Source organism: Asterias rubens, chromosome 10, assembly GCF_902459465.1.
Source record: "Asterias rubens chromosome 10, eAstRub1.3, whole genome shotgun sequence".
Taxonomy (NCBI): domain Eukaryota; kingdom Metazoa; phylum Echinodermata; class Asteroidea; order Forcipulatida; family Asteriidae; genus Asterias; species Asterias rubens.
The window spans coordinates 10,016,617-10,118,292 of record NC_047071.1 but is presented as its reverse complement, the minus strand read 5'-3'; the positions used below and the strand labels follow the sequence as shown (position 1 = coordinate 10,118,292).

The following is a 101,676-nucleotide window of genomic DNA, read 5'->3' as shown; positions in this document are numbered from 1 at the left end:
GAAATGCCTACATAGACAAAACTGTATGGACTACCTGGAAACTACTGCCATGGTAATCGCTATGGAAGTATGGGGATTCCAGTGGCATGGTTGTCAAGTCACCATTCATTGCGATAATCACTCAGTGGTGAAGAGATTCAACGGGGAGTGCAAGAAGAAGAACACAACAATAGAGCAGCTGTTCACTCGGATGACGTCTCAGGCTAAAAGACACAACATCTTCTTGAAGGTGGTCCTTGCGGACACCGAGAGTGACGTACATCGAGGGACAGATGGACTGTCCAAGGGGAGTATGGATAAATTCTTGAAGTACATCCCTGATGCGGAGACCTTCGCGTGTAAGATCCCCGGACACTTAGATTTAGTTGGACTTGCCTTTGTTTCACAACAATGCTTTATAAAATAAAAGCATTTGCCGATTTCAAGCATAGACTGTATGCCAGCAGTGGGCATTATCTGTAAAGGCATTATTTAGGATTAGTAACGATAAAACAAAATATTTGGTTGTATAAGAAGAAACTACTAGTAAATAGTAAACGAGCCAACACTCGCCCTAAGAGATATACACATGGTTGTACCCGCAAGTTTACTATTTATTTGTATATAACTGACATACAGATCATTGTCATTTGATTGGTTGAACTTACTTCACATGACATTCACTATTACTCCCATCCGCACCGGCGATCAAAAAGACCTATTCGCCCATGGGGAATAGCATTTCCCATTCAACAGTTAGGATCATCCTTGTTGCCAATGTTTTTGAGCAGTACAGCGCCGCCGCGCCGCCGCTAAAACAAAGGAGCACCTGTGCAAAGGTTGTGATCCGATTTCCGATTACGCGGCGCTGCTATATGATTTTTGGTTGTCAGTAATTTGTGTGATTTTTCATAATGGTTAAAATACATCGAATGACAAGGATCTAAATGTCAGTTATATAAAAGAAATATTGAGTGGCTTTAATTCGTGGAATGGAAGGAATATCATGTCCCACTAAATATTTGTATAATAGTTTCTTCTTATGTCTCCACACCATGCAAAGCTTTAAACAATACTTGTTTGGTGTTAGTTTGAAAGCTTGCTGAATTAGCAAAATTTATACTTTCCTAGAACCTGTTTTTATGTGAAACATTTCCCCCTGAATTGAAGTTATGTTTGAGAAAAACTGTATCTGAAAGTCTAAAAATTATAACTGCAACAGTTGCTGATTTATGTTGTTCCAACCAAAAGCATGCCGAGCATTGTGCATGGTTTTCCCACTATTTTCTCCCGACTTCCACGGATTAAGCTTAAATTTTCACTGGTTTTGTCAGTTACCAATTCTGTATTATACCTTTAATTTTGTTATACTCTTTTAAAAACTGTTATGTTGACTGCGACACGCATTACATAAAGTTATAATGTACAATGTTATTTTGGAAAAGTAAATCCATACAATATCGGTGAATGGTTTGAACTTTATAATCTTTAACACATAGTCGATTTGTGTTTGATAATAACCAAACCTTCAGTTTTGTATGTCGAGAGGAAAGGATGTAAAGAAAAACTTTTTGAACATTTAGTCTGCCTCACTTCACCAAAATGTGTGTAACAATGGGCATTAACCCGGAACACATTAAGTCACACTTCAATTCTCGTTAAAATATATAACTGGGTAAAAATCAACTCCAATACCCAGTATAGCCGCACTGTGACATCCATGTAACATCAATAGCGACCTCTGTTGTCATCATGCCTCTTCATTGTTGCAGCATTGACCTTAATATCAACATTATGTTTGCGTCGTGCACGACAACTTTATACCCATTTTTAGTGTGCAATGACTGAAGCAGGACTTGAACCGGAAACATACACAATAGAGACCGACTAGATTACTGCGGCTGTGGTAGGTGGGCAGGACACCGTTTTGTAGAGCTGCCACCATTGAGGGCAATATTTAAAATAAGATTCAACCTGATACGAAAAAAAAAAAATGTTTTTTTTTATCAAGGAGATTTTCAAACGCGTTCGTCAGAATATAGAAATATTGGGGTGTTTTCAGGGAACGTTCTGCAGAATCAGAGAGAGTTGCTAATAATATGTGTATCTTTGGGGTTTTATTTTGTACAATAATCGGGTAGATGTTAGAACCTCAATCAATTTAATAGGGGAAAGGGTTCATAATCAGGGAGATTTTCAAGATATCTGGTTTATAATCAGGGAACTTTCTTTGCAGAATATAGGCAGCTCTGCATTACGTTAACACGGAGTTGTTTGTTCAAGTATCGGCCTTTAATATTATTGTATACAACTTGTACACTTTTTAGTAATTTGTGGAGTGCTATAGATACTCGGGTACCTCTTTTGTATAGATGAAATAATGACAACTACATGTTTAAGAGGAATGTCAATTCCTACCTTCAGCTCCACTGAGTTTCTGCATGTCTATGTTTTCTTCCTTGTAGCCCTTAACCTAGAGTGGCTTTTAGCCTTGTTTTGGGCGACTGGCATAAAAAAAACAAAAAAAAAACAGTGATAACAGTGATAAGGATGAGAAACCAGACAAATCAAATGTGAGGAAATGGAAGAAATCTAAAGATTGATATAATTAATTAAAAAATCTTTTTAATAAGTTGGTTTTATTCATGTTTTAACACAAATCAAACAAATTAAATATGAACACGTTATTTGACTCATTGGTCCTCAAAAGATGTAACACGATTTTATTTTAAAAAAAATGTGAAGGAAAACTGTTCGAGGTGTTTACAGCCTGCATTAAAATAATTGCCATTGTTACATAATTGTTAATAACATGACTTTAGTTTCGTTAATTATGTGAAAACAGGTTCAAATCATTTTACAAAACCTTAGTTATAAGATGCAGCGCCAGTGTTTCGCCAGAGAATTACGAACATTAAATTTTGTTGAGTTACCGAAAGTAACCTATATTTTACATTACAATTTTGACTAGCAATAAAAATGTTAAACTAATTGCACACCTGTGTACTCGTGTCCTTTCGTTATGTTTGAATTAAACCTCAGGCTGCATCAGCCGCCATTGTAAATAAACGTATTGATGCCAGATTGAGTTTTGTTTTCTTGAAGGGAATGCGTACCTTCGTTTTGGAACCGTTCGGTTGTTTTAATTCTGTGTAATTTCGAGTCATACTCGTCGTGTGGATCGTTATAATCTACCCTAAAAAATATATTTCTAACCATAATGATCTTCATAACAAACGGGTTCGAACGCTTTTCAAGGCAACTTTGCCGATTCAAGGCAACGTGTTCTTTGTTATTTCATTTGAAAAGGTGGTATGGCGTTGTTTTAGACTTCGCCGAAAATCCGGAGCGGTTTGGTCCACACGAAAAGAATAACCCGTACATGGAATACACAGTCTGAGAAACGTATCTGACAGTTACGTTTAACATAATTTCAAATTTTAAAGGAAAGCAACATCTTTTTACATAAACTTTGAACTGAAATTATTCTCATAATGCTTCACACGGTCGAAAGCTCTTGTACTAATAACAAAGTATAAGTTGTTTACTTCATCCATGATGATTTTTTCCATAACCACATTACGTGCAGTGAAATGATTCCCATAATAATAATAATAATAATAATAATAATAATAATAATAATAATAATAATAATAATAATAATAATAATAATAATAATAATAATAATAATAATAATAATAATAATAATAATAATAATAATAATAATAATAATAATAATAATAATAATAATAATAATAATAATAATAATAATAATAATAATAATAATAATATAATAATAATAATAATAATAATAATAATAATAATAATAATAATAATAATAATAATAATAATAATAATAATAATAATAATAATAATAATAATAATAATAATAATAATAATAATAATAATAATAACTAATTCTTATAAAAATAGCGCATTTCATAACTGAAAGAAATACCAATGCGCTTAACAAAAAACAAAAGGCAAACAATAAAGCAACCAATTAAAAAAAAAATACACTAACAAAATGCAAACAAAAGGATTAAACTGAACAGTTAGGCAATGGAAAACAAATAGGATTTGAGCAGAGTTTTGAATTGCTCCATGCTCTGTGGAGAGCGGATGTAGCCGGGAAGAGAGTTCCAAAGTTGGGGGGGCGGCACTAGAGAAAGTCCTTGAACCGAAGGATTTAGTTCGTACGGATGTTGTGAATTATAATGCTTCATACAGTCAAAAGCTGTTGCACTGCTGACCAAGTATAAGTATTTACCTTTATTTATACAAACTGCTATTCCTTTTCTATAACCAAATTACTTTGAAGTGGAATGATTCTCGCATAGCTTTTTTACTGTCGAACGCTGCTGTACTTCTAACCAAGTTTAATTGGTTAACTTATATCCAAGTATGAAGATGTTATTGCCATTAATTTTGGGAGTTGTTGACAACGAACGAGTATTACCTTTTAGAATCAGCGCCAGCGGTATTTTAAACGAATCTATAAATTACCGTGCTTGCATTATGCGATTTGCCCCGCGGTGGTCGTTAGCTGATGTAGTGTTTTCATCTCTGGATAATTGCACCAAAAATAGCTGAGCAGTTGTCGATGGGAATTGGCTTAAAGGCAGTGGTAACACTATTGGTAATTGTCAAAATCCAGTCTTCTCACTTGGTGTATCTCAACATGTACATAAATTAGAAAACCTGTGAAAATTTGAGCTTGATTGGTCGTCGAAGGTGCGAGATAATTACCAATAGTGTCCACTGCCTTTAATTGACTCTCTGTTAGAGTTGGTAATGTGTTTTGGGAACAATGGGCAACTTCCACCAAAACAATCAGCGTAACTAGCTGCGTCCAATTTACCTGTCTCTGCTGGAAGCGCAATTGCTTTCCTAACACGCATCCCTCCCATCCACAACTAAAATAACATTGGGTCTGATGTACTTTCATTAATGATAATTGCCTGTGGTTTTAAAATGCAAGACGTGTCGGCTTTCTGTCTTCAGAATGCAGCAATTTGCTTACGAAATACTTCCAAACACATCGTTTCTGGAAATTATAAAAATAGTTGTTTCTTATAACGCTCATTTCCGTTGCCCAGTTATGGTCATTGCACTAACTTCATTACGCAGCATTTTTCTGCAAGGTATTGTGGAGCAATGTTTCAAGAATGAAAAAAGTTTCTTGACACACCACAATGTAATGGTTTACACCTGAGGTGGCACAACTATATGCAGTCAATCAAACCTGACAAAGCCCTTCTTTTTAAGAGTTATATTACGTGTATTACACAACGCACAGGACCGGCGGCTTTACGTCCCAGCCGACGGACACAGTAATAACTAAACAGAAACACCAGAGCATGAGTGCAGTTTTCCAATCCGCTCGGTAGCTCCGTCTCATTCTCTTAAATAATTGGCATACTATGATGTCGTCATCTTGCACTCACTTACATCATCCTGCAACAAAATTATCTCAATATCTCAACATGTCGGATGGCACTTCCAAAGCACTTCCACTTCCTGTAGTTGCCGGTGTGGCTGGAGATTCGGTCCCCCACTTGGCGAACTATGGGTGCGTTCTTTTAGCTTCCCTGGGTCATCCCCGGTGTGTGGCGGTTTTTTTTTCCAGGACGAACGTGGGTAATTATCTGCACACGTTCGTCCTGGAAAAAAACAACGTCACACACCGGGGTCGACCCAGGGAAGCTAAACAAACGCACCCTATGTAAACACTACTTCTGATAGCGCCCTCTTTTGAGTTCTCCTCCCGCAGCCCATGTTAATTTCCCATTATTGGGGACAGAATCTCCAGCGGACGGAATTCACTAGGACACGCCCCCCTTCCCACCCTTTCTAGATTTTGCCTTGGTCTTTGTACTGCTCAAAGAATCCAATAAATAGCATGATGAACCAGCCAGTCAATAGCCCCACATTGTGCCGCATAAATACCATCCATGGACTACCACTCGCCTCTTCTGCTTGCTGGTTCATCTCGGGTATCTGTTCACAAACGAAACAAAGACTCATATTGGGAATGGTATAGTATACTTTTATCTATAGAGTCATCGGAACTTTATAGGTTAATGGCACTAGTCTTGAATTACAACGTTGGATTCTTTTCCACTTTTGTATTGATGGGTCAGGCTCTGGGCCCAATTTCATGGCTCTGCTATTACTACCGAATTCCCCGCTTACGTGCAAGCGCCGAATTTGTGCTAGCCTTGTAAGCGTAGAATGCCTATTATTAGTAACGTAGAGTACGCACGCGCCTGAGCAAAAATTCGCTGCTAACCCTGGAGATACGCTTGCCGTAAGCACAACATTCCCTGCTTCCGTAAGCGCTGATGCTGTGCTTACGGTAAGCAGAGCCATGAAGGTGGGCCCCCACTCATAGGCTTTTCGTAAAGTTGTGCCCTCAAATCTATCGTAGCTCACCTCTCTCTGGATCACCACAAAAACGCCTAGTATGGATGCTATCAAAGGACAGTCATAAAGGTGATAAGTAAACTTACCAAACTGACCAGAGCGATGTAAAGGAACATGCCGGCCGTAGCGGCGTAGATCCACCTCTGCATCGCGTTCTCGCTACCAAGAAACAGTCCCGCATACAGACCAACGAAGCCGATTAGATTGCTGATGAGGCTGAGGAACATCGCCTTCTTGAAAGAGACACCACTACGCAGCATCACAGCGAAGTCACCTGTGGTTAAGATTAATTTGTAGGTTACCTTCCTCAGTTGGCAACTTAGTTAACACTAAACAAATTTACTGACCCAATGGAATACTTTGGAACGCTAGGTGGCATACAGACTTCCCTGGTAAGTTGTTATTGTGGGTGCGTTCGTTTAGCTTCCCTGGGTTGACCCCGGTGTGTGGCGTTTTTTTTTCCCAGGACGAACGTGTGCAGATAATTACCCACGTTTGTCCTAGAAAAGAAAAAAACGCCACACACCGGGGTCGACCCAGGGGAGCTAAACGAACGCACCCAATTTACGTAGTTCTGAGCATGCACACAATACCGAGAACATGGCTTACCTTGGATGTTTGCTGCCAGCTATCATTATTATCTTCCCAAAGTCTCAATTCATCTTACTCTATCACTCTTACGCATCGTGTTTGATGTCAGACTTCCGCTTGAAGACCAGTAGAATGAGCGGCTGCAGCTATGGCTATATTGCTATTATGGGCATCATAATAATGATCATATTATGCGCTTTACGATTAAGCCATAGCCGCATCAACGCGGTTATTAATCGTGTGAGGTCAGTTCCAGTCTATATTTTTTTGTCGTAAATTGATTGTGTCACTCTATGCGCGGCTTCTGGGGGGTCAACATAATAATGATATTAATGTTCTTATATTGAGCACACATTGTAGTAGCTATAGATCAGGCGCTATCATGTACAACATTATTATCCCCGTTCAACGAGCACCAGAGACCATTCCTGCTCCCTAGGGCCTTGGGAGCACACAACAACCCAAAGCTACTTATTTGGCATTAAGGTGTTAATTCAGCACAATATTATCTCATCCCTCTCACTTCCCATGATTGTATACACCTGGGTCAAGAGAAGCAAACTATGGTTAAGTGCCTTGCTCAGGGACACAGCTGTCGTGACTGGGATTCGAACCAACACATAATTCAACCACCAGAACTTGCGTCCGATGCGTGTCCCGCTCGACCACGACACACCTCAAAGTGTTGCTGAATGTAATTAATATTGTTTGATTGTTTCAAGCCCAGCCAAATTCCCATTACACCTGGGTGAAGAGGGGCAATTAAGGAGACACAGCTGTCATGACCGGGATTCGAACCACACTCCGATAATTCAACCATCAGAAGTTGAGTCCGTTGTCTGTTTGAGAAAGGCTGTATATAGTTCCAGTGTCGCACATTCTAAACCATATTAATTTTATCGACCTTCGTACAAAAAACTTGTTATCGGAGTAAGTAGATCCTGTTGACAATCCCAAGGGAATGATAATCCTTGATTTATTATTTAAGATAATCTGGTGTCCAAACTTTAGTATTGCGGACTATTAATTTATTAGCCATTTTTCCTCTAGGCAAGACTGGAAAGATGGGTTCAACGACTGACTGTGTTGCGGAGATGAGTCTAGAACAGCTGAATTATGAGTAGGCGACTAAAAGGTCGTTAAAGAAGACAACAAAGACAAATTTTCATTTTCTTTCATTTATTTTTGTTGTATAGGACTCTCAGAAAGGCGAAGTTAATCACTGACTTACCAAGAGCTCAGTATGGAGAGAAGACAATCAATTTTAAGCAGTTTACAGTTTTAGGTGCGAGATAAAAACCTCAGAGAAATATTCAAAGGAAAACACTCTGGAGAAATGTTCCACTGAGGAAAACCCACGCAGTCGGGTTTCAGTTTGTTTGTTTGTTGGTGTGTGTTTTATCACTGTTCGTACATTCAAAACTTTCCCTTGTATATAATTGAACCAGAGTTTGGGGTCTCAGCAGTGTTTAGCAGCTCTATTCAATTGGGCCCTGACCACGACCAACTTACCGATTTCATGAGGCACTTCGTGAAAGAAGACAGCGATAGCGGTGGAGACACCGGCAAAAGGGCCGTTGACAAATGACACGCCGATTGTGACACCATCGGTAATGTTGTGTACGATATCACCAACCAATACCATTACCACCAGGGTGTTCAAACCTGCATCGATAGGGTGGAGAATGAAGGCAATAGTTCAATAAGTTATTGAATGGCTGCAATTAGTCAAAAGAAAAATTATATTTTGACTGACGATTGTAAGAGCCCAAAAGTGTTTTTCTTAAAATTGAAACTTTTGGTAAATTAAAGAGTGATTTACATGAGACAATCACGATTAAACTTTTATGGAATAAACAAATGCATAAAATAACAAACCTGTGAAAATTTGACCTTAATTGGTCGTCGAAGTTGCAAGATAATAATGAAAGAAATAAACACCCTTGTCACACGAGGTTGTGCACTTTCAGGTGCTTGATTTCGAGACCTCAAATTCTAAACCTGAGTTTTCGAAATCAAATTCGTGGAAAATTACTTCTTTCTCAAAAACTACGTTACTTCAGAGGGAGCCGTTTCTCACAATGTTGTTTACTATCAACCTTGCCGTATTACTTGTTACCAAGTAAATTTTTGCTAATAATTTTTTTTTTTTATGTAATAACCAATAATAAATAGTGTCCACTGCCGTTAATACATAATATCATTTCTTATGCATATGTTGAGATACACAAGTGCCTCTAAGATGATGCACACATCAATGTGTGCTAAATATTGTCTTCCACCTAATAAAGTCGTCTCTACCGGATATGGTATTCTTCCGATTATGATCTTGTTTACTGAGTATGATATTCTTACCGAATGGTTTTCTAAGTGAATAGAATGGTCTTACCGTTATGGTATTTTTTACCGTTGGTATTTTCCGATATCATATAGTTTTCTACCGAATATCTTGTTCCTACCGGTTATGTTGATCAACCTATGGTTTTCTTACCGAATATGGTGTTTTTGGGGGCCTGCTCAGAGTCGTCTGCTTTTTGAATCTGGTCGCCGTTAAGTTCCTGCAACAAAGAATTGTCGGGTTTCACTGTTTCGTTAGAAATATGGGAATTAAATTGCAAATGGGGGAAAACAACTTATAAACTGCCGTTTTTATTAAAAGTTGGGTCGAACAAAGGGCAAATGACGTGAATTGAACCAGCAAACCTCTGGGTTAACATCCATGCACTCTATAGTACCACTGATGATGTATCTTGCCCTGACATGCCGGTGTCGCATGCAATTATGTCCTCTATGCAAAACTACCCGGAGAAGGGTTTTGCATATGCAATCGTGTCCGCCCGGACGCTGCTGCATAATGCAATTGTGTCCGCCCGGACACATTTGCATATGCAGTTGTGTCCGCCCCGTGCAAAACCGTTCTTGCAGTATTTGAACGCCCAAGCTAAGTGCATGTCATGAATGACATGGGAATGTTCAGCCGTTGGGTATTCGCTGAATTCATAAAATACGTGAATATTCATGCAGCATACGTAGGTTCAGTGCATGCACGATCGCTACGCGCGCACATACCTGTATACATGTCCGCCGGACGTTTTTTTTTGCAAAGCCCCGGACACGATTGCATATGCAAAAGTGTCCGGGGCGGACAGTATTGCATGGCGGACACAATTGCATCTGACATTGGCGCCTAACCAACAAAGCTAGTGTTGACGGTCTGCCTATTTGTTTCTTTTTATATGAAAACTCCCTCCTCATGCTCTTTTTAGAACATAGAGGATGATGTTTAGGTAAGCCTACACTTAGCCAAATGAATACTTGTTAAAACGAACGCAAACAGTCGTTGGCACTTACACCTATCTTATGTTTAACCTCGTTTCTATCCTCTTCGCTTTTATCTTTCAACTTGACTTCGTCATTAGCGGCTACCTGATGCACAGCCGAGCGTACTCCAAACTCGTCCTCACCTACAAAAGTCTGTGGAAGAATTAGTTAAAATGTTGTTATGTTATATAAATATTCCAAACTGGGTGTCGGGTTGGTTAAGTGTTGTCTTTCCTTGACTTTCACCTTCATTATGACCTAGTTCGAATCGAGTCTGGGGCACAACTTCGATTGGGTTTTCAGTCCCCGTGACCCGACTGCGTGGTTTTTCCCTGGAATAACTTCTTCCATATCTATGAGTAAAACTTCCTTCTTCATCTTCTCTTTGTTTGGGTTCTTTGCTATAGCACACTGATTAACTTCGCTTTTCTAGCGCTTTTCGCTGCAAATGTTTCGCATGAGTTGAAAACAATATTGCAAATTATTCGTTGCGAATTTGTGACATCAAAATTCGTATCGCATAAGCATACTCACGAAGTATGAACTAGGTTTTAGGCTGAGAATAGTTCATGATTGTCTCACCTCCCGCCTTGGTCGTGAATGTACGTGCCCATGCCCTAACGGTTTCCCGCGTAGACACAAAGACATTACTCGCTCGAAGACAAAGAAGATGTAGATAGCTATGACTACTGTTAGAATCACAAGGATCTGGTTGGGTTCTCCTTCTTCTTTCGGGAGTCCGTGGATACCTAGAGCCTGCGAGAGTTTGGAAAACCACCAAGAGTTAAAAATGCTTTAAAGGAATACGTTGCCTTGGATCGGTCGAGTTGGTGAGCGAAAAGCATTTGTTACCGTTTGTTATTAAATTCAAATAGTAAGATAGATAATTTAAAAGTAGCATATAATGATCCACACAAACATGCCTCGGAACTGCACGGTTTCCCTTTTACGTCGCGATGAAACACGGTCGGCCATTTATGGCATTCATAATAATAATAGTGATAATAATAAACAGCATTTATAAGGCGCATAATGAATAAACATTCCTCTATGCGCCTAACAATAAAAACTGAAAGGCTAAACAGAAACAAGACCAATTAAAATCATAGAGGCAAAATACTATTAAACCGAATAATAACCAACAAAACGTTAGAAACAACAGACCTAGATATACTATATAGGGCCTAAACCCATAAAAGAGAAATATTAAAAATACAAAAAAATAATCCATCAATATACATCGAACCATGAGCAATTTATGGAAGTCAAACAATTCACTCCCATACATGGCCGATGGTGTTAGTCGACGATGTTAAAGGAAAACCACGCAATTTCGAGGCATATTTGTGTAGATCATTGTATTCTACGTTTACAACATCTTTCCAATCATATGCATTTTATAACAAACTGTTGCAAACGCCTTTTATCGACCAACTCGTCCGATCCAAGGCAACGTGTTCCTTTAAGTTTGTGGGAGATTGACGGTTCTGATTAATAGGGAACCAATGTACAGTAACTTGAATGAGATCGTAGCATACTTCTTTAGGATACAATAAACGAAGCTAATGAAACAAAATATTTTACCACTTTTGTGAGAACCCCGTGTACTGTGCCCCTTTGAATGAACAACTATCTCACTTGGTGATGTAAAATTTGTATCGGGGATAAAATTAATAGTTTTTTGGTTTTATCCTAACACCGATTTGTGTTAGCACTACTTACTCAGTACTTTCCCAAGTTTACAACAAACTAACCACGTTTGTGTGTACAGACAGCGGACCTGTCTATTATAAAAAAAAAATCTAGCGGATAATCGACCTTGCTCTGGCTAATCAAGCGTTTCTTTTAGAAGTCGGGGGAAAATGAGATCTAAACTATTTAATACGTATATCAGTGATGAAACAATGATGTTGGCAAGTTGCTAACTGGCAGTTTTTTAACTTTAAGCAGAAATTTTTACCTCTGGAAGGAGATGCAACAGGGCATCCCCGGACAGTGAGCTGACGGCCAAAGAAACGAAGAGCTGCATTACCGTGGCGTAGAACCGAGAACCCGAGGTTGGTACAGCAACCATAGCTAGCATGGATAGTGCTGTGATGGTAACCACTGCAAGGGTTGCCCATCCGTACACTGTAGAGGACCAAGAGAAACTTTGTAAGAGAGCAATAAACTTTCCTTAAAGAAGCAGCCGATTTCACGAAACTTAACGCAACTGTGTAAGTCCACTTGCGCAACGTTTATGGCGCAAGTTGCTCCATAAACGTCTCCATAAACGTTGCGCAAGTGATGAACTTACGCAGTTGCGTCAAGTTTCGTGAAATCGGCTGCCGGGTGTTGTGACCGAGCGATATAAGAGCACCGAACTCGAGCTCTTGTGTTTATGATCTTCAAGTGTGGGTTCGAGTCCCGGTCGCGGAACTTGTGCCCTTGTGTTAGAAACTTTCCCATATTTTGCTCTTACGACGCATGACATGTTGAGTGTGACACCAGTGGCCCTCACTGCAAAGTTATTCATAATCTAAATACTCCCTTTCACCCTTATTTGACTGACTTACTTTCAGGGTCGAGTTGGTCGTGGGTGGTTTCTGCTGGCTTGCAACTGTGGGTGATTTGCTCGACAAGAGATGGGCAGATTTTACCAAATCTGTCTCGTGGAATACCCGCAGTAAGGTTGAATAGTCTCAGAAGACTACTGCCCGAATAACACTGTTTAGAAATGCATGGACACGGGAAAATCACTGCAATTCTCTGACATTTTGAAAGATTAGGGATTATGAAATTTGATCTGTATCAGCAGCCAAATGGGTTACCTCATCAGTATTGAAGAGAATGGACACGTTTGGTAAAAACTCAAAATATGAATTTTCATAACAAATACTTGGTAACAAGCAACGAATATCTGTTGGCAGTATAAAACAATGAGAAAAATGGCTTCCTAAGTAACGTATAGTCTGTGACAAAGAGATCAATTTCTTAGTTATCTATTCCACACATATTTTGTGCAACAAGGGTATTTTTCTTTCGTTTCTTTCTTGCAAAGACCAATAATTGATCCGCCGCCCAGTACTTAAGCAGCATGCAGCATCAGAGTCCAGCATTCTCCAGAAGACGATCAGAGCATACTGACCGAAACGTCGAGTTAATCCAACGGTTCTTTTCAGAACCACCCCAGCTCATTTAGAGATTGTTATTACATGGTGTTACCGCAAACTTTTCTATATCTTATTTACACCATGCAAAGTTTCAAATCCTACTTAATAATTGAGCCCAAATTGTAACATATTTGTTATGTCATGCATAGGCTACAGCTAGTGAGAATACTGGTCTGTGTTACTATACATGTTAAGGCTTGGATCTTACAACGAGTTAGAGTAAGTCTTATCTCGAGTTAGGATGAGTAAATAATTTAGGACTTGCCTGGAATTTTTAATAAATTCTTGGACTAGTGGTAAAGTTTTGACCATCTTTGTGAATTCTACACCAGTGCCTTTGAAAAAAAAAAACGTACACAATGATTTTGTTTTCCTTAATACTCTTAAATATTAAGCTTACCTTGCCAACTGTTTCATCACCTGGGTTAGGTACATGTCTCTCTGTGGATTCACCTCTTACTTCTTCTTGTTTTTCACCTTCAATATGTTTCCTTAATTGATTTAAGAGTCCCATATCTTCTTTGACATCGGATGTTTTTGCCGATGCTTCTTTTCCAATATCGAGATCTTTTAGCAGATGCTCAAATCCTGCTCAGGAGTAGAAAATTCAGTTTAACGAAGGGGAACCTCGCAGAGCCTGTACCTTTGTCATGCCCGATATGCGTCAGCATGTGCCCCCCCCCCCCACACCGCCCCCCCCCCCCCCCCCCTACGTGGCTAATTTGTTCAGTCAGTCGACTTGCCAGTTTTATTAAAAAAAATTACTGAGTATAGCTGAGAAGAAAACAACATAATGTAACAGTCGAGTCAGTACAGCGTTGAACAGTACCTTTTGGTAAGCATGTTGGTAATTGCTTTGTGCTTGCCTGACTTATGTGCGTCGGCAGTTTCGTCAAATTGGCCTCACTTGACTGGCACCGGTGATCTTTGTATCACATGTCTATTTTACAATCGTTGAAATAAACATCGCCAGTTTCGGCAAAGATCATTAGGTCATACGCTGCCAAATACGTCAATTTCTTCACATTAACAATTTTGAACACAGCAATTTTTCCCCTCAGTACTTAGTACTTTACGCTTCAACCGAATCAGTTTGATTGTTGACTTCTAACAGTGCACTCTTGATCCTGACTAATATAACCTAAAGGCCGACCCAACCATTGCCAGAGTTTATAGCGTTTTGTGAGATTTGAAGTTAAAGACCCGGGACATTATCGGTAATTAAAAAAAAAAACAGTCTTCTCACTTGGTGTATCTCAACATAAGCATAAAAATAACAAACCTGTGAAAATTTGAGCTTAATTGGCCGTCGAAGTTGCGAGATAATAATGCAAGATAAAACACCTTGTCAGACGAAGGTGTGTACTTGCAGATGCTTGATTTCGAAACCTCAACTTCTAAATTATGTTGAGGTATCGAAATCAAATTCGGAAAATAACTTCTTTCTCGGAACTGCGTCACCTCAGAGGGAGCCGTTTCTCACAATGTTTTATACTATATATCAACCTCTCCCCATTACTCCAAACCCAGTAAGGTTTTTAATGCTAATAGTGAATTGCCTTTAAAGGGTTTCTGTACTTTTTGTACGACACAAAACACAATGTCCACCAGATCACATTTATTGTAAAACGGTTTAAAGATGATAATGGTAGAAAGCTTTTCTTGAAATACTACTTTCAGGGGTCCTGTATAGTTTTCAGCAGTTTTGGGGAAATGAATACTGTCACGAAAATAATTTTCGTCTCAGGTATATCGTATTTACCAGTATTAGTACTTAAATACGGTAAATACGTTGTGTAGTAGGCCTACACGCTAACATAATTTTCGTTTTCTGTAACAACAATTACTTTCGTGACATTGTTTTACTAATTTTTCAAAAATTACTGCACCTCGCTCGGCAAGTAATATCTTACGGGAAGTTGAACGTAAATCCTTGGACATTGTGTTTTGTGTCGCAAAATGTATCTAAACCCTTTAACATTGACGATCGCCAGTTGGGACGGAGGAGGAGTCCCATAACATTATTTAAGAACAGTAAAAGTGCGAACAAAAAGTTTTCCAGGTTATAATGCACACTTTTGTTCGTGAGCAGACACGGTCCACGTGTGCGCGCAATCATTCATCAGTCTATAATCAAATTAATGCGCACGGTTTCAAAATAATGCACACGGACTGTCACGCAGACTGGACAGTTGTGCACTCGACACTTACCCCTTGTCGTACACTTAACACCTACTTGACCTGTACAAGTTGCCCCTTCAGAAATTCTTCAGGTTCGGTTAGTTAATCAATTTATCAAGGTTTGCTTGTGTACAATACTTTTATTGAAAGAGTAATTAAGTTCAGAACCTTGTAGTTTCCACCGAGTGATCTTTGTTTTCGTGTACTTTTAAAAGTGTATCGGTGGGCAGGTCACTTAAAGTCACTTGTGAATAGGGAGCAAGTTTGAAAAGTTTAAATGTTTGTGGTACATTTTGTATTAGTTTCCCAGCTCATATGCCACTGAATTTTAGGCAATTAGTTCATCATGTTCAATTCAGTTTCAAATGGTTCTGACATTTCGCCGTTAAGGCAGAGGGTTGGTAAGTCTCCAAGTTACTAGGTGATTCCAGCATATTAAACATAAATTAACAATCCTGTTAAACTTGGGCCTTTGGTGTGCAAGGAAATAAACATGAAAGAAAAACCCCAACCTTTTTGGCAAAGAATTGTGGTTTTATAGATGCCTGAGAAATTTAAGTATGAGCTCTTTCTCTAAAACTACATTACTTCAAAGGGGGTTGTTTCTAACAATGTTGTATAATATCAACAACTCTTCAATGCTCTTCATCACCTCAGTTGTTAAGGTAATTAACTTGTGGAGTAATTACCCAAAGTAAACCGAAGTTTACTTTTATATTTATTGTGTGTAATGGCAGTCCTGTTCTCGTACAGTTTTGATTTTTGTTTTACAGATGGCCCTATCCGAACAAATTGCGCAGGTGATGCATGGGCCATTGCTTGTCTAGTGACGGTCATGAAATGACAGTCACTGAACATTCACCTAGATGTGCACAGTGAATGCCTTATCTTGTCTTATCTTGTTGTTACTACGTGTGATGGCGGCTTTTGAAATGGATTTCATATTTACCACTGGTATTCATGAAACCATCGACTCCGTATAACTCGTAAACCTCCTCAATGAACATCGAGGGATGTTCATCATCCTCATCATGTAAGCCCATTCGCGAATAGGCATCCTCTGTTGCGCATGCTCCCCGGACGAGTCTTGATTGGACGAGAGATGCGATCCGAGTTAGCTCCTTTGCAGTCGTGGATGACGTCACGCTGTCATTTTTCCCATCATCGGCGAACTGGTATCGTTGGCGTGTGAGTCTGACGTATTTGCTTTCTGGAAAACACTGTTGCACGGGGATATGATCTTATTAGAAAGTCCCAAAATGCGTTCAAACGATTACTTATTGGGGCTGTATATAATCTCTAATTGGTGCACATGTATAACATCATAATGTTTTTCCGTGGTAGCACTATAGTCTCATCTCATGGCCTGTATGGTAAAGGGCTTTGTGTGTGATTTCACTTTTCCCTTTTACACACATAAAACAAAGTTCTGGTTTTGAACAAAGAAACATCGACTGGAGAGGAACTTGAACCAAATTGGGGGACTTTGGAAATTGTAAGAGTTGGCGAAGATTGGGACAAGCCCGCACCAGGGTCAACACCTTGAGCCGGGACTCTGGCCTGAGACGGGAGGAGCTGCGTATACAGCAATGTGTTTTTGGGGCCATCATCCGATGCTCGGCATCGACTGACTGGATGCATGAATGAATGTGCTAAAAAGCAAAAAAACATATTTAAAAAATGACGTAGCTTGTACGTACAAATACTTTTCATTCATGAGGTGGCAATACGCAGTACTCTCGTACGCCTATTTTACATCAACTTTCAAATATGGTAAGACATTGTACAATGCACTTACTGTGATGCTTTCATGTCACCTTTTTAATCGAAATGATGTTACTTGTCGTCGAGTTCATGATGTTTGATTCCCCGGATGGCTAACATTCAAATTCCCTAACTGTAACATTAGTATCTCCCATGCGTCATAACCAATGACGCTATGCTTCAATCTGATATGGAGTCCTTAGTGTGTTGTAATAATTGCTGTTGTCAAGTGTAAAATCGATGGGCAATAAAAGAAAAGTTGTGTAACAACTCTCTCAGTGTCTCAATTCAATTCAATTCAATTCAATTCAATTCACTTCAATTTTAACTCACTATGCATACAAGCAATAGAAGACAACAAATTATAACTAACAATCATAAATAAACTACTGGAAATAAACTAGATTAATTAATGTTTGGAAATGCATTGTTACTCATTAAATCTCACAGACTTTTTTGAAATGTAGATAAATATATGGCACGGTGCAGCAACAGTTGTTGCATGTCTTTTAATTGGTAAAATTACAGTATCAACCCCAAAACGCCCCAAACACACACACACACATACAAACAAACACAATGAAATATATACTAAATAATTAAATGTAATGCCACAGCCTGCTGAGATTTTGAAGGTACCAGCAATTTGTAAAACTTACCCTGTTACAGAGAGTGTTGTCCAATAATTTTCTACACTTCGCGTAATCACTTTCTGCATCGGAGCCGTGCAACATACACATTGCCACGGAATACACCAAGAAAAAGAAGAGCAGTCTATTCGCCATGATGGATGGCAGTTGTGTATAGCGTGTTATGGGCGAGAGAGTTTGATTAAAATGTGACCCACCTACTCGATGTACATGATGGTTGTTGTGTTTCCTCTGTACTGTGTTTAGAGGTCATGCCCTTGGTTTTCTGAGTTACTATACCAGACTTTGTCCAGACTCTTGTACCAATTCCTTGTTCCTCTCTGTATCTATTCGACAGTTGGCCTGTTTGTTTTACAGCTGACTGAAGTTCAATTTCATTGTTACTTGACAAAAAGGGGCAATTAGAGTTTAATACTCTAATTGTACCTTTGTGTCAATTAAGCAGAGCGATACCACGCAATCCACTTCATAAAGATAGCGATTAAAAAATCACAAAGTCCGATCTCCTGCCATCGCCATGCGAACTTCAAAATAGTATTTAAATAGGTGTTTTATATCATTACAGAAGACCATTTGTAACTGACCAGGACCGGGCAACTTTGGTGATTGTCAAAGACCAGAGTTTTTACTAAATTTATCCAAACATGTTATGCACAAAATAACAAATATGTGAAAATTTTAACTCAATTGGTCATTGTATTGAAGTTGCAAGAGAGTAAGAACAGAAATAACACCATTGTTGTACATGTGTGCTTTGCGATCAAACATTAAAGGTTTCAGACCTTAAGTCTTTTAATATTTATGTCAACAGCTACACATATATGTGACTTGGAGGTCCGGGACCCTAAGGACGTTTAAAATATTTATAATGATTGATTTCACATTCTGGGCATTTCTGTTCTTAGGTTTGAAGCAGGAGTATTTGAACTGATTGTGTTTGGTTTCGTGGGCCCTCTGGCGCGCCGGGATTCTTGCCAGGGTGCCACGAAAACACTCCAGGAGGACAGGAAAATACAGAGACGGAGACATTTGGAGGAGCACCCTCATGGGGGCTGGCGCGCCTCCGCAGCGGCTGCTTATTTATCCCTTTCTTGGACGAATAAATGGGCAAAAAACATGTCCACAATGCTTGTAAGTTTGGGAAATCTTGGGTTTCTTAATAATGTAAAAGAGTCACAGTTTTTTTTTTATTTTTTTCGTTTTTTTTTCATGATTTATTTTTTTATTTTTCAAAATATATTTTGGATGGTATGATATGCTTCTCGGCATTGATGTATATATATTTTTTTTTCAAAGTAAGCAAAGATTCGAAAGTAAATTTCTTAAAATATGACACAGTGGACGCTCTCAATTGCTGTTAATAATACTTTATTTTAAATAGAGGAATATCGGCAACACTCAAACTATTACAGGTATTATACAGGATTGGTAAGGTGAAAAAGTCTATCAATATTTCAGTCTGAAATGTGACTGGTTTTGAAATTCATATTCTATAAAAAAAATTATTATCCCTGAGCAATAGTGACCTCTGATTGTTTTCATGTTTAATAAAAATTTAATATGAAAACAAAAAGAATAATTATAATCAAAACGCATAGATTTCGGCTGTCTAACACCAAAGTGCAATGCGTTACGCGCTGAAAATGTTGCATGGTTTTTCTTTGTCCCCTGGCTTACACGGCAAAATTTCACATGTTTTTAAATTCATGTAAATTTGATCACACAAAACCTAAACAACACATAGTTTACAACAATTGTCAGCACTATAACAATCCCGTATACTACCTTTAAACAAAGCAGCGTAACACAATTTTGTATCGAACAACTTGGAGTAATAGCTATAAACAGTTTTACTTTACGAAGCGTTCATAAACAGGTAGTTACTGTTGCTGAAACGATTTAAATTAAAACAAATATATATAATATTAATATTGATATTAACAATCATAATACGAGGTATTTTGCAGCATGTTTATACAAGTGAGATATTCCGTTAAAGTTACAAATTATGACGAATAAGGACAGCTATATCTATTACAATTTAAGTGGTGGTATTACTTTCTTCTTTTTTTATGCAGATTTCTAATTAAATTTTGTAAACTTTTTGATCAAGCACCTTCCACTAAAACGCGGTGGTTTGAAGCCGGTGACCTGTATTCGTTTACTTTTTCTGATCATGGGCACATTAGCGCACCAAACTGAGCTCCTCATATTAACCAATGCTATTAATACAAATATACGTACAATACTTATAAAACACGTTAACAAGTCTTATAGCTTCTTGAAAACAAACTATAGGTGTATCATTGTACATGACAACAATAATGTATCTCAAAATGTAAGCAGGTTAACCGAGTAGTTTTTGAGCTAGGCTCATCCGATCACCTCGGAATCACCAGGATTACATCGGGATTACAAGGATCACCTCGGGATCACCAGGATTACATCGGGATTACAAGGATCACCTCGGGATCACCAGGATTACATCGGGATTACAAGGATCACCTCGGGATCAACAGGATCTCCTTGAGAGCGCACACGATCGAGAAGCTAAACGAACGCACCCTATATGTTCTCTTTAAACAGCTAGATTTTACTTATATTTTAATACAACAGCCAAAAAAAACAAGTAGAATAGCTTTTTATGTTTATTGATACTTATTAAAATTGTCTTCGTTTATTTATTTAAAAATCAAGTACTAACTTTCGGTTTAATTTCGGTAAGGTTAGGGGTAGGGTTATGTTTTGTTGAGAGCTGTGATGCCGCGTATTTTGTGCACGTGAGTCCATTAATATACCATACATGATGAGAGCAGTATTTATCAGGGTGTCTTTACTTTAGGGCGGATGTGATCAAATCTATACTGATTTTGCGTAAAGTAAGTCGACACTGTTCGATTTAAACGAACATGCGCTAATGTAACACCTTAGGTCACTCATTCGCTCGTCCCCAGCGCCAATTGCCTTAAAGTCACCTGGAAGTGGTATTTTTTCCAAATAAAGCTTTTGTCACTAATATATGTGTTTTGATGAGTGGAATGTGAATAAACAGTTAACTAAGGTTTTAAAAAAATCAGTTCTTATGTTATTTACAAATTTAAGAGTAGACCCCGACCCGAGAGGGCGCTGTTCGTGACGTCAATCGAGGCAGACTTTGCCTGTAATGCGTAGAGTAAACATAATTGCAAAGTACATGTACGGACCAAGTCGTGAGTTTGTAAGTTTACAAAAAAAGAAGATTTTTCCGGCAATGCCGACCAGGTGTATTGCTACTGAATGCAGAAAAACACTTTTTGAAATGTACCAACTCACGACTTGGACGTACATGTCCTTTGCACGTGTGTTTACTATACGCATTGCAGGCAAAGTCTGCCTCGATTGACGTCACAAAAGGGGTAGGCGGAGTCAGCCCCAAACAACCTATATATTTTTTAAACATATAAATCGTGACAAACAATAATTACTAAAAAAATGTTTTATTGTTCGTAAGCATATACTCTTATGTTTGAAAGAAAACAAATTCTATTTCCAGGTGACTTTAACCAAAGGCGCTGGGATGGGCAAACGTATTAAGCATGCTCATTGGTTTAAGGCAAGGCGCTGCTCAGGCTCATCATGCATCACACTTACACTGCTAGCATGACGTACTTCGTGAGCTACAATCTGTGCAAGTTGATTGGCCCATCCCAGCGTTCCTGGACAGACTGGCCGCTGGGGCCGAGCGAAGTTCACTCATGTCCATAGTTTGGATAACCTGTTGTTTGGACACCGACATCAATGCCATCTAAACTCTGTACTGATGTGCTGACGGTAGATTGTGCGACAGATAACTTCATTGTAGATCCAGAACTTAATCTACATTTTGCCATAGTGTTGCTTCTACTAAGACCCCTCTGTTTAAGACACCAGATATGCTTGGTAAAACCAGTCCCAGCAAATGGATACATGAACGGGTTGGCAGCACTATTCACGTACAGAATTACCTTAGTGATAGCCGTTGACGTCTTAAAAAGGTTCGAGTTGCCCAGGAAATGGGAATCCCAAACGAGCCAGACGATTATGAAATGCTCCAACAGCCACGACACTGCAAACACAATCACCACGATCATAATCAAGCGGAGAGTCTTGCGCATGCGTCGTGATCGTTGACCTTTATCATTTCCTATATTTCCTGGATTGGGCTTTCTGAGTCTGCGATAGATCAGCAGGTAGCACGTGATAATGAAAGAGAGTGGCAGGACGTACATCATCAAGGCACTTGCGGTGTGAAAGAGCTTTTGGCCGCCACTCCAGGGAAATATGATGGTGCAGTATACCCCATAGAAGTTAACGGTGTATATGACGATGGGTGAAAATAAAGCCAACGAAACTAAAGAAGAGATTAAATAAAAAAGGCTGAATGTTTACAAAATATAGACATAATAATCCATCCGTTGCTATTTCGAAAAAGAAAAAAAAACATGTTACGGTGATTTCTAAACACCACAAAAGTGAACAAAACACTGTCAACACAATGTGGACATGAAACATTTTGTGGACTACACTCGTCCACACACAGAGCTATGTACGTGTGGCAGTCACTGTGTGGGCATTCCTTTGTTCTGACACTTAAAGAAGAAAAACAAAACGTATTCTTCAACACTGAAACGCAGTGTGGACATGTATAAGTCCATTAAGTGTTGCCATGTCCCTTAGTATGTGACACCTTCACAGTATTTTAACAAGTTCGAGAAAGCAAAGGAAACGAAAGTCCGCAAAGTGTATGCTATTGATCAACATAGAGATGTTGAAGGTGTATCGTTTGGATTCATACTTCAGTTTGGTCTAGTCTACGCACAACCGATTGCTTTTCATGTATTGTCGGAGTGCTGTCGTCAGAGTGCTATATTGCCTCTCACAGCAATGCTAAAGGCACTGGTAGATCTTTGGTAATTGTCAAAGACCAGTCTCCACACTTTGTGTATCTCACGTATGCATACAAATAACAAACCTGTGAAACTTTTAGAACATTGGTCGTCGAAATTAAAAGAAGTGGAAGAATAATAAACTTGTCGTAAAGGTTGTGTGTCAAGCAGCTGAAGTTATTTTCAGTGAGAAACTTCTTCTTTCTCAAAAACTACGTACTTCAGAGGGAGCACTTTCTCACAATGTGTTATACTATCAACAGCTCTCCACTGCTCAATACCAAGTAAGTTTTGACGCTGAAAACTATTTTGGGTAAATACCAATAGTGCCCAGTGCCTTTAACAAGATCAAGAGTTATATACTGCAGTTTATTGCAACAATACCAATCAAGAAATGTTCAATGCCATGCCTTCTGGTGCAACGAGAGACCTAGCTCCAAGAAAACGGTAAGGTACGGAGACAGAGGAGTACCCTTATAATCGGGGCTGGTGTGGCAGGAGATTGTGTCCCCCATGGCGAACTATGGGTGCTTCGATTAGCTTCCCTGGGTCTACCCCGCGGTGCTCACTCTGGTGAGCCCTTTTCAACAAGAGCTAAACGAACGATCACTCACCGCTCTCGTAGTGACGTCATGCACCTTGGGCCAACCCCCAAGTGACCCACTCCACAAGCAGGGCATCAGGGGCTGACCCGGGTGAGCTATTTGAACGCACCGGCGGGGGCACGACCGGGGTCAACCCAGGGAAGCTAAACGAACGCACTCTATGTAATATACAACTACTTTCGATAGCGCCCACTTTCGAATCATCCTCCTCTAGCCCATGCTACTTTTTCATAAGGGGGACAGAATCTCAAGCGGACGGAATTCCCTGGAACACTTCCGCCCGCTCATTTCTCTCTTTCTGGAGCAAGTAGGGAAACAAATAGAGACCCGCAACCGTGCATCTTGAGACATACCAAGTCACGATATTTGTCGTTTATTCTTATCAACAAATTAAGTTGAAATATAATAGGTAACCTAATGGCCAAAATAGTTTCAGTTTATATACAAAGTTAAAAGATAAAGAATTGCATTCAAATATTACAAAGTTAAAAAACAACCAAAGTACAACAAAGAGAAGAGCCAAGTGGCTTTAGCGACTTGATACGAGAAACACGCGAATGAGGAGCAAGCAAGTTGCTCTTTCTTTGGATAATTTGTTAGCTGAGATTAAGTTATTTCTCAAAAGTGTATGCAACCTGGGAAGTCATTTCCTTTGGGTGCGTTCGTTTAGCTTCCCTGGGTCGACCCCGGTGTGTGGCAGTTTTGAAAATGAATGCAGAGACTTGTACTTCCTTTCACTTTCAACACGGGAGGACTCTGTCTATTCAACAAATTTTGCGTCATTGTACTTATTCTTTGGTTTGTTATACTGTAAGACTTAATTTTATAGAATTAAAGCAAAAAATAAAACATGTCATAAATGTCTTCGTTTACTAAAGGCAGTGGACACTATTGGTAATGACTCAAAATAATTATTGGCATAAAACCTTTCTTGGTGACGAGTAATGGGGAGAGGTTGACGGTATAAAACACTGTGAGAAACGGCTCCCTCTGAAGTGCCATAGTTTTCGAGAAAGAAGTAATTTTCCACGAATTTGATTTCGAGACCTCAAGTATAGAACTTGAGGTCTCGAAATCAACCATCTAAACGCACACAACTTCGTGTGACAATGGTTATTTTTCTTTCATTATTATCTCGCATGTTCGATGACCGATTGAGCTCAAATTTTCACAGGTTTGCATTTTATGCATATTATGTTGGGACACACAAACTGTGAAGGCTAGTCTTTGACAATTACTAATAGTGTCCACTGCCTTTAGATTACATTACCATTTACAATAATATAAATAAATAAATAATAACTTTCGATTTATATAGCGCCTAATAACTAACACTTAATTCTCTAAGCGCTTTACATTAGTGCCCTGGTCATAGGGCCAATAACATCTCTTTTTAATGTTTCTCATCTCCCTTGGGAGTATACAACCTGGGCAACAGTTTATATTGCTCCAAAGGCTTTTTCATTCACAATATCAACCTCTACCCTCGCAGGTACCCATTTATTCCCCTGGGTGAAGAGAAGCAATTATAGTAAAGTATCTTGCTCAAGGACACAAGTGTCACGACCGGGATTCGAACCCACACTCCGGTGAAAACGCACCAGAACTGGAATTCGATGCTCTTAACCACTCGGCCGTGACACTCTACAATATAATGCTGTTACGGTAAAAACATTTCCGTAGGAGGAAACTTTGTTTTCATAAAACGACATTAACAACACAAATTATTATGCTATGAGGCCTATACTCATAGTGCTTCTCAGCTGAAATTAACAGCCACCTCGGGTGTGTTTTGAAGAGGGTTTGTGATGGTGCGTATATTGACCCCGATGAGGGCAGTATTTATATCGTTTAGTTTACTTCTGGGCAGTTGTGATCAAACCTATCCTGATTTGTGTAAATGAGTTAAAAGTGTTTATAGGTGCGTTCGCACGTGTAAGTACAACTAACGGATGGGACGTAAATCCGTCGGTCCCGTGTGTGAGGTAATGCACGTAAAATAACCCAAACGCGCGTTTTTGAAAGGAAAATGTACTCACCCCGGTGTTCATGGTATGATCGGCAGCATATTGCGCCACAGCACCTTGTAAACCATTACATGGTGCTATGTGAAATGAGTAGGTCTCATAGTTCAAACGTATAGTCCCTTACAACCTGCAGGAAAATACTTAATGTTGAAGCGCCTTCAGCGTCACTGAGTGAGTGACGGACACACGAAGAGCGTTTAACTAGCCATCACGTGATACTCGTGTGTGCCCCCCCCCCCCGGTGTCAGCCGCCCAGCGAGCGGGTCTCTGGTTGATGCCCGGATACAATGACGTGGTTTCCGGCAGCAAACAAATAGGGGGAAACAAGTTGAGTTCGACTTGAATACAGAAACTTTCACAAATTTGAAGCAATTTTGAAGTCTGTGAAGCAACTATGGCAAATGAAGAGGAATTGTAATTCATGAAAAACAGACAGGTTGGTGACTGTTCGCTGCACACAAAAAATGAAATCGTGACGACACGGACATGTGCACTAGAATACTGATACCCTTTGCAGTGACCGCCATTTTCGATAAACGTGCACACGTGAATGGCTACTATAACATGAGGGACTTTCGCAGAGCGTCACGTGTGCACTTTTCCAAAATCAAAGATGGTGGTCAATGACGTCGTGTGCAATTCATCTCAATCGGAGCAGACGAAGTAGCTGTATGTGTACACGGCACATCGCATCAATTTAGCATTTACTTTTGCCAGAATGCCAATCGAAAATACGCAGCATTTGATTAGAGCCTCGTTTCGTGGCGAGTGTAAAACCCCGGTACCCGGTAAAGCTACTCGAACGCACCCGTTACATTAATGCAACGAACTTCTGCCATTGGCACTCTATTGTTCACACCTGCCCATGGTTTTGATACCCTGTTGCGGGGACACTGACATTAATGCTATCTAAACTCTGTACCGATGTGCTGACGGTAGATTGTACCACAGATAACTTCATTGTAGATCCACAACTGAATGTACTAGTTGCCATAGTGTTGTTTCTACTAAGGCCCCTCCGTTTACAACACCCGAGATGCTTGGTAAAACCAGTCCCAGCAAAGGGATACATGAACGGGTTGGCGGCACTATTCACATACAGAATGACTTTAGTGGTAGCCGTTGTGGTAGTAAAAAGTTTCGATTGGGGGAGGAAATTTGGGTCCCATACGACCCAGACGATGAAGGTATGTTCTAACAGCCACGACAGTGCAAACACAACCACCACGACCAGAATCAAGCGGAGAGTCTTGCGCATGCGCCGTGACCTTTGACCTATTCCTACTTCCCCGGGATTGGGCTTTCTGAGTTTGAGGAAAATCATCAGGTAGCACATGACGATGAATGAGAGTGGAATGACGTACATGACGAAGGCAGCTGAGGTGTGAAAGACTTTCTGGCCGTAAGCCCAAGGGAATATGATGGTGCAGAACAACCCATAGTACTTAGTGGTGTAGATGAGGACGGGTGAAAATAAAGCCAACGAAACTGTAAACACAACAATGGAAAGAAAAAACACTGAATGCTAACAAAAAGGTGTACATCCGTAAACGGATCGGGGTAAAACGTGTAAAGGCCCGGTCACACAGGACCCGATAACGAAAACGATATTAAACGAGAACGATAAAAATGCACGCCCTCGATTGGTTGAAATGCTCCACGCAGAATACGCCCACGCCTCATTCAACCAATCGAGGGCGTGCATTTTTATTGTTCTCGTTTTCGTTATCGTTATCGGGGCCTGTGTGACCGGGCCTTAATGGTTGTGTTTACATATATACGGGGTGTGAATTTGAACTGGGAGGAGTGGGGACATAGGGGAATTCTAGAGTGCGTTTTGGCGACCCAAACCAGAAACATTGGTCATCGCCGGTTGAGCGTGTTCGTTCGAGCGCCCCAAAACGCACCCCTAAAGACTGCTGCGACACAAAAAGTCTATGGAAAACTGTGCGGTGACAAATGACATGATAAAAAAATGCTTCACAGTGGTGCATTTTTTTGAAAGTTTGTGGCGATTTGGAACACTTTGGGTAAAACACGTCTACCCTCCCCTTTCGGTTAAACACCCTCCATTGGTCTGTGCACTTCGGGAAGAACGACTTGTCTAAAACTGTAGGTGCTCTCTGGTGAGTGAATATTTGTACACAATGGTGCAATTTCAGGCTCTTGCAATAACACAAATAACACAAATGAAAGGTTGATAGTGTATTGGATGTTATACTTACTAATCCATATGAACAGGATACAAACGAGGATACCATTCTTACGTCGTTTGGTATGTCTTATGCTGTCCAATGGATGAGCAACCATTCTATATCTGTCATATGACATCAGAGCCAATGTCAAACAAGTGACCTCAGCTACAACCTATTAGTAAATTAAAAGCACAACAACCATACTCATATTCTGGGAACACTCATAAAACTCCCGAGTCAGAATCAGAGACTTTGAACCTGTAGGTGGCAGCAGGCTAATACCAGGGCAATTTTTATAGATCTTTTCGCAAATTGCGCAAGCGCAAACTTTCGAATGAGGTGCATGCTGGTCTATCTAGTGATCAAATTTAAAGGCTAGCTAGACAAGCATGCACCTAATTCCACGTCTATTGTGCGCGTACCGAGTATCTGCGATTTATAAGGTCTATACACCTTTCTTAATATTTATGCATAAGGTACGTCACAATGCCAACTCAAAACGAGGCGATGGGCGCAGCCACTGCAAGGGACGGGGGAAGTGCGCCCATAGCCTCATTTTGGGTGAGAATTATGACGTCATGCATAAGTATTAATAAGAGAGGCCTATAGACCTGTACGCAAATACCAACTGCGCAGGTGCTTACTGTTACATGTACGTGAGGTGCACTGCACCTCCCTCATTGCACGCGTAATGCGATACGGTCTATTGTTCACGTCGTTCTGGAAGGTTTAGTTGCACGTTCCGTGTGAACGTGAACGTGAACGTCAGCAAATTTGTGTCGTTCACATGTCACGTTTTAGCATAAGTAAAGTTCCCATTTTGCACGTAGGTAAGAACGTGTGCGCAAACATTATACGTGAGCATGCAATAAGTCCAACGTGGCGACGTCATCCAGAAACAGTACAATAATGTTGACGTTCACTTCACGTATTTTTTTCGCGTAACGTCCAGCTAAACCTCGCTTTTGTTTTTAAGAGCAATGGATTTACCTGTGGTAAGTCTGGTGCCACCAGAGTCCCGAAAAGTCTTCAAATTACCTGGATTCCAGGGACCTGGCCACTTTCCGGGTCAGGCTGACCCGATTAATGGTAATGCATCCATGGTTCCCTAAACACCCTATTGCACAATGTGAGCTTTTAGATGCCTGAAAAAAGGGTCTTCAGGCCTGAAGTCTTTTCAGATTGTTAGAAAGAAATGCCTCTCTCTCAATTACTACAATACTCCACAGGGAAGTGTTTCTCGCAATGTTTTGTTCTATAAACACCTCTGTGCGGCACCTATATGTAGCCCGGAGACTACAATTAGGGCTCGGGCTACATTTAGGTGCCGCACACACCTCTCATTTGCTCGTAACCAAGTTTGTACACGCATATAATTATCTTTGAATGGTTACCAAAAGTGGCAAGAGTTTTTAAAGAGGTATTATTATACTTACATATCGCAAGTAGAAGGTGGGCCAACAGTTGATTGTCAATGATAGATTAAAGCCAATGTTATCAATAGACGTAGTCAGGGCGTGAACAAGCAGAAACAGAAAGTCTGTCACTGCCAGGTTAGCGAAGGAGAAGTTTGTCGTGGTGTGCATGTCCTTGTGACGTACCACGATGTATATGACGGCACCGTTTCCGATCAGGCCGACGAAAATGACAACAAACATGGTGACGGCGATGATCTGTATGGGGCCGAATTCGCGTCCGTCGTCCGAACCGTCAACATAAGAATCGACATCTTCGTCAGTTCCGTTCCCCGTGCCGTTCCAAGCTGATGAGTCGTTCATGAACGGTAGAAGCATGGTTGTCATCAACGCTGCACTACTTGTTTGTTCTACATAAATAATCACAAATCAATTGATACCTTCTGTATTACAGCACCGATACTCCCCGTTCCCTAGAGAGAAAAATTTAACAGGATGGCCATTCAGTGAGTATCTAATCCCAGATCATTTTTGACCTGTTACTACGTACACTTGACCAAACAAAACAACATCATCAGTCAGCCGACGACCACTTAAAGACAGTGGACACTACTGGTAATTGTCAAAGACTAGCCTTCATAGTTGGTGTATCTCAACATATGCATAACATAACTAACCTCTGGAAATTTGAGCTCAATCAGTCATCGAACTTGCGAGATAATAATGAAAGAAAAAAACACCCTTGTCACACGAAGTTGTGTGCGTTTAGATGGTTGATTTCGAGACCTCAAGTTCTAAATCTGAGGTATCGAAATCAAATGCGTTGACAATTACTTCTTTCTCGAAAACTATGGCACTTCAGAGGGAGCCGTTTCTCACAATGTGCGTGTGCGAAAAGTGATCGTAAGCGTATAATTCGGTGGTAAAAAGAGCCATGAAATTGGGCCCTGACCTGTACTTTAAAGTACATAAATATGTTGGCAAAATATAAAGGCAATATCGTGCCTTCTTGTAATTATACAGTAATGTCACGTTTACAAAAGCCCACGGGAATGTCAAGTAGGCCTATCCAATATTGATGTAAAAGGTAAACATTCACTGTACAAACATAATGTGAATGTCCAGTGTACAATGTACAAGGTAGACATTATACAATTGTTGCACGCTGTGACGGCTTCCATGGCGTTTTGTACACTCGAGGGTGGAAATGGCACCCGAGGCGAAGCCGAGGTAACATTTCCCCTCGAGAGTGTACAAAAAACCCATGTACCCCATCACTCACAGCGTGGAACAATTGTTTTGTTATACCTTTGTATAATAATGTTACTCCTCTTCTCGAAATTATGTTGTCATCTTCAAACAATTCCATCGAACCCGCGGTTGTTTCGTACACGGCGCTGGAAATCGACCAACGCCGGGAAAGATCAAGGTGATGTACACCGGTGTACATCACTTTCCATGTTACCCGGCCCGTCGAGTCATGTAACATGCGTTTTTGTTGCGCGTCACATGATTGGTTCTCGACCAATCAAACTTCACAGTTTGTTACCGAGGTATAACAGTCACTGTTGTACAAACCTACGGGAAAACAAGTTCAATTATCGATGTACAAGGTAGACATTGAAATCTATGGGATATGAATATCCAATATCCAATATCATTCACTGTACAAACCTACGGGGATGTCCAATATCCAATATCGATACACAAGGTTGACATTCACTGTACAAACCTATGGGAACATTCAATTTCCAATATCGATGTACAAAGTAGACATTAACTACACAAACCCACATGATATGAATATCCACAATCCAACATCAAACAAACTTTACACTCATAACGCGTTTATGCGTATGCCTTTAGTGTAAATTCTACGGCGTTTGCAAATCAAAAGTCTTGTAGTTACGGTACGATGATATATTTTAAAATATTATTGCTTGAGAACCAATCACGTGATGTGACAAACAAAATATGCACGTACATGGCTCTTGGAACATGAATGATGTACACCACCTCTGGTCGTTCACAGCGCCTTGTAGTTTTTGTACAATTACAGAAAGCCCCGGGTCTGAGAGGTTGTTTGTAACTACTCTGTTTACAAGGTAATTGGAAGATGTATGTTCATTGTGCGATATGCCGCAATATATTCGTCTTTTTAGTTATATTTTTTTGCAAATTTCGTCGTAATGTCTATGTGTGAAGATGATAGTAGGTCTCCATCAAAGGAAATAACTATATATATACCATAGTGCAAGAAAATATTTGTTGCACACTCAGAGACTGAGGTCCATGTTTTTTTTTACAACCAAAGGACACCCTAGACTTCAAGGGTGTTTTTTGTCTTTGACATTTACCAAAGTTGGCTCGTGTCTTTAATAACATGTAGAAGCTATCAACACAAATTTACTTTCTGCTTTATGGAACTAAAAGCTGTTAACCTTCATGTTTCATGCCTCGGTGACTACAAATACCTTCAAAATGAAAAATTACCTCCCGAACTCAGTTTATAGGATTTTGTGAGAAAAAATGGAATAATCTTCAGTACACGTTTCGTGTTTCTATAGCTACAGAGGCCGACTTGTAGTTTGACTATATTTATTATTAATTTGAAAAGGTCGATGCTTACAAACAGAGAGATAACCAAGGTTTTTTCTTAACCAATTTACTTCCATAATAAAGTGTATTCATAAAAACAAAGTGGCTTTAGTGACCATGGCCAGAAGCGAAAGAAACGGTATATTTCATGCAGGTGACGTCATCAGCCGCTCTCATTAATGACAGACATTGTGTAAAGAAGCCCTACCCTCACCACTTGGTTTTATTTGTATATATGAGTTACAATAATTAAAAACATCATGCATGTACCTGGTGGTTGTGAAATCGACGGCTGCCTCTTTGCTTCTACTAAGACCAATGAAGGTCACCGTATTGGTTAATAAGGCGTTTACGAAACTGACAGAGAAAGGGTTTACTATTCGATCTCCTTAAGTTGAGATGAATTTGTTTGAGATTGAAAAATAAAAAGAGGATTTATGAAGATTGAGTACAGTGGTCTATTTTAAATTGCATTGTTACAGAACTCTGTATTTTGTAAAATTTAGACCGGGCCCTTGATTACAAAAAAAATATACCGGTCAAGGTTGAAAGGCACTGACGTTCGTTTTTGCAAAAAAAAAAACAAGAACAAAAATATAGAATACTTGCCTTTGACAGTAAATGGGCTGCCGAGCAAGACTAAGTAATATAAATATAAATTACCCCGTTTCTTATTTATTGACAAATGTATTCCGTTGTGTGTGGACGTCCCGTTTTAAAAGCAGTTGCCACTAGAGGTAATTACTTAAAATAACTATTAGCATAAAACCTTACTTTGTGACGAGTAGTGGGGAGATGTTGATAATATAAAACATTGTGAGAAACGGTTCCCTCTGAAGTAAATGTAGTTTTCGAGTAAGAAGTAATTTTCCACGAATTGATTTCGTGACCTAATAATTATATTTTGAGGTCTCGAAATCAAGCATCTAAAAGCACACAACTTCGTGTGACGAGTGTGTATTTTCTTGCATTATTATTTCGCAACTTTGACAGCCAATTGAGCTCAAATTTACACATGTTTGTTATTTTATAAGTTGAGATACACCAAGTGAGAAGACTGGTCTTTGACAAAATTACCAATAGTGTAACAGTGTCTTTAAAAGAACCATACACAATTGTTAAGAGAAAAAAGAATCATGAAGATTACATCGTAAATATAGTGGAACACATCTCATGAAATTTTGTTGTCTGAATTGTCATAATTATTTTAAGAGAAAGAAATACAATTAGTTCGCCATTGGGAGTTTATCGCTCAGTGAGCGTTTTTATTAGTATTTTGTTTAAATCGAAAATTTGTAATCGGTTCTCGATATTTTCTCGTGATCCAGTTGGCTGATCGATATCAAGCTTCTATAGATTTGTCAATGGTGGATTGCATAAGGTCATAAAGTGCTTCAGTGCCAGCAACTGTTTTGTTAGCAAAACAACTAGTGCTGTATAATGTTCCTTTAAATTTACATGGCGTTTTAAATAAACATCAGTTTATGTCAGCCTGATTCGTATGGCTAATCAAACAAAAGGTCACAGAGATGAACACGAAGAAGATTGGCTCAGCAAAAAGCATGGTAGACAGAGCAAGTATATGAACACGAAATCATGCTGAAGGTCCCATGATTAAATACAAAAACTTAAGAGAAACAAAATAGTCTGATTTAATGCGATGAGTCGAGGGTAAACATGGCAGGCTCTATAGGAAGCAATGATGAAGAAACAACAGGAGAAATAGAAGATTGGAGAGACAGCTATAGCAACTTGGAGTGACAGGGTTGAGGGTTACAAGGTTAGGTCATTGATTGATAATATAAAACATTGTGAGAAACGGTTCCCTTTGAAGTAAATGTAGTTTTCGAGTAAGAAGTAATTTTCCACGAATTGATTTCGTGACCTAATAATTATATTTTGAGGTCTCGAAATCAAGCATCTAAAAGCACACAACTTCGTGTGACAAGTGTGTATTTTCTTCCATTATTATTTCGCAACTTTGACAGCCAATTGAGCTCAAATTTACACATGTTTGTTATTTTATAAGTTGAGATACACCAAGTGAGAAGACTGGTCTTTGACAAAATTACCAATAGTGTAACAGTGTCTTTAAAAGAACCATACACAATTGTTAAGAGAAAAAAGAATCATGAAGATTACATCGTAAATATAGTGGAACACATCTTATGAAATTTTGTTGTCTGAATTGTCATAATTATTTTAAGAGAAAGAAATACAATTAGTTCGCCATTAGGAGTTTATCGCTCAGTGAGCGTTTTTATTAATATTTTGTTTAAATCGAAAATTTGTAATCGGTTCTCGATATTTTCTCGTGATCCAGTTGGCTGATCGATATCAAGCTTCTATAGATTTGTCAATGGTGGATTGCATAAGGTCATAAAGTGCTTCAGTGCCAGCAACTGTTTTGTTAGCAAAAAACTAATGCTGTATAATGTTCCTTTAAATTTACATGGCGTTTTAAATAAACATCAGTTTATGTCAGCCTGATTCGTATGGCTAATCAAACAAAAAGTCACAGAGATGAACACGAAGAAGATTGGCTCAGCAAAAAGCATGGTAGACAGAGCAAGTATATGAACAAGAAATCATGCTGAAGGTCCCATGATTAAATACAAAAACTTAAGAGAAACAAAATAGTCTGATTTAATGCGATGAGTCGAGGGTAAACATGGCAGGCTCTATAGGAAGCAATGGTGAAGAAAAAACAGGAGAAATAGAAGATTGGAGAGACAGCTATAGCAACTTGGAGTGAGAGGGTTGAGGGTTACAAGGTTAGGTCATTGATTGGATCGGTGACAGGTCATCGATAGTTGATTGTAAGGTGAACATTCATTTCTTTTAAAAAATTAAAATCTCTCCATCTAGTCACGGCCAATGCATGTTTAATGTCATGGCCATAATAGCAGGGGAAGACAAAATATAAATTAAAATTTAGACAAACAGCTACGAATCTCTTAACCAAGCAGAGCTTCAAAGCCAACTTGAGTTGCATACAAACATACCCAGTCTCAATTAATATTTTGTACGTTTAAATCACATGGCATCGGCTAGTCAGGCGGGATGGGTGAAACAAAATAATTAAGTTTCACCGCGTACTGATGTTATTAAATTTCTGCCATTGTACGCCACATGGCGGGACAAATAGTAGCGACACCTACGTCATAAATGAATGCTACCTTGTCCCATAGGGTGCGTTCGTTTAGCTTCCCTGGGTCATCCCCGGTCTGCCCGGTACGTTCGAATAGCTTTGACGGCATTCCAGGGGCTCACCCAGGTCAGCCCCCACTGCTTGTGGAGTGGGTTACTTGGGGGCTGGCTCCAGGTAAACGCGTCACTTCGAGAGCGGTGAAAGGTCGTTCGATCAGCTCTTGTCAGGGGCTCACCCGAGTGAGCACCGCGGCGGGGTAGACCCAGGGAGGCTAAACGAACGCACCCAGTGATGGATTACACATGACGTCATTGACCACCATCTTTGATGGCAACAATGGAAAAGTGCACAGGTGTACGCACTGCACACAACGCATCCACGTTTCAGTAATGATGACGGTCAACCAATGCACGGGGTTTATTGGATATAGATTCAAGTTATGCTTAATGGGTGTTGTTCTTACCCAGGACAATGTTACAAAACCGGTATTTCCATTAACAACCAGTATAAAATGCAAAATGACTCAACTGGAGCCATTCGGCCATTCGGCCATTTGGCCATTCCCGCCCACTCCCCAACCACCACCACCACCACCACCACACAATGAGAAACTCGCCGAGTTCAAGACTGGTTGGGCAGTATTCAAAATGACGGGTAGAGCTACGGCTATGTTGTTCAGGACATTCTCACACATGATGACGCAGACAATAAGCCGTAGCCGTAACCGAAGCTGCTAATTCGAACACGGCCTTCGTGTGTCTCGTCCAGGGCCATCAGTATTTCTCTAAAAACATCGTTTCCTGTTGCATGTCCGCTCAATCAAGGCTATGGCTCATGCTCTTTATACCAATGCTTTAACGTTGTCGCCTGATCCATCAGCCACATCCATGTCATTGCCGACCCTCTTGTCAATTAGTGTTGCCCTTGTTAGGTTTAGCCTCCATTTAAAGAGCATCTCCTAGAAAAACTAAAACTTCACTACTTGTCTCGTATAAATGCAGTAGTGTCGGCATTAGTCACGCTCTGGAGCGCAATGGTGAGAGAACCGCCATTAGCTCCCTAAAAGCAAACCATCATCAACGCCCAATGATTATTTTAGATGGTTTTTAGATATAGCCTTCATCGTTAAAAGCACGGTTGAAGGACATGTCTCCAACATTCTAGGGGAAAAAACACTTCAGGTTAGGTTATGCGGTATCAACAACAACTGGTATCGGGTCAACCGTGGCAGTAACGCGTACTCATATAATACCACCTGACGGTCCGTATTAGTTATTTTAGAGAATCCTGTAGTATTTCGTCTAAGTAGGATTTGAAACTTTGAATAGTGGAAGTATAACCAAGAGAGGTTTGCGGTAACACCATATGAGTAATATATCCTTTTGAGTAGTATTGGTTCTGAAAAGGACCGGTGGAGTATTTAAAACTTTTAAAATTACACTCTCTAACCCCCCCCCCCTTCTCTCTCTCCCCCCCCCCCCCTCTCTCTCTCTCTCTCTCTCTCTCTCTCTCTCTCTCTCTCTCTCTCTCTCTCTCTCTCTCTCTCTCTCTCTCTCTCTCTCTCTCTCTCTCTCTCTCTCTCTCTCTCTCTCTCTCTCTCTCTCTCTCTCTCTCTCTCTCTCTCTCTCTCTCTCTCTCTCTCTCTCTCTCTCTCTCTCTCTCTCTCTCTCTCTCTCTCTCTCTCTCTCTCTCTCTCTCCCTCCCTCCCTCCCTCTCTCTCTCTCTCTCTCTCTCTCTCTCTCTCTATTTGACCCGAAGCCAACGTTAGAGTATGGTTAGCTAGGGGTTTGCAAAACCCCACATATATAGATGAATATACAGATGAATATACAGAGATGTCGACAACAGATCAACAAGATTTCGACTTTACAAGATACACATTGTAGGGTGTCGACATGGGAAAATGTTTTGTTCTATCATGCTTGTTTCAATGTGTGGTAATTCCGAGCTACTGAACAAGTTGAATGCCACTTTTAGACCCACGTTATTATTTGACCTGGAAAACCGGGTGTACAATAACTAAATAATTAAAAGACTGCATACACGTTAAAATATTAACATCTTTACAAGTGAAAGCCAGTTCTCGTTGAAAGTGCCACTGAATAATGCAGCCGTTTCCATTAAGGGGATTAGCAATGCCTGACCATTTGGTTATTATTTTTATTTTATTTTTGTTCCCCGACCCCCAATAGCAAAAAGAAGAAAAGAAAACAAATTGAAAATTTATGAATTTTGGAAGTCAAATTCTAGAGAAAATACACTTGGGTATGTTTTCAGGAAAAGACTTAGGAACAGTGTTCTGTTTGTCTAAGTTTATAAGAGACGGAAAGTTTCTTTATGTATTTATGTTGCTGTAAACAGTGAAGTGAAGTTGTTTTGGGATTAAACAGAAACAATTTGCTAGCTTTGCGACTTCCAGATTAACGTGCCGGCACTATATCAACTAAGCCATATCTATAATTAACTCTTCTTAGGGAATTGGGAATGATATTTTCTCAGCATACTCTGACCATCTCGGATCCAAGCTTTTCTGATGCCGACAATGTAGTTTCATTTCCTCTAAGTTACGGGGTCACCCTTGGTCAATAATATGAAAAGTTAAAAGAGAATACTAAACATTGCTTCATGGTCGCGAAAAATATTCTTACACACAAAAACTGATTTCATGGGGCAAACTTGGGTTTTAATCAAACAAAACAAAACAACTGACGCATCTCGTCGCACTGGTCACGTGAGTGGAGCGCGCCACGATCAAACCAATGCAGTCAATCATGACCACGTAGCGATGGACACATGACGTGATCGATCACCATCTTTGGGCAATGTCGGGTGGCGACTAGATATAACTAATGGTCAAGTCCAGTCGCTCACCTGACATACCTGACATTGCCATTGATGTAAAACAATGGAAAAGTGCATGCGTGTACGCGCTCAGCACGACTTATTGCCAATGATAGCATTTCACGCGTGCACAATTCATCCACGATGACGGCCAATGCAAGGAGTTAGTAGCGTTGTTGCAAGAAATCAAGTTATTCATGCCGTTGGTTTGGTTACGCTTCTGAGTGTTATATTCGTATAATTCAAGCGTAATTAAGAAAAAACAATCATCAAAGGGCGACCAAAATCACAAAATACTTCAACGAAAAGTTCAACCAGATCTAAGATCTCAAACATACATCAGGGCAATGAATCGTGAGGGTAACCAAACCAGGGAGCGAGAATCAAAGATATTTGAATGGAAAGGTATAGGATCATATATACGTTTAAAATAAACGGCATTAATAACAGGTTACAAGTTGGATAGGCGCAGCCTACAGTAGCTTTTGATAGAATAAAGCAATTTGGGATTCATTTCACTCCGAAGTAGTGTGGAAAAGGTACAAAACATCAGTTTGTTTCGCCAACATTTTAATCTGAGAAACATTTCTGTCAGAAATGTTTCTCAGATTGTGTATTTCAATTACAAAATCTCTGCATGAAAAAAACCACTCAAGGATTTCGGCAATATTGTTTTCCTTCACATGTTCACATTCTAGTTGTATGGTATAATCTAAATGTAAATAGTATATTTAAAAAAAGGTTTCAAAAACTAAGGTATACGTTCCCTTTAAAGAGGCATGACCGTGTCAAACAGTACGGATTTTGTGTTTTATAGTCATCTTGACGAACAAAAGGTAGCCGTTCTCCTTTTTGTAAAACAATTTCGAGGTTGGTGGACTCAAAACATTGGGTGCGTTCGTTTAGCTCCCCTGGGTCTACCCCGGTGTGTGGCGGTTTTTTTTTCTAGGACGAACGTGGATAATTATCTGCACACGTTCGTCCTGAAAAAGAAAAACTCCACACACCGGGGTCGACCCAAGGAAGCTAAACGAACGCACCCTATATGACACTATCAGGTTTGGGTTCATTTGTCTGTATACGCCCAAAACCAAGCAGTCCAATTCTTAAGTGTCCTGTCAGTGGCTGCTAAATCCGTCGTAAATGGTGCTACATTATTGGGTCTCAGTGGAATAACTTCAATAACCTATTTTTCCTATAAACAAAAATGAATATCATACTAAGCGCCTTGGGAACCTTGTTTTTAGATACGTTCGCTATGTAAGACTGAAATATTATAGTTATCGTTGTATCAAAAAGCAGTGGATCTTTGTAGCAGGACAGGCTACGGCTGGTCACTATCTTTTACAATCCAATAACAAGATATTTAAGGCAGTGGACACTATTGGTAACTACTCAAAATAATTAACAGCATAAAACCTCACTTGGTAACGAGTAATGGGGAGAGGTTGATGGTATAAAACATTGTGAGAAATGGTTCCCTCTGAAGTGACGTAGTTTTTGAGAAAGAAGTAATTTTCCACGAATCTGATTTCGAGACCTCAAGTTTAGAATTTGAGGTCTCGAAATCAAGCATCTGAAAGCACACAACTTCGTGTGACATGGGTGTTTTTTTCTTTTTTCTTTCATAGTTATCTCGCAACTCCGACGACCAATCGAGCTCAAGTTTTCACAGGTTTCTTATTTAATGTATATGTTGAGATACACCAAGTGGGAAGACTGTTCTTTGACAATTACTAATAGTGTCCTCGACTTTAAATAGTTTATACTTCATAACACACAAGTTCATCTTAGCAGCTTTGTTTCCGGTTCATAATCGGTCTATCACTGAAACAATCCCATGCTTTAATGAATCTGATGAAACCAAACAAGATTAATTGTAGCGTGCGTTTATTGGCAGCCACTTGAGTGAAACTGTTTTTCATGCGTGACAAAGGAGCATTAAAATTGAGATTTAATCAAACAGATGACGTGTAGCAATAAACGCACGGCCTCTCGCTGCACCGGCTCTCTTCTTATAACACAATCATGTTTTTTATCAACTTTTGACAGGCATGACAAATGCTGACAGACACTGCAGAGGGCCAGAACAATGTAAAAACAGAACTGTCTATTCAACCTTGACACTTGATCTTTAAAGGCAGTGGACACTATTGGTAATTACTCAAAACAATTATTCGCATACAACCTTTCTTGATGATGAGTAATGGGGAGAGGTTGATGGTAAAGAACATTGTGAGAAACGGCTCCTTCTGAAGTGCCATAGCTTTCGAGAAAGAAGTAATTTTCCAGGAATTTGATTTCGAGACCTCAGATTTAGAACTTGAGGTCTCGAAATCAACCATCTAAACGCACACAACTTCGTGTGACATGGGTGTTTTTCTCTTTCATTATTATCTCGCAAGTTTGATGACCAATTGAGCTCAAATTTTCACAGGTTTGTTATTTTATGCATATGTTGAGATACACAAACTGTGAAGTGTCCACTGCCTTTAAGGATCAAACCGAGAATAAGAACAGCACAGTCTACGGTTACTCCAACTTTCATGACCAAGTCACCCATTTGCAAGTGCCTTTCACTCTGCGACTTGGTATACACTAAGCCTCCCAAGCACAGCGTCAAACAGCCTGAGCATCACACTAGCATCCATGGTTGTCTATGGTGCCATATTCTTTCCTGTGGAGATATGTGTGTCCCCCAAACGGCAAGCTGGGTACAAACTTCTTCTGATAGCGCCCTCTTTTGAATCACCCTCCTCTGGCAAATGGGGGGGAACAGATTTCCACAGGACACCGCGGGACAAGACCCTCCAGTTCACCATAAAGTTATACATTGTGAAATAAACTTTAACGATGTACTTAAAGGCACTGCCGTCGATTTCACAAAACTCTTCTTAACTTAAGACTAATCTTAGGACATAGGACGAGTCCCAACCCTGCACTGTAGCATGCAGACCTTAAGATTAATCATAAGTTAGGACGAGTTACTCGTCCTAACTCGAGATAAGACGAGTTCTCACTCTTTGTGAAGTCGACCTCTGGACATTATTGGTATTTACTCAAAGTAATTGTTATTATACAAAACTTACTTGCGGTAATGAGCAACGGAGAGCAGCTGTTGATGGTATAAAACATTGTGAGAAACGGATCCTTTCCAAGTGATGTGGTTTTTGCGAAATAAGTAATTTCTCACTAAAATAATGAGTTGAATTCGAGACATCAGCTGAGGTCTCGAATTCAAGCATCTAAAAACACGGACTTGTGTGACATGTGAACTTGAACTTTAACAGATTAGACCCGGTTGTCGAAGACACAATTTAAACTTGATGACTGAAAAATATTTGTTCTAAAAGTTTTAGATTGAAATTCACTCTTAGAATTGATTGCAAAAACTGACCACTGCAGATGATTTTGTCCTTAGTTTCAATCAAATGCACCAATGTGGCTGTCAATGCTTTTCAAAAGTTGCACTTCTATTCACATTCGATCTTCAAGGAACTGGACACGTTTGGTGATTGTCGAAGACAAGTTTTCTCATTAAGTGTATCCAAACACTAAACATTGAAATAACAAATCTGTGAACGTGACACAATGGTCAGTGAAGTTGCAAGAGGGTACACAAAAAACAGCCCCAAAACGTCCTTGTTGCACAAATGATTTGTGTGCTTTCAGATGCAAAAAAGGTTTCATTTCAGGTGGAGCCGTTTTTCACAAACATGTACACTATCAACTGCTCTCCATTGCTCGTTATAAACTTGTAAGTTTTTGAGCTAACAATTATTTTGAGCAATTAACAATAGTGTCCAGTGCCTTTAGGAAACTACACTGATGGTCTGAAAACTCACCTTTTTTTTTCATTCGATAACAAACTAGAGGACAATATTATGCACTTATTAGTCGAAGATCAACAATATCTAGGGGTTTCGTGGGAAAGTGTTGGTAGCGTAAGATACTTTGAATTTACAATCCTACCTCTTGGCCTTTCATCGTCTCCATTTTATTCACCAAGATGTTTAAGACCACCCTTCTCTCACTTGGGAGTGTCTTATTTGCCTTGTGTTATGATGATGTGTTTCTTTTGTTATTCCTGGTACATCAACTTCAATCCAATTTTGAAGACGAAGTAGCCAGGGATATTCAAAACATTGACAAATACAAATGGAATCCAAACACACCGCATCGAATGGTTTGGCGTGATCTAGAACGACATTTACGTTTTGGAAGAAAGATGTGCAACACCAGATGTCTAAAATGTATTTCCATTTAAAGCTTTCTAAATGTCTTTTTTTATTTTTATTTTGTATTCACACAATTGAAGAGACGATCAACATCATCATTATAAAAAAAAATCCCCCAAATTCCTCAACAAATATAAAAACCTCGTAAGCGAAGTGATACCAGAATTTTGAGAGTTTCGGGCACAGCCTGGGAAGCACAGCACAGCTTGTGTTAGGGAGCGCCCTTACGAAAACCATCACAATATACTTAAAGCCAAGCCATTATACACTTTCGGTACAGACAAACAAATAAAAGTTCACAGATTTACAAATAATTTACAGGGTTTACAGAAGGTAATGGTGAAAGACTTATCTTGAAATATTATTCCAAGAAATGCTTTACTTTTTGAGAAAACATTAAAACAATATCAATTCTCGATAGCGAGAATTACGGATTTATTTTAAACACACGTCATGACACGGCGAAAAGTGGGGAAACAATAGTGTGTTTCCCGTTATTTTCTCCCGACTCCGATGAGCCGATTGAGCCTAAATTTTCACAGGTTTGTTATTTTATAAATAAGTTGTGATCCACGAAGTGTGGGCCTTTGGACAATACTGTTAACCGAAAGTGTCCAATGGCTTTAAAGACACTAGACAAGGGCATGGTTATTGTCAAAGACTAGTCTTCACAATTGGTGTATCTCAACGTATACGTGTACATAAAAAAAAATGTGAAAATTTTGAGCTCAATCGGTCGTCGAAGTTGCGAGATATTAATGAAAGAGAAAACACCCTTGTCGCACCATGGTCACACGAAGTTGTGTGCTTTCAGATGCTTGATTTCGAGACCTCAAATTCTAAATCTGAGGTATCGAAATCAAGTTCGTGTGAAATTACTTTTTTCTTGAAAACTAGGTCACTTCAGAGGGAGCTGTTTCTCACAATGTTTTATACTATCAACCTGTCCACATTACTCGTAATCAAGAAAGGTTTTATGATAATAATATTTTGAGTAATTACCAATAGTGTCCACTGCGCGTGCCTATTACAAACAGAACAGACAAAGCGTAAACGATGATTGGAGAAACAAAGAGTTGTTCCTTCAGGCAGTCGCTACAATAAAATGTTATATAACAAAATGCAGAGAATGTTTCAACTAGTTCGACAGGAATTGTTCGAGGTTAATCTCCCGATACATAACGGATTTAGCCCAGAAAGCGAATTAAAACAGTGAGACCAGCACTAATTCGGCTGCAATAAAATTGTCGCATTCTCTCATAATGCTAAACCAAATCAGGTTGCAGGTTTGCCGATAGTTATTCTATTTAACTATTTGAGCGGAAAAAATACCTCCATATAAGCACCCATCACAAAAAAAACAGCCAATCAATATCGTTAGAACAAAATCAACACATCATTACGAACACAATAAGAAATCCCATTACGAAATGTTAATAAATGTTGCAGTCCTATCCAGGCTAGTCAATGACATCAAGCTGTCAATGACATCAATTTTTTAAACTTCATGTTTAATCTGTATGCCTTCAAGCCGCGAACGTATTTTACATTGTGTACGACACGTTTGTTTCGCGGGTTTGGTGTAAACGTGTGAGTTTAGTTGAACATTGATGATCCCCCACAGCTCGCACATATCAGTATAATAATAATAATAATAATTTATTGCCCACAATGAATCTAAGACTGTTTACTGATATTGTGTTCTTACTCAAAGCACAGCATACCTTTTTTTTGTTTTTAACCGTCCGAATGTTTCAATCCTACACAAATGTAGATTTTCATTCATTGAAACTAACCATTGGAAATTGCATTTTAAAAGGGTGGAAGCGTTTTTGAAATATAACAAAAAATGTGTCCAGAGGAAGGTATTCCGTAATCGGAATACCCAATCTGGAGACAGTTTTCAGCATGAACATTTCTCATAATAACGTTTTTTAAAATCTTTTCTCTCTGATTCCACATTCCTTAGGAGGGAATCGTTTATCAAACTTGTACCCACTATCAACAGATACTGTAAAGTGATTCTTATATTATAAAGATTTTATGGTCGCTACAACTTGAAGAAACTAACAAAGGCTGTACACCCTCCCTTACTAAGATTTATTTGATCGACTATGATTAACGTTGACATGTACACACACTTGCCAAACAACTCTACAAAAATAGGCCTGCATCGTGTTACGTCATTCGTATTTTTTTGGCGTGTCGTGTTTGGGCAGTCTGTTCACCAGACCCAAACTGTGTTGTTATAATCAGCAACATGGTATAGGGTTCGCTACCCGGTCATGACACTTGCGCCCCTTGAGGAAGGCACTTAACCCCAATTGCTCCTTAACAAATTGAGAAACTGTTCCATCCGCTAGGCTCTTGTGATACGGACTGTAAAAGGGGAACCCTGTTTCACCGCGGGTACCGCAGGAGTACTTTGCAACAAGCCCCTGGTGATAGGGTCGATGGCCAAAATCAGTCAATTTGTAGCCCTTACAATGCATTGGCTGTCCGTGGTTTTTTGATGGAGGCGATCTCTCGTAACAAAAATTTAGACTAGTAACGCGGCAAATTTGATTGAACACACAAGAGGCGCATGCATATTATTATTCTCGAATTGGTTCCTGTATTATTTGAGTTGTTTGTTTGCATTTCAGACATGCCATGGGTCAATATATTATACCCGTGTATTTCCCCTTGGGACTCAGTTATCAAGACTATCGCACCCACTACACTGGAAACAATAAAGTGTTTTGAAATTGACACAATGGGTGTTGACACAGACAGCAACAAATCAAACGTTGTACCATGGCTAAATGGGTGTTCAAATAACACTAATTTCTGAAGGAAAAAAAAATTACTCTTTTTGGCAGCATAAACCACCAAATCTTCCTAATCGCCTTAATACTTTGAAAAAGACGCTCACGTGTACAACGCATTGCGTCGAAAACATCTACTAAATACGTTCTAGATGTTGCGTCCTTCATCTTGGAACGGATTAGGGAAAGTGGAAACATGCATTGATAATTAGACGGATGCATTTGGAAATGTCTGCCCACGGGTAATGTTTTCACGAGAGACACAGTTTTTTGCCATAATGAAGAAGATTATACATAAATAGATCATGTCGGTCTGTCAATCATGATAGGTAGGCTTAAAGACACTTGACATATTTGGTCATTGTGAAAGACCAGCATTCGCACTTTGTTATATTACAACATTAGGGCCTATGCTCAAATTAACAAGTCTGTAAGTTTTGACTCAATTGGTCATCGAAGTTGCAAGAGGAAAACAAATAATAAAAAAAATAAAAAACACCGTTGTTGCACACATTGCTGTGTAATGCATTTTTCCCATAAAAGTGTTAATAATTCGAGTGAGAACTTGCCTCTTTCTCAACACTTGTTTACTTCAGAGGGAGCTGTTTCTCTCAATCTTTTTCAACAGCTCCCCATTGCTCGCACCAAGTAAGTGTATATTATGCTGACAATAATTTGAGTCATAACCAATATTGTATAGTGTCTATTTAAAAAAGGAACATACTTTGCCAGATAACCTAGTGGCACTTGCAGTGGACACTTACGAAAAATACTGGTTACGTGATTTGGGTTATACGAATCAATGGTTGTATCGATGTTTTTCACGTTACGGTTTGGTTAAAGTGCGAGCAGTGGCCGATGAGTAAATCTCTGTGTATTCAGGCAGTGGACGATTCGAAGGGTTGTCAACATTGGTCAGTGGAGGGAGACACGGTAATAAGATTGGGCGTGTGCGTGGTTGCAATACATTAGGGACTTTTCGTTTTCGACGACGGATGGTTCTGCGACGGTTGTTCAGCTAAACGTTGTCGTTTTCAGCACAACGAAGATTCATCCCAAGTACTGTCGTAGAAATTGAGGGACGACCGTCCTCAAAGCCGACGCATACGTAGATGGCGCCAAATGTCATCTTTACCGTCGCAGAACCATCCGTCGTCAAAAACGAAAAGTCCCTATAATAGCTCATGTGAGCGGCAAAGCTTTCGGTCATGGGAAAGTACTTTTAACGGCGTTTGCGTGTAGCCTATTAATGTACAGGACTTTTGTAAGACACCCTGAAGACAGTAAAGGATGCTGGTGATTTAGAAGGAGACCCATTAGAGGAAGGACTAGTACAGTTCTGGGCCCAATTTCATAGAACTGATAATGGTCAAAAAGTAGCTAAGCAGAATATGTTTATCCTTACAAGCATTATGGTTCACAGCCAAAATAGCATGTCACCATGTACAATCTCTGACTGATTGGTATCCTTCTTTCTTTTGGAAGTTTTAAGCAATGTTTTTTCTGCGTAACCTACTCTACGAAATCGGGTCATGTTGTAAACGGTTGGTCTACCTCCATAGTCCAAGTGAGTTTAAGCAACTACATTTTTTCCTTCTTCAAAGAACCCCCCAAATTATGCTAACCTGTATCGTTTGCTAATAAAATGACAATAGAAACCAATCCAACCAGCTGTTTGTTTGAACGGTTCAACATGGTCTAGACACGAATAATTCACAGAATGGTTTAAAAAGCGAAACAAGGCATGTATTATATGTATGTTGTTGCAATCATGACATCCATTCTTGAAGGGGCCCCTTTGTGTTTTACTGATCGTAAGTGTAGTTAATTTGTAATTTTAATTGTAAAATAAATTCCGATTTTTCCCACCAAACCACAATTTTGACTTAAAAAAATTCATTGATTTTTACTATGAATGGTCCTTGGTCTGATGAAGAAAAAAACGGCCATGATCATTCCTACCTAAAGCTGGTGGATTACTTGTTAGTATAATAGTGCGGTTTGGTTTTTGTTTAACGTTTAATTGATTTATTATTTTGTTTAACTCCTGCTTCATCGTTTTAAATAATGTTCTTTGGTACCAACTTTTTTGGCTTAAGATGATTTTAAGTCCATTCTTTTGGGGTTTTAGGAATCATTTTGAAACTTGTCTTTTAATTTGTCTGGAATTGTTTTTAATGTTTAATGTTGAGTGATTTTATTAGCGTTTACGAAAACCCAATCCACTTGCAAGGATCCGGTCTGAGGTTGGATTCGGACCGGGGTCCACAGAGAAAGAAACCACCGAATCAACCAAAATATGGGTTTGTAGCAATACCCGATAGACCGACTGTTTTTTAGAAACAGAAATTATGTAATTTTCCTGTTTTGTTTTCTTTTCGTTTCATGTGGCGTGTTTGTGAAAGGAACATGCTACCTCACATACGGTAGTTCCGAAAACAAGAACATTCCCAAAGGGAAACACTTCGTCTTCTTCACCATGCCAGCGTCCTACTTCAAACCACTTGATCGGGTTCACGTAGACGTCTTTCGCAGCAAGTGTACCTTAGGGTATGGTCTTACATGCGAGGAGGGGTTATTTGATCTTATAATTTTCTCAATGATTGAGCATAAGTGGCACCCTCCAACCAATGTAGAGGACGGTATTGTTGCTGCTGTACCACGGACTTAATTGGCAATGATCTGGAGCAAAACCAGTGGTTGATGCCTATAACAGTTTAACATTCACCTGATAAGTGCTGAAAATGGCATAACGAGACACCTTAGTAGACGTATTAAAAGCAGTGGACACTATTGGTAATTACTCACAATAATTATAGTATAAAACCTTAACTAACAAGTAATGGGGAGCTGTTGATGTTATAAAACATTTTGAGAAACGGCTCCCTCTGAAGACACGTAGTTTTCAAGAAAGAAGTAATTTTCCACAAATTTGATTTTAAGACCTCAGATTTGGAATTTGAGACCTCGAAATCAAGTACAGGAAAGCATACAACATCGTTTGACAAGGGTTCTTTTTCATTCATTTTTATCTCCCAACTTCGACGACCGGTTGAGCTCAAATTGTCACAGGTTTGTATTTTGTGCATAATGTTGAGATACTCCAAGTGAGAAGACTAGTCTTAGACATTACCATTAGTGTCCAATGTATTTAAAACTTCGCCTCATATCATCGTTGTAAACACCGTTTACACGTAATACAGCTAGAACGGGTATACGGCTAGAACAGTATACCACCGCGCCATAGCCTCGAGTCCGTAAGCTCTTGATGCTTGATCATCAGCTCCCTGCGGGAGCTCATGTGGAGCTTTTGCACGTTTAAAAATGGACCCCACAAGGGGATTCAGTGTTCAGCCTGGACCCAACAAGAGAATGGTAATGCAGAGGGAAACATGGATAACACAAGCAAAGTTGTGAGTTTGTTGTGTGCGGCACCTAAAAACGCTGTGTTTTATCGGTCAAATGGCTGAATAAACACTGTTTTTGAAAACTGCGGAAGATTTACATTTCCTTTTTTACTATGCAAGATTTTTTTAAAGATAAATACCAACATATTTGAGTAAAATATGGTGAATTGTACGTGAATACGTTTAAGATCGTTCTGCAATTCAAACTAAGATAATTAATGCAGGTTAGTGTGTCAGATCGTCGTATCCTTTTCGTCACAATGCACGAGCTAATGGACAAACCAATCCATTGACAGACATTATTACATTAACTAATGATCTTTGTGCAAAATTTTACCCGAAATTGCCAGTGTTGTGTAACGTCATTCGAAATACAAACCAATCCATTGACAAACTAATATTACATTAACTAATGATCTTTGTGCAAAATTTTACCCGAAACTGCCAATGTTGTGTAACGTCATTCGAAATACAAACCAATCCATTGACAAACTAATATTACATTAACTAATGATCTTTGTGCAAAATTTTACCCGAAATCGCCAATGTTGTTTAACGTCATTCGAAAACTTGCACATTGTTACACTCGAGTTGTTTTCGAGTGTAATGTATTTCAAGACGCGAGCATACGGGGTGCCGCGCGTCTTGAAATAGGGCTCTAGGCACGGGGTTATTAACAGTCATGGGCAAGACTTTTAACGGCGACGAGATAACCTCCGAGTTCAAATATCACTGAATTTTGGTTTCAACATCCAATTACATTGCATCGCAATGTTATCATCGCAGCATCTTCTAATCATTTTATTTATGTTTTAAAATAGTTTTGTGTTAACAAGAAAATTGGACACTATTAGTAATTTACTCAAAATAACTGTTAGCACACAAACTTCGAGCAATTGAGAGCTCTTGATAGTATAACGCATTGTGAAAACGAGTCACTTTGAAGTGGCGTAGTTTTGAGAACGAGGTAATTTCTCGCTAAAATAATATATATAAAAGACTAATTAAAAGCCGAAGCCTTTGTTATGTATCTGAACCCACACAAAGTTGGGCACCAAGGGTGTTTTGTCTTATATTATTCTTTTGCAAATTCGACTACCAATTGAGCCCACATGTTTGCAGATATTTTTTTATTTTAAGCATATGTTGTGGTACACCAAGTGACAAATACAGGTCTTTGACATTCAGTCACAAGCTAAACAAAATATATTTCGGCAATAAAATGTCATTGCAATTAAATGTTTCCTTTTTGATGATAACCAATTCAATTTGTAAACAAGTTTTCTAAAAACACGTTGATGTCGAGCCGCATAACTACCTTCAGATTGAAAAACGCAAAGTTAGAACGAACCATTTAAAGCAACTTAACAATTTAAAGTTGACAATTGAACATACACCAATGATAACAAAAAGGGAGATGTGAAAGTTTATCCTTACCTGTTATCAACTGCGTAGCCGAGACGACTCCAGTGTTTGCCATGGTTGATGTTGAGCTATACACACTATTTCACCTGTAGTTCACACAAACTGAAGCTTAACAATAATTACAGCCTCTATATCAGTGCGTATAACTACCGTGCAAAGACAGCAAGGAGATTGCGCAGGTAGACATGACGACATCAATGTGCGCAGGATCTGCCTGGATGCGCATGCGGGTCTTTCGAACTGTGAATAGCCTAATGTAGTAGTCTGCCTTGTTTTGTCATTGCTGTCTCTATTCGTTCACGAAGTCGCCATAACTGCTCTAAATAATTGAACTGGAGTGTTATTCAACTGCAAATGAACTGGTACTATTGTATTATGCATACATGACGTATAGGTTACCATGGCTCTACACGCTTATTAACACCAATACCCTCAAGCCAGAGCCGCCAATTGGGCTGATATTCAAAATGAAGTCGTGAAAACTCCTGTCCTAGACAAGTTCCGGAGTGTGCAAGTGCGACGTAACCAAGCCCAACTATTGATCAAGTTTAGACTAAAACCGTGCCTATACCAACGCAAGCTCGACTGACAACCTTGATACAAATTTACAAAATGTGATGACACTCACTCGTAGTTAACAATCCCACAGTACTACTCTTGTTTGATGTGTAGACCATTACTTTACTCTGCGTCAGTGAAGCTAATAAAGCGATGTCCCCTCGGTCCACTAAAGCGAAATAGGTAGTTCCGGCCGCGATGTCCAATTTCCCTCCCACGGCAGAACTAAAGTAGTCTCCCGAATTCTGAAATGTACTTTGCGGAAAGGAATTTAGAAAGACAATTTTCCAAAGGCACTGGACACGCTTGACCCAACATAAAAGTGCATAAAACTTTGGCTCAGTTGGTCATTGAATTTGCAAGACAATAATGAACAGAGAAAAAGTTCCTTGTTGCATGTTTCAGATGCATAATAAAACGCTTTAGTTGAAGTCTTTTAACATTAATTGTGAGAACATGAGTAAGAACACATACCTTTCTCACAAAAATACCCCATTGCTCGTTACAAAGTAAGTTCTTATGCTTACAATTATGTGGAGAAGTTACCAATTGTGCACAGTGCCTTTAAAAAAACGATAATTGCCAAACAAATAATAGCTTGATACCTAACCATGCAATGCTTTAAAAGCCAAATGATCATGTTCGCACTAGATACTAACGATCGTGTAAAATACTAACGTTAAAGAATAGCTGATTTTATTCATTGGTTGAAATAATCGCCTCGGATAGCTTATCCAAAATTGATTTTTTTTTGGGGGGGGGGATTTCGATGAAAAAGGATGACACTTCTGCATAAGTCCACTTTCTTCATTATATTGCCAACACAAGAGGATGAAATACAACGCTGACTTTTAACTATTATTTTTGATCGTAGAGATTTTTAATCGATAGTTTTCTGTTATGAAAAACAATCTTACCTCACGGATATTATGATCGATTGCTTTGTAGTTAATAACTCGAGTACCAAAATAGTTATCATCATAAAACCTTTCTGAATTACAAGTAATGGGGAGAGGTTGATAATATAAAACATTGTGAGAAACAGCTCCCTCTGAAGTGACGTAGTTTTCGAGAAAGAAATAATTTCCCATGAATTTGATTCCGAGACCTCAAGTTTAGAATTTGAGGTCTCGAAATCAACCATCTAAACGCACAAAACTTCGTGTGACAAGAGTGTTTTTGCTTACAGTATTATCTCGCAACTTCGATGATCGATCGAGCTCAAATTCTCACAGGTGTGTAATGTTATGCATATGTTGAGATACACCAACTGTGAAGACTAATCTTTGACAGTAACCAATAGTGTCCACTGTCTTAACTGCAGCGTATTGGACAATCAAGGTAGTATAAAAACACCTCCGAGCAGCCCGGGAAATATTGACAAAATGGACCCACTGGGGGGGGGGGGGATTCTTGCTCTAGGGAACAGAATAATAGATGTCTGGATCCGACACTGAGATTGATAAATCATTCAAATTGGTTTATGGATCATAACTTAACGGATTTAACTTAAAAGTTGTTGTGCCCATATCAGGACTTGTTGTGCACATTATGATGGGTCCATGTAGACTAATCTGCCATCCAACGACTGTTTGTCAACATGGGTCCATGTAGACTAATCTGCCATCCAATGACTGTTTGTCAACATGGGTCCATGTAGACTAATATGCCATCCAACGACTGTTTGTCAACATGGGTCCATGTAGACTAATCTGCCATCCAACGACTGTTTGTCAACCTCTTTATCATCACCCAAGTACCAATTAACAGTATAACAATAGAGTGATGTTTAAGGGTATAATTATCAAAACACAAATCAGCGAAATTGATTTACGATTTTGTTGTTAAACAAAAATGAAGCTGGTCAGCCACCAACACCCCTAAGCTGCTTAGGAGGGTTAAACACATGTCAAGAACGCACTATCGCTGGATTATTACATGGACGTCGCATGTTTATGCGTTTTAGGTTTGCGTCATCTTCAACGATTAAGCAGCGAGACCCGTCAATCACTGGCCTTTACGGTGAAAGGAGCACATCAATAATGATGCCCTTCGTGATAAGCCTGTCTTGACTCCTCTTACATCAAGCTAAGATGAACTTCATTAAAGGGGGTGGACACATTTTGTAATGTCAAAGGCCAGTCTTCTCACATAGCATAAAATAACATACCTGTGAAAGTTTGAACTCAATATTATTGGTTGTCGAAGTTGGCTAAAACGTAAATTCGGGTGTTGCCGTACGTCATATAAGGAAGCATTCTGGCGGAATCGTTTCTTGTGTAAGTTATTTCTTGCATTGTAAATGAACTGAGCTGATGTGAATCAATCGATTCCATTGTCCCATTACTTGTGTCTCTTTAAAGGCATTGGACACCATGGTAATATCACTCAAAATAATTGTAAGCATAAACGTTAACAATGAAACGAGCAACGGAAAGCTGTTGATGGCAACACATTTTTAAACTGCTCCCTGAAGTAACTTGTAGTTTTTGAGAAAAGGGTAAAAGGAGTTCAGGCGTAAGCTCTTTAATATTAGGCTTCTGAAAGCACACTTACTAATTAAATTGTGCTACAAGGGTGTTCCTTCACCTTTGATGACCAGTTGAGTCAAAATGTTCACAGATTTGTTAATGTATGCATCTGTTGGGACACACCAAGTGAGAATACTGGTGTTTGACAATTACCAAAGGTGTCCAGTGACTTTCGTCTAATAACCACTTACATTAGGTTCGGCTCATGACAAGGTCAACGCATGCGACAGCCCCAGTGTCATTCCAAACGACTGCAACAGTTGATCATTCGACTGACAGCGCCCCCAGCGCCCCGCCCTATTCATGTACTTATAATTCAATATAGTTCGGCGCGACTCCTTGCCTATCTGAGCAAAGTGTTACACAATGTATTATGCATGGGCGCCTAACGTTAACACGTTAAAACTATTCCCGCATTTTTTTATTTTTTTTTATGGGAACTCCCAAACACAAGCAGTGCTGAGCTGTGCCCCCAACTTCCTGAAATTGTGTGTATTACTTTGCTAAAATTGTATTTATATTGATTGAGGAATTGGATATAAAAAAAAATTGTACTGAACTGATCTGACCTTATCCATTCAGCTACTTTTTATGTCAAATATAGCTGCACTGAAAGACCGTTTCAAATACCAAGTGCTGGGGTGCGTTTGGCGGTCGTAACCAACAACTGTGTTAATTGAACTTGCTATCGGTTAACCACTGGCCAGTGACCGAAACATTTATTGGTTACGACCGCCATGCTAATAATTATTTTGAGTAATTACCAGTAGTGTCCACTGCCCCAGCCTGTTTGAGTAGACCTCATGCATATTCGTGTGACGTAGTTTAGCTTTGTGAGATGACCTGTAGACAATAAGCTCATTAAAGTGGTGAAAGAAAAACCGCCGGGATCCGGGGGTTAACGGCGGCAAATGGGGGTTAGTTAAAGACGGCCTCCCTAACATGAGCTGGAGGAGGTAGAGGGCGCTATCAGTATAAATATGTACAACATTTGCCGTAAGTGGGGTGGGCGGGGGGCACGGAATATCTGGGGAGGACGTAGTCTCCTGCCACACCGGTACCGAGCATGAAATAAACAAAACAACAAACTATTGTTCTATTCTTTGTTGTTAGAGCAATGTATATGTTGAAGTATTTAACTTATATAAGGTTCGTGGAGTTCGTGCAGTTTTTTCCTCGTGAACTTTGCTGTGTTTTGCACCCCACTGTCAATCTGCAAAATGGTGAGATAGAGGGCGTCGTTCTCAAACTGTTGGGTGTGCTCACATAACACATTCCTGTCAAGGATTGTATGCAGTGACATGAGGCCTGCCTATCATGTTCGTTGGTTGATGGAGTTAGCGGAGATAAAAATTAACACACGATATATTGCATACAACCATGTTTATCAATATTAGGCAGATAATAGAAATGGTTACATCATACAGATCAAGGATCAACAGAGATGAATACTACCAAGTTAGTACGGGTTCTGTAGTAGAGTGGTAGCCTACAGTGTTATGCGATGGTGTACGATGTATGTATAGTTGGGACTGGGCTGTGGGGCTCTGCAGCAGCTCGACATGCCACCAAATCTGGCCGTAAAGTTTGTCTCATTGGACCAAGGGAACCAACAGAAAAGGTAGAGATCAAGTAGTAAACATCGCAAAGTAATAGGCCACATAAATAAACATACAGTAGAAGATCATTAAATAAGTTCATCTGGATTATGTTGAAGATCATGAAATAAAAGGTTCGTTTTTACAAAGACGACGGCGGGCAAACAAGCTCCAGAACATGTCCGACCAATTGGTCCAAACCATGCCTACAACGTCTTCTATGTCCACCAAGAAAGGGTATAAAAAGGCAGTTCGTTATTGGACATAGTCACCAGTCTGACAAAGCCCCCTAGCTTATAGAAGTGAAATGTAAATACTAGTACAAAATTATATGCAAGTAACATCATACATACTTTGGATTTGTAAAAACGAATCTTTTACTTCATTCTGCAGTAGAATAGTTACTTAGTCCCACAATAATTGGCACATACTTTTACAACCCATTTTAATGAATCGGTGAGAGTCCACAATTTTTGAATAAACTTTTTTTTTTTTTTTATAGTTATGAAGGAATTGTTTTTCACATTTTTGTCAACAGTAAAGGTTGGAACTTTTCAAGACATTTTAGTTTGTAATTTTGGCTCGTAATTAAACACCAGCGGTGAAAATAATGTCAGCCATTTTTCGATGACTTGGAAAGTCCTTTAGTTTGTTACTACAACACAATCCAACAGCTCAACTGGAACCAGGCCGATGTATGATGGGTCACTGACTAAACCACGAGTATTAATTTATCAAATCTACCCAGAATCCTCCTGGGACCCGAAATCCAAGGATAGCTCTGACCCCAGGGTGTGGTGTTGTGTGACCTTAAACATAAGTTCCATTCAGACTCTCTGTTATCTTTTTTGTTTCCTTTTAGGAGCGTCCATCTCGTGATATTTTCAGTTCTCACTATGACGCCGGACGCAATGTACGCAAATACCAAGGCACCGATCACATTCGCTCTCTATTAACAATGCGTACTCTTGAAAGCCTCAAGAACCTTGAACAGATCACAGGTAAGTAAATAATTTATATGTTAACTTTGGACCACCTTTAGATTATGTATGCTTGGAGGATTATCGGCATTAGCAAAATACTCATGTCAACTCATGCTTCTGTTGTATTTTGACCTTTGTATTGACCCTTGTGTCAAATTATGATTAGCCAGTGCATCACATAATGTGGTTGTATGACCGTTAGTTTTTATATGAGATTGTGTTTTGGGGCCCTTTGCGGATTTCTTGAAAATATATTTTCAATAAGGTTTATATGATTGGTAAGGATACATTGTAGTTACTTAGTCTGAAAGCTTTCTGATTTTATGATTTATACTAAAACCATTTTTCGATGAAACATGTCCTTCTGATATCCTAAATAAAACGCAAAAGGATGTCGAATGTCGCAACCAAAATTAAGGACATAAACGTTTACATGCTTAAAAAAAATAAGGTGCATATTTATTTCAGTATTTTAACTATTGACTCACAAAATGGATTAAGCCCGATTGTTCATAGGTTTGCTAATTCATCGTTGACCGCAAAAACATGGACACCCGGAACTATTATTAACAATTCTAACAATAATTATTGTCCATAACCTTTAACAATGAACCAAGTTATGGGTGAAGACATTGCTCTTAATATACCGCGTTTGTATTTTTAGGAATGAAACTATTCAGTGACGTTGGTCATCTGTTTTACGGCAAGTACGTCAATGGCCAACTGACAGCAATTGCCAAGGAAGGAGGGCGTTTCCTCTCTGCATCTGAAGTGCAAGACCTATATCCATTTCTAGACACAAGCAAATATGGCGACCAAGCTTTCTTGTTCCCACAAGACGCCGGTTACGTCAACCCCCGCCTTGTTGTGGCTGCCCAACAGAAAGTTGCAAAAGAACAAGGTTGCGATATCATCGATGACGTAGTAGAGTCAGTTGAAGAGGAGAGCTACCAGACTGACAAGGAGGCAGTGATGAAGATCATCACGAAGTCAGGGAACATTTTTTGGTCGAAAAGGGTGCTGTTATGTTGCGGTGCGTTTACGCAACTGAAAGATCTCCTGCCACGTGATTTAGAGCTGGATCTTAAAGTAGACGGGACATTTGTTGTGAAACTTGAATTGGGAGAGGAAGATGTAGCGAGGCTTAGCACAATGCCTACCGGAACATCGATCACTGATCCAGAATTAAATTGTTACTTTCTGCCTCCAATTAAATATCCAGATGGTAAGATCGGGGTCACATGAGAGAGAAAGGTCTGGGTCCGAGAAAACTCTCGGGAAAATCGCTACGAAGTTCACAGTTAACACTCTTGTGAACAAAATGTTGCCTTGGCAGTTTGGTTTATCGAACGATGATTAAAATACATTTGTAAGAAACAAAATACACTTTATTTTAAACGTTTTCTCTAAATATTATTTAAAGGTAAATTTATTTAAATAATATAAACTCAATAGAGGGCTAGGGGGGTTTGAAACTGCAACCCTTCAGCTTAACGTTTATGTGCTCTATCAAGTGAGCTTATTGCTCTCATGTCCACGGTCTCCCTATTTTTTTAAGTTATTTTGAAGTAACGTAGTCTTCGAGAAAGAACTTTCCACGAATTTGATTTCGAGACCCCAGAATTAGATTTTGAGGTCTCGAAATCAAGCATCTGAAAGCACAAAACTTCGTGTGCAAGGGCGGTTTTTTTTCCTTCATTATTATCTCGCAACTTCAACGACCAATATTGAGCTAAAATTTTGAAAGGTTTGTTGTTTTATGCATACATGTTGAGATACACCAAGAGAGAAGATTGGTATTTGGCAATTCCCAATAGAAAAACCTATAATTTTGTTCTCATCAGGGAAGACCTACATGAAGATAGGACCAGGTTACTTTTACCAAACTAGACTCACGACTCTCGAGGATGTGAAACGATGGTATCTATCGGCGCCTAACCAGGAGTACGTGGACAAACTCAAGGACATCTTTTTAAGTATTGTAGAAGGTAAGTTGAGTTGAGAACCGATACAATCTAGTAATGTCGTTATAGTAATATCCTGATAAGTAAAAGAAACTTAAAAGAAGATTACCGGGGAAATAAAAGTGCAAGATCACAGATATGCATCAAATCTACAAGGTCTAATTATGATGATTGTATAAAACACCCCTTTAGATATTTCTGTATAAATTGTCATATTTGATGGGAAATAATAAAACATGTTTCCCGTTTGAAGTTTATCGCTCAGTGAGCGCTTTTATTCATTTTGTTTAAATCGATGTCATGCAAAAATGTGAAATCGGTTGTTTTTCGTGACCCAGATGACTGATCGATCTCAAACTTCTTCGGGTTTGACAGTTAGAGTGTATGGTTGAATAAATAAACTGCTTACACTGCCATCAACTGTTTTGTTTGGCAAAACCAATTCTGTAATATTCCTTTAATCAGTGTAACAGTTGTGAAATAACTAATTGCATTTTTTTCCGAAACTGGATTGAGGTACCATAATTAACTTATGCTATATCCTGCAGCGAGGGACCTGTTTTGTTGCAAAAATGTGATGTTATGCATCAATACTGACCAATTAAAATTTCCCCATAGGTTTTGAGGGTTTGTTTCGTATTTTGCCAAAGAGTTGTTTATCCAAGTTTGTTGTTTACTATCATGTCCAGATTTTGCCTGGATTGGTCAATAAGCTTATTGTGCCCCGACTATTTAATTAGGTCTTATAGTTTGCGTCATCTATGTCAATTGTTTTTTTTTTTTTTACAAAGAATAATCCTGGCAGGGTTTTATCCTGCTTCCTTCTAGTCAAATCATTGTTGATTGACAATCCCTTTGGGACGTGTGGCTATGTCCAGCTTGGGATAATACGGCGAGTTGGCTGACCTGTGTTTACGCAACAGTTTTTGTTGTTGTAACAGCTCGGGTCAAGTTCGCTCAAGGATCAATGCTTAAAGGCACTGGATACCTTTCATAAGTTTCTCAACATCTGCATATTAAGCCTGTGAAAATGTTGACTCAATTAGTCGTCGAAGTTGATAGAGAGAAGAACAAACACTCTTGTCGTACAAGTTTTGTGCGTCCATGGATGCCTTGAGTTTGAGCCCTCAGCGTGGGTTTCCTTTTCAATTCAAATATTTTAGTGAGAAATTACTTGAACCGGTTCTCACAATGTTTTATACTATCGTCAGCTTTCCGTTGCTTTCCGTTACACGTTACCAAGTAAATTGTTATGCTAAAAATTATTTTGATTAATTAGCCTACTTATGTTACCAGTGCCGTTAACGAGTGGTTGTTCAGTGAGCTACCTATAATAAGGGCATGCGCCAAGAAGTTGAAGTGCAATTGACTCTTCTAATGTGTACTCAAGGCGACCGGTGTCGCATGCAATTATGTCCTCTATGCAATACTATCCGGAGGACATTATTGCATATGCACTAATGTCTGCTGGACGGTTTTGCATATGCAATCGTGTCCGCCCGGACGCTGCTGCATATAGCAATTGTGTCCGCCCGGACAAATTTGCATATGCAGTTGTGTCCTCCCTCGTGCAAAACCGTCCTTGCAGTAAATTAAACGTCATTGGTCGACGCAACACGTTCGCCATTTTTTACAAGCTAGTGCATGTCATGAATGACATGGGAAATGTTCGGTCGTTGGGTATTCGCTGCAATTTCATAAAATACGTGAATATTCATGCTGCGTATAATACGTAGGTTCAGTGCATGCTCGCTCACTTACGCGCGCACATACATTTACAGTCATGTACATGGCCGCCGGACAGTTTTTGCATAGCCCCGGACACGATTGCGTATGCAAAAACGTCCGGAGCGGACAGTGTTGCATGGCGGACACAGTAGCATCTGACACCGGCATTTTAACGCACGCTATCATTTTGTTATAACTGGTCCACTCTGCACTGTGCTGTGGAATTAGCCAATGGTGTAAACAGCTCTGCAGCGATGCAACTTTGCCCGTAGGTTGGTCCCTAATAGTAGACTAGCCTACGAGACAGAGGTCAGGCATAGTTTAATCAAACAATGTTCAACTTAAAGCCGGCCTCAGGTCCAACAAGATTTCCTTGCGCCCGCAACAAACCGTCGGCAACGCGCAGACAAAAAATTATGGTCAGGTCACAACAACTGAGAAATCGTGCGCTTGCGATTGGTTCTCGACCGTCGGGTCACGTCGTACAAGTTGAAATTGTCCTACTCTGCGACTTTGCATTTTTTTTTTTTCGAGCGGCGACTGTTTCAGATTGTGTTAAAATCGTCGCAGTTACGCTCAGGTCGTAAATAATCGCCGACTGAAAGTTCCCGATGGTCTTAGCTGATGCGCAGTGTGATCCTAAAAACGCAAGGTCGACCTGAGGCCAACTTTAGTCTTTGCGCAAACTGTGCATTGGTTGTTACACAAACTAGGAACAAGCGGTAATTTACAACTCATTTCCACTTCAGCCTAAATAGTAATGGCTGATAGAAAATCTTATTTGTGTGTGTGTTTGTGCTATAGGAATCACCCCACTCTCGGTGCAGTCTGAAACGTGCGCATGTTCCCGAACATCCACATCTCTCCCCTATTGCGATATGGTATCGCCCAGATTGGGCCTTGCGGTTGGTGGATACGGGTTTGGAGCGATGATGTCCGATGAGATAGGGAGGATAGCAGCTAACATGATCGGAGGGGACGATAAATGGAATATGGATATCCCAAGGGAAAAATTGAAAGCTCGCTACGTCACGCAGCCTGCAAAGTTGTAAGAATGTCTTGGAAATGGACCACGCCTTATTTTCCCTTATGATAATTATTAACTTTATGTACAAACAAACTTGATGTTAAATAGTTTTGCACAATTACTATTTAGTCATGTTATTAAATATACTGTTTGTGGTTGCAGTCATAGGTTACAAACCCAGTTTGTATGAGTTCTTACAATGATATTAGTTAAAATAAATTTTATTTAAGAACATTAAAGGATTTGGTTACTTTTTGTAACAGAAAACACAATGTGCACAGATTTAAATTAAATTTACACCGTTTGAAGATAATGATAAATGATTATAGATAAACAAATTTATATAGATACAAACACTACTTCACTTTTTTTTCCGTGTGCACCTTTGCACTAACACACTCGTAGTAAGAGAATACTGGGAGACTTTGGAAAACTAGGTGGCAGCAGACTTACTAGATAAAATACTACTGTTAACTTTTGTGTGAGCACACTACCAAAATTTAATTGGTATAATTAATTAATTTTGGGAAAAAAAGTGATAATTGGGGGTGAATTACTAAAAACAAATTTGAATTTAGTCCGTTTTAAGGTTTTAACGAGCTGTTTACAAAGTTTGATATTACAACAGTTATCTTCCAGTGAACTTGAATCTACATTGCTGATTGGTCACAACCAACATTATTTTTAAATAATGGAAAATTTTCACGATTTGGTAAAGTCTACAAACGGTAGTTCACTCTCTAACTTCCTGCAAAATTACAAATTCATCTGACAACAATCTCGTCTCGTCGGGGAAAAAATGTAGAATCAAACACGTTTTCATATTAGTTTATACAAAATAAATATGTTAGGTCATACCGTAGTGCCTTGTGGTACACATTCAGTAAGTTTAGGGAAGGTATACGTTTAGTTATCACTCCTAAAATTGCTAGCAACAAAAAGTTACTTGCTCACCTTGAATTGGTTGTGACGCTTTTTGAGAATCATTTCACTTTGAACTTGAGAAGATTGTGTATTCCAATGACGAGTTGACCGCTGCAGATTTTCGACAATATCTCAAAATGCTACCACCTTTTCTCATGAAAACTTCACAGGGTAGTTTTGTTGTATATATTTTATTTACAATTATAATATAAGATTCCAAAAACTAAAGGTGTACGTTCCCTTTAACCTCCAATGTTCATCCCAACATCGTGCCCTTCGCTATACCATCAGTAAGTTAACTTGCAAGGTGGAGAAAAAAAATATCATACAAAACATGTTCTCTCTTAGACCAACTTGAGTCCTTTTTTTTTTACAAAGTTGAGAAAATTGATTTAAAAAAAGATAATACATTTTATTTGCAGCTTCAATCAATGAGAACTGCATCAAAACATCTTCAGCTCTGATTGGTCACTAGGGTCAAGTTTGAGCCAGTCAATGTTTATGATTATTGTGGATGTTTATACCACGACAGATGTGCTGTCAATCGGTGCAGAAGCTTTGATAACAGTGGAAGGACTTGTATTGCGACTCTCTGATGTGAAATCTTCAAAGGCAGTGTTATCATTTCCAAGCTGTCTGTCCTCAATTTTCTTTTGGTTCTGTGAAGATATATAAATCAACCGATCTTAAAAATAAGTGTTAAGCATACACAGCATTCAGTACAAGCTCCCCTTTTTAACAACAAGTTTTATGTTTGGAAGTTAGACAGAAACTTCAGTCGTAATGAAACAGTAGAAGGACAAAGGGGTAAAGTCTGTTCGAAGCCATGATTATATGCTTATAACTTCGTTGTCGTTAAACGACTGAGTATGTTTCTATTCCCACTGGACCCAGGAAACCATGTTGTTGTTTTTTGGGGTTTTTTTAATATAAGTTTGCCCAAAACAAGGCTAAAAGCCACTCTAGGTAAAGGGCTACAAGAAAGAAAAAACATATAAATGCAGAAACTCAGTGGAGCTGAAGGTATCAATTGATATTCCTCTTAAACTATAGCAGATCAATGTAGGTTTGCTACTCGGCTGTTGCCGGTATCCATTTATACTCCTTGGTGGAGAGAAGCAATAATCATGATGTGCCCTGCTGATAGACACAAGTGCCACAACTGAAGACACGAATTCGAACTCGCATTCTGTATTATAGAGCTTGAGTCCATCACCCAAGATACCTCGGCCAAGTCACCAAACATTCGCAACTCTTATAAAATGAATATTTTCTGTGACCCAAATAACTTGTGTCTCATTCAGAAAAGCAATAACGCAACATTTTATTTAAAATCAATCAGCGTAAAAATAATGATTAATGTGAGTGTTGCTGTAGTTGTTGTTGTAGATGTTGGTTGCTGTTGATGTTGTTACTGCTGTTGTTGTAGCGGTTTTTGTTGATGTTGTTAATATTGTTGTTGTTGCTGCTGTAATTGTTGTTTGGTGTTTGTTGTTGTTGCTGTTGATGTGATTGTTGTTGTTGTGTTTGTTGGATTTGTTATTGTTTGTTTGAATGCATATTTTAATAATTAAACAAATAATAAATACCATGGAGCTATTTGGTTACCTTTGGTGAATCGTTAACACTAGACAACGTCAAGTCGTCAGGAAGCGGAACGCTATTTCTTGACTTGTCACTTTCCTGCTGATTATACCAGATACTACCGGCCAGTTCCAGTTCTGTCTGGTCTCCACCGGTCTGTGGTGAGAGGTACGAGTGGTTTGTTCCGTTCGTCTCTCCTCGTGTACCGCTCTCGACGGATTTAGCAACGCCAGTCACGGCGGCAACGCTCAGGTTTCGGTTGTAAGATCGCCGGCGACTGGAGGCGCTCCTCAGCCGGACTTCTGATGACGGATGGTCGAACGGCGAGTCCAGCCCGAGGCTGTGTAGCTCTTTGGTGATTTCAATTTGGTCTTCCACGCTCAGTTGGTTGATCCCATGCTCGGATATGTCGGCACCCAGAATTTCACATTTTAGGGAGCATCTGATTGAGGCAAAAGGAGCAAACTCATAATATGAACAAGTCTTTATCTTAAAAATCATCCTTAATCTATGTATTGAAGCCGGAAGTTCTCACCTCCTGCTGATGCTAATCTCTGACTTAATATTGACACCTAACCATTATTGTGTCATCCTTCGGGGGGGGGGGGACGTACAGTGTTTTGTGTAAATGCAATTAAAGGCAGTGGACACTATTGGTGATTACTCAAAATAATTATTAGCATGAAACCTTACTTGGTAGCGAGTAATGGGGAGAGATTGGTAGTATAAAACATTGTGAGAAACGCTCCCTCTGAAGTGGAGTAGTTTTTGAGAAAGAAGTAATTTTCCACAAATTTGATTTCAAGACCTCAAGTTTATAATTTGAGGTCTCGAAATCAAGCATCTGAAAGCACACAACTTCATGTGACAAGGGTGTTTTTTTCTTCTTAGTTATCTCGAAACTCCAACGACCAATCGTGCTCAAGTTTTCACAGGTTTGTTATTGTATGCATATGTTGAGATACAGCAAGTGAGGAGACTGGTCTTTGACAATTACCAATAGTGTCCACTGGCTTTCAACCGAGCTAAATGATATAATTGTGACTCACCTTAGTCCCACCGTTTTGCTGATTATGACGAGTAAAAAAGAGGCAGTCACCAGGGTCCACGAAAACATAGTGACTGCCATCAAGCACTGTACTCCAAGCAGTCTAAAACCACCACCATAAAACAGACCTGCGCCATAATATTGAACAAAAGGGAATTTATTTTATTATTATTATTATTATTATTATTATTATTATTATTATTATTATTATTATTATTATTATTATTATTATTATTATTATTATTATTATTAGTATTAGTATTATTATTATTATTATTATTATTATTAGTATTAGTATTAGTATTAGTATTATTATTATTATTATTATTATTATTATTATTATTATTATTATTATTATTATTATTATTATTATTATTATTATTATTATTATTATTATTATTATTATTATTATTATTATTATTATTATTATTATTATTATTATTATTATTATTATTATTATTATTATTATTATTATTATTATTATTATTATTATTATTATTATTATTATTATTATTATTATTATTATTATTATTATTATTATATATTTTTTTTTAAAGATTGCTTCTGACGTTGGTGCAAGGGGATCTGCTGTAGCCTGAACGTCTGAAGTCACACTTCGAGTCCCGTGAATTACGCCAGAGATCTGCCATCGTCCATCCCCATCCATAATCACCTTTCACTTACTTTTGTGTTAATGTAGAATGAGTCAATTCATAGCAACAAAAGTACGCTGCTAGCGCAGACGACTGAAAGTGCAGCTGCCAAATTATCACCTCGGACCAATCAACACACTGGTATGGAAAGCATACGTCACTGCACGTTTATCCATTGAAATCATTGGGTGCGTTCGTTTAGCTTCCCTGGGTCGACCCGGTATGCCCCGGTACGTTCGAATAGCTTTGACGGGGCTCACCCGGGTGGGGCCCCAGTGCCCTGATTGTGGAGTGGGTCACTTGGGGTGACCTGACTCAGGTGCATGCCGTCACCACGAAAGGGCGAGTGTGATCGTTCGATTAGCTCCTGTCAGGGGCTCACCCGAGTGAGCACCGCGGGGTAGACCCAGGGAAGCTAAACGAACGCACCCATAGTATACAATAAATTCGTGGTTCTGGTAAACCAATACCTGTCTTAATCCTTAGTTGATGAGGACAGGGGACCAGTCTACGTTTCTATGGACATTTAGATATTGAGTGAGACTTGTATGAATAGGGAGACTTTTGAACGCTAGGTGGCAGCAGACTTTATAGGTAAATTTCCATTGTTAGCGTTCCGAGCTTGCCCACATGTGACGTTACCGACAACAATAGATTTACTAGGTAAGCCTGCTGCCACCTAGCGTCCAAAGAAAGTCCCACATTACTGTCCCCTCGAGGCAGGAAATGGTGATACGGCTGTTCGGCTTTTTGATCTGTTTAATATTCTTAACGCTCTAATTAGAACCACACGAGAAGAGAAGATTATAAAGAAATTTCAGTTTTAGACCCACAGAGTCAAGTAGGGACTGAAAACCCAATTCACAAAGTGCCTCCGGTGGGATTCGAACCGGGTCCAAGAGGTGGAAGTTAATGGAAGATACCACTACACCAACCTGACCGACCAACCTAACCAAATTAATTACCTGTTTCTTGTGTGAGATTTTCAATTTCGTCCGGTCTCGCGAAGAGTCCAACTGCTGCGAGACTCCAAAATGCTGCCAAAAGATGGACGCCAACAATCCCAACTGGGTCATCAATCTTGAGTTTCTCCAACAGACAAGGAGTGGATACAGCTATACAACCCCCAACGGCACCAATCACAAAACCTTCCCAGGGCCTGGACAAGGCGCATATTGCTGCGGAAAAAGAAGTGGGTAATTTTGAAGGCAGTGGACACTATTGGTAATTACTCAAAATAATTACTGGCATAAAACCTTTCTTGGTGACGAGTAATGGGGATAGGTTGATGGTATAAAACATTGTGAGAAACGGCTCCCTCTGAAGTGCCATAGTTTTCGAGAAAGAAGTATTTTTCCACGATTATGATTTCGAGACCTCAAGTTCAGAACTTGAGGTCTCGAAATCAACCATCTAAACGCACAAAACTTCGTGTGACAAGGGTATTTTTTCTTTCATTATTATCTCGCAAGTTCGATGACCGATCGACCTCAAATTTTCACAGGTTTGTTGTTTTATGCATATGTTGAGATACACCAACTGTGAAGGCTAGTCTTTGACAATTACCAATAGTGTCCACTGTCTTTAACTCATGGAACGTGATATTCTTTTTACGTACAATTATCTGTATGTGACTGACCATCACCTTTAGAAAAGAACGGGATCCAATCATTTCACGCAGAAATTAAAAGAGGAAAGCTCAATATTGCCCGGGTTTTAGCCCAGCAAATGATGGTTTTATGAGACCATTTGCCTTTTAGGCCCTAGTCTGTTTTTATTGTATAGGATACATAGTACGTTGATTTGCTTGTTCACCTTGTTCATTCGCATGCACATTCATAATGGATGTTATTTCAGTATAACCATTTTAAAGGCAATGACACTGGTGGTAATTACTCAAAACAATTATTAGCATAAAACCTTTCTTTGTGACGAGCAATGGGGAGAGGTTGATGGTATAAAACATTGTGAGAAACAGCTCCCTCTGAAGTGCCATAGTTTTCGAGAAAGAAGTAATTTTCGATGAATTTGATTTCGGGACCTCAGATTTAAAACTTGATGTCTCGAAATCAACCATCTATTAAAACGCACACAACTTTGTGTGACAAGGGTGTTTGTTCTTTTATTATTATCTCGCAAGTTCGATGACCGATTGAGCTCAAATTTTCACAGGTTTGTTATTTTTATGCATATGTTGAGATATACCAACTGTGAAGGCTAGTCCTTGACAATAAAACATTACCAATAGTGTCCACTGCCTTTAAGAGTTTGATGGGTGCCAATATGCTCAGTTGCAAAAGTGCGTATTTCCCAATTAAAAATGCAATATAATATTTGCATGCTTGTACACTATAAATGCTGTCATTGTACATGTACATCTTTTATACTTAAGATAAGACTGTGTACGGTGGCATTCTTAATTTATCAACTTAACTAGAAAATAATACAGAATTGGTTTTGTTTTTTGACAAAATTCATTACTCCTAAACAAAGTAGCTACATTTTAACAAAACTAATGTTCGATAAAACGAATTCCTGTTTGTATTTGGACGCAACTGAAAATGCCGAAACAGTCAATGAGGGATTGCATACAATCCCATTATCGATTGCAAACTCTCAATCGCACGTTTTTACAGAGTAGTTTGGTTCGGGCGCCCTCTGTTGGCAGCTGATTGTAGGAAAGGTGCATGTGAGAAGAACACAGATAATAGTTATTTATCCCCGATGCAAATTTAAATCTAAATATTGTCATTATTCAATGATGTATTAATTGTCAAACTGTAACAGCTGTGTACTATTTCAAAAGTGGTTTTCCCTTTTGTTACTTGTCGTTAAAGACAGTGGACACTATTGGTAATTGTCAAAGACTAGTCTCCACAGTATGTGTAGCTCAACATATGCATAAAATTACAAACCTGTGAAAATTTGAGCTCAATCGGTCGTCAAATTTGCGAGATAATAACGAAAGAAGAAAAAACCTTGTCACACGAATTTGTGTGCTTTCTGATGCTTGATTTCGAGACCTCAAATTCTAAACTCGAGGTCTCGAAATCAAATTCGTGGAAAATTACCTCTTTCTCGAAAACTACGTCACTTCAGAGGGAGCCGTTTCTCACAATGTTTTATACCATCCATCTCTCCCAATTACTTGTAATCAAGAAAGGTTTTATGATGATAAATAGTTTGAGTAATTACCAATAGTGTCTACTGCCTTTAGAGATAGAAGGAACACCAAGTAGCAGACAGTGTGCAGTTAAAACTAACTAATTAAGTGCACTATGGCTACTTTATAGTTACAGCAAGTCAAACTCTCAACATTTCCTGTTCAATCATGTGTATTGGGAGGAACTGTTTGGCTTCACGCAGTTAATGCCCCTCTTGTTTAGCTTCTTAAAAATATAAATAAATTTGAAAATTATGAAAGGCACAACTTCCGGCTTCTCGCGACTTTGTAACATCAAGATGTAATCAAATTAAGAAACGCAATGAAAGCAAACCAACACAATAAGACAACACAGGACTAACCGAAACACAGACAGACATGAAGGAAAAACGAGCTTTTAGGCAAAACGGTGGGAACTTCTTAAATGTAATAAGCATTGCAACTCATCATGCAAATTGGCAAATCATGCTATTATGCCACAAAAGTTGAATAACTGCATGCGGTAGATAAGAAATGAGAAATAATGTAAAGAGTGAAGACTGGCACACTTGAACAAATCTTAAAACACGCAAGATGCCGATAATTGTAAAACGTGTACAAAAGATGATTTGTCGAAGAAAAGGAATTTGGACAAAGGATAGTTTGTTAAAAAAAAAATACACAAACTCTGGAAAGGGATGTAATAAAATGAATGTTTGACTATTAAGTATGTTTTCTAATACCCGAGCGAAGTTAGATTGTGGTTCGAAAATCCGCATCTAATTACACATTACCATATCTGGGCATGGTTTGTATGCCTCATCAATTTTATGTACGAAGTATTGAGTGAAATAATATTGTTCTTCCCCTCAAAAAAAAAAAAAAAATCATATTCCCCCTACACTGCCGGTGGAACAGTCCAGTCTATGATAATAATGACTTTGTGTCTCCAAGAACATTGCACTGATAAGAACACATTGAGATCAATAAAAAATTGCAACTCATGAGAAAATTAAAAAAAACAAACATAAACAGCACATTCGAGTTAAAAAAAAAATCCCATCGCATGATTATGAGCTGAAGAGGAGGAAAAAAGGGTAAACAGAACTTTGGACGGATAAAAACATGGTGCATGTTGTAATCAGAGCAAGAAGACTTGAAAATTGAACATAAAAAGAAAACTGTTTCGTTGTGTCATATCTGTAGCTATTAAAATGCTCATTGCACAGGCAAAAAGGGCTGTTTTAAATACAGCATAAATCATAAAATCTGCCGCGTTAAGAAATTTGATTTTTGGAATCACCTGTACTGCCCACGAGAGCTCCCAATACACCGTTGATTAAATAGGAAATGTTAAATTTTCGATCGAGGGTCATCCAGCTGAATGTTAGTCCGACTATACCCCCTCCCATCGATGACGTCATTGTCGTCATGGCCGACCTACAACGAAGATGGACATGAAATCAAATGCGGCAAAACAAATCAGAAAGTGCCAAGGGGGACTTCAGAGATGTACACAAGTTCTGTTGTGTTGTTACCTGCAGCTGTGCGCTAACGAACCCGATTTCCTTTTTCATTTGAGGCCGGTAATTTTGCAACGAAAAATTATCACTCACCTTTTATTTGGCAAAATCAAAGCTAAGTGCTCGCAACAAAATAACAGAAACTTCTTGTGCCTTTTGAAGTTTCCCTTAGTATAAAACCTTATGAAAAATCACCTGTTATTCCAACAAGGCCCCCTAGGACCCCATTATTTAAAAAGCCAATGTCAAATTTGCGTCCGGATGGGCGAAAGATCCAGCTGAGCCCTAGACCCATCAACCCTCCTCCGGATGAAGATAAGAGTGTGTTAACAGCAGCTCTGGAAAGTAGTCAGACAGTTTCAAGTTGCTAATGAATAGGGGTTCGTGATTGGGGAAACTTTACACATTAAAATGAGTCATGACAAAGACATGCGTGTGAACCAAAGCATACAAAATTACAACACAGTCAGATTCTAGAAGTATCATATAGATTATCATATATGCTTTGGCATAAAAGAGAGTCTACGGGGTGTTGCTGACAAACTTTCTTATTTGAAGGCAGATGATACCCAGATGATACCTTTTATTTGTCAACATTGGAAACACCAGAAGGCATAATTCTGAGAAAGATGGGTCTGTACAGGTCTGCACGAAGATGTTTTGGTTCATTCTTAAGTTTCAAAATTATGTTCATTCAAAACGGCCTTCAATTTCACCTTTTGACTGAAAAATAAATTCTTCATTGGAATGTAAAGACCCATTAGTTGTGACGTCCTGAAAATCTGATCAAGTTTCTGCATGACACGTTATTCATGTTCCAACTACAAATTCGTATTGTGCACATGAATAAACCTCCCAGATTTCCGTCAGTATATCTCAAAAACGCTGACATGTTTTTAGACTAAAATTTTAACTTGTTATTTTTTGCATTTATCTCGATTTTTCTAGGAATACAACATGCAAACGGCTCAAACAGTTGTAGGGTCCGGGTCAAGGTTAAGGTTAATGTTCAGATTAAGGTTAGGGTTGGGGTCAGGCAAGTGAATAATATATCTATTAGAAAGTGGGTCGGCACATCGAAAAATGTAATTCGACATTCCCCTTGCTCTTTAAACGATCGAACAAAATGAGGGAAATAAATTTGTTAGACCATGTTAATGTTTATGACTCACCGGGTAGCAAGTTTCCACTTTCCACCAGAGATACCAAACGTACTGCCGCAGTTGAAGCCGAGCCAACCCCACCAAAGCATAAACATCCCCAAGAGGGCGTTGGTCGGGTTACTCATCTCAGGCTCGCCTTTACCTTCAAAGCGCCCTCTACGGGGCTTCAGCATCAGGGTAGCAACCAGACCGGTGGTGCCTCCCACAAGATGAACGGCACCTTTAAGTAAGTTGTGACATGCATTATTAGAGCGTGGGTTCCTCTACCCGCTTCGGTGCCCCATCAGCTTGCTTTTTTTGACTGAAGGAAAATGTTTTATTTGAAAACTATTGTCTTTTTGAGAAGTGCTTTTGCTTCATCTTACCCGAAAAGATTGTGTTTACTTAAATTGTTGTTGGGTCGCATCCCGGGTTTTTCCGATTATAATGAACTGTGTTTTATAAAGAGCGATAATTTGACATTCAGAGCTCTGTGCTGTAGAACTAAATCTTCTTTCATCAAGAAATAAAGCTTTTTTATTATTTTATTTTCTTTAACAACTAGTTTTTCTCACAAAAGTTTAAATTCGGCAAACATCAGGTCAGCCACTAAGAGGCGACTGCCACTGACTCGAATTTGTCAGTAAGCTAGGAAACATTCTTACCCGTATTCGTTGGGGTTTATTCCAGTCGGGACAAACTACTAAACATTAAAGACTATACTCATGTCTATCATTAGACGTTCCCGATGTAAAATAACAATAAACCCATTGCCTATCTTTAGATTTAAACCTCTTTTTATGGTTAGATTTTTTTCAACCAACAGTGATTTCAACTATGTTCAAGTCTACCACTAATTTAGTCCCTTCTGTAACGAATAACAAAAAAACCTTTGCCTCTCTTTGGATCTAAAGCTCTATTAATATGGTTTGATTTCGGTCGCAAACTCAAGTCTATCATTAATGGTGCGTTATCTTCACATTGCGTTTAATATATTTCGCTAACAATAAGTCTGCACTTATTTACGAAGAAAAAGAAGAATATCCCTTTTTATGCGAAATAACATTTGACCTCACTTTGGAACCAAAGTACTCGCTCAGCCAACCGAGATCAATAGCATTACACCCGAGATTCCCAATGACTTGAATTAACATCGATATTTGCTTCACTGTTGGCTATATGCAGCCGTACAATTACCGCGTAACGACCGTCCATTAACTCAAGCTACCAAGGAAGGTTTATCGCATTCTTAACGGCGAAGGTCGGAGGAAATGGGGAAGACTCGTATCAATCCTTCTTAATGTTAAGGTCAATGTGACAACGCACTTTTTGGAAACTAATACAATTGTGTTTTGTGTTATTTGACTTGAATGGTTGAGACTCTTGTGGGCTCCTATTGGCGTATGTCTATGGCAAACGTAGTACGATAATCTAGCCAATGCCTGCCCCTGCAATACTTTGGGTAATACCCACTTGCCACTGCAATATCAATGGGTTACCTACAATTGCCCCTGCAATATCAATGGGTTACCTCCTTGCCCCTGCAATATCAATGGGTTGCCTACTTTCCCCATACAATATCAATGGGTTGCAATTGCCCCTGCAATATTAATGGGTTACCTCCTTGCCCCTGCAATATCAATGGGTTACCTACTTGCCCCTGCAACGTCAATGGGTTACCTACAATTGCCCCTGCAATATTAAGTGGTTACCTACTTGCCCCTGCAATATCAATGGGTTGCCTACTTGCCCCATACAATATCAATGGGTTACCTACTTGCCCCTGCAATGTCAATGGGTTACCTACAATTGCCCCTGCAATATTAATGGGTTACCTCCTTGCCCCTGCAATATCAATGGGTTGCCTACTTTCCCCATACAATATCAATGGGTTACAATTGCCCCTGCAATATTAATGGGTTACCTCCTTGCCCCTGCAATATCAATGGGTTACCTACTTGCCCCTGCAACGTCAATGGGTTACCTACAATTGCCCCTGCAATATTAAGTGGTTACCTATTTGCCCCTGCAATATCAATGGGTTGCCTACTTGCCCCATACAATATCAATGGGTTACCTACTTGCCCCAGCAATGTCAATGCAGCCCATTCTAGCGAAGAAGCCTGTTTCTGACCATATCCAGTGAGCTGGGAAACAATACACCAAAGTATTGACGAGCGAGAAGGCGCAGTATGCTTCTAACTTAGTTCTTTCTGCCATCGCACCTGGAGATACAAATCACAAACATAAAACATAATAATAATAATAATCTAAACATTTTTACACAAAAAGGTATCACAACGCTTTACAACAACAATAACAAGCAATCAAAAATTAACAATTCAAAGCAATGAGAAATGAATAAATAGCCTAAAGCCCGGTTTATACTTCCTACGAATGCTTCGTGTGATGCGTCACAAAGGGAAATTGAGCGCGTACCGATTGTTGCATCACCAAAATTCGCTTCGCATTCGCATTCGCAGGAAGTATGACCGGCCTTAAGAAGCGAAATAAGTATGAAAAAGGAAAATAAGTGTGAAAACATCAGCACCAACGTTTGCGTTTGTGCTTGTTTATTTTATATGTGTATTTTTACTGGTCACATTGCCATTTTCTTTTAGGCATCTCAAAGCACAAATTATTTGTGCGACAAGGGTGTTATTTTCTGCCGTGGTCAGATTTGTTATTATTTTCATGCATATGTTTGGATACACAAGGAGCGCGTTTTGGCGACCCCAACCAAAAACTGTTTCGGTTGTTGGTCGTTGGTTCTGCTGTTCAGACTGAACGACAACCGAGTTGTGAGCTCGGGTACCGTTTTGGTTGTGACGTCAGAAACAGTTTTTTGGTTGGGGTCGCCAAAACGCACTCCAGAATACTGGCTATGATTGACAATTACCAAATGTGCCTCTAACCCCTTCTCTAGTATCAAACCCATAGAGGTAGGTTCCTACATCCTTCTTCAATTTATCTAATGGTGATATACAACTTCAAACCAAGTATGTTTAACCGCCTATGTCAATTATCTCGAATGTCCACTCAAATAATTTGACACTAGTTTCTCACTTTAGATACGAACCACCACAATTAAATAATACAATTAGCTGATGTATTCCATTGGATAGCGGTCAAGGTTCCGCGAATGCATCATATTCAGATATTCTCTCACTCGGGTTCTCAGGTACTATAGGAAAAGCTAAGCTATTTCTGTTATCAGCGCAGAGTGAAAGCGATTTCCCGCGCTTTGTCCGATACGCGGGAAATTTTGAAGAGCTTTTCATGCGTGTGATTGTGGTCTTGAATAATATACACTTGACGTATACCACGAAACAAACGAACAAATATATCTCGTAACAGTAATTTTGTGTTTCTTTTGTTGCTGTAAAGCAATATGTTGGTGATGTTGTGGACAAAGGAAAATTTTGTTTTTAGTAGGATTTGAATCTTTGCTTGATGGAAGTAGAACTATTAAGAGAGGTTTGCGGCAACATCATGTTGGTTGCGAAAAGAAACTGTGGTTAACGATTCTAGTTTTGGCACAACGGTTCAATTTTAAAAAGTTAAGTTTATTTATTTGTCCACAACATCAAGATCAGTCTACGATGTTTATATATGCATACTTTAGCAAATAATGACTACAATCTATAACACAATAGAAAGAAGATTTTCAAGCTAACTTTGAAAAGATACTGCCCGTTAACAATGAGAAGCATAGCTTTTTAAGTATGGGCCCCAGACAGGCTTGCTCGTTGAGCAGGAACCATAAGAGCACAATGTAATAGAATGGGCAAATTAGACGGCAAGAGGCATGGGCTTAAAGGGCAAGCTGTGTTTAACCAAGGCGTAAGAACATACCTAAACACAACCAACAGAACCCAAACTACTCAAAAAGAGATATTCACAATACCGCAAACTTAAAGACACTGGGCACTATGGTAATCGTCAAAGACCAGTCTTCTCACTTGGTGTATCACATCATAATATGCATAAAATAACCAACCTGTACAAATTTGAGCTCGATTGGTCGTCGGAGTTGCGAGAAAGAAAACACAACATTGTCACATAGGGTCGTGTGCTTTCAGACGCTTGATTTCGAGACCTCAAATTCTAAACTTGAGGTCTCAAAATCAAATTCGTGGAAAATTACTTCTTCCTCGAAAACTACGTCATTTCAGAGGGAGCCGTTTCTCACAATGTTTTATACTACCGATCTCTCCCCATTACTCGTTATACCAAGTAAGGTTTTATGCTGATAATTTTTTTGAGTAATTACCAATTTTGTCCACTGCCTTTAAGGGTTTTTTTTTAAGTTTTTTTTACCAGAGACAATGGTTGTAGCTGTCGTAGCGAATGAAGCTTGGAAAACAAACTTGGCAAATACCCAGCCCATCTCATCTGGATCCGTGGAGTCGGTGAAGAAATGACCAACACCTGAGGAAGAAAACAATGTGTTTATTCTTATTATTTGTTATTTGTAGTCACAGTCAACATCGAAGATTAATACAAAACAAGCAGTACTAACTGAAGTAACTACATAACTTTAAAAAAAAGCGTATTAAACCACGGTTGCACTAAGGCAATTAGCGTAGAAAAAGGTAAAAAATGAAGAAAAAAAAGTAAATACCGTAAACAGCATTGTTGTTATATTGAAAAAAAGTGCAATAAAAAAACATACAACGTGAACTTACTGTAGAAACCTCAACATGTTAAAATGAAAAGGAATTATGTAACAAATAATACTTTAAAAACAATTAAATAATTAAATTAAAAAAAAAAAAAAAAAAAAAAAAAAAAAAAAAAATAGCAAATCAGTCTTCTTCCATTCAAAGTAACGTTTTCTTCCAATTGTTCGCTAGGTTTAGTATTTTTTAGGGGGTTGAATGTTGTTTTGACCAAACAGTTTGAGTTGTTTTTAATTCCATTCGCCTAATCCATGACAGTAATCAACACGAGGTTGCTGGCTCCAATCATGTCATCAATAAAAGAGACCTGGCCTGTTTTAATTTGACTCGCCAGTCATTAAATGACCAAGTCGTGATTATTGCCACCAGGCGGCAAGTAAACCCAATTTGGAATTGACGACATCGTCTACACCATTTCGCGCCTAAAAAATTACGTTCGTTTCAGAGGACAGAAATTTAATTAAAGAACTACTTTGAGTCGAAGCTTTTCACACCAGTACTTCATTTACTTCATTTATGAGTAACATGCCTGTGATATTTTTTCACAGGACTCGGGAAAGTACTGAGTATACAGTGCTAACACACATCGGTGTATGGGTAAAAACCAAAATTAATATTCTTTATCCCTGATGCAAATTTAACATCTATTATTTCATTTACTAACATAAGCATTCGCCACGTACTTCGACCCACTTATTTTATCATTAAACAACATCAGTGACAACCCTGATATAAAATAATTATGTTTACTCGTTGTGTTCAACAATAAACACTTCCGGGTCAGAACTGACTCGTATTCTATGTTTCAGTGCAACTCAACCCATTATTATCTGGGTCGGGTTGACCCGAAATATATTTCTATATGACACAGAAATAGTTCAAACTGTCGCGGAGTCTTTGTATAAAGTCCATTACCACTCTTCGTATAAACCTGGCACAAACAAAATGGTCAGAACCCCCAAGACCCGGAACTCGGGTCAGATCTGACCGGAGAGATCTTAGAGTAACCCATAGAAGAATGACATTACTGCAGTTAGTACGTAGCGTCAATTGATGTTGCTATTCTTTTGACACTGTACAGCATTTTTACCTTAAAACATTAATATTATTAGTCGCTCTTCAGAATCTGGTCATTGACTTAAAGACCGTGTCCGACACATAGGTCGGAACCGTAGAGTTATATGGGTCATTTCATGTCAGACCAACGCACTTTTTTACCAAATGTCTTCCGATTTTGATAAAAATTGCTGTGCTTGTAGGTCCTAATGAGCAATGAATGCACACAAATTTTCAGCCCGATCGGACTTTCCATGTGGTCAGGGCAGAAACCACTAAAATCTTACATTTTTAGGGTAAAATACCACATTTTTGGTAAAAATATGTGATAACCATGTCAATTGTTATCACATATATGCAAATTTGGTATCAAATTGATGAGAATTGCATGCTCAAATCAATTCTTTCATCAAAAATAAATTTTCTGAAATATCTTTAATATGTTATCGTGACCTTTGACCCCGTTTTTGAAATAATGTATCATTCCAAAAATCTACGAAATAAAAATCATTTGATAGAGCATGTCTTCCTCTATCAGAATCCACTAAGAAACAGTTGGGCTCTTCAAAATTTACAAGTTTATGACTATTTTTGTACAAGTCACTATGATCTTTAATATGTTATCGTGACTTTGACCAAATTTTGAAATAACGCATCATTCCAAAAGTCAATGAATTGAAAATCACTTGATAGAGCATGTCATCCTCTATCAGAATCCACTAAGAAACAACTGGGCTCTTCAAAATGTACAACTTTAAGCCTATTTTTGTACAGTTGGTAGGTTACAAATTAGTCAATTTATACATGTACTTTACTTTATAAATAAATAAAAATAAAAAACTTTCCAAAGTTACTAAAATTGTTATTGGTTTGGGATTTTTTTATGTTGAGGGCTGATGTGGTCTAACCAGAATCATACTTTAAAATACCAGCAGTGACGCACCCAGGATTTAATTTGGGTTGTGGGTGGAGGAGGGTGGAGGTGGAGGGCATTTTTCTGAAACAAAATTCTTTCCAAGATGGTAAACAAAAAATGTCACCATGCTGCAACTCTGACTTCATCGGAAGGTTAGCATGCCTTGTCGTGTGCTATACGGTTAAATGGAAATCGCACAGTTAGCACAAAATCTGCTGCTGAGCAGCTCTATTAAAATGGGCACTGAAGTCAGAGTTGCAGCATGGTGAACAAATTGTTCTTGAAGATTTCTCAGAAAGTTACTATGCATTAATTTGTTGTTCAAGATTCATCACAGGGGGTTAAAGTAAAGTAGTGATCTACTGAAGAAAGGCAGACAGCTTCTCCATCTCAACCTTGATGTAATCTCTAACTGGGATCACTAATAATCACAGTGGTGCACCCGAAAGTAGGGGGGGGGGGGCGACGATGGGTCTGGGGGATCGATCCCAGCCCCTCCAAGGTATTCAATTTGTTTGTTTGATTTGTTTTGATTTTTTGTTTTACAATCTTCGAAAGAAATTTTTGGGGAAAATGTGGCCCACCCCCCAAAAAAAATAAATCCTGGGCGTGTCACTGCTGATAGTTTAAATTCTGATTCTGGTTAAACCACATCAGCCCTCAACAAGAAACAAATCGCAAACCATGAACACTTTAAGTAACTTTAGAAACAGAAGAGTGAGGTTTGTTGGTGGATTTATTATGTAAAGTATATAAATTGACTAGTTTGTGGCCTAACAACTGTACAAAAATGGTAATAAAATTGTAAATTTTGAAGAGCCCAGTTGTTTCTTGGTTGATTGTGATAGAGGAAAACATGTTCTATCAAGTGATTTTTATTTTGTTGATTTTTGGAATGATGCATTGTTTCACAAATTGGGTCAAAGGTCACAATAACATGTTAAAGATCACGGTACTTGTACAAAAATAGTCATAAACTTGTAAATTTTGAAGAGCCCAACTGTTTCTTAGTGGATTCTGATAGAGGAAGACATGCTCTATCAAGAGATTTTTATTTCATTGATTTTTGGAATGATACATTATTTCAAAAACTGGGTCAAAGGTCACGATAACATATTAAAGATTACAGTGACCTACATTTCAGAAAATTTATTTTTGACAAAAGAACTGATTTGAGCATGCAATTCTCATTATTTTGATACCAAATTTGCATATATGTGATGAGAATTGACATGGTTATGACATATGTTTACCAAAAAGGTGGTATTTTACCCTAAAAATGTCAGAATTTAGTGGTTTCTGCCCTGACCACATGGAAAGTCCGATCGGGCTAAAAATTGCTGTGCATTCATTGCTCATAAGGACCTACAATCACAGCTATTTTTATCAAAATCGGAAGACATGAGGTAAAAAAGTGCGTTGGTCTGACATGGAATGACCCACTTCTTATATATAAGAAGGTCGGAACATGTGCGTTGTCTAGGAAACCACCACAACGCTGAAGTATATTATTACTTAGACATACCATGGTTACCACAACAAAAAATACTTTATTGTATTCTCACCATGCAAAGTTTCAAGTCGTACTTTTGTATAAAGTGTTACTGGCAAACCTTCTAGATTGTATTTCCACGTGCAAATTTTGAAAACATACTCATGAACATAATGTTACTGAAAACCTTATACTATAAGTCGACACCTTGCGAAAATGATAATCCTATATCATGATGACGTTACTACAAACGATACTAGATTGTTTTTCAATCATGCATCGTTTTAAAGGCAGTAGACACTATTGGTAATTACAACAACAAAAATATATATTAAACCTTTTTTGATTACGAGTAATTGGGAGAGGTTGATAGTATAAAACATTGTGAGAAACAGCTCCCTCTGAAGTGACGTATTTTTCGAGAAAGAATTAATTTTCCACGAATTTGATTTTGAGACCTCAGATTTAGAATTTGAGGTCTCGAAATCAAGCATCTTAAAGCAAATACTTTATGTGAAGATGGTTGCGACAAGCGCGTTTTTTGTTCATGAATATCTCGCAACTTCGACGACCGATTGAGCTCAAATTTTCAGAGGGTTTGTCATTTTATTCATAGTTATGTTGCGATACACCAACTGTGAAGACAGTCTTTGACAATTAACAATAGTTTCTAGTGTATTTAAAGTCCTACTCGTGAGCATGTTGCTGCAACAAAACTTTCTAGACTGTATATCCACCATGCACAGTTTGAACATCCTACTAAATTAACATCGGGTGTTACTGCAAACCTTATAACTTAAGAATGTCCACCATGTCATGGCCGAGCGGTTAGGAGCACTGGATTCAAGCACTTGTGTTTGATCAGCAGGGTGTGGGTTCCGCTCCCGGTCGTTACACTTGCTAAATTAAACTGGGAGGTAGTGCTTTCTGCTCTACCGGCTAGTCTTCGAATTGAAGATACCCAAGCCTACATTTGTATGGACTGTGAAAGGGGGTAACCCTGTTTCAGCCCTAGGAGTAGGTGGCAATGACTTCTGGAAAAAAATAATTGTAGCCCACACGTAGAAGTGGCCTTCAGGCCTTGTGTGTCAGGCGACTTGCATAACAAAAAAACATTTGCAAACCCTAATCATGATTGTATTTCTGTTAACCATAGATTGAAATTCAACCGTGCACAGTTTGAAATTCCTATTCAAAATGAACATGGTGTGACATAGAGTAGAGCTTGTCTCCACCGTAAAACGTTTCAAATCATGTCCATGGACTTTGGGCCTATACACCATGGTGTTTTTGCAAACCTTAATTGGATCTCCACCATGCCGGATGGAATTGTTGTTGTTCGTTACATAATCCAGCCTTAATTGGGTTCCTTGTCTTCGAGGCTCTTTAAAAAATGGCCAGCGACAAAACAAAGCGAATGTACTTTTGTTTGCATCATAGCATTTTAATTACAGTATCAATTGCGGCGGTTAAACAGAGTGTTTATCACATGATTAGAGTGAGCGGAATAAATCTAAGCTAGGACATGCAGGAAGTGTTGTTGCTCCGTGATTAACCCTTTTTTTTCTTTTCGTGTTGACCATTGTTGTTGTTAAAAGGTAATTTAATTCTAGCCCCTATCTTTAAAGCCATTGGACCCTTTCGGTAAACAGTATTGCCCAAATTAAGGCCCACACTTCGTGTACCACAACTTCTATAGCAAATAACAAACCTGTGAAAATTTAGGCTCAATCGGTCATCGGTGTCGGGAGAAAACAACGGAAAAACCCACCCTTGTTTCCGCGCGTTTCGCTGTGTCATGACATGTGTTTAAAATAAATCCGTAATTCTCGTTAACGAGAATGTATATTGTTTTGCTGTTTTCTCAAAAAGTAAAGCATTTTATGGAATAATATTTCAAGAGAAGTCTTTCACCATTGCCTTCTGTAAACCCTGTAAGTTATTTGTAAATCTGTGAACTTTTATTATTTTTTCTGAACCGAAAGGGTCCAATGGCTTTAATATAGATGTGAGGAGTGCATGCATACCCCCCCCCAAAGAAAAAAATAATAAATAAATCGTTTGAGTTTTAACTTGATGACGTTGCCTTTCTATGGTTAAGTGCCTTCACCAAATTACCATCCTTTGTAATTAATTTTTGCGGGGTTCTAATCTACGTTTTGATTATCATTAGATTATCATTACTAAGTTAGCGTACGCAGACCCTTTAAAATAGAGAAAGGAATGTTCCTTATGGTCGAATGTTTTACTTAATTCCTTTGAAGGCAGTGGACACTATTGGTAATTACTCAAAATAATTATCGGCATAAAACCTCACTTGGTAACGAGTAATGGGGGAGAGGTTGACAGTATGAAACATTGTGAGAAACGGCTCTCTCTGAAGTGACATTGTTTTCGAGAAAGATGTAATTTTCCACGAATTTGATTTCGAGACCTCAGATTTAGAATTTGAGGTCTCGAAATCGACCATCTAAACGCAAACAACTTCGTGTGACAAGGGTGTTTTTTCTTTCTTTGTTATCTCGCAACTTCGACGTCCGATTGAGCTCAACTTTTCAAAAGACTGGTCTTTGACAATTACCAAACGTGTCCACTGTCTTTAAAGGATTCGGGTACTTTTTCAAAATGTCCACAGGTTTACATTAAACTTACAGGGTTTGAAGATAATGATAGTTGAAAGCTTCCCTTCGAATATTACTAACTAAGGTTGTGTAGTTTTTGAGAAATGAGTAAAACAAGTCACAAAATAATGTTGGTCTCATGAGACCAAAATGATTTTAGCATGTAAAATCCCCTTAACCAGTTATGATATTATACCAAAACCATAGCATAACTGGTTAATACGTTTTTACATGCTAAAACTGAGACGAAAAGTATTGCTTATACTCATTTCTCAAAAACTACAGCGCCTCGGTAAATAAAATTTCAAGGGAAGCTTTCTACTATCATAAACCCTGAAAAGTATTTTGTTATATTTACATGGCGTCCGAAAAGCAATGACTGAGTAGACTTTAGGCGCAATGTTAAAAGCGACATCTAATCAATGATTTCCAAGTTTGCCGTTTTATCTCCTGTGTTGTGAAAGGTTTTTTTGTGGATGTCTGGTGATTTTCCGAACGCCTTAGGGCGAAATGCTGCGCTAAGTACAAGAGCAAATAATTACACTTAAAGGCAAATGAAACCATGGTACTGAGTGAGCGTGTTTTAGTTTACCTCATGTGGGAGAGAGTAGAGCTAAAACAGACCTGCCCCCGATCCAGTTATCGAATGTTAAAATCCCTTATTCCCGAGTCTACTCTCAAAACAGCAGACCAAGTTCCTTCAGAACTAAGAAATTGAAATAAGAAGGACGAACTCTTATCAAACCAAACATTAACAAGTAGAGTTATATATCACATTGTTTTGGGGGTATTTGCAAAAGGGTACACTTTTGGGGTTTGGCGGAGCTCCGTTCCCCCATCAATTGGACCGGCTGATTGGGTCACATGACGGGGGAGGTTGAAGCTAATTCGAGTTGACATTATGGTTTTTTCGTAGCTGATCAAAATATCCTGGGTACATTATGCGTATTGGTTTTTCATTTCTTAATTAGACAGGTCCCTGGTATTCATTAACAGTTCCGGTGACAGGCCTTTTGAAAACATGTGGATAATAGTGATTAAGTTCGTCCGTAATGTTGGTAAGGTTCGTTTTCCAAATCCAAACATAATGCAAACGTTATTTTAAAAGTAACATCTAACATTTTATTTGGTTGGCGGTAACACCCTGTGTGTATCCACTTGACATGTAGAGTTTGTTTTCGGGGAACACTTTCGTTGGTCTACTACCGCGGCGCAGATCTGATGTACTCCGCGGTAGTAAAATACAGAAAGACATGGTTCTCGAGAAACAAACTCTACGTGGCATCCCGCAGGCCAAATAATATATTGATACCTCACCATGCAATGCTTCAAATCCTATATAACATTTGTCATTATTTTTTGGATTTTGAAAACGAACCTCAACAATTATTTTGGAGATTCAAAATACTGTGCGCCTTATAAATTGTATGTTATTTTGTATTGTTATTAAATACCATCAATAAACTTACCGCAGAAAGCGTTGGTACCCGGCCCTGTTCCAAAGCTGAAGCCATAACCAAACATCCAATACGTGAGACCACCGAAGATCACATCTACAGCATTCTTCACCATGATGTTGACTTCATTCTTTCGGGATACCATGCCGGATTCGAGAAGACCAAAACCTGCAATCGTGTGAGATTTCATTTTATTGTTTGAATATGATTTCATATACTGCTCTATAATAAGGCTTATCTAAGATTATGACTCTTTTATTGAACCATCAATCGTAACATTTTACTCATACAAACAATAATTGTTGCGTAGTTTCAAAGTGTGTCATGAAATTATCTTACAGTCTAAAGACTGTTTGGGGAACAGAATATTATCTTGGCGGCTGAATTACGATTAAACTTTCTTTCCTTGTCTTCCAACCCGGACCCCAGTTCTAATCCAACCAGGGACACTACATATAGTTTCAACCCCTACCTTTAAACAGTTTCATCAAGCTGTTTAGCTAAAAAACCTGCTTACAAATAATATACTTGCTTAACGAAATAAGAGTGGAGCACCGTCGCAATAATGTAAGCTTTATGGATTGATGGCTGATAATCTCTTTCCGCTAAGCAAGGCTTTTCTGTGTTTAGCAAGTTTGTGTGCTTAGCTTCTGAAATTGGGCCTTGTGTCGTTGGGTTTCCGTTGAGTAATTCTGTTGGGTTTTCCCCCAAAGTATACAACTGATACAGCTTTCTTTGTCTTCTTTCCAAAGGGTTATTGGTTATTACTTAGTCGCGCTTCTGTGAATCATTGGCTTAACAAAAAGAATCAGTCAATGTTATTGTACGAATATTGGCTGCTTCGAGTGCTATGGTTAAAACTACGACTCCCGAGGTGATCCCGGAGCGTTATGAAACGGTCCGGGGATCACCGAGGGAGACGTAGTGTTAAACACAGCGCGAGTTAAAACAGTTTATTTTATAACACCCCAATAGACTATGTATCATCTCCGTACACGAAACGTTCGTACGCGCGTTTCAGATACACATAATATGCACACATGATTGGGTTGAGGTGGCAGTAAAGACGTCTGGGTACTGCACACCGTCCGGACTACTACACGGCAAGCAGCCGCGAATTCTCAGCCGCGAATTCCCAGCCGCAAATGCCAGCCGCGAATTCTCAATTTACGGCCGAAAAGTCCAGCCGCTAATTCGAGTCGCCGCGCCAGCCGCGAATTTCATTACCAAAGTAGTTTCACGAAGCGGCAGGATTTCCTAAGTTGTTCACCCACATAAGCCACTATTTCTTAAATTTTGTAAAATCATGGCAATTTTGAATGTACGTTTTGTAAAATTTTGGTAATAATAACAAAATGTAGGCCAAATTAGGTTAAGATAATTGAATTTTTAATGCTTTAGTCGATCCATCAAACTTTAATGGTTACATATCGACTTTCTGAATATCAGTTGTTTAAAAAAATAAAAATAAGATTAAAACATTGCATTGAACAAAATGTACCTAATATGATCAACAGATAATAAATTTAGTGTTAAATCTTTTAGACACTAAATTAATATTCCATTGCAGCTTTACTAGGCCCACTAATTAGTTCCTAATTACATTTAATTTTGTGTTTTTTTGTTAATAGCAAAAGAAGTCACTTTAAAACGCAATTTACCTCGCATAATTAACAAACAATTTAATTTTAGTGTTTAATAATTAAAACCATTTCATAACACATCGAAATATTCCGTTGCAGCTAATGAAACCAACAAATTAATCATAATGACACCCATTTATAGGGTATGGGTTTTGTCTCTTTTGAATAGGACTATTACAAAAAAAACAACATAAGTAGTCACTTTGAAACAAATTGTACCTCACATAATTAACGAAATTGTTAATTTGTTTTGTTTAATCATTAAGACCATCACATAACACATCGAAATATTCCGTTGCAGCTAATTACACCAACTAATTAGTTCTTAAATAAACCACTTTAAATGTTGTGGGTTTTGTCTCATTTGAAGGGAATTTTTAGACTAAAAAATAACGTAAGTAGTCACTTTAAAACAGAATGTACCTCACATAATTAACAAATTTTTAATTTTTAGTGTTTAATTATTAATACCATTTCATAACACATCGAAATATTCCGTTGCAGCTAATGAAACCAACAAATTAATCATAATGACACCCATTTATAGGGTATGGGTTTTGTCTCTTTTGAATAGGACTATCACAAAAAAACAAACATAAGTAGTCACTTTGAAACAAATTGTACCTCACATAATTAACGAAATTGTTAATTTGTTTTGTTTAATCATTAAGACCATCACATAACACATCGAAATATTCCGTTGCAGCTAATTACACCAACTAATTAGTTCTTAAATAAACCACTTTAAATGTTGTGGGTTTTGTCTCATTTGAAGGGAATTTTTAGACTAAAAAATAACGTAAGTAGTCACTTTAAAACAGAATGTACCTCACATAATTAACAAATTTTTAATTTTTAGTGTTTAATTATTAAAACCATTTCATAACACATCGAAATAGTCCGTTGCATCTAATTACACCATCTGATTGGTGCCTAATTAAACCACTCTATATGTTGTGGAATTTTTCGATGTGTTATGAAATGGTCTTAATGAATAATCACTAAAAAGTAACAATAAATTATTTGTTAGTTATGTGAGGTACATTTTATTTTAAAGTGACTACTAACATTATTTCTTTGATAAAAATTCCCTTCAAATGAGACAAAACCCACAACATATAAAGTGGTTTATTTAAGAACTAATTAGTTGGTCTAATTAGCTGCAACGGAATATTTCATTGGTTATGAAATGGTCTTAATGATTAATCACTAAAAAGTAACAATTTGTTAGTTATGGTGAGGTACATTTTGTTTTAAAGTGACTACTTACGTTATTTCTTTGATTAAAAATTCCCTTCAAATGAGACAAAACCCACAACATATAAAGTGTTTACTTAAGAACTAATAAGATGATCTAAGTAGCTGCAACGGAATATTTCAATGTGTTATGAAATGTTCTTAATTATTCAATACTAAAAACTAACAATTTGTTAATTATATGAGGTACATTTTGTTTTAAAAAGACTACTTACGTTATTTCTTTGATAAAAATTCCCTTCAAATGAGACAAAACCCACAACATATAAAGTGGTTTATTTAAGAACTAATTAGTCGGTGTAATTAGCTGCAACGGAATATTTTAATGTGTTATGAAATGGTCTTGATGATCAAACACTCAAAATTAATTATTTTGTCAATTATGTGAGGTACATTTTGTTTTAAAGTGACTAAGTACGTTGATTTAGTTAGTAAAAATTCCCTTCAAAAGAGCAGACCCCACACAATATATTAAATGGTAAAATTAGGAACAAATTTGTTGTTCTAGATAGCTCAACGGAATATTTAGATGTGTTATGAAATGGTCTTAATGATTAAATTATTTGTTAATTACGTACGGTACTTTGGTTTAACGTTTGTCTTTTTCAAAACAACTGCAGAGAGTCGACTACGTTACTATTAAAGATTGATGGATCGAATAAAGCATTAAACAATCAATTATCTTACCCTAATTTGGCCTCCATTTTGTTATAATGAACGAAATTTTACAAAACCAATATTCAAAATTGCCATGAATTTACCAAACTAAAGAAACAGTGGCTAAAGTGTGGGTGAACAACTTAGGAAATGTTGTCGCTTCGTGAAACGGGAAAAGCGCGGCTGGCGCGGCGACTCGAATTAGCGGCTGGACTTTTCGGCCGTAAAATTGAGAATTCGCGGCTGGCATTCGCGGCTGAGAATTCGCGGCTAGCTTCAGCTTGGTGCAAAAGACGATCACACGGCAAACGGTGCCCTATCGAACGGCCGCTGCCTAGTAAAACTAAGACATATCATGTGACTCGCTCTTAACCCAAAATAATGCAGAATATTTGTAGAGGGGTGTTATAAAAACAAATAACACACTCTGAACCCGTAGAGTACTTGTTAAATTCAACAATATTCGATTGCCAAATTTCTAAGCAATCTAGTTCAAAGATTTCTTGTTGAAAGGATCTTTTTAATAAATGGGTCGATACTGTATTACAGAGTGCACGTGGTTTGTAAATATAAAGTAAAACTTGCCCTAAAAACAGTTTTCGAGCGAAAACTGTAGTTTTAAACATTATAGAATTAAAAACTAAATTTGATTACATTTTTTTAAATGTGTTTTGACTCGAAAGAACAAAATGGCTTTTGCCGTGGTTGTGGTACTCCGCCGTTTGAGCTTGACATTCTGTCGCAATAATAATTTTATTAAAATTTGGGGGTTGAACGATTTCCACATAATATATCAATATACATATCTTAACCGACACAGAAATAATTTGATCAGTAAGTTTTAAGTGCGCCAGTAGAAATTTTTAATTAATTTAGTATAATCTGGAACTAGAACTGTTCATAAAAAAGGTTATGCTAAAATAAGAAAAGTGTCGCTTATACAACACAAAATTCAATGTCATGCTCATTCAATGTCATGCTCAATGTTATAGCACAATTTGTTCTATTCCTGGTCTTCGGCAAAATTTATAAATAAGTGTGTTTTCATAAAGCTTATGAAAGAGTAGGTTATTGATACAATGTTTTAGAAACACACTTAAGATGTTTTATGATGCATTGACTTTTGTAAGTGTTTGTATTTGCCGGGTACAATATGACAGGGTCAATGGTAAGGTCATTATTAACAGACAATTAAGGATGCTATGTCAGATTTTTGGCCGATTTGACCCAAAAATTTTGATTAGAAATTCAAAAGGTATTTTGATGGGGGTCGAGAAAGTTACAAGCTTTCATTTGAGCCATTGCTCGAAAAAGTCCGCCAATTAGTAGTAAGTAGCAGTATCCCGACAATATATCACGTGACCAATTCTTATGTGTTTTATAAGAAACGTTTTTTTTTTAATTCATGGTTCCTGAAGTTAAACTTTGTTTCGTTAGAGCGGGTGATACTCTTTGAAATACCATTCACTCAAAAAAAATCAATTTTTTAATGTTTGGGGCCAAAAATCCAACATAGCATCTTTAATTGTCTTTGTGAACGAAATGCTGTGTCATATGCGAATTATAAAAAAAAATAAAGGTTAAATTTGAAAGTATAAATACAGTGTCTACTGATTGAGAAAAATTGAATAATGGCCACGGTATTTCCACTAATGATTCGTGTTTATAATAATAAAACAGTATTTATATAGCGCAATATGATTACAAAATTCGTCTTATACAGCAAAATGAAAAGTTTTTAGAAAACAAAACATAATAATAATTATCATCAATCGTACATGAACTACACACACGTCATCAAAAGCGGGCATTATCACTCAAGTAATACTATTGCCACAAGGCGACTCAAGTTAGCAAGATACATATGTTTTGGTTAGAGAAAGTTATTCATTTTTATTTAATATTTTAGATACAGAATTTCGGAAAAAAAGCTTTTAACAAAAAAACTGCGCATAAGGTTAAAAACGCAAAAAAAACGGACAGTGAATAGGTTCAAGTCTGATAATTCAAAATTTCATCCAATATACGTTTATCTCGCACCTTGTAAATACTTGTAAGGTGCTACACAATTGGGTCTCAGAATCCACCACTGCAATAACCCATCTTTCTGGAAGTATGTATTATAGGTATTCCCGGTCAGGTTCAACAAAAATCCATTCATTTTAACTCCTGGCTTATTCAATTTCGTTTTGACAATGAATGCACTTTGAACCAGCATTCAAGAGTCAAAAAGAGTTATTCAATTTGGGTGTGATGCCTGGCTACACGGCAGTTAACGGTTGTATGGCTTCTGACTGGCACCCCCGAACAAAGATATTGGCAAAATAGGGACACCGCCAATATAGGGCTAGATAGCTCAGTTGGTAGAGCGCCGGCACATTAATCCGGAGGTCGTTGGTTCGAATCCCACTCTAGTCAATTTTTTGTTCAACCCCAAAAATCAATTTCAACAGTTAAGCATTCACAGGTCAAATGAAATCATTCAATTTCATCAGGCCGCAAGACTCATTCAATTTCGTTAAAGCCAGCAGTAAGAGCTGGTCAACCATTCAATTTCATTAATGGGCAAACATTTTCCAAATGTTTGCATTCAAATTCAAATTCTATGTTATGTGCTTATACTCATTCGTTGCTACCTATTTTAAAAGCAGATACTTTCAGGGGGAACTCATTTCTACACTGGTTTGAAGTTTAACCCCAACAGCTTTTAATGAAAAATTTCTGCCCGTGGTCGGTACAAAGCAACATAAACTTGAGACTTCGATATTTGTATTATCTATAAAGACAATCTCACCGGACTGCATAGTGAAGATGACGAAAGCACTGGTTAAGATCCAAGTGGCATCATCCCAGCTATTGATTTCTTCACCGGTCATGTTCCTCCTCGATGTCTCATTGATACCGCACACCATCATGGTGTCGTTCCAGGAAGTCCCATTGATGCAAATCGTTGTCGTAGTTGTTTCCATGTTGGACAAGGAAGTTAACAAACACCTGAAGATCTCGTAGACTTGGACAAGGAGGTACACTGAAGACCTCTTTAGGTTTTTATAGACGAAGGAGACAGTTCACATCTAAACACGGTTGGTAATCTCTGTTGTTCTACATCCAATGCGAATCCCAACACCGTACATTTTATTTGTTGGGTTTGACGTGTGATAAGCAACAAACGACGGCGACTACAGGAGCAAGATTGAGTTGTGTGTGACACCCGGGCAGCGATTGGTATCACTTGTCCATCACAGATTAATTTTGAGTATTGAGATACTGGTATACCCGTTTGATACCTAAGACATGATCAGAATGGTCTTATAGCATACCAGCGTATTGAGCCTCGGTAATAACATTTTTATACATGGGCTATGCGCCATAAACACGCCTCTTGTGGTGATGATGCATGACGTCACTGTTGTGAAGCGCAATTAATGAGACTTTTCTAGTTGAAGATTCGGTGCCGCTGTGGTAGGAGATTCTGTTCCCATACGGCGAGCTGTGTACACACCAAAGACATGTAATACCTACACACCCTCTTTTGATAACGCCCTCTTTTGAATCATCTTCATCCAGCCATAAAACTTTCCCATAATATGGAGGACAAAATCTCAGGGCAGATTTCCAAAAACCTCACTTGGTATTCGAGTAATGGGAGAGGTTGATAATAAAAGACGTTGTGAGAAATGGCTCCCTATGAAGTAACGTTTTTCGAGAACGAAGTAATTTTCCACGAATTTGATTTCGAGACCTCAGAATTAGATTTTGAGGTCCAGAAATCAAGCATCTAAAAGCACGCAACTTCGTGTGACAAGAGTGTTCTTTCTTCCATTATTATCTCGCAACTTCGACGACCAATTGAGTTCAAGTTTTCACAGGTTTGTTATTTTGTGCATAATGTTGAGAAACACCAAGTGAGTAGACTGGTCTTTGACAATTACCAATAGTGTACTTTAAAGTGCTTGATTTGTAATCATCGTTAAAAGGGCATCACTGTCTTCCATTCTCTACATACCAATTGCAGTTAAAAAGTACCTTATAAAATTTTAAAAGAGTTGTTTATGTGTTGAAACAACTACAGTGCGTTAGTGAAAACAAAACAATTTGCATATGGAACAAAAAAAACCTGCCAAGATTAAATGCTTGGAATAATGTTAACTGTAACTTTCAAAACAATTTCCGATACGTCGCAGTGTGAGTAATCCATCTGTTCCATTTAATGTATACATCCAGCTGATTGCTCGTGGTATGCGTGTTGTTGCCAAATATAACACATTACATGTGTTTACTAGCCGTTATACAATTTAATTATGAAGCTTTGAATGGTGTAGATAAAAAGAAAGAAACCATAAACAAAACTTGCGGGTACAGCCACGTGTGATGAAGACGAGCAGATTATACGAGCAGAAACATCCAGACAACACCCGGCTCTTGTAAAGAGCCAACACTCCCACACAAAGGAGATGGTTGTACCCGCACATTTACTTTTTACTTAAGTTTCTTCCTAAATGGTATGATTGACGGTGTGGCAGGACTTGCAGGAGAATCTGTCCATCGTAGAGATTCTATAACCCCCCCCCCCCCACACACACACCATACGGTGAACTGTGTACAAACTACTTCTGATAGCGCCCTCTTTTGAAACTTTCCTTTCAGCTCATCTTTATTTTCCCATGGAGAGGAGGTTACAGATTTCCCTGGTACCGGCACCGTATGTTAGCTGCGTTCCAATAATTTCCCCTGCGACAGATACAAGCACAAACTAAATCATAACAAGAGGTGATGATGTAACATGGAGAAAATTGTATAAAACTAATTTTGTCATTATGTTTTGAAATATAGGGGGGTTTGTTGTTGTATCCCAACGGTACATTGTCATAGTTTTTTTGTTTTTTTCCATCGGTAGGAGAGGTTTTGTTTTGCATTTTCATTTGCCCCAGAGTGACCAGGTTTTGCCTAGGTTAATTTTCAGCTTGTTTGTTGCATTCACTATTGTATTATATATTTAGACTCATACCACTGACAAAAAGACATACCAATTTTAACTTAACTTAACTTAAATGTATTTCTAATAATTTTAACACTGTTTCAGACCGCCAAAAGACATTAAAATGCAGAATAAAAAAATATAAAAACATGAGCAAAAATAGCAACAACAGATACACTGAGGATATACTGGTAGAGTTTGCCGGTGTCGCATGCAATTATGTTCGCTATGCAATACTATCCGGAGGACAGTATTGCATATGCAATAATGTCCTCCGGACGAATTTGCATATGCAATCGTGTCCGCCCAGACGCTGCTGCATAATGCAATTGTGTCCGTCCGGACACATTTGCATATGCAGTTGTGTCCGCCCTCGTGCAAAACCGTCCTTGCAGTAAATTAAACGCCATTAGTCGACGGAACACATTCGCCTTTTTTTTTACAAGCTAAGTGCATGTTATGAATGACATGGGAAATGTTCGGCCGTTGGATATTCGCTGCAATCATAACATACGTGAATATTCATGCTGCATATACGTAGGTTCAGTGCATGCTCGCTCGCTTACGCGCGCAAATACATGTACAGTCATGTACATGTCCATCGGACGGTTTTTGCATAGCCCCTGACATATGCAAAAGTGTCCGGAGCGGCTGGTATTGCATGGCGGACACAATTGCATCTGATATCAGCACACACCTAATCTAACCGACTGACCAGTGTCCACATGAGCACTGTTGAATGACACCCCCTCTAAGGACAGTATTGCATGGCGGACACAATTGCATCTGATACCGGCACACTCCTAATCCAACCGACTGACCAGTGTCCACATGAGCACTGTTGAATGACACCCCCTCTAGGACGTGTGGTATGGTCCAGCCATAGGCCTATGAGCTGACCATTAGTGCGTTAAGATGTGGTCAGCTCATGGCCGGCCCTCACGCGACTGTGCTATAAAATGTGTGAATACCTAATTGCCCGTGTCTAGGGATTACACACGTCAAGCAGTTGATTCGAATGAATTCAAATCTTAAAGCTTTGCCGAAAGCTCTGACATGTTTCAAGGTTACGGACATATTATCGCTTTGGGCAATATTGTGATAATTATTATTAATGCATCTCGGATGTATTCCATTTTTGTTTCTTGTGAACGATCCCTGTGAAGAGACGCGCAGTGTCGTTTCCGGATAAAATGACTTCGGAAGTGGCTATGGTCACAACGCCAAAAAAAAATTGGGCGGCCATATTGCATGTTTACCGCGGATTTGCATTGTGGCGTTAATTATGTTCGAGCGGTAAGCACCGGAAGGTTAGCGCCTTTTCGTGTGCTAACGGTTAGCAGCGCTATGAAATAGAAATTATAAAGTAAACACAAAATCGGTCGCTAAGCAGCGCTATGAAATTTGGCCCAGGGGTATCTCAACATAATTTTGTACACAAACCAACAAACCTGTGAAAAATCTGAACTCATTTGTCGTCGAAGTTGCGAGATAGAATCGAAGGGGAAAAACCGTTGTCACACCATGGAGGTAAATCCTACCTCCGTGTTCACACGAAGTTGTTTGCTTTCAGATGCTTGATTTCCGGACCTCAAAATCTAAGTATGAGGTCTCGAAATCAAATTCGTGAAAAATTACTTCTTTCGCGAAAACTACGTCACTTCAGAGGGAGCTGTTTCTCACAATGTTTTATACTATCAACCTCTTTCATTACTCCTACTTTCCAATAGTGCAGTCATGTAAAATTTTCTTTACACGTAAACGTATATTCATTGGATGACATATTGAAATCTAGGCCCGAACTCTTTGAATGTCCGCTTTATTTTTGTTTGTTTAACCTAAAATGCACAGCTTAGTTGACAGCTTTTTTGTTGACGTCTTGTATTAAAAAAAAAAAAGACATCACTATTCGGTCTCATTTGTGATACCCTGAACATCTTACGTCACACTTCGAGGCTCGTGAATGAAAGCACATGAACTATCTGAAAGCACACAAACTATCTGAAAACACACAGACTATCTGAAAGCACACGAACTATCTGAAAGCACACAAACTATCTGAAAACACACAGACTATCTGAAAGCACACAGACTATCTGAAAGCACACAAACTATCTGAAAGCACACAAACTATCTGAAAACACACAGACTATCTGAAAGCACACAGACTATCTGAAAGCACACAGACTATCTGAAAGCACACAAACTATCTGAAAGCACACAAACTATCTGAAAACACACAGACTATCTGAAAGCACACAAACTATCTGAAAGCACACAAACTATCTGAAAACACACAAACTATCTGAAAGCACACAAACTATCTGAAAACACACAGACTATCTGAAAGCACACAAACTATCTGCAAGCACACAAACTATCTGAAAGCACACAAACTATCTGAAAACACACAGACTATCTGAAAGCACACAGACTATCTGAAAGCACACATACTATCTGAAAACACACAGACTATCTGAAGCACACAAACTATCTGAAAACACACAGACTATCTGAAAGCACACAAACTATCTGCAAGCACACAAACTCGTCCAACAAGGGTGTTTTTTTTTCTTTCATCATTTTCACGCAACTTCCACGACCAATTGAGCTCAGATTCTTGTATGCTTATGTTGGGACACACCAAGTGAAAAGACTGGTCTTTGACAATTACAAGACGTGTTAAGTGCCTTTAACAAATTGGAATGTAACTATGGTTCACTAAAACAAATTGGAATGTAACTTTTATTTATGCCGGATTTCAGAAGCCTACAACTCCTTTGCACGTGGAGATTTTTTAAATATAAATTTAAGGGAAGCACCTGACTGGGTAAATTTTCACCGATTTTGAGTTGATCAGTGACAAATGGACTAGAGCGGGATTGGAACCAAAGACCTCTGGATTAACGTGCCGGTGTCGCATGCAATTATGTCCTCTATGCAATACTATCCAGATGACATTATTGCATATGCAATAATGTCCGCCGGACGGTTTGCATATGCAATCGTGTCCGCCAGGACGCTGCTGCATAATGCGATTGTGTCCGCCCCCGTGCAAAACCGTCCTTGCAGTAAATTAAACGCCCTTAGTCGACGGAACACGTTCGCTATTTTTTTACAAGCTAAGTGCATGTCATGAATGCCATGAATGACATGGGAAATGTTCGGCCGTTTGGTATTCGCTGCAATCATAAAATACGTGAATATTCATGCTGCATATTATGTAGGTTCAGTGCATGCACGCTCGCTTACGCGCGCACAAACATGTACAGTCATGTACATGTCCGCCGGACGGTTTTTGACACGATGGCATATGCAAAAGTGTCCGGAGCGGACAGTATTGCATGGCGGCATAATTGCATCTGACACCGGAACCCCCCCCCCCCCATCCATTCCCTGCACACCCATCCTAAGAAAAACGCTAACGAAAGTAAAATGATACAGAAAAGAGATCTGTGTTCTGGCCTCTGCAAATTAATAATACAATAATTCAACTTGCATATAAATTATAGGTGCCTCAAGGGTGTTCTCTGATTGGCTCACGTGACAATGAGAGTCATCCAATGAAGCAGGCCTATATTACGCGAGATAGACGTTTGAGGTTCGTAGTTATCTGACTATATACTGCGACATTAGTCGAACTGTAGCCTATATATCAGGCTGGAAGTTACTGAGCATAATTTATAGTCGCCACAGACACAGATACTTGAGGGCAGATAGGTACAAGGAAGGAGACATCGCTTTGGGTTTAAGGAGGCATCGCTTTGGGGTCCTTTCAGCTATCCCTACTGCTGCAGGTGAGTAAACGTAACAGTTACACCATAGAACAAGTGGTCCTTGCTCTATGGGTACACAGTAACGTGGCTGGTACTTCACTGCATGCAGTAACTATCATCATGTTGTGTATTTCAGTGATTATTATTCCTGCCTGAATATATTCGCTCTGCTTTTTTGGCGATAGGCCTATATAAATGTAAAAAAAATAAAATTAAAAAAAAAACGCGACCACATTATTATTTTTTTCACATTAACTCATTTCGTTAATTAGCATCTTTTAACTACGACAATTCAGTCAGATGACTTGTTCTTTTCAAGGAACTTACTGTGCTTGGTCATTAAGTAATTTCTTCATCGTGATAAAAAAGAATAAGTATAATAAGGGATTATTGTTCCTGCGTAGACGTATTCGCTCCGGTTTTTCGGCGATTGACCAATAAGCGCAACTACCTTTTGAAATGATATTTTCACATGTTAGTTTACTTGCACACGGTTATATATCTACAATTATACATAAGGATTTAAACACTAGAATGGTTCCACAAAAATTATGTATATTATTTGCATTTTTAATACTCTTGATTATTATGATACACTTTTTATTTGCTTCCGTATGTTCTTCTAAACATAAGCAAGCCAAATAAGATTACTGGTAAGCCGGTTTGTAAAGTTTGAAACTGGATGCTTTACATCCAAATTGTGATGTTTCGCTTTTAGTGGTCCACAAAGTGGATTCGTAATTTACAAATATTTACACAAAAAATTAATATTACTTACTTTTTTAGTTGATTCATATGTTGATACATTATTGAACAGAATCATCGAACTTGGATCAAAACGATGTCGTCTTTTGATGAACAATCACTGCAACACCTGGGGTGGTTTAAATCAACACATCAATTCTGTCACTGCGGGACTTTTCTTTTTTAAGTCAATTGTAAACAAAAGTTGTTTGTCTTAAAAGACACTGGACACTATTTTGTAATTACTCAAAACTAGCATAGACACTTACTTGGTAACGAGAAAAGGAGAGCTGTTGACTGTATAAAACACCGCGAGAAACGGCTCCCTCTAAAGTAACGTAGTTTTTGAGAATTTTGTTCACTAAAATAATTATTTGAATTGATTTCGCGACCTCAGCTGAGGTGTAGAATCAATTATCCGAAAGCACACAACTTGTGCGACAAGGGTATTTTTCTTCCATTGTTTTCTCTCGCAACTTCGACGACCGATTGAGCTCAAATTTCCAAAGGTTTGTTATTTTATGCACATGTTGAGATACACCAAAAGAGACTGGTCTTTGACAATTACTAAAGGTACTGTCCAGTCCTTTGGGTTCTGTCAAAATCTATAAGTTCCGTGTTGAAACATTACCCAAAATTGAATTATTATAGATTCCGGCTGTTAATATGTTTCTTCGATTTCAAGATCCATAACTTCCATTTTAAATAATAGGCAAATTACATTTTTATTGACTCCGGTTAATAATGTGTGTTTTGTTTATGTTTTTCCAAACCCATAAGTTCCGTATTGTAGCACGTAGCTAAATGACGGTATTTGATATAAATTCCGTCTTGAAACAGGGCCACTCGGCCTACTATTACAGATTCCGGCTGATAATGTGTTTCTTCAATTTCCGTATTGAAACGTCGTAGCCAAAATGGGATTGTTATAAATTCCGGCTGATGGTGTGACTCTTTAATGTTTTCCAAAATCCATAAACTCCGCATCAGGACAATGCTATTTATAGGCTTAACAATGTGTTTGTTAATGTTTTTTCAAAATCCATAAGTTCTATATTGACACATAGCCAAAGAGCATCTATAGATTCCTGGCTGAAAATGTGTTCGTTCATTAGTTTTCAAAATCCATAAATTCCGTCTGATAATGTGATTGACTTTGGCCTTAGAACAGGTACTTGTTTTTGTGAGGCAACCAATCATCCTGTCAAACCAGCTGCATGGATCACAGCTGCTGTTGCTGTGAATTGGGCCAAACAAATATGAAATACTGTGCTATGTTAATATGTAGACTGTTACAAGGGCTTTCGATGTTTTATTGTACACTATTCAATTTGTATTATAGGCCTGTCTTTAAAACAATAACAAAGGCAGTACCACCACAACGTAACGCTGGGCGTACAAGGGCTATACATTGTGGGAATGTTGTGCAATGAAAATCATAAGAACTATTACATTGTGGGCCTTCCTTTAAAGACAAAGGTGAACAAATGGGATCCTGTGACACTACGGCAATAATGGGCATAATGATGTTGTTTTTTTCCTCACCAAATTATTTTTTTTATGAAGGTGTTTCCTGGGTTCTAGAGGGCCTCGTGTTTAAAGTTGTATTTTCGTTTTCACTACCTTTACATTATGGAGACCGAGGACAAAACAAAAAAAGGAAAATAAAAGCACTCCATAGGGAAATTCTAAAGACCTGGATACTCCACGAGGAATTCTGTGTACAAAGTCTATGAGAAAATCTACAGCACAGGGACACCGGAAAGAACAAAAGATGTCTTCACAGGGAAGCAACAAAAGGGGAATGTGTGTGCATTGTATTCACCCAAGTTCAACATTATTTAATCTTAATCAAACGTACTTCAAAATAAGTCTTACCAACTAAAAACAATACTGAACCAGAGCTTAAACCCTTAGTACGTTGTAGTTAGCAACTGGCTATTTTGTTTTGAATTACTCTTTGAATGAATTATTTAGTTAAATCTCATTTTTCCTGAGTTCTAACAGAATGCGCTTGAGAAAAGTGGCAAGGGAAGTGTCGTTGAGCTTAGCTGTTTTGGCAGTATATGGCTAGTCTGCTTACTCAAGGAAACTCCCCCATTGGCTTCGTACACAAACGAACATCAGTCTGTCGTGTAAAGTAATACTATTGAACGACACCTGGGCCCAATTGTACGGCTCTGCTTACCGCCGAACTCTGCGTTTACGATCAACATTTCTCCGCTCTTTTGCAAGCGCTGTCATTCTGTGCTAGATGTGTCAACAGATTCATGCATGACGTCATAATTCTTATCCAAATGAGGCCATAGGCGCACCTCCGCCACCACTAGCCTCGTTCTGGATTAGAAATGTGACTTACTCATACATACATATAGAGAGGCATAGAGTGACGTGGATTACGCACGGGTATAGCCAAAACTCCCCGCTAACCCGTGAAATGCGCTTGGAGTAACATGGCGTAAGCAAATATAATTCCCCACCATAAGCGCCAATTCTGTGCTTACAGTCATAAGCAGAGCCATGGAGTTGGGCCCTGACCCCCTCGTGCAAGTAATACTTTTTTTCGCCTATAACGTGCAGTGTAGACCATAATGGTCTACACTCTACGTTATAGTAAGAGTGGGTTTGCTATTGGTTTATATACTTCTCAAAATAGTGTATTGAGACAAGCATAGCCAGTTGTCAAATGGTAGGGTTTTAGATTGTTCTGTCTATAGAACACATGCTTACCTATTTGAATTGCTGCAATACAGCTTTATGTAAACGTTGATAGTGCAGCGCAGTAGAGCTCAAAGAAAACTCTCTTAAAATACAAAACACTTTAAAACGATGAATGATACACTCGAGTGTTTAATCTTTTTGGATCTGGTTACCACTCTGTCACAAAGCCGGGTACTCCCAAATACCAAAATCAAAACTAAAGAAAACTGTTCCTCCAAGCACACCACAAAATTACAAAATAAACGCTGGCTTTTGAATTGATGCTTTTCACGCTAACAATTTTTTTACAATATTATTTACACTTAGACCAATTATTTAACAAAGGAAAATAAAACATGAATAAATTATTAATTTAAGATGTTCTTTCAATGTCTTGACGACTACTGCGTCCCTGAATGCTTTTGGCGTCCACCGCCCACTTCCTACAATATCAGTTCGTTTTACATCACCCAATCCTTCTCGTCATAATACGCTCCGGGAGTCTCTCTCCTTCAGCCGGGTGTTCCGGGTGTAGCGGCGTGTGTAAAGTTATAATAACAATACAAACGTGCTTGCTTAGAAGTACAGCATGCAGTTTTCGATTCGGGGCCGATCCAACGCATAAGATTGTGTTATTATCAAATTGTGATGTGGAGTGAACCGTAGCATCTGCGGTAAGAGTTTGGCTTTCAATGCTATTGTCCCGGGTTCGATTCCCACTGCTACTAGTAATTTTTTTCTTTTACTAATTCATCACGCAATGCATTATTTAAGTAGTGTTTAAAATCACCTCATAACACCAACGGGCACTGTGGCGACACAGTGCACTGGATCGTTCGCTTGCGTGCGTTCCAGAGCTGGGAGAACCGGTTCGAATCCCGCCCCGTACCAAAGGGACATGACTTTTACTGCTAGCACCAGTAAGTGATTGGGGTCCGTCATGTCTCTCCCCAAATTAGGGTAGGATGATTATCCCGGGTCGGAAAGTAAAGGAGGGGCCGGGACTAGCCATCCCTTAAGGGTTCTAATGGGTGATCACCACGCTGGTTTCGATCAGACTTTGAGTCCCCTGAATGCCTGGTCTTCACTCTAACTAACTTTCTGCACAAATTTGTTTCAGCCTTCACACACTTTTCAAGATTTTGACTGGATTTTTTTTTTTATTATTGGGGGGGGGGGGGGCTTATATTTCCGCTAATTTTGAGGCAAAGCGGACATAACTATTCTAGGGCTAAAACAAGTGGACAGAATTTTTTTCAAAATGTCGCCGAATTGTTTTATTTATTTTGGGAGAAGATTAAATGATGTGCGAGGAGCATACAAATCTTTCTCTGAGTCATCTACCTTGTCAACTTTTTAAGAAAAATTGTTCTATATCCGTATGCCTTTAAAATGAAGGGGGAAATTATTTTCAACCAACCCCCATGTCATAGGCACCAGCCATGTTAGCCGGCAACTATCATCTAAAAATCAAACGCTTTATGTAAATGAATTTTAAGGCCAATCGGCAAAACACAAATATCGACGCTTAGAATACCCCGAACATTTTTTTATTTATTTTTTTCAAATTCGGCTGAAAATTTGTTGGGGTTTATTTGTTTTAAATCGGCTGATGTTTGGAAGAAAGCTAGTTGTGTGCGGCGAGAAATTCTTTATGAGTAATCTAATTTGATGGGGTTTGCGGTAGCACCGCGTGTGATGCCTTTTGGGTAATGTTGGTTCTGGAAAGAACCGGTGGTTAACAACTCAAATTTTCAATCAGTATGCTCTGATTACTTCAAGAGAATTTATTAAAAATTGTCAACTTGTTAAGATAATTTTGATTATTTTCCTGTATGAAGATGTCCTTAAATTAAGATAAAATAAAATGTTTAACAAGCCTTCGTGTTCTAAGCTTATGTAACTTGGCGACTGTCTTCAACATATACCAATGGCTTTCTGTCGTTTAATTTTGTTTGGCAAGAATTACAAAAAAAAAGTAACTTAATCATCTAAATTTTGCAAAATTTTGACAATAATGCAGGGATTACCCATAGGGATTTAGTCAAATGTTAACCCAATTTCAAAACAAACCCATTGTGATTTTATCAGATTTAGGATTTATTGATAAAAGCTTTACTATTATCCATTCGGATTTTATCGAATTGCAGCTTTATTTCTAGCCCTAATGCTAATACCAAAAGTCAGCCCATTGCCGCCTAATTTGAAAGGCTAACCCCTTGTGATTTTATCCGAATTTAGCCCTTTTTTTTTTGACAAAACTTGCAAGCGATGTTTTCAAATTTCAGATTATTTTTTGTTTGCCAAATTGCAAGGCATTATCCTTTGGGGTTTAATCAAGTTTCAGCTTATCTCGCAAACATTTCAAAGTCATACCCCTTGTAATTTTAGTAGATCAAACTGCAAAGCTTACCACTTGGGATTTTACCAAACTCCAGCGTAATTCTGACAGAAAATGCAATGGTTTCCCCTGAAGATTTCATCAAAATGTCGGCAAATTTGTTTTCTACAAAAATTGGGTATTTTATCCAATTTTTGACCGAACTGCAAAGCTTATCCCTAATGATTTTATCAATTTTCCCACCAGATTTCGACAAAAATGCTAGTCTTTATGATAATATCTCATTTCAGCAAATTTTCGCCAAAATTGAACGATTCAATAGCCTATTCTCTCAAAAACAAGCTAGACGATTTTAGCAAATGTTCATCTAAAATGCTATGCTTACCCCTCGGGATTTTATAAGATTTTAGTAAATTTTCGTCAAATAGCAAGACATATATCTTTTATAGAGCTTTATCTGATTTCAGCCCACTTTCGCCAAAGATTAACCTGTGAGATTACATCCAAATTCAATCAATTCACCGGTAACCTAACACAGACATTCAAATTTATAGAAACCCTACTGATACCTCTGTTGAATTAAGTCCATTCATTTAATAGTTCAGCGGTTTAATATGCACTGAACATGTTTGGTAGTTGCACTGAACATGTTTGGTAGTTGTCAAAGACCAGTTTTTTTCACTTGGCTTAACCCAACAAGTTAGAAAATAACAAATCTGTGAAGATTTTGACTCGATTGTTCATCAAAGTTCCAAGAAAATAATGACACCATCATTGCACAAGTTTGTGCCCTTTCAATTCATAATAAAAAGCTTCGGGCCTGAGAGTGAGAAATTACCTCTTTCCGAAAAACTACGTGACTTAAAGAGGAAGCCATTTCTCACATTGTATTAACAGCTCTCTCTTGCTTGTTACTAAGTAACACATATTTTGAGTAATTACCAATAGTGTCAAGTGCATTAATGTTTTTTCGTGCAGTATCAATTAAAGCTGTAATTTGGGAACCATCATGCCTGCTGAACATTGGAGAACAGAAAGTGCTTTAGTTTATACTTTAAAAAAGTGGGGATGAGTACAGGATTTTCTCACCTTTGGAACCTTTTTTTATTTGTTAATAGTTCTTTGCAATTCTACTGTCTTAGAAAATCAAATGAAAAAACATGTTTTTATATAATAATCATCCATTGCTTACACAAAAATTCAGTTAGACATACCCTATGGTTTCAGTTTTGTTATTTGCATTCTTGTTCAAATTTGAATTCCCTATAGAAACT

At 38.6% G+C, this 101,676-nt stretch overlaps 4 protein-coding genes and 1 non-coding gene across 5 annotated transcripts; 2 read left to right on the top strand and 3 right to left on the bottom strand.

The window, feature by feature from the left end:
• Positions 1-5,832: 5,832 nt before the first annotated feature.
• Positions 5,833-18,199, bottom strand: LOC117295659 (zinc transporter ZIP14-like). The gene is made up of 11 exons (XM_033778370.1): positions 18,074-18,199; positions 16,600-16,870; positions 13,870-14,057; positions 12,873-13,023; positions 12,278-12,447; positions 10,900-11,073; positions 10,348-10,470; positions 9,488-9,554; positions 8,509-8,661; positions 6,492-6,679; positions 5,833-5,979 (listed from the first exon to the last, which is right to left on the bottom strand). The coding sequence occupies exons 1-11, from the start codon at positions 18,197-18,199 to the stop codon at positions 5,833-5,835; spliced, it is 1,758 nt and encodes a 585-aa protein (XP_033634261.1).
• Positions 18,200-26,453: 8,254 nt separating this feature from the next.
• Positions 26,454-49,774, bottom strand: LOC117295658 (G-protein coupled receptor 54-like). The gene is made up of 4 exons (XM_033778369.1): positions 49,690-49,774; positions 29,232-29,620; positions 27,826-27,967; positions 26,454-27,088 (listed from the first exon to the last, which is right to left on the bottom strand). The coding sequence occupies exons 1-4, from the start codon at positions 49,730-49,732 to the stop codon at positions 26,454-26,456; spliced, it is 1,209 nt and encodes a 402-aa protein (XP_033634260.1). The 5' UTR covers positions 49,733-49,774.
• A 4,496-nt stretch (positions 49,775-54,270) lies between these two features.
• On the top strand, positions 54,271-57,657 carry LOC117295657. Its single transcript, XM_033778368.1, has 5 exons — positions 54,271-54,387; positions 55,227-55,365; positions 56,012-56,572; positions 57,192-57,335; positions 57,650-57,657. Exons 1-5 carry the CDS (start codon positions 54,271-54,273, stop codon positions 57,655-57,657), a joined length of 969 nt encoding a protein of 322 aa, XP_033634259.1.
• Positions 57,658-57,740: 83 nt separating this feature from the next.
• Positions 57,741-88,832, bottom strand: LOC117295656 (putative ammonium transporter 2; the record flags this gene model as incomplete). Its single annotated transcript, XM_033778366.1, has 11 exons — positions 88,658-88,832; positions 82,319-82,474; positions 74,403-74,513; positions 72,164-72,307; positions 70,113-70,323; positions 68,721-68,857; positions 65,241-65,453; positions 63,624-63,750; positions 62,599-63,016; positions 61,568-61,649; positions 57,741-57,817 (listed from the first exon to the last, which is right to left on the bottom strand). Coding segments are annotated over exons 1-11 (1,851 nt in total), but the record flags the coding sequence as incomplete, so codon positions are not given.
• Positions 88,209-88,281, top strand: Trnan-auu. The gene has a single exon. It is a non-coding gene; the product is annotated as a tRNA-Asn (tRNA).
• Positions 88,833-101,676: the final 12,844 nt, after the last annotated feature.

What these genes read in the sequence shown, in the direction of transcription:
- LOC117295659 (XM_033778370.1), bottom strand. Translation starts at nt 18,199, where the DNA reads ATGGCGAATAGACTGCTCTTCTTTTTCTTGGTGTATTCCGTGGCAATG. An exon ending in CGACCAACTCGACCCTGAAA is followed by an intron (nt 12,448 to 12,872) that starts GTAAGTCAGTCA and finishes GGTCCTCTACAG; the next exon opens with TGTACGGATGGGCAACCCTT. An exon ending in CGAAGTGCCTCATGAAATCG is followed by an intron (nt 6,680 to 8,508) that starts GTAAGTTGGTCG and finishes TCTTAACCACAG; the next exon opens with GTGACTTCGCTGTGATGCTG.
- LOC117295658 (XM_033778369.1), bottom strand. Translation starts at nt 49,732, where the DNA reads ATGGCAAACACTGGAGTCGTCTCGGCTACGCAGTTGATAACAG. An exon ending in CCACCTTCTACTTGCGATAT is followed by an intron (nt 27,968 to 29,231) that starts GTAAGTATAATA and finishes ATTTACTAATAG; the next exon opens with GTTGTAGCTGAGGTCACTTG. An exon ending in TATCCTGTTCATATGGATTA is followed by an intron (nt 27,089 to 27,825) that starts GTAAGTATAACA and finishes TTGTGTTTACAG; the next exon opens with TTTCGTTGGCTTTATTTTCA.
- LOC117295657 (XM_033778368.1), top strand. Translation starts at nt 54,271, where the DNA reads ATGGTGTACGATGTATGTATAGTTGGGACTGGGCTGTGGGGCTCTGCA. An exon ending in GAACCTTGAACAGATCACAG is followed by an intron (nt 55,366 to 56,011) that starts GTAAGTAAATAA and finishes TTGTATTTTTAG; the next exon opens with GAATGAAACTATTCAGTGAC. An exon ending in TCCAATTAAATATCCAGATG is followed by an intron (nt 56,573 to 57,191) that starts GTAAGATCGGGG and finishes TGTTCTCATCAG; the next exon opens with GGAAGACCTACATGAAGATA.